The 135590-nt window shown below is 44.1% G+C and overlaps 6 protein-coding genes across 9 annotated transcripts; 2 read left to right on the top strand and 4 right to left on the bottom strand.

Moving 5' to 3' along the window:
- Window positions 1–18716: 18716 nt before the first annotated feature.
- On the bottom strand, window positions 18717–79814 carry LOC139375227 (POC1 centriolar protein B). Of its 2 annotated transcripts, none has more exons than XM_071116826.1 (12): window positions 79400–79814; window positions 78848–78932; window positions 78440–78611; window positions 77888–78067; window positions 76799–76906; window positions 76427–76542; window positions 76124–76257; window positions 73635–73703; window positions 73000–73152; window positions 72731–72811; window positions 19874–20116; window positions 18717–19637 (listed from the first exon to the last, which is right to left on the bottom strand). In XM_071116826.1, the coding sequence occupies exons 1-12, from the start codon at window positions 79412–79414 to the stop codon at window positions 19464–19466; spliced, it is 1530 nt and encodes a 509-aa protein (XP_070972927.1). In that variant the 5' UTR covers window positions 79415–79814; the 3' UTR covers window positions 18717–19463. The 2 variants fall into 2 exon arrangements, 1 of the variants encoding a protein (XP_070972927.1); XR_011627765.1 differs by lacking the exons at window positions 18717–19637; window positions 19874–20116 and adding exons at window positions 60223–60439; window positions 60575–60855 and having other exon boundaries at window positions 79400–79617.
- LOC139375244 (centrosomal protein 41) lies at window positions 79814–87502 on the top strand. 3 transcript variants are annotated; one of them, XM_071116872.1, is made up of 11 exons: window positions 79814–80019; window positions 80648–80711; window positions 80876–80923; window positions 82738–82799; window positions 82931–83000; window positions 83734–83860; window positions 84464–84633; window positions 84997–85064; window positions 85256–85352; window positions 85445–85660; window positions 86357–86873. In XM_071116872.1, exons 1-11 carry the CDS (start codon window positions 79987–79989, stop codon window positions 86482–86484), a joined length of 1083 nt encoding a protein of 360 aa, XP_070972973.1. In that variant the 5' UTR covers window positions 79814–79986; the 3' UTR covers window positions 86485–86873. The 3 variants fall into 3 exon arrangements, with proteins under 3 accessions (XP_070972973.1, XP_070972965.1, XP_070972957.1); XM_071116864.1 differs by having other exon boundaries at window positions 79816–80019; window positions 85238–85352; window positions 86357–87502; XM_071116856.1 differs by lacking the exon at window positions 79814–80019 and having other exon boundaries at window positions 80600–80711; window positions 85238–85352; window positions 86357–87502.
- A 54-nt stretch (window positions 87503–87556) lies between these two features.
- LOC139375238 (carboxypeptidase A1-like) lies at window positions 87557–91457 on the bottom strand. Its single transcript, XM_071116841.1, has 11 exons — window positions 91385–91457; window positions 91013–91094; window positions 90502–90636; window positions 90205–90309; window positions 89943–90044; window positions 89743–89844; window positions 89218–89328; window positions 88964–89054; window positions 88338–88537; window positions 88015–88099; window positions 87557–87903 (listed from the first exon to the last, which is right to left on the bottom strand). Exons 1-11 carry the CDS (start codon window positions 91447–91449, stop codon window positions 87716–87718), a joined length of 1266 nt encoding a protein of 421 aa, XP_070972942.1. The 5' UTR covers window positions 91450–91457; the 3' UTR covers window positions 87557–87715.
- A 1143-nt stretch (window positions 91458–92600) lies between these two features.
- LOC139382880 (carboxypeptidase A1-like) lies at window positions 92601–95316 on the bottom strand. Its single transcript, XM_071127130.1, has 8 exons — window positions 95092–95316; window positions 94740–94841; window positions 94414–94515; window positions 94211–94321; window positions 93735–93825; window positions 93324–93523; window positions 93070–93154; window positions 92601–92846 (listed from the first exon to the last, which is right to left on the bottom strand). Exons 2-8 carry the CDS (start codon window positions 94821–94823, stop codon window positions 92659–92661), a joined length of 861 nt encoding a protein of 286 aa, XP_070983231.1. The 5' UTR covers window positions 94824–94841; window positions 95092–95316; the 3' UTR covers window positions 92601–92658.
- A 245-nt stretch (window positions 95317–95561) lies between these two features.
- LOC139378422 (carboxypeptidase A5-like) lies at window positions 95562–96194 on the bottom strand. Its single transcript, XM_071120587.1, has 2 exons — window positions 96052–96194; window positions 95562–95735 (listed from the first exon to the last, which is right to left on the bottom strand). The coding sequence occupies exons 1-2, from the start codon at window positions 96172–96174 to the stop codon at window positions 95562–95564; spliced, it is 297 nt and encodes a 98-aa protein (XP_070976688.1). The 5' UTR covers window positions 96175–96194.
- A 12083-nt stretch (window positions 96195–108277) lies between these two features.
- Window positions 108278–124836, top strand: LOC139375132 (testis derived transcript (3 LIM domains)). The gene is made up of 7 exons (XM_071116620.1): window positions 108278–108459; window positions 115711–115796; window positions 116952–117708; window positions 118297–119187; window positions 121745–121960; window positions 122220–122378; window positions 123596–124836. The coding sequence occupies exons 1-7, from the start codon at window positions 108433–108435 to the stop codon at window positions 123785–123787; spliced, it is 2328 nt and encodes a 775-aa protein (XP_070972721.1). The 5' UTR covers window positions 108278–108432; the 3' UTR covers window positions 123788–124836.
- The last annotated feature ends 10754 nt before the right edge of the window (window positions 124837–135590 follow it).

Here is a 135590-nt window from a genome sequence, read left to right as displayed (position 1 = left end):
AACATACACGCACGCACACATTGGACCAGGTTGTTACTGCAAAATATCAAATAAAGGTTAAAATAACAACCCCCCCCCCACCCCACCCCACACACACACACACATCAACCTGCCAACCCCAACACAAACCCATTACACCACACACCCTTATATCCATTCCCACTGGACTGTAAAGCCAAACATCACTAATCCTCTATGCTGCTTGGTGTTCTCCTGTACCACCGGGGTGACTGACGTCAGGGCTTTGGAGGAGTGAGACAGGCTGCCCTCTCTCCCTACCTCCCTCCTTTCATCCCTCCCATATGCGACGGTCGTGGATAGGGCCAGCTGCCAGCGGGTCTGGTGCACAGCAGTAGCAGCATCTTAAAGGATCTCCCCGGCCCTAAAGGCTGTAAAGCCACTTAAGCGCTTTGGAGTGAGCAGAAGGCCTTAGATTAAACGTCGCAGTCCTCCCGCGACTACATCTAAGTCACTGGGCCACTAACTACAGCTAAACTCTCACCTCACAGCCTGGTAGGAACGAGTGTATTACTGTACCTATGTGACCTAGTCTTGTACAGAGAGGTTAGGAAATGGAGACCAGGGACGGCGGCATTTTGAAAGTTTGCAATTATGCCGTCTATTGATCTGTCTGTCTATATCGTCATTTGTATGGCTGTGTACCATGCGTCTCTAATACACAAACACACACATATGTGCGCGCATACACACACACACACGCCAAGATAAATAAGGTGTATCCTAGAGTGGATGCAGTCATGTGTGGGTGTAACCTCCACTGTGCTTTGTTGTTCTTGGATAAAATGTTTCACCAAAGATATTTGTGCGGTTATTGTGTGTATTTGTTTGTACATATGTGTTTTGTTTGTGTTCTATGTAGAAACAGAGCATTTATTTGCTTAATAATCCAAGCCAGAGTTATATAAAACAGAAAACACTATGGGTGGGTAATGAAACGTTGTGTTTATGTGAAAATCTGGTTCCTGACTTCCTGGCGCCTGATTATGACATAGTCACAACAGAATGCTGCGTTCCCATGTCACCAGTCAGGAAGAGAGGCTGAGAGGGCACGAGGTCACTGAGTGTTTGGGTGAATACTCTCTGCATGACGGGCTGCCAGGACCTCAGGCGACAGCAACTCAATGACTCTATGACTAACAGTTCAAAAGATAAAACAAAACAAGGAAACAGCAACTACAGTAGGGTCTACGCAGTTGATTGAAATTGACATGTTACATCAACAGTCCATTGAAATAATTTCTATTAATGCAGTTTGGGGGCAGAGATTAGCAAAAACCTAAGACTACGAGTAGCATGAAAAATAATCATAATCAGAAAGGCAATGAGGGAAAGGGATACTATTGTATTTATCATGAGTAGACTAAACCGCTCATCAATCATTTCATTCAAAGTGGGGGATATCCTCACTCTAGTCAGAGTATTGATGAGGGAAATAGTTTCAAAACAAACCACCATAGTGGTCGGGTTCCCCATTCACGCTCAATCCTTGATTGATCTCTAGTCCAATGAAAGCTCTTTGATGTGGGGAACAAAGAGCTCTGATTGGGTTACACAGTCTTGGATTGATGATGCGTGGAAATCCAACACCAATCCAAGTCAAACCGAGGGACAGTCAAAAGGAACTAGAGGTAGGTAAGGGGATTCCCCCATCCCACATGATGATCATTCAGTCTCTAGACCTACTAGAGACAACGATAATTGCACTATCAATTCAGTAAGCAAGTGACACATCTATGCATGACTATCAGATATCATCCTCCCTTTCTTTCATCTGTCATCTTTCCCTTTCTCCCCCCCCTCCCTCTGGTTTGGGATAGACTACCTGACAGATGGACCTAGGATATCCGGGTGTGGGGATTTAGAGGATGGGGGGAGGGAGGGAGTGAAGACGCTTAGCTAAAACAACATTGCTAGATGACAGGTACAAAATCCTCCTTACGGGCAGAGAATCTGTCTGATTACAGAGATTGACGGATAACGGAGAGGTGGACAGGGGAGGAGAGGCGGGAGGGGTGGTGGGGAAGGATGGGCGGCAGGGAAGAGAGGGTAGGCGAGTAGAGGAGATGGGAGGGGGGCAGTTTTAGGTTTGGCAGAGAGCACCTGGTGAGGATTATAAAGGGGTGTAGGGGGGATGGAGAGCGAGGATAAGGGAGGGGGGTAAACCCAGAGCTCTTGTGTTCTCTAGTGCTTTGTTGGCACTTCTGTGGATTAGACTTGAGACACAGTGTGTGTGTGTGTGGAGGAACTGGGGCACACACACACACACACACACACACACACGCACGCACGCACGCACACACACAACCTTAAGCCTGCCCTTTCCCACCCAAAAAGCACAGTTACCTAAGCTTGCCATTTTACAGACGCCTATTACAAAGTGTTTCTCTTTGGTAAAAAAACAACACTTTAGACAGAAAATAAATGTCCCTTTAAAAGCATTACTTCAGTCAACCACTCAGGTGGTGTTCTATTGGCCAGTAGGTAAGTGGTATAAAAGCTACAGGAGATGAGTGGCAACCAAAGCTATTAGAGAGGCCAGGGATGGACAAGTTTCTCTGTGCTTCATCAAACAGTCAAGTCTGAGTGAGACTAACACACACACCACACACACACAATAATAACAGAAAAGCGAGAGAAGGCGCCTTTGACCCGAACAGACTGAGGATGAGAATGAAGAGAGCAGTAAACAAACAGTTGAGTGAAAGGCAGAGGTGTGTATGCCAATCCCATCAGAGATAAAAGAAAAGGAACAGTGGTGACTGGTGACAGGAGAGGACCACAGAGTGGTGAATTATGGGAGCTGACCTGGAGAGGAAAAATGGCGGGGGGTGGTGATGGTTGTGATGAAATAAACTAGTGAATAAAATGAGTGTCTCAGACATAGTAGACACTCCAATTAAGAGATATCAAAAGTGTGGTGATTTCTAATGATGAGTTATTCTTAGTGTTTATCAATCGTTTGTGCTTATAACAATTTGCTGTGGCCTACAGTATGCATGATTCCTAACCATGATTCCTATCTGTGGTATTCCATCTGGTCTCATGCTGACCCTACCTGGTCCTGGCCAGACCCAGAGCAGTAGGGGCCAGTAGAGGAGAGGAGGACATAGCAGTAAGGGCCAGTAGGGGACAGAGCAGTAGGGGCCAGTAGAGGACAGGAGGACAGAGCCGTAAGGGCCAGTAGAGGACAGAGCAGTAGGGGCCAGTAGAGGACAGGAGGACAGAGCAGTAAGAGACAGTAGGGGACAGAGCATTAGGGGCCAGTAGGGGACAGAACAGTAAGGGACAGTAGGGGACAGAGCATTAGGGGCTAGTAGGGGACAGGAAGACAGAACAGTAAGGGACAGTAGGGGACAGAGCATTAGGGGCTAGTAGGGGACAGGAAGACAGAACAGTAAGGGACAGTAGGGGACAGAGCATTAGGGGCCAGTAGGGGACAGAACAGTAAGGGACAGTAGGGGACAGAACATTTAGGGCTAGTAAAGGACAGGAGGACAGAGCAGTAAGGGCCAGTAGGGGACAGAGCATTAGGGGCCAGTAGAGGACAGGAGGACAGAGCAGTAAGGGCCAGTAGAGGACAGGAGGACAGAACAGTAAGGGGACAGAGCATTAGGGGCCAGTAGGGGACAGAACAGTAAGGGACAGTAGGGGACAGAGCATTAGGGGCCAGTAGGGGACAGAGCATTAGGGGCCAGTAGGGGACAGAGCATTAGGGGCCAGTAGGGGACAGGAAGACAGAACAGTAAGGGCCAGTAGGCTACAAGTGACTTTAACCAATAGAAACACCCCAAGCTAAAAAGACCATACAATATGCTAAAGATGGACAAACATTAATTACATGGCCTAGAAATGTGATTTGGGGACACGTGGAGAGTTGTCGGGGGCTGAGTGAGATGGTTTGGGTTAGGGAGGGGATGAGGGTTGAGGGAGGGAGAACGGGATATGCCAGCCACCACCCAGCTGGCACTTCCCGGAAGTCTGAGTCCCCAGCTGTCACCAACATGCTCCAAGGGTTCAGCAGGCGCCAACACACACACAGACGCACATAAACAAACACACACACATCACTGTCAGTGTCAAAAACAAGGCTTGTTCAAGCTCTACGCAGCCATTCAGTTTGGCAGTTGGTTGTTTATCCCTTTCTCTTTCACTCCACAGAGGGTAAAAAAAAACAGAGAGAGAGAGAGAGACAAAGAGAAAGAGAAACAGGACAGAGTGAGCCGGTGGGGTGCGTGGATAAAATCACTGAGGAAGCCAAGCCAGATAAAAAAGTACACACTTTTAGTTTTTGTTGTCCTAGGCTACCTGGCTAAAATGCTTGCTCGCTAACCTAACTTCCTTTCATGGGCAACGATGAACCAGCTAGTTAACATTAGCCTACTACATCTAGCTACATATTGAACTTCCATCCTCTCAGGTCAGGGGTACAAAGTATGAATGTGTGGTTGAAACAGAATCACTGCTATAATAATTGGCCAGTACGGAGAATTAAGTAAAATCACAAATCCAAATCCCCATCTCAAGCCATGGCTAATTTAGGAAAGCGACATTGTTTGTTAACTAGCTAGCCACCGGAGTACAACAACAAAATGCAAAAAAAAAAAAGTTCTGTCAATGACGTTTGGTATTTTGATGTTATTGATGTGAAGCCGAATCCAAACTGGCTTCTCTTGACACTTGGTGCACCAGAACCATTCACAGTTGAGCTAAAAAAGTTTAGTTCAATGCTGATTGGTTATAATTTGATATATATTTTTTTTATCAAGCAAGGCCAAAATGCTTGCTGGCTTCCCCTGTACACGTGTGGCTTGGGGTCGTTATGGGTAACAATCCTTCGTAGAAGTGCTTATATTATTACGTATAATTTTAATAAATTAAGATATGCAAGATTTATATACAGTACCAGTCAAAAGTTTGGACACACCTACTCATTCAAGGGATTTTGTTTATTTAAAAAAAACGATTTTCTACATTGTAGAAATAAGACATCAACACTATGAAATAACACATATGGAATCATGTAGTAACCAAAAAAGTGTGCAACAAATCAAAATATATTTGAGATTTGAGATTCTTCAAAGTAGCCACCCTTTGCTTTGATGACAGCTTTGCACACTCTTGGTATTCTATTAACCAGCTTCACCTGGAAGCTTTACCTGGAATGCTTTTCCAACAGTCTTGAAGGAGTTCCCACATATGCTGAGCACTTGTTGGCTTTTCCTTCACTCTGCGGTCCAACTCATCCCAAACCATCTCAATAGGGTTGATTGTGGGTGATTGTGGAGGCCAGGTCATCTGATAAAGCACTCCATCACTCTACTTCTTGGTCAAATAGCCCATACACAGACTGGAGGTGTGTTGGGTCATTGTCCTGTTGAAAAACAAATGATAGTCCCACTAAGCGCAGAGCAGATGGGATGCAAAATGCTGTGGTAGCCATGCTGGTTAAGTGTGCTTTGAATTCTAAATAAATCACTGAGAGTGTCACCAGCAAAGCACCCCCACCCCATCACAACCCCTCCTCCATGCTTCATGGGGGGGAACTACACATGCAGAGATCATTCGTTCACCTAATCTGCGTCTCGCAAAGACATGGCGGTTGGAACCAGAAATCTCAAATTTGGACTCATCAGACCAAAATGAATGATTTACACCGGTCTAATGCCCATTGCTCGTGTTTCTTAGCCCAAGCAAGTCTCTTCTTCTTATTGGTGTCCTTTAGTAGTAGTTTCTTTGTAGCAATTTGACCACGAAGGCCTCGTTCATGCAGTCTCCTCTGAACAGTTGATGTTGAGATGTGTCTGCTACTTGAACTCTGTGAAGCATTTATTTGGGCTACAATGTCTGAGGCTGGTAACTCTAATGTCAATTAGCCTATCAGAAGTTTGTAAAGCTTTTCTGGAATTTTCCAAGCTGTTTAATTAAAGGCACAGTGAACTTTTTTCTGTAAACAATTGTTGGGAAAATGACTTGTGTCATGCACCAAGTAGATGTCCTAACCGACTTGCCAAAACTATAGTTTGTTAACAAGAAATTTGTGGAGTGGTTGAAAAATTTATTTTAATGACTCCAACCTAAGTGTATGCATACTTCCGACTTCAAATGTGTGTGTGTGTGTATGTGTGTATATGTGTGTAAGTGTATATATTATTATACAGTATCTTTACAATCTGTAGAAATGATGAGAATAGAAAGGTTCAGAACTTATGTGAAACATCACAGCACAGTAGAAAAACAGGCTGCTAGAATGGTCTTCTAGCTAAAGGCTGGGACTAAAAACAAACAAAAGATAGTTTCAAATATACTGTCCATGAAATGTATATAGGATATGTGGTTCACCAGAGTTGACCTCTGACCCATATGGAGCACGGCCACGACCCTGGACCAATCAAATGCCAGGAAGGTGGGAAGTCCACTGCTTCCTTATCACGGGGTTGGGGACAGAGTGTTCCACTAAACGGAAACTGCAAAAAAAAACACAGATAGCCATGCTACCCATGAGGTGTTATGAGAAAAGGGATTGTCGTGGAGGTAGGGCGTTTCTGGGAACTGTGGAAAAGTGCAGATGTTAACAGTTATGATAGTCACTAGGACAAAAAAAGGTGGTTGGGTTGAATAATAATATTATGCTACATTATTGCAAAACAATACACATGTACACATACTGTGCTATCACAACTCAAAAATATTTAACATAATTTGGACCAAATTCAATATTATCCTTCTTATGGACTCCTCAAAAATGTCCTGTCCTCTATAAACATATGCCACGAAACCGGTGGCTTCCGTTGGTTTCAGTGTGTACCTTGGCACTGTGACAATGTTTAAAATGCCTGACATTGATGTGCCAAAAGCACATCTTCTTCCCACTTCCTCTACCATAACTGTAATTGCAGCAGTTTACTGATGTAGGATCTTAATTTGATCTATATTGTAACAGCAAAAGTATCCTGCAGAAACATAATTTGAACATTTTGTCCATAATGTTACTTGATTGCGGTTAGGTGGCCAGAAGTAGGCTATATGAAAAGTGCAATACTGTTAATATAACCATGTATTCGTATGGGTTTTAATTTAGTCCATAATGTTACTTGATTGTGGTTGGGCTATTAGCTGGCCAAACGTAGGCTACATGAAAAGTGCAATACTGTTAGACCGTGTATAAGTGTGGGATTTCAATTAATTTATGTAAATCATGAAGCTCATTTCCTGTGGTGAAGGAAAATTCTCAGCAACAAAAGAGTGATAAAATTATGATCCCACATCTGTAAATAATGTTGTTCTGAACATACTGTATATTGGCTTACTCTATTTTCTTACTGACTCAAACAACCCACATGGTTCAGTGGGCCTAAATAGATCTTTGCTCTGTCTCGTACTGTTCAAGGTAATTACACAATTTAAAAACTAAGGATATGACCTTACTTTTCCCTGTAAGACTGGAAGGAAACACTTTACAATTCCCTATATAGTGCACTAGTTTGACCTGAGCCCTATGAGCTCTGGTTAAAGTATGTCACTCATCACTACTTCACAGGAGCACCATTTGAACATGAACTTAAAAAAAATGTTATTATATCAAAATGTGTTTTTGGTAGAAATGTATTTTGGAACATGTGAACTTTCACGTGCCTTAATAACAAATGTGTATGGCATCTGTAAATACTAATACAACTGTTAAATTAGGAGCCTAGTTGGTTTCGCCACGGAAAAAGTCAGCAACCTTCCCACTAGCCACGATTGGCTAAGATAATGAGTGGGCTGGACATGCCGAGAGATGAGTTCGGAATGGTCTGCCATGTAGCACGCTCCTGTCTAACATGAGCTGGTCAGTATGTGTAGGTAATCCTTTATAACGCTGCTTTCCTGAAATATGCATAAAAATATGCATAAGTGTTGCTCTACTTTTTCTGGAGGACCGAGTTTTGAAATCAGTGGAATTAGAGTATGATAGCTAAGGAGATGGAGAAAATTCTGAGTTGAAAAGCGAAAACACAGAAGGCTGTTGTATAAAACACCTGTCTCCAGATTACATCTTCAAACTAAGGGCAACCATGGCATCCATGACAGAGAGGGAGAAGCGTCCATCCATGTATGACGGGTAAGATAGTCTAACTAGTTTCATTTTTAGATATTACGTTTCTAATTTTGTCAGAAAGTCGTTTTCATTTCAAGTTAAAGTGTACCGTTCGCTAGCAAGCTTATGTTAGCTGGCTGGCAAGCTAGCTAACATTACATGTATGATCTGTGCAGTAATATTACTTGTATCTCAGAGCCATTTGCATTGTCAGTTATAGCCTAATGTTAGATAGCAAACATTGAACCTGGATGGTTAGCTACCTGCAGATTCATGCAGGGTAGTAACATTATGAGTTGGGATTATGGTTCATTGTTTAGCTAGCTAGCTACATGTCTTAACAAAAGTGTCCACTATGCAAGTCACTATTTCAATATAATGTTACTGTCACTGCGACAACTGTTGATAGACGTAGCTGGTAAATTCTCTCTGGCTATCTACTCTGATTTCAGAACACTCTCGTCTGAGTGTGCCAGATCGCAGAATAACTGACACATTTATGAATGCTCAACACCCTTTGAATCAAATCAAATCAAATCAAATCAAATGTTATTTGTCACATACACATGGTTAGCAGATGTTAATGCGAGTGTAGCGAAATGCTTGTGCTTCTAGTTCCGACAATGCAGTAATAACCAACAAGTAATCTAACTAACAATTCCAAAACTACTGTCTTATACACAGTGTAAGGGGATAAAGAATATGTACATAAGGATATATGAATGAGTGATGGTACAGAGCAGCATAGGCAGGATACAGTAGATGGTATCGAGTACAGTATATACATGAGGTGAGTATGTAAACAAAGTGGCATAGTTAAAGTGGCTAGTGATACATGTATTACATAAGGATGCAGTCGATGATATAGAGTACAGTATATACGTATGCATATGAGATGAATAATGTAGGGTAAGTAACATTATATAAGGTAGCATTGTTTAAAGTGGCTAGTGATATATTTACATCATTTCCCATCAATTCCCATTATTAAAGTGGCTGGAGTTGAGTCAGTGTCAGTGTCAGTGTGTTGGCAGCAGCCACTCAATGTTAGTGGTGGCTGTTTAACAGTCTGATGGCCTTGAGATAGAAGCTGTTTTTCAGTCTCTCGGTCCCAGCTTTGATGCACCTGTACTGACCTCGCCTTCTGGATGATAGCGGGGTGAACAGACAGTGGCTCGGGTGGTTGATGTCCTTGATGATCATTATGGCCTTCCTGTAACATCGGGTGGTGTAGGTGTCCTGGAGGGCAGGTAGTTTGCCCCCGGTGATGCGTTGTGCAGACCTCACTACCCTCTGGAGAGCCTTACGGTTGTGGGCGGAGCAGTTGCCGTACCAGGCGGTGATACAGCCCGCCAGGATGCTCTCGATTGTGCATCTGTAGAAGTTTGTGAGTGCTTTTGGTGACAAACCGAATTTCTTCAGCCTCCTGAGGTTGAAGAGGCGCTGCTGCGCCTTCTTCATGATGCTGTCTGTGTGAGTGGACCAATTCAGTTTGTCTGTGATGTGTATGCCGAGGAACTTAAAACTTGCTACCCTCTCCACTACTGTTCCATCGATGTGGATAGGGGGGTGTTCCCTCTGCTGTTTCCTGAAGTCCAGAATCATCTCCTTAGTTTTGTTGACGTTGAGTGTGAGGTTATTTTCCTGACACCACACTCCGAGGGCCCTCACCTCCTCCCTGTAGGCCGTCTCGTCGTTGTTGGTAATCAAGCCTACCACTGTTGTGTCGTCCGCAAAACTTGATGATTGAGTTGGAGGCGTGCGTGGCCACGCAGTCGTGGGTGAACAGGGAGTACAGGAGAGGGCTCAGAACGCACCATTGTGGGGCCCCAGTGTTGAGGATCAGCGGGGTGGAGATGTTGTTGCCTACCCTCACCACCTGGGGGCGGCCCGTCAGGAAGTCCAGTACCCAGTTGCACAGGGCGGGGTCGAGACCCAGGGTCTCGAGCTTGATGACGAGCTTGGAGGGTACTATGGTGTTTAATGCCGAGCTGTAGTCGATGAACAGCATTCTCACATAGGTATTCCTCTTGTCCAGATGGGTTAGGGCAGTGTGCAGTGTGGTTGAGATTGCCGTGACAGTAAAAAAAAAAAAACATATATATATATATATATATATATATAAAAATTAAAAGCGTAACTAAATTGTTGCCAGAAGCAGAGTTGCAGTCACCAACGCTCTGGATGACATAAAAACAGCCCAACCCGCTCTGCTAGGGCGAGTAAAATGGTCAGTGAGATATTCTCTGATTTGTGTCTGGAAGTAACTAGCAAGCTAGCCAACGTTAGCTAGTTGGCTTTGGTGCTTGACTGCTGTTAGGTCAATGTGAACAATGCTGAATGGGTGTAGACAAAGAAGAGCTCTCCCAGACGGGTACCAAAACATTCAAGGGCAATTTTCTCCAAAGTGAGGTTACAGGATACATTTTCAAAGCAGAATAACTTTCCCATTGTTTCTCAACTGTAGTGTATGACATACATTTTTTCTACATTTATTCAATGTAAAAAAACACAATTTCAAAGTTTGCTACATGAGACCGAATCGAGCCGGTCGGTCACATTTGACCCTGCTTCTCACAGTATGAAAATAATCCTGCAGCAACTTTAAAATCTATTATAATTAATGTGCGTTGATATATTTTTCATCAGGGCAAATCATGTCAGACATTTTAAAGTTGAAATTAAACTTTAGAAGCTTTTTAAAAAATGGAATACATTACAATTTGTATTTCTTACTGTGCAGGAAAATTATCTGCAACAACTGAGTGAGCAAATGAAGATAGCAGATCGGTATGTAATAAACGACAGGCATTCAAGTAGTATTTACCTTAATTCGGGTTTCTAAGAAAACACTGACTAAATGTAGGTAATATGTGATAAACACTGCATAGCTAAAAATGCTTATATGCCTATTTCAGGGCAATTACAGTAGCTATTCAGGAATCTACCAATGTGTCAATGGCCTACATGTATGTAATGTAAAGTTTAGTCACACAGAACTTGAGAGAAGCTTGAATATAGACCCTTGGATTGGTTCATGCAACCTGATCAAGAGGAACTAGGCTAGATTGTAAAAGGAGCTAGCTATGGCTTCATGTTCATCTCTCTTTCGTCTCTCTATATACCCTCAAATAGAAAAAAAGGAACAAGAAAAACAACTCAGGGATCAAATGACAAACAGATCATGCAAGAGCGGAGGTCCCTTTGAACCTCTCTACGGAAGTAAGCTTTTTCCCCCACTCTCTCTCTCTTATCCCCCCTTCCCTCCCTCCTTGCACCGGAGATGAGCTTTCAACACACAAAGCCCTGGAAAAACAGACCATGAGGGCCTGAGCCCTGGCCTTGTCTGTAGAGCAGAGGTGTCACGACACTTTGTGGATCCTGTCTACACCAGGCAGTCACTGTCTCCCTGAGCCTATCCCAGGTCTCTGTACTAAAAGGGTTGTATCAATAAGAATAGCCTGCAAACTTTGATCATTAAAAATGGCCACACACTCATTCACAGAAAGCTCAAATTGAATCTAAGTTACTGAGAATATATATTCAGTTAAACTATTTCAAGCAACACTTTCGTATGTAGTTGTGAATATCTGCGAGTTACGTTGGGCTGCGGTCAACACACTTTGCACTCAACAACCTTCCTTCCTCCCCTCCCTGAACAACTGAGATAGTGGATTATGAAGTATTATTTTGCTTACTTATCTAAACTGAGAGAAAAAAGGTTTAGAACCTAAAAGGGTTCTTCTGCTGTCCCAACAGGAGAAACCTTTTTGGTTCCAGGTAGAATCCTTTTGGTTCCATGTAGAACCCTTTCCCCAGAGGGTTCTACATGTTTTAAAAAATGTTATTTAACCTTTATTTAACTATTCTACAAGTAACCCAAAAGAGTTCCACCAGGAAACCAAAAACGGTTCTAGCTGGAACCAATACCAGCCGAAGAACTATTTTGTAACCTTTTTTGTCTAAGAGTGTAGTAGCTTCACATCTTCTGCAGTAGAAGATGAAGAGCTGTCCATATTTGGGATTCACCCTCTGACCACTATACTGTATGTGTCTGTGCAGAAGGCAGAGCAAAAACAAATAAACAGAATGTAAAACCAACTGGAACAAACAGTAAGCTAACAGTATGCAGGTGTGCCGCGGTTAACCTATCCAATCTGTCTATTTGAACAGGTGTCACTGTGTGTGTGTGTGTGTGTGTAGTACGAGTACCTGGGGATATGAACTGATCCTACTGAGTATAGGGCAGAGGCCTTTCCTTGTAATCTGATCAGTGTGGCGCCCCTCCTCTCCTCTTCTATACCTCGTTCCACTCCCTCCTTTGTCCCGGTCCGTGTTTATCTGTTCATCCCCTGAAGGAGGTTACAGGGAATTTCCTAAAAGATAATCCCTCTGCTTTTAGCACCCGCCAACCAGGAGTTAAAGGAGGAAGTGGTAATGATAACCATTCTCCTCTCCTGTCTCTGTGTGTCTGAGAGGGAATGTCTTTACCATGTGTGCCCCCAAGTGATCATTTCTGCCTGACTTGCGCCACACACACATTTTTCTATCCTTGTTTTCCATTCAAAACATTATTTTCCCTAACTCTAAACCTTAAAATGGCCTTTGACGTCGTGGGGACATGTACCTGCATGCCGCTGTTACTTTTTTGCTTACACACACACACAGCCTTGTAACATGCATTCTAATAGTCAACAAGAACATCTGTGTCAAAGAGAACCCCCACCAACAACAACAGGAAGCCCTGCCTACAGGAAGTCATTAAAGGGAAGTTATGGGTTTGCACTGCTAATAACACACACACACACACACACACAAACACATACACACACACACACACGGGTGGGAGTGTGTTTTTTGCTACAGTATAATGTTGAGGGGAAGTAAGGATTGGTAGAAATTCTCCATGAAGTTCTCCAACTGAAATGAAGCCAATCGGTGCACATGCTGAGGTGGAAGTGGGACAAAGGACCTGAGTGTGAGTGAGTGAGTGTGTGTGAGTGAGTGACAGAGTGTGAGAGTGTGGGAGAGTGAGAAAGAGACAGAGTGAGAGAGTGTGTGTTAGTGAGTGACAGAGTGTGAGAGTGTGGGAGAGTGAGAAAGAGACATAGTGAGAGAGTGTGTGTTAGTGAGTGACAGAGTGTGAGAGTGTGGGAGAGTGAGAAAGAGACAGAGTGAGAGAGTGCGCGAGCATGTAGTATCTTCCTGACTTAACTTTGCATGAAACCCCAAATCCTCCCCAAAACACGTCTCCAGCCCTCTCTCTTTAAGGGCTGCACCACTTTATGTAAAAGGGAGGGGGAACCAGAGAAACGAGGAAGGATGTGGTACAGAGACCAAACAGGAGCCAGCGCAGAGCACCCCTTTGTGTGGCTTTTTACAGCCTCCACCCGCCGGCGAGGGACCGCCTCAGTGTGAACCACATCTCGGTCACACTGGAAACGTCAACAAGACCACGCCAACAACACAGAGGAACTGACTAAAAACATACATGTACAGTGCATTCAGAAAGTATTCAGACCTTTTTACTTTTTCCACATTTTGTTACATTACAACCTTATTCTATAATGGATTAAATAAAACATTTCCTCATCAACCTACACACAATACCCCATAATGACTAAAGCTGTTAACCTTTGCTAATTTTTTAAATATTTATATATATACAGTGCCTTGCGAAAGTATTCGGCCCCCTTGAACTTTGCGACCTTTTGCCACATTTCAGGCTTCAAACATAAAGATATAAAACTGTATTTTTTTGTGAAGAATCAACAACAAGTGGGACACAATCATGAAGTGGAACGACATTTATTGGATATTTCAAACTTTTTTAACAAATCAAAAACTGAAAAATTGGGCGTGCAAAATTATTCAGCCCCCTTAAGTTAATACTTTGTAGCGCCACCTTTTGCTGCGATTACAGCTGTAAGTCGCTTGGGGTATGTCTCTATCAGTTTTGCACATCGAGAGACTGACATTTTTTCCCATTCCTCCTTGCAAAACAGCTCGAGCTCAGTGAGGTTGGATGGAGAGCATTTGTGAACAGCAGTTTTCAGTTCTTTCCACAGATTCTCGATTGGATTCAGGTCTGGACTTTGACTTGGCCATTCTAACACCTGGATATGTTTATTTTTGACCATTCCATTGTAGATTTTGCTTTATGTTTTGGATCATTGTCTTGTTGGAAGACAAATCTCAGTCCCAGTCTCAGGTCTTTTGGAGACTCCATCAGGTTTTCTTCCAGAATGGTCCTGTATTTGGCTCCATCCATCTTCCCATCAATTTTAACCATCTTCCCTGTCCCTGCTGAAGAAAAGCAGGCCCAAACCATGATGCTGTCACCACCATGTTTGACAGTGGGGATGGTGTGTTCAGCTGTGTTGCTTTTACGCCAAAAATAACGTTTTGCATTGTTGTCAAAAAGTTCAATTTTGGTTTCATCTGACCAGAGCACCTTCTTCCACATGTTTGGTGTGTCTCCCAGGTGGCTTGTGGCAAACTTTAAACGACACTTTTTATGGATATCTTTAAGAAATGGCTGTCTTCTTGCCACTCTTCCATAAAGGCCAGATTTGTGCAATATACGACTGATTGTTGTTCTATGGACAGAGTCTCCCACCTCAGCTGTAGATCTCTGCAGTTCATCCAGAGTGATCATGGGCCTCTTGGCTGCATCTCTGATCAGTCTTCTCCTTGTATGAGCTGAAAGTTTAGAGGGACGGCCAGGTCTTGGTAGATTTGCAGTGGTCTGATACTCCTTCCATTTCAATATTATCGCTTGCACAGTGCTCCTTGGGATGTTTAAAGCTTGGGAAATATTTTTGTATCCAAATCCGGCTTTAAACTTCTTCACAACAGTATCTCGGACCTGCCTGGTGTGTTCCTTGTTCTTCATGATGCTCTCTGCGCTTTTAACGGACCTCTGAGACTATCACAGTGCAGGTGCATTTATACGGAGACTTGATTACACACAGGTGGATTGTATTTATCATCATTAGTCATTTAGGTCAACATTGGATCCTTCAGAGATCCTCACTGAACTTCTGGAGAGAGTTTGCTGCACTGAAAGTAAAGGGGGCTGAATAATTTTGCACGCCCAATTTTTCAGTTTTTGATTTGTTAAAAAAGTTTGAAATATCCAATAAATGTCGTTCCACTTCATGATTGTGTCCCACTTGTTGTTGATTCTTCACAAAAAAATACAGTTTTATATCTTTATGTTTGAAGCCTGAAATGTGGCAAAAGGTCGCAAAGTTCAAGGGGGCCGAATACTTTCGCAAGGCACTGTATATATACACTGCTCAAAAAAATAAAGGGAACACTAAAATAACACATCCTAGATCTGAATGAATGAAATATTCTTATTAAAGACATTACATCAAAGTTGGATCAGCCTGTAGTGTGGTTTTCCACTTTTAATTGAGTGTCACTCCAAATCTAGACCTCCATGAGTTGATCAATTTGTTTTCCATTGATAATTTGTGTGTGATTTTGTTGTCAGCACATTAAACTATGTAAAGAAAAAAATATTTACAACAAGTCACAATGAGGCTCAGTAGTGTGTGTGGCCTCCACGTGCCTGTATGACCTCCCTACAACACCTGGGCATACTCCTGATGAGGTGGCGGATGTTCTCCTGAGGGATCTCCTCCCAGACCTGGACTAAAGCATCTGCCAACTCCTGGACAGTCTGTGGTGCAACATGGCATTGGTGGATGGAGCGAGACATGATGTCCCATATGTGCTCAATTGGATTCAGGTCTGGGGAACGGGCGGGCCCAGTCCATAGCATCAATGCCTTCCTCTTGCAGAAACTGCTGACACACTCCAGCCACATGAGGTCTAGCATTGTCTTGCATTAGGAGGAACCCAGGGCCAACCGCACCAGCACATGGTCTTACAAGGGGTCTGAGGATCTCATATCGGTACCTAATGGCAGTCAGGCTACCTCTGGCGAGCACATGGAGGGCTGTGCGACCCCCCAAAGAAATGCCACCCCACACCATGACTGACCCACCGCCAAACCGGTCATGCTGGAAGGATGTTACAGGCAGCAGAATGTTCTCCACGGCGTCTCCAGACTCTGTCACGTCTGTCACGTGCTCAGTGTGAACCTGCTTTAATCTGTGAAGAGCACAGGGCGCCAGTGGCGAATTTGCCAATCTTGGTGTTCTCTGGCAAATGCCAAACGTCCTGCACGGTGTTGGGCTGTAAGCACAACCCCCACCTGTGGACGTCAGGCCCTCATACCACCCTCATGGAGTCTGTTTCTGACCGTTTGAGCAGACACATTTGTGGCCTGCTGGAGGTCATTTTGCTGGCAGTGCTCCTCCTGCTCCTCCTTGCACAAAGGCAGAGGTAGTGGTCGTGGTCCTGCTGCTGGGTTGTTGTCCTTCTACTGCCTCCTCCACGTCTCCTCATGTACTGGCCTGTCTCCTGGTAGCGCCTCCATGCTAAGGACACTACGCTGACAGACACAGCAAACCTTCTTGCCACAGCTCGCATTGATGTGCCTTCCTGGATGAGCTGCACTACCTGAGCCACTTGTGTGGGTTGTAGACTCCGTCTCATGCTAGAGTGAAAGCACCGCCAGCATTCAAAAGTGACCAAAACATCAGCCAGGAAGCATAGGAACTGAGAAGTGGTCTGTGGTCTGCAGAACCACTTCTTTATTGGGGGTGTCTTGCTAATTGCCTATAATTTCCACCTGTTGTCTACTCCATTTGCACAACAGCATGTGAAATTTATTGTCAATCAGTGTTGCTTCCTAAGTGGACAGTTTGATTTCACAGAAGTGTGATTGACTTGGAGTTACATTGTGTTGTTTAAGTGTTCCCTTTATTTTTTTGAGCAGTAATATATATATATATATATATATACACACATACACACACACACACATACAGAAATATCTGAAAGACCCTTTGCTATGAGAATCGAAATTGAGCTCAGGTGCATCCTGTTTCCATTGATCATCCTTGAGATGTTTCTACAACTTGGAGTCCACATGTGGTAAATTCAATTGATTGGACATGATTTGGAAAGGCACACACCTGTCTATATAAGGTCCCACAGTTGACAGTGCATGTCAGAGCAAAAACCAAGCCATGAGGTCGAAGGAATTGTCCGTAGAGCTTCGAGACAGGATTGCGTCGAGGCACAGATCTGGGGAAGGGTACCAAAAAAATTATCTGCAGCATCGAAGGCCCCGAGACATTCTTAAATGGAAATTTGGAACCACCAAGACTCTTCCTAGAGCTGGCTGCCCGGCAAAACTGAGAAATCGGGGGAGAAGGGCATTGGTCAGGGAGGTGACCAAGAATCCGATGGTCACTCTGACAGAGCTCTAGTTCCTTGTGGAGATGGGAGAACCTTCCAGAAGGACAATAATCGGTGCAGCACTCTACCAATCAGGCCTTTATAGTAGAGAGGCCAGATGAAAGCCACGCCTCAGTGAAAAGGCACATGACTGCCAGCTTGGAGTTTACCAAAAGGCACTTGAAGGACTCTCAGACCATGAGAAGCAAGATTTTCTGGTCTGATGAAACCAAGATTGAACTCTTTTGCCTGAATGCCAAGCGTCATGTCTGGAGGAAAAAGCACCGCCCATCACCTGGCCAATACTATCCCTACCGTGAAGCATGGTGGTGACAGCATAATGTTTTTCAGCGGCAGGGACTGGGAGACTAGTCAGGATCGAGGGAAAGATGAACAGAGCAAAGTACAGAGAGATCTTTGATGAAAACCTGCTCCAGAGCGCTCGGGACCACAGACTTGGGCGAAGATTCACCTTCTAACAGGACAATGACCCTAAGCACACAGCCAAGATAATGCAGATGCATTTGGGACTAGTCTCTGAATGTCCTTGAGTGGCCCAGCCAAAGCTCAGACTTGAACCCGATCCAACATCTCTGGAGACACCTGAAAATAGCTGTGCAGCGACGCTCCCCATCCAACCTGATAGAGCTTGAGAGGATCTGCAGAGAAGAATTGGAGAAACTCCCCAAATACAGGTGTGCCAATCTTGAAGCATCATACTCAAGAAGACTCGAGGCTGTAATCGCTGCCAGAGGTGCTACAACAAAGTACTGAGTAAACAGTCTGAATACTTATGTAAATGTTATTTCAGTTTTAATTTTTAATACATTTGCAAAAATGTCTAAACCTGTTTTTGCTTTGTCATTATGAGGTAGTGTGTGTAAATTAATGAGTGAAAAAAACAATCAGTTTTAAAATATGTCTAATGTAACAAAATGTGGAAAAAGTGAAGGGGTCTGAATACTTTCCGAATGCACTGTAGATAGATATGGAGATGAACACACATTTATTGTATATGTATTTATAAAGAGGGGCCACTCCAGTGCTATCCACATCTTTGACTGTCGCTGGAAAAGTCAACAAGACCACTGGCTTCACAGAGGAACTGACACGGACTGTATACTTGTAGATTCTGCTGCTACTGCTTGCCATTTGAGGTCTAGGCAAGGTTACTGTAAAGCACTTTGTGTGGAAAAGCCCATGATCTGGGTCGATGGACCATGAAACAGAGTGAGTTTTGGATACTTGTGGGCTTTTATAGAGCAACTGCTGATGTAAAAATGACACATGGAGACATGCCTGTGCAATATGTTCATTTATTTAGTTCATAGTATGAAAGGGAACGCATGAGAAAATATGCCGTACACTATACAACAGTGGGGGTATATGGTCATACACACACACACACAGGCGCTTCATCAGCACATGACATAATGCATAGATTCTACTAATAAATGCTAGTACAAGAACCCATAGCCACACACACACACACACACACACGAGAGGGAGAGAGGTGTAAGGAAGGCATGTTTATGGTGGCCTGTCCAGGAGAAGGAGACCAGAGGAATTGGACAGTGAAGGGAGCCCCTGCCTGGCCCAGCACGCTCTGCTCCCTTCACTGTCCACAGACAGACAGACCGGCTGTTTTCATAGCTGCAGCTGTGCTGTCTTGTCCTCCGCTCCCCTTCATCAACCTTTCATTACGGAGGGGCCTCACAAAGATCTTCCAAACTCACGCGCACACACACCGATGAACATATGCACACACTGGTATACGTACAAAAACTCACCCCAGTCCCTAGCCAAAAAGCTTTGGTTTAAGTGTCCCAGACACACTGTGCTGTAGGATTGAATAATCTTTAAAAGAGTGGCGAGATAGAGGGAGGATTTGATTAAGACGATGACCCCTGAGAAAGACCGCCAAGGTGGAGGTTAAGGATCCCCACATTCCCTGTCCCTCCCCAAACACACACACACACACACCAAACACACACAGGACCAAGTCATAGGGAGGAGTGTGTGTCTGTGGAGAGGGAGGTGGGTGACCTTAGGCTGAGGCGACAGGGGATCCGCTCTCACCTTCCCTCTCTTCCTCCACCCTCTCTCTCCTTCGGTCCATCTCCTCCCCTCGCACCTGCAGCAGGATCTGACTCTGGTTGAATAAACACTCCTTCAGTTTGTCCTCCGTCAGGGTGAGACGTTCTTCCAACACAGAGACAGTCTATGGGGTAGGAGAGGATCACACACCAGTTTTAGACTAAAAGTCTTTCACGACTATGTCAACACATCACTCATTTCAACATCTAACTCTGTATCATCTGCTGTTCTTTCATAAACATTACAATTGAGTTGCCAGATTGGGCTGGAAGGAGAAGTATTTTACGGTTGCCAGATTGGGTTGAAATGAAGTGGTTTAGCCAGGGCTGCCAGATTTGGATTAAGAGTTAAGGGACTGACCTGAGTGAGGACGTCAAGCTGCTGGACGATGCGTTCCAGGGTGCTGCTGAAGTTCATGGGGAGGTCTGAGCGCATCTCCAGAGGGTACCTCATCCCCTGTTCCTCCTCCCTCCTGCCTCCCATCTGCCTGGACTGGGACCCAGATGTTGAACCCTGTCCACTACTGTGGCAGTCTTCATTGGGGTTGAGGCTGGTACTGGCAATCCGTCGTGCTGGCAAATTGTTTGCATGGCCGTTGACAGCCTTGAAAGAAAGAGGGGAGGGTGAATGCAACAGCTGACCAGGTTTGATTGATTTTGAAGTTAACATTAACTTTAAGGACCTCACAACTGAATTTGAGGGAAAGCATTGCAATTTATGACGCAATGGTTTTCTTGGTGCGGGGACTTCTGACCTGAACAGGATCTCACAACAGATCTGTGGTTCCGTAGACGTCATGTGAGAGGGCTATTAACCAGGTAGAGACTGGTTTTATGAGACAACTTAATCTAGCCGGCTTCATCAACAACCCATTGACAATACGTAGACCAGAGATCATCAACTAGATTCGGCCGCAAGTAGATTTTTTCATGAGCGGAGGGTCAGGGGGCCAGAATTTTTTTTTTTTTAATGTTTTTTTTAACCTTTATTTAACTTGGCAAGTCAGTTAAGAACAAATTCTTATTTTCAATGACTGCCTAGGAACAGTGGGTTAACTGCCTGTTCAGGGGCAGAACGGCAGATTGTACCATGTCAGCTCGGGGGTTTGAACTTGCAACCTTTCGGTTTCTAGTCCAACGCTCTAACCACTAGGCTACCCTGCCGCACCATAATTACTAATCATTTGTAGACAGCAAATCTAATGCAAGAAGCCCAAACAGACATAATATTTGAATAAAATATAACCATTTCAAACCTTGTTTACATTTGTATACGATCATTTACATTGACTGTACAAAACATTAGGAACACCTGCTCTTTACATGACAGATTGACCAGGTGAAAGCTATGATCCCTTATTAAAAGGTCACTTGTTAAATCCACTTCAATCAGTGTAGATGAAAGGGGTGAACGAGCAATACAAAATATTGACGTGCCTTTGAACCGGGTATGGTTGTAGGTGCCGGGCGCCCAGTTTGAGTGTGTCAAGAAGTGCCATACTGCTGGGTTTTTCACACTCAATAGTTTCCTGTGTGCATCAAGAAGGGTCCACCACCCAAAGGACATCCAGCCAACTTGACAAAACTGTGGGAAGCACAGGTACAAGTCAATATTAGGAACATGTTCCTAATATTTTGTAGACTCAGGGTCTCGCTCTCTATTATGCGGGGGTATACATTGGAACAGATTTCCAAAATAAAAATAACAACTGATTTTCTGGTGTTTTTACAGTCTTATATCCAACAATAAAACAATAAACAATTACAATGTAACCTTTTGCTCAGAAAACTTGGGGGGCCAAATAAAATCCCCCATGGGCTGCCGGTTGGGAAGCCCCGACCGCTGCCGGATGGGAAGCCCCGACCGCTGCCGGATGGGAAGCCCCGACCGCTGCCGGATGGGAAGCCCCGACCGCTGCCGGATGGGAAGCCCCGACCGCTGCCGGATGGGAAGCCCCGACCGCTGCCGGATGGGAAGCCCCGACCGCTGTCAGTTGGGAAGCCCCGACCGCTGTCAGTTGGGAAGCCCCGACCGCTGTCAGTTGGGAAGCCCCGACCGCTGCCAGTTGGGAAGCCCCGACCGCTGCCAGTTGGGAAGCCCCGACCGCTGCCAGTTGGGAAGCCCCGACCGCTGCCAGTTGGGAAGCCCCGACCGCTGTCAGTTGGGAAGCCCCGACCGCTGCCAGTTGGGAAGCCCTGACCGCTGCCAGTTGGGAAGCCCTGACCGCTGCCAGTTGGGAAGCCCTGACCGCTGCCAGTTGGGAAGCCCTGACTGCTGCCAGTTGGGAAGCCCTGACTGCTGCCAGTTGGGAAGCCCTGACTGCTGCCAGTTGGGAAGCCCTGACTGCTGCCAGTTGGGAAGCCCTGACATAGAGGAAGTGGTTACAACTGTAATGCTAATGACAAAACATGGCAAATGTGTTAGTTCATGAATCCTATAAGCTGTAAAGCCTAGCCAGTCTCTCCCCCTCACTCTCCCCTCCCACTCTACATCCCTCCCTCTGGCCAATAATGTTTTTACAGTAGAGGAACGGAGACTATGAGAAGAGAGAGACTCTGCCCAAGAAGGCCAAGGTAACATCTCTAAAAGACAATCCCCCTCACGTAGCACTCACATCCGTAGCCATGAAATGCTTTAAAAGGCTGGTCATGGCTCACATAACACCATCATCTCAGAAACCTGGACTCACTCCAAATCACCGCAACAGATCCACAGACACACTCCACACTGCTCTCTCCCACCTGGACAAGAGGAACACCTACGTGAGAATGCTGTTCATTGACTACAGCTCAGCGTTCAATACAATAGTGTCCTCCAAGCTCATCACTAAGCTAAGGACCCTGAGACTGAACACCTCCCTCTGCAACTGGATCCTGGACTTCCTAATGGGCCGCCCTCAGGTGGTAAAGGTTAGCAACAACATATCCGCCACGCTGACCTTCAACACAGGGGCCTCTCGGGGGTGCGTGCTTAGTCCCTTCCAGTACTCCCTGTTCACCCACGAATGCGTGGCTACGCACGACTCCAACACCATTATTAAGGTTGATGACGACACGACGGTGGTAGGCCTGATCACCGACGACGATGAGACAGCCTATAGGGTTAGAGGTCAGTGACCTGGCAGTGTGGTGCCAGGACAATAACCTCTCCCTCAACAAGACGACAGAGTTGATTGTGGACTACAGGAAAGGGAGGGCTGAGCACATCCTCAATTATCTCCTACAAATCAACTCAGTACTGGTACCTGTGTATATAGCCAAGTTATAGATACTCATTGAGTATTTATTCCTTGTGTTATTATTTTTCTATAATTTTATCTGCATTGTAGGTAAGGGCCTGTTATTAAGCATTTTGTTGTTAGTCTACAGCATGTGACAAATTACATTTTACTTGTTAACTTGAGCGGTTATGACCCGAGAGACTTGGGGAGTAGGACTCATTGTATTGGCTTGCTCCTAATAAAACAGGTACACAGTTAAAAGACAGGGTCAACGAGTTGGAGAACTTTCCTACATATTCTGAGACCAAATCCATACCTCCTGAAGCAAGATGAACAATAGAAACTAGCTGCAGACCGTCCTTAGAGACAGTAAATCATTGAATTTCATACATTTTATTCAAAAGGAATTTCATTATTCAAAGCAGGCTCACGTGTTCCTGCTTTGGAAACACAACCCAAGACCACGCAGACAGACAAGGATCAACACGATCTACAATGTTGCTCCAACACACAGACTTCAGATCACTGCTAGCACACAGACAAAGATACAGACAAGATGTGTCCCTGTGCTCCAACGGCCCCATACAATACACATACACATGGACACAGACAAAAACAACGTGCTAGCGAGCTTCCTGGGCAGGGTAAGGGAGGTACAGGGGCGAGGAGATAGAGATAAAGAGAAGGAATGAGACAAGAGGAGAGGAAGGAGGTGGTGAGTGGGGGCTTAATGCATGGAGGAATCGATTCCTGCCTTGTTTCCTGTGCACTTACATCAAAGAGTCTTGGGGGGGAGAAGAGGGTGGAAGGGAGAGGAAGAAGGGCTTGGTCCTGACTGGAGGTGAACAAAGCTGTCAGTGTGTGAAGAGGGACTCCAACTGGACTCCTTTCCATCTTGCTTTTCCCTCCCTTTTCCCCCTCTCTCGATTTCTCTCTGTCTCTGACCCCCCCTGGGCCGCATCTGGGCAACATCTGTTGTGTTCATTAATGCTCAGCAGACCCAGACCTGACTCCATCCATCTCTCTTTTCGCTTCCTCTTGCGTCTTTCCCTTCTCTTGCAGGAAGTTGGAGAGCAATCAGACATTAAGAGGCAGCATACCATGTGTCAATCACTAAACACACACACTGTGCTCGTTTGCCATGTCATGTGGAATGGCGAGACACGGCTCATTGCCACAGCAAGCAAGGCCATCGGTGGCATTCTGCCAGCTCGGCTGTCTGTTCGGTTGGTCGGTGGGAGAAGAGTGGGCGAACAGAAACATTAATCAAACTACAGAACCATTCCCAGATTGATAACAGAGCTGGAGCACAGTCTGTCTGATACCATTGTAACACTTGGTCTGATACCACAGTGTTAGTATGTAATATTATGAAAACTTCAATCCTGAGGTTGGCAACTGAAGGCCGTTATCTGTTACTATTACAGAAGGGCTGGCATAATATTCTGTAACATACCCGCGGGTAAAGAGTAAGAGTACTGTTTTAATATCAGCTCCCTAAGCAAGTGTCATTGACAGTCTATTCTCAGAAATGGATAACGTATAGCAATATTAGATACATATGATAATTGTTTACAACATTTTTTTTAAAGGCTTGTGATGTTTCCATTAGCAGCATCTTCAGCCCATATAAGGTCATGCCACTCTGTCTACAGTGAACACTCTGTCCCTGATTTTGAAGTGGACTCAGGTGGACAGCCAGCGCCAGCAGTGTACCCAATTAATGCCAATGACCAATTCATTTAGCTCCCTGTCCTCGCCAGCCACTAGCCAGCCTCTCCATCTCACCCAGACGATTAGAAATGAGTACGTCTAAAATTACAGACTATTCCCTATGCACTGCACTACTGTTGATGAATACCCTATGGGCCCTGGCCTAAACAAATGCACTATAAAGGGAATAGGTTGCCATTTGGTACTCATTCTATATTTATGAGCTACTCCAGCAGAGTGGTCTGAGAGAGAAGAAACAATCAGAATAATTGTTATAGGCTGTGTCTGTTGTTGCTGTGGGATATATAGCACAGCAAATATATAATTATAGTGTTGTTGTTAGGGGGGGGTAAGTTGATTTCTTACTTTCTCTTGTGGATTTAGACAGCTAACATGCCATGTTACCAAACTAGTTTGATTGAGTTGTTGACTAAAGTGTTAGATAGATTAAAGGAAAATAAACACACATACACAACTGGTCAAAAGTTTGGACACACCTACTCATTCCAGGGTTTTCCTAATTTTTACTATTTTCTACATTGTAAAATAATATTGAAGACATCAAAACTATGAAATAACATATGGAATCAAGTAGTAATCAAAAAGTGTTAATGTCAAAATATATTTAAATGTGAGATTATTCAAAGTAGCCACCCTTTGACAGTTTTGCACACTCTTAGCATTCTCTCAACCAGCTTCACCTGGAATGCTTTCCCAACAGTCTTGATTATGTTTCCACATATGCTGAGCACTTGTTGGCTGTTTTTCCTTCACTCTGTGGTCCAACTCATCCCAAACCACCTAAATTGGGTTGAGGTCGGGTGATTGTGAAGGCCAGGTCATCTGATGCAGCACTCCATCCCTCTCCTTCTTGGTCAAATAGCCCTACACAGCCTGGAGGTCAGTTGGGTTGTTGTCCTGTTGAAAAACAAATGATAGTGGGACTAAGCGCAAACCAGATGGGATGGCGTATTGCTGCAGAATGCTGTAGTAGCCATGCTGGTTAAGTGTGCCTTGAACTCTAAATCACAGACAGTGTCTCCAGCAAGGCACAACCACACCTCCTGCATGCGTCACAGTGGGAACCACATATGCGGAGATCATCTGTTCACCTACTCTGCGTCTCACAAAGATACGGAGGTCGGAAACAAAATTTGGACTCAGACCAAAGGACAGATTTCCACTGGTCTAATGTCCATTGCTCGTGTTTCTTGGCCCAAGTAAGTCTCTTCTTCTTATTGGTGTCCTTTAGTAGTGGTTTCTTTGCAAAAATTTGACCATGAAGGCCTGATTCACACAGTCTCCTCTGAACAGTTGATGTTGAGATGTGTCTGTTACTTGAACTCTGAAGCATTTATTTGGGCTGACATTTATGAGGCTGGTAACTCTAATGAACTTATCCTCTGCAGCAGAGTCTTCCTTTCCTGTGGTAGTCCTCATGCGAGCTAGTTTAATCAAAGCGCGTGATGGTTTTCGCGACTGCACTAGAAGAAACTTTCAAAAGTTCAACTTTTTCCTGGATTGACTGACCTTCTTGTCTGAAAGTAAATGGACTGTCATTTCTCCTTGCTTACTTGAGCTGTTTTTTCCATAATATGGACTTGGTCTTTTACCAAACAGGGCTATCTTCTGTATACCACCCCTACCTTGTCACAACACAACTGATTGGTTCAAACGCATCGAGGAAAGAAATTCCACAAATTAACTTTTAACAAGGAACACCTGTTACTTGAAATGCATTCCAGGTGACTACCTCATGAAGCTGGTTGAGAGAATGCCAAGAGTGTGCAAAGCTGTCAAGGCAAAGGGTGGCTTCTTTTAAGAATCTCAAATATATTTAGATTTGTTTAACACTTTTTTGGTTACTACATGACTCCATGTATTATTTCATAGTTGATGTCTTCACTATTACGGTACAAGGTAGAAAATAGTAAAAAATAAAAGAACAACCCTTGAATGAATAAACACATAGGCAAGTAGAGCAGAGGGCCGCTACTCTCTGTCCGCCTGCTGATGGGGAAGGGAACATTTCCTCGTCACAGGATGCCATGGTAACACCATTAGTCAGCCTCAGAGAACAAGGAAATGGGTTGTTAATTGGATTCGTTCTGACATTCTTGATTTCTTGTTTCTAGTTTTTGATGATTTATTATTTGTGCATTTGTTTGACAATTTACTGCACTGTTAAGAGCTAGTAAAAAGCATTTCAATGAACCCACTATAACATCTCCTAAACTGTGTACGCGAACACCACACTTATTTGGATTTGAAATCCTTATGGAAATCAAAGGAGGCATTATCTCCCCTGACCCCGCCCAGGTTCTGTCTCACACACTGCAGTCATTTTGACCATCTTCCTTTATGAGTGTCGGAGATCGAAGCGTTTGTGGGAGTTCGTAGCAATGAGTACCTGGGTTCAAATACTATTTTGGGTCTTTCAAATACTTGAGCGTTTGTTTTAGCCTAGTAGTTCTCAAACTTTGGGGGGGGACAGAGGACGGTGCCAAGTCCAGCTATAACAGGGTGTAATTTCAAAACCGGGTAGTGCATCATTAGTTCCTCTTGTCATGTTAGCAATTTATATTTATAACGTGTCAGAAATGTCTAAATCAACTAGCCCATGTCAGCTAACTTTTAAACTTTTTTTTGTCACTCAAATATCACATGAATACACATTAGACAGGGCAAAATGTATAGACTTCCAAGAAATGTGCTTTAAAACTGCAACATTTTCTTTGCACCCATGACGAAATATGTAGAACTGCTGGAAATAAGTTTAAACCTGCAAAATTCTCTCCACCAACAAGAGGGGTGTAAACAGTGTGTCATGAACAGTGCTTGTGCCCATCGAAATTGACGTGGCACGCGGGATGTTCCCCAATGCTGGAAAGGGGGCCACGTGTAAAAAATAATATGTTTCAAAACCACTGTTTTAGCACACCTGTAGTGATAGGTGGGCAGGGTTAGCACTTTCAGGATGTTTCTATTGGTTGCAATGCAACAGGCAAGCTCAATCAACTCCAGCTAAAGTATTTCAAATAACTATTGAACCAAGGTCTGCTGGAGGGGAGCTGGCTGGCCAGGTTAAAAGTGTCTGCTCTCTGGCCTCAGTCAGTCTGTGTGTGTGTGAGATACGCGGGTCAGCGGTTTGTTCACCCGCAGTTGCTACAGCCCGACTCTGTGATAAAGTGAAAATCTGGAGGTCAGCACCCGACCCTAACCTGCGAACATAGAAAATACGGATGGCAGAACAATTTCGACAGGCCTTTTTAGGTAAGCCTGTTTCTGCTTATAATGTAATCTTGTCTATAATTAGATACATGCAGCTTCTCTTTGGTCAGTGCTTGTTGCTCTAGAAGACCAAGTAAACATTTACACATTAGAATAATGTAATAAAATCGACAGAATTATCGGTAAGTTTGTTTTCTCTTTTATCTCTGCTTCTCTTGCACAACAAAGACGTTTAGGGACCGGGGAGAAAATGCTAAAAAAACGAATACAATTTGAAAAAATGTCCACGTAAAATGTCCAAGTGACATCAGTTTGACCGGTTTTAAAGGAAATTAAAAGCTATTGAAACGACCCAACGTGATTTCTTCGGCTTAGATGCATATTTTGTGTGGTTGAAATACTATCAGCGTGTATGATGCTGATAAAGATACCACCTTTACAGATGGTCCCTAAACGCACACTCAGATTAAAGAAATAAATCATATTTTTCCACTCCTGTTCCGGAGTCAAAATTTACATTAGGTTTATATTTTTACTGCAAGAAATGCTTAATTCTTCAGGAGTTATTATAATATGTGAGAGGCTATAGACCTACAGTCGGTGTCCAGATTTCAGATGGGTTAAGTGGAATAGTAGCCTATCTGAACAGTACAGTTCACTTGGTGTCATTTTGAAGACTCCATCTTGTGACTGTAGAATTTGTATAGCGCCTCACAAATCATCACACATAACACTGCTATCATCATCTTTTACCACTTCACCAAACATTAGACTAATGTTCTGGCCCTTCTATTCATTTTGAACTCTCTATTTCACAGCTTTTCTCTTATTGAATTAAACTCCTACATTTTCCTTTCTGCCTCAATGGATCGACGTAAAGTTCCCAAAAGCATTTGTCAATTGGCGTGTATTTGACATGCTACAGTTAGGCCTTAAAGCTTTGGCTACGTACTAACGGCAGATAAAAGATAATGAAAGACAAAACCTCAATGTAGCGGTATACAAGTTGCACAATAATTCTACATTCATGGATTTTTAATGCATAGTTTTTTCTGTATTTAACCCACCACCAACCAATGGCCATTCAGAGACCGATCCCTCTTCTTCTCACGCATACACACTAACTTTACCATGTTTTCAGCTACCATCAGGATACACACCAACTTTACCATGTTTTCAGCTACCATCAGGATACACACCAACTTTACCATGTTTTCAGCTACCATCAGGATACACACTAACTTTACCATGTTTTCAGCTACCATCAGGATACACACCAACTTTACCATGTTTTCAGCTACCATCAGGATACACACCAACTTTACCATGTTTTCAGCTACCATCAGGATACACACTAACTTTACCATGTTTTCAGCTACCATCAGGATACACACTAACTTTACCATGTTTTCAGCTACCATCAGGATACACACCAACTTTACCATGTTTTCAGCTACCATCAGGATACACACCAACTTTACCATGTTTTCAGCTACCATCAGGATACACACTAACTTTACCATGTTTTCAGCTACCATCAGGATACACACCAACTTTACCATGTTTTCAGCTACCATCAGGATACACACCAACTTTACCATGTTTTCAGCTACCATCAGGATACACACCAACTTTACCATGTTTTCAGCTACCATCAGAATACACACCAACTTTACCATGTTTTCAGCTACCATCAGGATACACACCAACTTTACCATGTTTTCAGCTACCATCAGGATACACACTAACTTTACCATGTTTTCAGCTACCATCAGGATACACACTAACTTTACCATGTTTTCAGCTACCATCAGGATACACACTAACTTTACCATGTTTTCAGCTACCATCAGGATACACACTAACTTGACCATGTTTTCAGCTACCATCAGGATAAGATGGCCAGGGGAATAGAACCAAGTACAGCTAGGCTGCTTAGCTTGCTTTGTTCATATTAGTGCCCAACATATCCTTCATTAACTAACCTTGCTATATAATATCTGTAATACAGTACAAAATCTATATCTAATTTTAGCTAACACAACAACAACACCCTAAGTTTCTCTTGTCCTGCAGTTAGTGGATTGTTATTTAGACTGCATAACAAGTACGTGGTCACCCCAGGGTGAATAAATAGCCTTATGGTCTGCGTTCCCAAATGGTACCATATTCCCTATTTAGTGTACTACTTTTGACCAGAACCCATAGGGCTTTGGTCAAAAGTAGTTCACTATGTAGGGAATAAGGTGCCATTTTGGGATACAGTCATAGCTCTGGCTGGCTGGCTGCTGGGGTGATATCAAAATATGGTGTCCTGTTAAAGTAGGCCATTTCCTGTGTTGGGACAAGCCACAGCTGTCCCCTGTCACCTAGTCAGGTGAGGCTCAGAGGGCTCTAAAGCTCTATTTCCTGTTGGGCTCTACATATTAACAGTCTGGGCAGCAGAGCGGATGGAGGGATCCTTTTACAGTACAGCTAGGCTACCCATTGCCCTCATCCTCTTTCATGCAAACAAAAGTGCACAAATACAACCGTGTGCATGTACACAGACAAATTATATACATTTAAATCTCCCTTATCTCAATCTCCCTCACAAACATCTCCAGCAGATGTGATCTAACTTGATATTGTGTCGGTGTTTCAGCTTGTTTTGAAAGAAGAGGAAACCGGAGGTGGGTCTTGTGGCTGTGAAGAAGAGGCCACTTCCTCTTTATCCCTCTCTCCCCCTCAGCCCATCCCGCCCTCTTTCAGTCTGTATCTCTTTTCTCTACCTCCCTCGCGCCTCAGACATCTGAAATGAGTCCTCCCACACATGGGCTGAAATATCCTGTTCCACAGATGCCATAAAAAATAAAGTCAGCACTGCATTTTATAAGCAACTCTGTGCAACTAAGTGGTTATGTCATGTTGTGATTGTAACCAGGTCGAGGGAGGTAGCACGGGGCACAGAGGGAGAATGGGAACAGTAAACAACCGGCCCGGTAATAAAAACAGCACTGACTGAGCCGTCAAGGTTCAATGACAGGTGGACTGGTATCGCCATCTCACGGACACAACTCTCTCTTTAAATTGTAACCATCCTCTTTTATCTAGAACAAGTATCCTTAGTATTTATCTCCATATTGCTGCCCTGTAGGCTACCTAAAACTCTGACAAGAGAAAATGCTGTGAAGGGACCTCTGATGCCAAGGCAACATGGCAAACAGTAGAGAAAGATAGATAGAGTATTCCTGAAAAGGAGCAGCAACGTGAATAGGAAAGGAAGGAGAGAAGGGAAGAGAGCGAGAATCTTGGCAGAAGAGATGCAGACAGACAAACAAGGGAGAACAGATGAGGCGAAGAGGTGTTCTGACCCAGTTCTGGAGGAAGGAGGGATGAGATGTCACCCATTCCTACTGAGAGAAGACTGATGACTCATCACCAACAGAGAACAGACACTACAACACAGGAAACACAGCGGAGGCGTATGCTTCTCTGAATGTGTCTCAGTGCTCTACTGGTACCACTGTAACCATGTTCTATGTGTTACTGTGCTAGCAAAGCTATGAAGCAATCCAGTAATATGAAGAGAGGCGGGCACGATCATGTGCTACTGAAGCAACGTCCTGCAGAGAGAGAAATGCATTAACACAACCAAATATCAACCTTGATGTAACATTTATGTAGCAACACTGCATGGACATGAGATTTGCTATGACATTGTGATCTATGCTAAATTGTTCAGCTGTTGTCATTTATATTGTGTAACAGCATAACATGCATCTGTCCTGAGACAAAGCGATACAGGCTGTTATGTTGTTACCCATTTGCAGCGTTGTTATGGTGATAGAACCGTTGTTAGTGCTACCAGGGAACGAGGTGGACGATTATTACGCTGCTCTTCTCAACATCAGAACCAACTCCTCCATTCAATTCTCTCTAAGATGTATGCACACTTGCGGACGAGTCCTGATGTGGATTTGAGCGCTGCTAAATAACCATGGCAACCCACCCAGATCTCTTCACAGCTCTTCAATCCAGAGCTAGTCATTTGTGTCGAATTGTAATTGTTAAGGTTTATACAGAACATGAGCAAAAGTATGTGGACATTAACTGCTCTTTTAACATCTCATTCCAAAATCATGGGCATTAATATGGAGTTTGTCCCCCCTCTGCTGCCATGCTCCACTTTTCTGGGAAGGCATTCCACTGGATGTTGGAACATTGCTGCAGGTACTTGCTTCCATTCAGTCACAAGAGCATTAGTGAGGTGGGGCATTGATGTTGGGCGATTAGGCCTGGCTCGCAGTCGGCGTTCCAATTCATCCCAAAGGTGTTTGATGGGGTTGAGGTCAGGGCTTTGTGCAGGCCAGTCAAGTTCTTCCACACCAATCTCGACAAACCATTTCTGTACGGACCTCGCTTTGTGCACGGGGGCATCGTCATGCTGAAACAGGAAAGGCCCTTCCTCAAACTGTTGCCACACAGTTGGAAGCACAGAATCATCTAGAATGTAATTGTATGCTGTAGCATTAAGAATTCCCTTCACTGGAACTAAGGGGCCTAGCCAGAACCATGAAAAATAACCCCTGACCATTATTCCTCCTCCACCAAACTTTAAACTTGGCACTATGCCTGCGGCAGGTAGCGTTCTCCTGGCATCCGTCAAATCCGTATTTGTCCGTCGGACTGCCAGATGGTGAAGCGTGATTCTTCATTCTAGAGAACACTTTACACCACTCCAGCCGACGCTTAACATTGCGCATGGTGATCTTAGGCTTGTGTGAGACTGCTCGGCCATGGAAACCCATTTCATGAAGCTCCCGACGAACAGTTATTGTGCAGTTTGGAACTCGGTAGTGAGTATTGCAACTGAGGACATACGATTTTTAGGCGCTAAGCTCTTCAGCACTTGGGGGACCCCGTTCTGTGAGCTTGTGTGGCCTACCACTTCGCAGCTGAGCCGTTGTTGCTCCTAAATGTTTCCACTTCACAATAACAGCACGGACAGCTCAGCAGGGCAGAAATTTGACGGACTGACTTGTTGGAAAGGTGGCATCCTATGACTGTGCCACATTGAACGTCACTGAGCTCTTCAGCACGGGCCATTCTACTGCCAATGTTGGTATATGGTGATTGCATGGCTGTGTGCTCAATTTCATATGTCAGCAACGGGTGCGGCTGAAATAGCCGAATCCACTCATTTGAAGGGATGTCCACACACTTTTGTATATATAGTGTATCCAGTTGTCAACCGTCGGCGAGGCATGCGTCGGCCAGGCATGCGTCGGCCAGGCATGCGTCGGCCAGGCATGCGTCGGCCAGGCATGGTTCAAGAAGAATGGATTGATGCAACTGGGATTAACAGTACTGTATGCTACTCAATAGCTACATGGGTTCAATTGTAAAGTTGTGTCTGAGGCTGCCATTGTTAACATGTATGATGTTGTTAGCCATACAGAGGTGCAGGTTAAAAAAGGACAGGATATGGAGTGCATACCTTAGTTGGAGCGGTTGTTATTGTGTTGTTATGCCTGCCACTGGCGGCAGAATTCAAATAGATGCTTCAGTGTGGCTGTGTGCGAAACACCACCCTGTTTCATATATAGTGCACTACTTTGGATGGGCCCTGGTCAAATGTAGCGCACTATATAGTGAATAGCGTGCCATTTGAGACATACCCTAGGTGTTTGGTTGTGACTGTGTGTGTAGCAGGGATCTAGGACACCAACCCTGCACCCTGGTCTTTCTAACATAACAGTACGCCAATGACGAGTCATCGTAAAGGGAAGTGGAGGTTAAACGTCCTGCAGGGCGCCATCCCTGCTCGCCAGTCTCACGCAAACACACCAGGAATATCAGAGGCTGAGTTGTCTCACACACCGGTCTCATTCTGTGAGTGTATCCATCTATCTATCACCTATATGGGTTGAAACAGGGCAACAATGTAGTGACTGAAACTATAGAGAAGGAGAGAGAGAGAGGTGTGAGTCATACTCGTTGTCAGTGACTTCTGTGCTGTTTTAATCATACCGTGGAGTGTATTTCAAATCCAACAACATTGACATAACAGCCCCTTTGCTGAGCCTCGACGCCTGTGATGTGTTGTATGTCAGGTTGGCTACTCTGACAGCAAAAAAATCAAGAGAGTTTTAGTGCAGATAGTATTGTATTCATTATAAATCAAAATGTTGTCATAATGCCTCAATGCTAACGTACCTCAATGCTAACGTACCAAAACTTGGATGTATGTTATGCATAAAAACATCAAAGAAACATTGTTGTAATAAGTGGACACTAATCCATATTAGAAGCCAACCATGATGCTTTACCTAGAATTCAAAGCACATAGGAACAAACTGTCTCAAGCTTTTGGTAGAGACCCATCTGGAGATGCTTTTCAATAACAATACCAGGTCTGCCACAGCAGAAGAGAGAACGAGAGATGAGGGGGAGTGGTAACGTGGTTTTACATAAAAAGGCAAACAAACACACAGTAGATACAGTGTGTGTGGGTTGCAGACAGTGCTGGGTTCAGGTCAGTCTTGTAGACTAATAGTAGCTGGCGGGCTGTGGCAGATACAAATTGTGGTGTGTGTGTGTGTGTGTGTGTGTGTGTGACACAGATGAGCGAGGCGGGCGGCAGGCAGAGGGCAGGCAGCGAGCAGTGCCGTAATGCATCAGAGCAGGAAGCTATTAACATGGCATTACCAGGCGGATGAGGATGAGGGGCAGGAAATGACATTCTGCTGCTGCTGCCAAACCTCTCCCCAGCCTCCTCCTCTCCTGATGTCACAGCACTCCTTCCCCGCGGGTAATTGATTATTACGGCCTTCCATAGGCTCAATGTCCGTATGTGTGTCTGTGGCGCGCACACACACACACACAGCTAGATGACTAAACCCAAATTTGAGCATTCCCCCTGCTGTGAATGACGCAAAATATTTAGAAGTACTGTAGTCAGAGATATTAAAGTCACTATAAGGCCAGCCAATGAGCTAGCTGCTGTTAGCTTGCATAATGCTGCATCCAATAAAGGAGCTTAAGTCAATTGATAATGTTATTCCGGCAACACTTCCTATGACCTTCTACATAAGCATGCCATAAACCCAGAACTCAGGCATCTAGCTGCTAGATTCTATCGTTATATAATAGGCACTAAATTCACACAGCCTGAATGTGAACCGTCTGAGTTTGCCAACTGGCTCCCTGTCAGATTTCGTTTTTTGACAAATGTGAGTGTTTGTTGTGAAATGTTGTTGGTGTCTGAGTGTTTTAGTAGTGATGACTTGACATGTAACACAGGGTTTTGACTAGATAGTATACAGCTTATGTCAGAATTGACTTTTGAATGCAGATTAGGAGAATAAACAAAGCAGGTAAGGATAATTATATTAAAAGGAAAAGGGGTTAGCTAAAATGCAAAACATTTCAATTTTTTACAACAATTTGACATACGCTGCATCTTATCTACCCATGACCGTAACACAGCTCCTACAGACATACAGTAGTAAATGTTCCCTGACCTGTTCCTTGGCTAGTGGTCAATCACTAATAACACTACAGGCACTTCACTGTCCCAGCTATCTTCCAAACTGAAAAGAGGGCCAGGAGGTGAGACAATAGACAGTCATGTATTATTATAAACAAGCATGATGCCAACAGTCACACAGAGAATGCACCAGGTGAGAAGTGGTATCATGGTAGTTTATTTTGATGCCCTAGTAAATGAGGTACAAGCCTTGTGTGATAAGTAACATAACCCAATTGTACCAATTTAGACAACATCAAATAATACATTTCCTACAACGTGCAATTCAAACTTCTTTACAACTCCATCGTTTCTCTGACATTTAGCCTATGTGATGGTTCAACCCTCTCAATATGAAAGAGGGGGTAGATAGAGGAGAGAAAGAGGGGGTAGATAGAGAGGGGAGAGAATTTTATTTTTTTTAACCTTTATTTAACTAGGCAAGTCAGTTAAGAACAAATTCTTATTTTCAATGACGGCCTAGGAACAGTGGGTTAACTGCCTGTTCAGGGGCAGAACGACAGATTTGTACTTGCAACCTTCCGATTACTAGTCCAACGCTCTAACCACTAGGCTACCCTGCCGCCCCAATAGACAGAGCAGATAGAGAAAAGATAGAGAATAGATAGAGAGTAGAAAGATGGGAGATAGAGGGGAGAGAGAGAATAGATAGAGACAAACCAAAACAAACAAAGGCAAAGTCTTCTCATGCTTTGTTGATTTCAAAAATGCCTTCGACTCAATTTGGCACGAGGGTCTGCTATACACATTGATGGAAAGTGGTGGTGTTGGGGGTAAAACCAGACATTATAAAATCCATGTACACAAACAACAAGTGTGCGGAGAGATATATATATATATATATATATATATATATGGCCTTATAGTGACTTTAATATCTCTGACTACAGTACTTCTAAATATTTTGCGTCATTCACAGCAGGGGGAATGCTCAAATGTGGGTTTAGTCATCTAGCTGTGTGTGTGTGTGCGCCACAGACACACATACAGACAAATTGGCGTGGGCACTAGAAGTCTGCAGCACCCGGCCTCACCCTACTAGAATCTGAAGTCTACAGTTTGCTGATGATCTGGTGCTTCTGACACCAACCAAGGAGGGCCTTCAGCAGCACCAAGATATTTTGCACAGATTCTGTCAGACCTGGGCCCTGACAGTAAATCTCAGTATGACAAAAATAATGGTGTTCCAAAAAAGGTCCAGTCGCCAGGACCACAAATACAAATTCCATCTAGACACCGTTGCCCTAGAGCACACAAAAAAAACTATACATACCTTGGCCTATACATCAGCGCCACAGGTAACTTCCACAAAGCTGTGAACGATCTGAGAGACAAGGCAAGAAGGGCATTCTATGCCATCAAAAGGAACATAAATTTCAACATACCAATTAAGATCTGGCTAAAAATACTTGAATCAGTCATAGAAACCATTGCCCTTTATGGTTGTGAGGTCTGGGGCCCGCTCACCAACCAAGACTTCACGAAATGGGACAAATACCAAATTGAGACTCCGTGTACAACGTAGAACACCAAATAATGCATGCAGAGCAGAATTAGGCCGATACCCAGTAATTATCAAAATCCAGAAAAGAGCTTTTAAATTCTACAACCACCTAAAAGGAAGCGATTCCCAAACCTTTCATAACAAAGCCATCACCTACAGAGAGATGAACCTGGAGAAGAGTCCCCTAACCAAGCCTGTCCTGGGGCTCTGTTCACAAGGACAGCAACACAATTAGACCCAACCAAATCATGAGAAAACAAAAAGTTAATTACTAGACACATTGGAAAGAATTAACAAAAAAACAGAGCAAACTAGAAGGCTATTTGGCCCTAAACAGAGTACACAGTGGCAGAATACCTGACCACTGTGACTGACCCAAAATAAAGGAAAGCTTTGACTATGTACAGACTCAGTGAGCATAGCCTTGCTATTGAGAAAGGCCGCCGTAGGCAGACATGGCTCTCAAGAGAAGGCAGGCTATGTGCTCACTGCCCACAAAATGAGGTGGAAACTGAGCTGCACTTCCTAACCTCCTGCCCAATGTATGACCATATTAGACACATATTAGACACAGATCCACAAAGAATTAAAAAACAAACCCAATTTTGATAAACTCCCATATGTACTGGGTGAAATTCCACAGTGTGCCATCACAGCAGCAAGATTTGTGACCTGTTGCCACAAGAAAAGGGCAACTAGTGAAGAACAAACACCATTGTAAATACAACCTATATTTATGCTTATTTATTTTTCCTTGTGTACTTTAACCATTTGTACATTGTTACAACACTGTATATACACATAATGACATTTGCATTGTCTTTATTATTTTGAAACTTCTGTATGTGTAATGTTTACTGTACATTTTTTATTGTTTTTCACTTTTGTATATTATCTACCTCACTTGCTTTGGCAATGTTAACACATGTTTCCCATGCCAATAAAGCCCCTTGAATATAATTGAACAGAGAGAAGAGAGAAAATAGATGAAAGTAGATAGAGGGGAGAGAGAGAATAGATGAGGGGAGGAGATAGAGGAGAGTAGATAGAGGGGAGAGAGAATAGATGAGAGAAGAGAGTGTAGAGAGAATAGATGAGAGAAGAGAGTAGATAGAGGAGAGAGAGAATAGATGAGAGGAGAGAATAGATAGAAGGTAGATAGAGGGCAGAGAGAATAGATGACAGAAGAGAGCGTAGAGAGAGAACAGAGAGAGAACAGAGAGAGCATAGAAAGAGAACAGAGGAGAGAGATAATAGATGAGAGAAGAGAGAGCGTAGATAAAGCTGTCATTATGAGCGGTTAAGGGCTGATGGAGTAAGAGAACATTGTTCTAACCAGAACCATATTCCACTCTGCAAACACCTAGAGAACAAACACCCTGGATCCTACACACAATCTAACAGATGCTGATAAACACAGATTCTCAACGTACCCGCAAACACACACACACACATTTATTTTAGACGACACATTCAGGTAGGCCTAACCTACATTTTGCAGCACACTAAGTCCCCATATGTGATCCATTCATCTTTGTTTAACTAGCCCCACCTCTCTGTTTGCTCCTCCGCTCCTCCCACCCGTTCCCCTCGGGCTGCACAACGTCCTGCCTGCTTCCGCCCTTCCCTCCACACACGCCTTGTTCCTTTCTATACTTGGCACGATACTTATTACACCGCTCCATTTAGATGCTTTAGGTAATGGGCGTAGATTCATCTTCCCTTTATTTTTGTTCATTTCTGTAACTTTCTATTCCCCTTCTCCAGCTCTTCCACATATTGTGCTGCAGTCAGCACTTTTCCTTCCTCCTTCTGCACCATCTCTCTCTCACTCACACTATCTCTCTCTCTCTGCTACTTTGTTTCTCTACCTCTACCTTGCGTGCAATAGGACATTCATGTTGTTTGTTTGTCTGTTAGTAACCAATAAGAACTCTTCAACGCCTGTCTGGCAGGTCCAGATAGTCAGAGGAACTGAAAACAAACAGAAGGCCAAGTGTGACTAAATGTCACTGAGGGGAAGTTACAGACTTAGCTCGTGTTGGCTTGGCTTATGTGCAATACATTTTACGGCCTACTCTTTCCTCATAGAAACTAGGACACAACCAAACTGCTCTGTTTCCATCACGACGTGATAACTGTGGATTAAAAGCATTTAAACAAAATTGGCATGAATCTGATCTAATATGAAATTGCATGAAGCAAAGAGTAGCATGAATGCTGATGGTTTTCAAGGCTGAAGTGTGGAGGAGGTTATGGCCATGCAATCTCGTCAGGGTTAGGAAGTGAATGAGCGTCATTGTGGCATTGCATTAGATTAGCCCTTTTTAAAAGCCCCTTACAAAAGATTTACCTGCATTATTCACAATTTCTGCATATTCTCACCCAATTGCCCCACACTATATACATGCAGTAGCTTCTACTGAAATCACAATCTGCTTAAACAACCTATAAACTGTAAGACTCAAAGCAGGCTTTGCAACAGTGGGTTAATTTAACACATTTTAGTGCACACAATCAGTCATGTAAGCTAGATACAGTAATATAAACATATCTGAACTCCTTTAAATAGGACTGAATACTGTCATCAGAATGGCCGATGCAGAGCTGACAACTAGAGTTCAACCACAAGATCTTAGCTCTGAGCTGTGAGTGAGAGCCAGTCTTATCAGCCATAACACTCTGGTCATGGGTCATGTGTCGGTTTGAAGTTGCACGGACGCAAAAGGTATGCAATACAGTAGGTCTCATGGTCTGTAATGTACTGTAGGAGCAGGCAGCGAAGCAGATGTGGGGGGAGTCAGAGAATACTTTTTAATGGACAACCTTGACAGCCCGACACAGAATGTGAGCATGTTCCAAAATGTACAATTGACTGACTTCACTGACAGAAGAGCCATGCATGTACGTCCGCGTGTCTGCGTGAAATCCAAGTTTGTCACGTACACAGATTAGCAGATGTTAAAGCAGGTGCAGCACAAGGCTTTTGTCTCCAGCTCCAGCAGTGCAGTACATGTTTAACAGTACGATACTAAACACCCAAATAATCCCAATAATAAAAAATTAATCAGGTGAAGGTCAGAGTCTGGAATAGAGATATAATAGTGTGTATACCTATTCCAGTTGGACTGGAGGAAGCTCCAGTGAAGTGATTGACAGGTGAAAGATCACGCTGTGCCCCCCCCCGCCCTTCAGAGAGTCTGCTGGGGGGAGGGGGGGTGCAGACAGCAGTCCCTAGTCTATCATACAGGAGACACACTAGTGGCACAGTGTTGGGGACAGAGATCCTATAATTCATGTGTTCTGTGTGTAATTCTATGGTTGGGGTGTTGTACGTGCACTGTGTCTACTGTATGTACTGCATACATGTAGAATAAATAGGGAAGGGCTCTGTGTGAGTGGAACAGGGAAAGAATAGTGTGTGTGTGTGTGGAGGGGTGGGGGGGTGTTGTTGCAGTCAGCTGCAACGTGACATCCTCTCCCTGCACTGCTCAGCCATCCTGGTCTTGAAAACCATACCCGAGACAGCTGTTAAACTGGAGCATTTGAAAACTGTGCGAGGCAATGCTGTTGTCTGGAGAAAGTACAGCCACCCAGTGGCACTGGGGAAACTGAGGATCCATGGGATGTCATGTGACCGTCCTTTCTATGTGAGCAGAGAGCAGTAGCACACTAGAGCTGCAGACTGAAGAGCCGAACACTAACAGACAGGAACAGCAAAACATGACAAACTGCAGACCGCTAACAGACAGGAACAGCAAAACATGACAAACTGCAGACCGCTAACAGACAGGAACAGCAAAACATGACAAACTGCAGACCGCTAACAGACAGGAACAGCAAAACATGACAAACTGCAGACCGCTAACAGACAGGAACAGCAAAACATGACAAACTGCAGACCGCTAACAGACAGGAACAGCAAAACATGACAAACTGCAGACCGCTAACAGACAGGAACAGCAAAACATGACAAACTGCAGACCGCTAACAGACAGGAACAGCAAAACATGACAAACTGCAGACCGCTAACAGACAGGAACAGCAAAACATGACAAACTGCAGACCGCTAACAGACAGGAACAGCAAAACATGACAAACTGCAGACCGCTAACAGACAGGAACAGCAAAACATGACAAACTGCAGAACGCTAACGGACAGGAACAGCAAAACATGACAAACTGCAGAACGCTAACAGACAGGAACAGCAAAACATGACAAACTGCAGAACGCTAACAGACAGGAACAGCAAAACATCCATTATTCTTTCTCTCTGATCCTATGCTGGCACTAGTAGTATCAGTTCAGAGAGGTCTTCATCCTCTTCCTCTCCACTTCCTCTCCCTGGCCTAGGGTCAGTAGTGGTACAGTATTCATAATGCAGATTATAGTGTTTCTAGTTTAGTCTGTTTTTTTTTAGCTTGGCGTTCACTGGGTACATACTGTATGACTAAATTCCACGTCTACACATCTTGTCCACATTCTGCTCGTTGTGGCAGCACCATTTCAAACAGTCAAATTCCTGTACATGGAAATGCATGTGGCGAATACAGGTGATTCTGATGCAGATGTCAGTCTACAGGGGGCCTGGCTGAGGCTCTAAATGGGGCTGACATCCACTCCCCCATTACACAACAGGACACCCCCTTCTCGCAACAGGTAGGGCACATTACCCTGGTTCCGCAGTGTGTGAGTGTGTGTACATTGACTATTCTAAATTCCAGTAAGTAATGGGTTGCAATGTAGAATTATTCTGTTTAATTCTCAATCTGTTTTAATCCTAGCCCCGTCTGCGTATGACTAAATTGACACACTATGCACTTTAACAGGTGTTGCAGTAAACAAAGGAAACTACAGTTCTTTCGCATTGTGACCAAAGCTGATTAATCCAAATGCCCAAAATCCCTGATCGCCCCAGTTCTCCATGACCAACATTCCCATCGCGTGCCCCCAAGCTGATGGCAGCAAATTGGGGGGGACAATCTGCTGTGTCTCCCCTCTCTCAAGACCTTCTCTGGAGAAGAGGCATCAACAACTACAGAGGAGAAGCTAAGGATTGCATTTGTACAACACTTTTCTCTAAGTTTCAATGTGCTTCACATTTGTAAGGTGGGAACTCTCCAATGTGTAGCACCCATCTGGGTGAGGTAGTACGGTGGGCAGTTTGTGTCAGAACACTCCCCACAGCAGAAAGTTTTCACACGGTGAAAGGAAGAACCAGTCGGTACTGGAACCCTGGTTCTTTCTGCCAAACAACAAGTGACAAAGGAAGTAGGATGAAGACCGCCACCCACACCAACACCGGAACGGCGGGTATCAAATATGGCTGCTTTTTGAAAGGGTGTATGGACCCCCCTAATTTTAGCTTCCCAACTCCTAGAGGGTGGGATCGGCTTCCCAAGACCCTCGTAAATAACTGGGAAAGTCAGCGGCCTGCCGGAAAGAAACAGCAAGAGAGGGGACCGCGCTGGAATGCCGAGGCATCCTGAGAATTTGAGGAAAACTGACTCAGCGCACATATATTTAACAGGAGCATCACACGCTCCTGTTTCATACATGTGCACGCACACACACAAATGTGAAGGGACGTGCAGCCCCTGCACCCAGTCACCCACATAGGGGTCAGGTAAGGTCAAGAAAGAGGAGACATGAGGTTAAGGAAAGAAGAGGATGAGAGGGGGAAAAAAAGAGGCCGATGAGAGGAGAGGGGGTTGAGTGATGAGAGAGACAGAAAGGGATGTTCAAGGAGACAAAGCTAAAAAGGTGAATGTCAGTAGAGAGAGAAAGAGATGTTCAAGGAGACCGAGCTAAAAAGGTGTGTCAGAGAGAGAGAGGAGATGGGGAACAATAAAGAGAAGAGAACTGGGAGGCGAAAAGAACCTGGGAAATGAAAGAAAGCAGCAGAGGAGGGAGAAGAATTATCCAGAGTTGGAGGAGAGGCCCAGTCAAGCCTCAGAGGCTAGTAAAACAGGACAAACTGAGCCTTCAGTGTCCTGACTCCTGTCCACCCACCCAATCAGCCACCTCCACAAGGTCAGGGGTCAACCTGAAACAGAACTCGCTAGGTGGAACACACACAGGTCTGATTGTATTGTACAGTGATGAGCGAAAGGGAGACTTGTTTGAGCCTAATGAACCCTGTAGGATTGTCTTCCATTATATTGGCCTGTGTATAATATAGGCCTGTGTATAATATAGGCCTGTGTATAATATAGGCCTGTGTATAATATTGGCCTGTGTATAATATTGGCCTGTGTATAATATTGGCCTGTGTATAATATTGGCCTGTGTCAGGAATCTTGTTCTTTCCAATGTTTTCGCTGCCGTCGGAAAAATCTGAAAAACACCCCCGTCGCACGTCATTCAGCCTTTAAACCATTTGTTCGGTCAGCTATGTGAAGGTAATTTGATTTAAGCTTTAATCTGATTGACATCAATCACATCAGTCTCTTTGTCTGGACCTTCCGAACTGATTGCCCTCACATGCACCATTCCCTAAATAACTACTGCAAAAGCGTCACAAAGGCCGCAGAGTGGGGAACTCTGACAACGGTCACGCAATCAATCCAGAAGTATACCACTAATTCCCTACAGAGTGAAGTTTCTAAAAATAAGAGGGGTAGAAATAGAACTAAATGGGTGACTTCATTTCATTAAGGCAGTGTTGAAATATAGCCAGTTGGTCACAAGGGGCCCAAGTCACAAAATGTAGACCTTTTTGGTAGTGATACACACTATATCGGTGAACATATCGGAATCTGACGATATTAGCTAAAAAATGCCATTGTCTAGGTTAACGCGGATATGAAAAAGAGATGTCAAAGCTGACGTGCATACCTATATGTCAAACAACACGGTTCTATTATAGAATGTTGTATGTTCTGAGTGCAAGCCAAGCGCCACCACTACTATCACTAGCACTGTCAAAGTTGTAAAAAAAAAAAACTCTGCAAACAAGCAAAAACCGGCCTCGGATGCATTATTTGTTCGACCGTAACTCATGGGGTAACTAGCTAGCTTTAGCTTGGTACCTAGCTAGCACCAATACAACCAGCCTGAAAACAATGACCAGTAGAAACTGCAGTCATTTTCATTATTCTTAGCAATGATTTAGGAATCCTTGTAAGTATTAGCTAGGTAGTCACTCGTTGTTCGCCTATTGAAACTCAACTTCAGTTCATGAAAATAAATAGCTAGCCAGCTACTTAACCCTGTTGCCCAAAGCTAACATTATAAGCAGCCAGCTAGCTTCATCTGGCTAGTGAGGCTCGACCTGACCGGGTTAAGTGTTGTGAAGCTAGCCACAATAAGGATTAGGCACAATACTGGAATTTGCGGTTTGCCTTCAAAATAAAAGTACCTATTTGAAAGTGATGCAGAAGGTTACAATTGGTGGAATCATACCATATTTAGACTAGATAATGTTAAACAAAGTTGGAATGTGAAGCAATGAAATGGGGTATTAATTCACAGTTGTTTCAGAGTCCCGCAATATGAGCTATGATGCTAATGTTCTCTGGGTGTCACTGAGTAGACTGACACCCCATGTCATTGATCCACAATCCATAGGTAAGGCTGCACGGTGAAATAAGTATGCCTCCAATGCAATTCTAAAGTATAACACATTCAGTGCGACTTCAATAGATTTGTCAAATTAACAAATTGTCTTTTGATGATTTTATATAACATTCCAACCTTGTTTAGAATGATCTATTGAACTGTGGCATAATTCTACTATTTGTATTCATATGCATCACTGTCAACAACACACTTTTATTTTGAAGGCTAACCGCAAAGTCCACTATTGTGGCTATTCCTTATTGTGGCTAGCTTTACATAGATGGGTCCGACCACCATTAATCAAATAAGAACTGTCTTATAAATTAGGTTAATTTTAGATGATGACCCCTAGCTACATAGTTAGCTAGCTAACTAAAGCTACTGAAACAGGTTGTCGTTTTGCTATGTTTTTGGGGAAGAACATTGTTTGCATCCATAAGCTAGCTAGCTAGATTTTTTTATGACCAGCACTGTAGGTGCGCGAGACAACTAACAGCATCATAGCATATATTTCGATGAATCGTTGCGACATATTTTTTTTTATTTTTTTTTTTATTTTACCTTTATTTAACCAGGCAAGTCAGTTAAGAACAAATTCTTATTTTCAATGACGGCCTGGGAACAGTGGGTTAACTGCCTGTTCAGGGGCAGAACGACAGATTTGTACCTTGTCAGCTCGGGGGTTTGAACTCGCAACCTTCCGGTTACTAGTCCAACGCTCTAACCACTAGGCTACCCTGAAATACGAGTGATAGTGTAATCAATGTGTAATATCGACGTAAAAAAATAAACACATTAAATTATGTGATGTGCAGTCACATTCAGGTCCTGATTGGTCAACAAGCTTTTTTGACACGTCAAATAGTGTTGTTTGACATGTATCTTTTTTGACATAAATTAATAATTTTCAATGATGGCCTACCCCGGCCAACGCTGGGCCAATTGTGCTCCGCCCTATGGGACTCTCAATCATGGCTGGATGTGATACAGCCTGGATTCAAACAACTGAGATGCAGTGCCTTAGACCGCTGCGTCAATGTGTCTGTGTTAACTATTTAACTAGAATGCTTAGAAGGATGCTAAAATGTTAATATTGGTTTCATTTCTTTGGCAAGGAAAATATTAGATACCGGTATCTGCCAAAAGTGTCATATCAGTGCATCACTACTTTTTGGTCAAATTCACAGAAACTATATGGTCATACTGTGTAGTGTGACCGTGGAGGGTAAATGCAGACAGAGAGATCGGTGAAAGAGGGAAGAAAAGAGAAGGAAAGTGAGGAAAGTGGATAGGGACTGAAAGTAGGGTACGTGGCCATATGGAGGTTGAAATGTGTGTGTGTGTGTGTGTGTGTGTGTGTGTGTGTGTGTGTGTGTGTGTGTGTGAGAGAGAGAGAGAGAGAGAGAGAGACGAGGACAGAGGGAGGTTAATCGTCCCAGGTAATTTGGACAGCGAGCCAAGTGCGGCTTTACATCACACAGAACGTACAGTTAACCATGCTAAAGTATATAACAGGAAGGAGGTAGGAGGGAGAGAGAGGGAACAATGGACGAAGAGAGACCGGAGAGAGGGATAGGTTAGCGATGGATGGAGAGAGACCGGAGAGAGGGATAGGTTAGCGATGGATAGAGAGAGACCGGAGAGAGGGATAGGTTAGCGATGGATAGAGAGAGGGATAGGTTAGCAATGGATAGAGAGAGGGATAGGTTAGCGATGGATAGAGAGAGGGATAGGTTAGCGATGGAGAGAGAGACTGGAGAGAGGGATAGGTTAGCGATGGTTGGAGAGAGACTGGAGAGAGGGATAGGTTAGCAATGGATAGAGAGAGACTGGAGAGAGGGATAGGTTAGCAATGGATAGAGAGAGACTGGAGAGAGGGATAGGTTAGCGATGGATAGAGAGAGGGATAGGTTAGCGATGGATAGAGAGAGGGATAGGTTAACGATGGATAGAGAGAGGGATAGGTTAGCGATGGATAGAGAGAGGGATAGGTTAGTGATGGATAGAGAGAGACTGGAGGGATAGGTTAGCGATGGATAGAGAGAGACTGGAGAGAGGAATAGGTTAGCGATGGATGGAGAGAGAGAGATCAAGGGAGAAATGGATTTAGAGGGGAGGGGGGATCCGGAGGGACGTTATCATTATGCTTAATTCTAGGGCAAATACAGTGCCTTGCGAAAGTATTCGACACCTTGAACTTTGCGACCTTTTGCCACATTTCAGGCTTCAAACATAAAGCTATAAAACTGTATTTTTTTGTGAAGAATCAACAACAAGTGGGACACAATCATGAAGTGGAACGACATTTATTGGATATTTCAAACTTTTTTAACAAATCAAAAACTGAAAAATTGGGCGTGCAAAATTATTCAGCCCCCTTAAGTTAATACTTTGTAGCGCCACCTTTTGCTGCGATTACAGCTGTAAGTCGCTTGGGGTATGTCTCTATCAGTTTTGCACATCAAGAGACTGACATTTTTTCCCATTCCTCCTTGCAAAACAGCTCGAGCTCAGTGAGGTTGGATGGAGAGCATTTGTGAACAGCAGTTTTAAGTTCTTTCCACAGATTCTCGATTGGATTCAGGTCTGGACTTTGACTTGGCCATTCTAACACCTGGATATGTTTATTTTTGAACCATTCCATTGTAGATTTTGCTTTATGTTTTGGATCATTGTCTTGTTGGAAGACAAATCTCCGTCCCAGTCTCAGGTCTTTTGCAGACTCCATCAGGTTTTCTTCCAGAATGGTCCTGTATTTGGCTCCATCCATCTTCCCATCAATTTTAACCATCTTCCCTGTCCCTGCTGAAGAAAAGCAGGCCCAAACCATGATGCTGCCACCACCACGTTTGACAGTGGGGATGGTGTGTTCAGCTGTGTTGCTTTTACACCAAACATAACGTTTTGCATTGTTGCCAAAAAGTTCAATTTTGGTTTCATCTGACCAGAGCACCTTCTTCCACATGTTTGGTGTGTCTCCCAGGTGGCTTGTGGCAAACTTTAAACAACACTTTTTATGGATATCTTTAAGAAATGGCTTTCTTCTTGCCACTCTTCCATAAAGGCCAGATTTGTGCAATATACGACTGATTGTTGTCCTATGGACAGAGTCTCCCACCTCAGCTGTAGATCTCTGCAGTTCATCCAGAGTGATCATGGGCCTCTTGGCTGCATCTCTGATCAGTCTTCTCCTTGTATGAGCTGAAAGTTTAGAGGGACGGCCAGGTCTTGGTAGAATTGCAGTGGTCTGATACTCCTTCCATTTCAATATTATCGCTTGCACAGTGCTCCTTGGGATGTTTAAAGCTTGGGAAATCTTTTTGTATCCAAATCCGGCTTTAAACTTCTTCACAACAGTATCTCGAACCTGCCTGGTGTGTTCCTTGTTCTTCATGATGCTCTCTGCGCTTTTAACGGATCACAGTGCAGGTGCATTTATACGGAGACTTGATTACACACAGGTGGATTGTATTTATCATCATTAGTCATTTAGGTCAACATTGGATCATTCAGAGATCCTCACTGAACTTCTGGAGAGAGTTTGCTGCACTGAAAGTAAAGGGGCTGAATAATTTTGCACGTCCAATTTTTCAGTTTTTGATTTGTTAAAACAGTTAGAAATATCCAATAAATGTCGTTCCACTTCATGATTGTGTCCCACTTGTTGTTGATTCTTCACAAAAAAATACAGTTTTATATCTTTATGTTTGAAGCCTGAAATGTGGCAAAAGGTCGCAAAGTTCAAGGGGGCCGAATACTTTCGCAAGGCACTGTATATGTATATCTTTCTGCATATCTAAGCATACCTGACTGGTGGTTATTTTTCTAAAGAAACTAAATATGCTTCTCTGCCTATCTGCTAATATCTGGGTAAAAGATTGAAAGGAATGTGAGTCTTATTTCAGCAACTTGATTGGAAGCCTGAAATGGCTTCTTGGTAGCTAATTATGAAGTTGGCTTCAGCTAGCCCAGATTGGGAACCTGAAGCCAACTTCATAAAATTGCTAGGTGGCTAATAGTAAAAAATAAAGTCATTTGAAATAGGACAGATCTGAGGGGTCACATGCCCCTCTGCCCTTCTGGGCCTGACACCTGAACTGTGCTGTAGATAAATCTCAAAACAAACTGCAGCAATGTTTGGTGTCAAGTAAAAGCTTGGTTCTTCGGAGGGAGGGTATGTGATGGGACACGTGAAAGACCGCACGGCACACATTATATATGAGATGGGATGGTGGATTGCACAAAGGGTGACCCAACATATCAGTACCTGAAAAGATTTCAATCCCAAACCCTGCGAGGAACCATGCTGAAAGCTTTCACACAAAACAGAGGAAACAGAGTCACCATCTAGACTAGTCCTCATTCATTCAATGTGCCTCTGCCAGGTACACAAGTAGAAAACAAGCAATTCACACATTCAAAGAGTATAAACATTTTGGTAAAAGCATTGACTGAATACTTGGAAAAGCATCAATACACAAGAAGTTGCCAAAGGGTCGCTATGCTGGATTTGACTTGAGCAAAGCTGCCTTACAAATGCCTCATAATCCCCTTTAGCTCTTGAGCTAATACCAAACGGAGTGTAAAGCACCTGTGGGAACCCACTACTCGCTGTGTAAGCCAAGAGCTAATTTCCCCAATGTAAAACAATGGGAGCACTAAGCTAGGCTAGCCCAGCTAATAACCCTCTCAGACCATGCTCCAGTCCAAGCTATTCTAACCTTTCCTGGGTTCCCACACATTTTGGGCTCACTCCCCGCAACAAACACTTAAGAGGCCTAAGCATCTTTAATTCAGGGGTAAGTTTAATGCTGATACTTAAGCAGAACAACACACAAATGAAAACACAAAACAAAAAGGGCATTCCATTAGTATGAAAAATATATTTTCGCTGGGCAAAATAAACTTTTTGGGCAAAAACATCACTTTTTCCTGGCCAAAACGTCTCAGACGTGCCCCTTTTGAAAAGAAAGATCATAGAAACGGGTCATTAATCCAGATTTAACGACCACAGAACAACAACCAAACCACTTTTCCTCAGGATCTCACACCAAAACATAAATCCTCCAAAATATCTTACTAGAACTGGTGCGATTATGGATGATCTGATTCTGACCTGGATCTGTGAGTGGTTTGGCAGGTCTCTGAGAGGGACGTCACAGGGGGTAGCATGTTAGAGTTAGTCACCAGGATATCAGGATCAAACAAGTGAGGCCTGGGAGGAATGAGGAATGAGGAGCCTGTGAATTGCTCTTTCACTCCACTCTCATACACTGGCTGGCCCCTAGCTTCCTCTCCGTTAGTTTCCCCATGCAGCATCAGACCACTCGTCTCAAGGGCTCACCACACCTCAGACCACTCGTCTCAAGGGCTCACCACACCTCAGACCACTCGTCTCAAGGGCTCACCACACCTCAGACCACTCGTCTCAAGGGCTCACCACACATCAGACCACTCGTCTCAAGGGCTCACCACACCTCAGACCTCTCTGGTCAGAGAGAGGAAGAACACCATTTTATAATGCATTTGAAGGGGAAGTTCTCTCTCCATTATTTTATTCTATTAAAACAGTGTGACGTTTCGGTCAGACCTTCATTAGACAGACATTGACGTTGCAAGCCTTTGGACAGAAGGGGTTAGAGGGCATATCCTAACCTCTCAGATTTCAGACAACAGGATTAGAGATTCAAGGTCATACCCTAAGACTAAATGGGCTGAAGTTGAGCCTGTGAGGTTAGGAATGGTATTCTATGAATGAAGTGATAGTTCAAGGGAATGGGGTTAGGGTTAAAGTTCATATCCTAAAGAGGGTGATAATAACATCCACCCAGCCTGTAGGGTTTGAGTTCAGGTTCATATAGACAGTGAATGGGGTGTACAGTATAAGGCATGGAGTTCAGTTTAGAGCAGTGGTATTCACACGTTTTCACCAGGGAACCCATTTTGTTCACCAGAATTTCTGGGGACCCCATCCCAATTCTAATGATCCAACCTTAAAAATCAGTAAATGTATATTTTCACATCAACAAATAACCTTCAACTCATTACATTTACTCAATAAAAAGTGATTTTTTCAATACTCTCTCAATAACATCTCAATAAAATAATCAGTACTCTTCATTTTTACTTCCCAAAAATTCCCCCTGGGGTCGTGACCCCGACTTTGAATACCACTGGCTTAGAGGATCCTCTGTCACTCACTGCTTAGTTTGGACAGGCACTAGCCTGAGCATCATACACCAACCTGACAGAGTAGAGTCAAGGCAGCAGTCAGACCTTAGGGAGTGGGAAGACCGAGACACTACAGGACAAAGCAGGGAGGGAAGGAGAAGGTCAAGAGACCATGAGTAAAGAAGCGAGAGAAAGTGAGGACAACAAGATTGAGAAAAGCAAAAAAAGGAACAAGAGAAAACAGAGGAGACAGTACATCAAACAATGAAACCCACCAAACACTTGAGGGGGCCAGGGAGAGAAGGGAAGGGTGATTGGCTGAGTAAATAGGTGGGTGAATGTGGAACAGAGAGATTAATGACTTCCAAAAACAGGTGGACCGTGGGTTGGCTGCCCCTCTGATGGGGGTTAACCTGGGACCCCCGTCAGTGTCGGGTGTCTGCCATACCTCCGGATGGAGCGGACGAAGCCTGTGACCTCCTAGCCCTCTCCCCTAACAGGAAAGCGGATTTGTTTTCCTATCCCTTTCCCAGTAATCCTCTCCACACACACACACACACACACACGAGGAAAATAGATTTGGATATAGATAAGGATTTGACATTCCGCTCCCTTCCTTTTTATGCATGAAATAGATTGAATTTGGATAATCACCCCAGGCGTGCGCGCGCACACACAAATTTCAACGCACAAACCCACTCAAAATAGCATTAAAAAAAATGTCCCTACATCCAAGAGCACATAAACCACCCCTGCAACCCAACTCCCATCGACCTTGGCCTGCAGTCACAAGTCTGCAGGCAAAAAACACTTCTCTACAGATGAATTAGTCTGTTCCCCCCCACGCAGGAATAAACCCACTTCAAGCCAATGGCAGAGTTCTACTTTTGATCTACCCACACAGTTCACCAGGCCACGTCCTCTCCCCTTCTCTCTGCCTCCACACTGGCTAATCACAAGTAGCACAGCAGAGGCAGTCTAACTGACGTTCACAGAGAAGTCAAATAGATACATATCGCACTGATACATGGCTGGTGATGGAAAAATATACAGAATCAATAGTTACATATTGGGATATTATTTTCGACGATACATCGTTTCGTTTTGACATGCTTGTTGGCTGTAACTGCACCAAAACTCCAGCATTTTGCCTTCATTTCTTGTTCCCCATCTTTTTAAATAGGGACACAATTTGTTTTCAGCGCTTTTATTTCCATGATTGATCAAAACTCATGGTTCTCTGTTGTCCCTCTGTACCAGACATATGGTGAGCAACATGCTTGAACCTCAAATCACACCCAAGCTGTTGATTGGTGTTTAAATGGTTTAGGGTCAACAGCCATGTACCAGGGAAAAGATAAAGCAGTGCCATGTAAAACCGCACGGCTGGTGAACTGCAGGGTGCTTCCGTTTTGAGGAGGGGTCACAGTGTTGTGGCCTGGTGATATTTATGGATGCCAGCAATAAGGAGGTGCCATGGAACCCCTCACACAGCTACTGTACATAAACATGATTCACAAATAGACTAACGAGGTCTCAGAAATACACCGATGTACTGTACAAACTGTGGTGCTTTACAGGGAATTGTATTATTAAGGTCATGAACTACTACTAGCTCGATGGCCTTTGTATCCTCCTATACACATCATTAGAAAAAGAGATGGAGAAGGAATGAAAAGGAGAAGAGGTTTCAGCCAGTGCTTCAGTCAGCAACCAATAACCATGAGGAATAGCTCCACTACTTCAGTGAGCAGATTACATTACAATCATCAAAATCACAACGCCTGTCCTGACTGACACCAGTTCTATTCTCATCTTCTAACCAAGGTAGCGAGAGATAAAAAGCAGTCAAAAAAGAAAGAGGGAGAGGAAAAACAGAGTGCTTCATTGGCCTTTGAGGTCCCCAGCCGAAAGAATACCTTTAATAGACCTGTGGGGCTATATTTAGCCCTCCTGTGTCGACTTACTGTCAGCGCATTTCAGCAGAGGCCCCTTCGGACACAGCATGTACCCTTGAGAGAGCAGCAGAGAGAAAGAGAGTGGGAGGGAGGGAGGCAGAGCCTTGTGTAGCTGAGGTGATAGCTGATGCTATGCAAATTTGTTAAGATTTTCTAAAGCAGTGTGACAGATCTTTTTTTCTCTCGATATACTCGTACAGTACAGTTAAAACACACCTGTAGAGACCCTTCAATGATCAGAAGGCAAATGAAGGAGAAGCAAATTCTGATTAGTGACACATAGCCAAAGCACACGAGAGAGAGAGAGAGACACACTTGGCTTTACTTTAACCTTAAAGGAAAAGCAAGTTTGGCTGCAAGCACTTGGCTAAGGAGGGGGAAGAAAAGCCTAGTTTAAAGACAGCCGTTCTGCCGTCCTAGGTGAGACCAAAAAAAATGCGGCCCATCAAAGAATAGTCCCAGTAAACAAACTGACATTAAAAAAAGAATGTATAAAATACGTATTTTTCCAGATGTTGAAGTTAAATTAAATTTAGATTCTGAATGAAAGGTGAAAAGATGTCTTTGAAATCAGGTTCATTTTCATTGCTGGAAGAAAGTTGAAAATGTAATTTACAGTGGTTGCTCCACTAAAAGTTTTGAAATTATGCTGCAGGATTTAGAGGTAATTTGTTGTTTAGTACGGTACCCTGCGTCACCACTTCATTTCTCCAGACCAGCGCAAGGGGGAGTTAGAACACTGATTATGCTTTTGGGTCCTACTGTGTCTCTGACAATGAATGGGCGACATAAACCTAAATAGAAAATAATTGGGTACGACTTCAATATTACTTACCTGTTGTTACACTAAGGTTTTTAACCATTTTATTTTGGTCTTACTGTAGGCCACTCCCAACTGGGCATGCTGTACAGTGCCTGAGTGGTGCAACGGTCTAAGATGCTGCATTAGCAGTGCAAGCTATGAAGCTACAGATGCTGGTTCAATACCAGTGCCCGTCCTCGACTGGGAGACCCATGAGATGACTGTAGACTTCTGGTTTCTCTCCCTCTAAAAACAGAAATAAATCATTCTAAATAACAAACTGGCTTTATTTACAAATTAGTAACAATGTCTCACCCCATGTTCAGAATGGCCTTTTTCCTCACTCATTTTAAGTTATTTGAAAACAAAGCGATTATTATTATTATTAATTTAGAATGATATAAAAGCTTGTTGGATATTCTCACAGATATATTATTAACCCTGTAATTAGCAGGACACTATACATTTTTAATATTGTTCATGGCTCCTGAGTGGCAGCTTTATCCACTGAAAGCGTGCAACGTTCAAGGCACGAGGGCAGGGGGCACGGGATGGGCCGCAGGACCTAGCCCATGGGGAAGGGAAGAGGAGGAAGCGGGAGGGGGGTGGACCCCCACCCCGCCACACTGGCAAAACTTTAACCTCTGCGCACGGAACCCGCTAGCGGGCTGAAATTCCACAATTTCGCTACATAAATAGTCACATTAAACATTCATGAAAATACATGTGTCTCACATGTATCGAAAGCCTAGAATCTTGCTAATCCAACTGCGTTGTCAGATTCAAAAAAGGATTTACTGCGAAAGAATACGATGCGATTATCTGAGCATAGAGCCCCATAATTTTGTTTTATTTTTTAACCAGCACAGGGGTAACATAATTACAAACTGCATTAAAATAAATCGTTAACCTTTGACGATCTTCGTCTGTTTGCAATTCCAATGCTCATTGTTACACAATGAATGATCTTTGTTTGATAAAATCAGTTTTTATTGCCTAACACAAAACATTTTGTGAACCGCTTGTGTAGTGAATTCCATCTCATTCCATTTTCGACGACACATCCCAGGTAAATCACCCACACAGAACGTGACTTTTCCAGTCATGTTTGGTTTCACTGCAATCAACTGGCCCGCGAAATGGTGTTTGTAACACAATCAAACCTGATGGGCCATTTCGCGGGATGTATTGACTGAAAGAAACCGATTTTAAGACAACAAGTAATGACATCATTGTGCACCAATGATTTGCCCGCTGTTTCGTTGATTGACTGTCTTTTAACCCAATGACCACTGATCGTCTTGAAATCTAGCTGGGTAGATGGCCAATGAGCTGAGCTAAACGGCAATACACCATGTTTATGTGTTGCAAGACCAACCCATGTAGTAAGCGCCAGCGTAAAGAGAGTCATGCGTTATTGAATTTTCATACCGGAATGAGAAACACATTACGCATTGCATTGTTTGGTGAACGCGCAGATTCAGCTGTTTATACATCAATCATTATGGCGACTAAGTCAAGTCTAGATATACAGATGTACACACAACTTTAGAATAAATTGATTCGGAAAGTGAGACAGATTGTTGTAGGACGCTTCATTTAGCGATTGTGGAGGAATGTTTTTTGAACGGGAGAGGACATCTTTTTGGACTGGTAAATTCTTATCATGCTAATGCCCTTGTTTGAAATTAATAATATAAAATATTATTTGTGATTTTTATTTTAGAAGCAATATATAAACATTTAATGTCATGAAATGTGAGATGCGTGTGTCTGCCGCCCCACCCCAACCCACATGAAATAGCCTATTTGAGGCTGTTGAGGAGAGGGCAGGACAACATCAATGGCCAAAGTGAAATGGAGACAGTAGATACAGCTGGTCTGTTGTAATATAATAAAGACAGTAGATCTAGCTGAAATGTCATAATATAAAAGAGACAGTAGATCTAGCAGGTAATAATAATATATTCAACCTAATATATTCAACCTTCAACTCATATATATATCTGTTTATTATACCTGTTGATACAGGTCTCATATATGAAACTATTCTAACTGAACATTTTCTTTCACAGTGACTGACTACAAATGAGAGTCTTATCCGGTGTCCTGTGTGAATTTAAGTATGCTCTCTCTAATTCTCTCTCTCTCTCTCTCAGAGGACCTGAGCCCTAGGACCATGCGTCAGGACTACCTGGCATGATGACGCCTTGCTGTCCCCAGTCCACCTGGCCTTGCCGCTGTTCTAGTTTCAACTGTTCTGCCTGCGGCTGTGGAACCCTAAACTGTTAATTTTTACTCTTGAGGTGCTGCCCTGTTGCACCCTCTACAACCACTGTGAACTCCACCCGGCACAGCCAGAAGAGGACTGGCCACCCCTCATAGCATGGTTCCTCTCTGGGTTTCTTCCTAAATTTTTGCCTTTCTAGGCAGTTTTTCCTAGCCACCGTGCTTCTACACCTGCATTGCTTGCTGTTTGGGGTTTTAGGCTGGGGCAATATGAATGGATTTGATTTGATAGAGAACTGAGGATCTTCCAAATATTGAAAGTGTGTAAATAGTTACCCATGTTATTTTGTAAATGTATATATATATATTGTTTTTCATACATTTTTTTTTATCAAATTAATTTTTTTCTCCTCAATTTTTTTGGGGGGGGTGTGTTAGAATACCATTTTGGTATTTTGTAAATAGTTATTTGTTTCAAAATGTATACCTTCACCAATTTGGCCACTTGGGTACATTTGGGCTATTTGTGTGGGACACCTGGGTGACTTCATGATAAATGTCATGTAGCACTCATTTTGGAAGTTATCATTGTGAAACTTTGCACAAGTACTGTTGCCCTCATTTTTCACTGAAATTGTCCCCATCATCCTATCTGAATGTTTGTTTTATCTTGTTCATTTTAAAGATACAAAAGTAAAAATCGTATGTTTTCCTCCATTGTTTTATCTAAACCAGATCTATTGTGTTATATTATCCTACATTCAATTCACATGTACACAAACTTCAGAGTGTTTTCTTTCAAATGGTACCAAGAATATGCATATCCTTGGTTCTCTGCCTGAGCTACAAGCTGTTAGATTTGGGTATGTCTTCAGGCAGAATGTCACAAAGTAGGGGGGGGGGGGGGGGGTGTAAGAGGTTGAGAAGCCCTCCTGTTCTCCACTCATTACCTGTATTAACTGCACCTGTTTGAAGTCATTACCTGTATAAAAGACACCTGTCCACACACGCAATCAAACAGACTCCAACCTCTCCACAATGGCTAAGACCAGAGAGCTGTGTAAGGACATCAGGGAAAAATTGTAGATCTCACCACGTGGGGCATCAATGATCATGAGGAAGGTGAGGGATCAGCCCAGAACTACACGGCAGGACCTGGTCAATGACCTGAAGAGAGCTGGGACCACAGTCTCAAAGAAAACCATTAGTAACATACTACGCCGTCATGGATTAAAATCCTGCAGCGCACGCAAGGTCCCCCTGCTCAAGCCAGCGCATGTCCAGGCTCGTCTGAAGTTTGCCAATGACCATCTGGATGATCCAGAGGAGGAATGGGAGACGGTCATGTTTGGAGGAAGAAGGATGAGTACAACCCCAAGAACACCATCCCAACCGTGAAGCATGGAGGTGGTTACATCATTTTTTGGGGAAGCTTTTCTGCAAAGGGGACAGGACGACTGCACCGTATTGAGGGGAGGATGGATGGGGCCATGTATCGCGAGATCTTGGCAAACAACCTCCTTCCCTCAGTAAGAGCATTGAAGATGGGTCGTGGCTGGGTCTAGAAAATCTTTGGAGGGAGCTGAAAGTCCGTATTGCCCAGCGACAGCCCTGAAACCTGAAGGATCTGGAGAAGGTCTGTATGGAGGAGTGGGCCAAAATCCCTGCTGCAGTGTGTGCAAACCTGGTCAAGAACTACAGGAAACGTATGACCTCTAATTGCAAACAATGGTTTCTGTACCAAATATTAAGTTCTGCTTTTCTGATGTATCAAATACTTATGTCATGCAATAAAATGCAAATGAATTACTTTGTGTTAGATTCCGTCTCTCACAGTTGAAGTGTACTACCTATGATAATAATTTGACCTCTACATGCTTTGTAAGTAGGAAAACCTGCAAAATCTGCAGTGTATAAAATACTTGTTCTCCCCACTGTATCTCTGTATTTTGAACTTTGTGGATGGGGCCTCCCCAGTGGTGTAGCTGTTTAACCTGTTAAGCCTATAGGGGCGCTATTTCATTATTGGATAAAAAAAACGTGCCCGTTTTAAGTGCAATATTTTGTCACGAAAAGATGCTTGACTATGCATAGAATTGACAGCTTTGGAAAGAACACAGTCTAACGTTTCCAAAAGTGCAAAGATGTTATCTGTGAGTGCCACAGAACTCATTCTACAGGCGAAACCAAGATGAAACGTCAAACAGGAAATGAGCAGAATCTCTGAAGCTCTGTTTTCAAATGTCTCCTTATATGGCTTTGAATGCAGCAGAAACGACCATGTGCTTTCTGTGGTTTCTTCAAGATGTCTGCAGCATTGTGACGTATTTGTAGGCATATCATTGGAAGATTGGCCATAAGAGACTACATTTTCCAGGGGTCCGCCCGGTGGCCTTTATCTAAATTTGTGCGTAATCTCCAGTTGCGGTCATTTTGTCCTTGGATTCAGAAGGAACGCACACTTCCACGAAGGATATATCATCGAAGAGATATGTGAAAAACACCTTGAGGATTGGTTCTAAACAACGTTTGCCATGTTTCAGTTGATATTATGGAGTTAATTTGGAAAAAAAGTTCGGCGTAATTGATGACTGGATTTTCGTTTTTTTTTGGTAGCCAAACGTGACGCACCAAACGGAGCGATTTCTCCTAAACAAATAATCTTTCAGGAAAAACTGAACATTTGCTATCTAACAGAGTCTCCTCATTGAAAACATCTGAAGTTCTTCAAAAGGTAAATGATTATTTGAATGCTTTTCTGGTTTTTGTGAAAGTGTTGCCTGCTAAATGCTAACGATAATGCTAACGCTAAATGCTACGCTAGCTAGCTACTGTTACACAAATGATTGTGTTCCTATGGTTGAGAAGCATATTTTGAAAATCTGAGATGACAGTGTTGTTAACAAAAGGCTAAGCTTGAGAGCTAGCATATTTATTTCATTTCATTTGCGATTTTCATGAATAGTTAACGTTGCGTAATGGTAATGAGCTTGAGTCTGTATTCACGATACCGGATCCGGGATGGGTAGATCAGAGAGGTTAAGTCAATGAAAAATGCGTTGCTACAGATACCCGTGCTGGCCGCCACCGGGAGACCCATGAGGTGGCTTTTGGTTTTAATTTAGAATCCTCTATATGGAATTATTATACTGTCATAATTTATATACTGTCGGCGACATGAGTCTCACTAGTGTTGAGTAATGTGCTGTTAAAAGTGGTGTCTTTAGTGACGCATCAAACACTGAGATGCTGTGCCTTAGACCGCTGCGCCACTCGGGAGCATTTTACTTCGACCGGTCCTGTTTTTAGGAAACACTACATGACCAAGAGTATATGGACACCTGCTCATCAAACATCTCATTCCAAAATCATGGACATTACTATGGAGTTGGTCCCCCCTTTGCTGCTATAACAGCCTCCACTCTTCTGGGAAGGCTTTCCACTAGATGTTGGAACATTGCTGCAGGGACTTGCTTCCATTCAGCCACAAGAGCATTAGTGAGGTCAAGCACTGATGTTGGGCGTTTAAACCTGGCTCACAGTCTGCATTCTAATTCATCCCAAAGGTGTTCGATGGGGTGGAAGTCAGTCAAGTTCTTCCACACCGATCTCGACAAACCATTTCTGCATGGACCTCACTTTGTGCACAGGAGCATTGTCATTCTGAAACAGGAAAGGGCCTTCCCTAAACTGTTGCCACAAAGTTGGAAATACAGATTTGTCCAGAAAGTCATTGTATGTTGTAGCGTTAAGATGTACCTTTACAGGAACTAAGGGGCCATGCCCTCAGGAAAAACAGCCCCAGACCATTATTTCTCCACTAAACTTTACAGTTGGCACTATGCAGTCGGGCAAGTAGCATTCTCCTGGCATACGCCAAACCCAGATTTGTCCGTTGGCCTGCCAGATCGTGAAGCGTGATTCATCACTCCAGGGAACTCGTTTCCACTGCTCCAGAGTCCAATGGTGGTGAGCTTTACACCACTCCAGCCGATGCTCGGCCATAGAAACCCATTTCATGACGCTCCCGACAAAGTTATTGTCCCGACATTGCTTCCAAATAGTTTGGAACTCTGTAGTTAGTATTGCAACCAAGAACAGACCATTTTTGCGCGCTACTCGCTGTAGCACTCAGTGGTCCTGTTCTCTGAGCCGTTATTGCTCCTAGACTTTTCCACTTCACAATAACAGCACTTACAGATGACCAGGAGAGCTCTAGCAGGGCAGAAATTTGACAAACTAACTTGTTAGAAAGGTGGCAACCAATGACAGTGACACACTGAAAGTCACGGAGATCTTCATGAAGGCCATTCTACTAAAAATGTTTGTCTATGAAGGCCGCATGGCTGTGTGCTCGATTTTATACACTAGTGTGGCTAAAATTGCCAAATCCACTAATTTGAAGGGGTGTCCACATGCTTTTGTATATATAGTGTGTTTGTTAACATCTCGGTGGATTTTTTATTTGATTGGGCGACCATTTAGGTTAGGCTATTTGACCTGAGAAGTTATGTAAAAAGTATCTCATTGTATTGTCATAGATTTTATCTCCAGCCTGTAGACTACAGGAAAGGCCGCATACTCTTTCTACTCTATCATATTCTGCTACATGATTTACCTTAGATAATTTTTCTGACTAAATGTTGGAGTGCCTCAGCGATTCGTATCTCCAAAAGTACCCCAGAGAGGCGTGCTTGGAATCGACAAGATAAATATTTTGACAAAGTGGGCACTGCTTATCATAGGGCGCCATCAGCGCTCACCTAAAAAAAATCCCATACGCCACTGGTTGAGAGAAATTGTCATTGTATTTGGGCAGAATTATTTGAGTTTTTCCTGTGTTGATGGAGATGGGTCTTGGTCAGTTTAGTTCAGAAAATGCCGGCCTTGTCAATCCATGTGCAGCCACCTAATCCTGCCTCATAAGCGGACCAGCATTGGGTATTCCAAGGCAGCAGCACAGCCCTCAAGCAACAGCCTGCCTGCTTCCTCTGAGTGAGTGCTCACTGCATAAGGGGGAGATGAGGAAGAGAGAGACTGAGTGAGGGAGGGAAGGAGAGACCGAGAAAACCCTACTAAATTAGTGATCAGGCTTGCCCCGCCTGCATCTTTGATGAATGAGATCATGTTTGGCCACTCACATGATGCCAACGCCACAGCGACTGCAGTGTGGGCTGCTTGGAGAGAGAGGGCCAATAGATGAATACCAGATGTATACAGTGTCTTGTGACGTTTTCCGTTTTGTCCCCTCCGTCACCAGATGATTGACTAGTTGGGAAATGTTGCGTAAACCTCAGTTACAGGAACACCACCTCCACAATAAGTACATCACAGAACAGCAAAAAGGACAATGTTGTCGATATGCAGGCCTTTGTGTTACTCAGAGGAGAGATGGTTCATTCGAACAATATCTTTACAGGACCTGAAAAGACAGAGCATTCATTGAGAGAAATCATGTTCATGTTGGCACATCAGAAGTCTAAGTGCATAGAACATACACAGAATATTTATTTGAAGCATAGTGTTGTTATGACGTTGGCCTGGGAGGGTAGGTTTATGACAATCATAAATACCTCTTCCCCCTCCCTCTACCCTACTGAAGTTACATTTGCAAAACCCTTGGTTAACAGAGATTCTGGGAACATCAGAAGGTGGGGGGAAACTATATTCTGGTAATCCGACCAATGGAACATATGCGGTGGTACTTAATGAATATGATGTCAGTTCGTTTGTCATCCGAGACATTCTCATCAATGATAAGATGACATAACTCTGATGTGTAGACTTTCCACTGTAGAGTTATCGGATTCACATGGAATTGTTGTTCAATTTAAATGTTTGAATATGAAATTATTTGTGATGGGATGAAATGTGATTTTAGCTTCTAAAATGTGAGATGTGGGTTTTCATAAGACAGGGCTCTGCTCAAATCAGTAGCCGCCCCTGTGAAGGGACATGGGCTATAAAACTTTTCAAACACGCCCTCCTCTCCCTTCCTTTAAGCCCTTGACGACAATATAACCTCCTCTTCCGAGGACGACGGTCCGATGTCAGAATGGTTCAGATAATAACTACAGAACGAAGCCAACATCAGCGTGAGCTTTGGTTGCGAATGGTATGAACTTTGAACTCTTATTCACTACAGAAGTGATACCTCCTAGCCGTTGAGTTAGCAACAGCAGCTGCAAACGAGGGTTAGGAAGGAACAGACCGAGTATCCCGTCTATCACCCAACGACGTTACTACAACGTATTCAATTGACAACCAGATACATTCTTCAAAGGACTCGGTTGGGCAACACGGCCTTCCATCTACCACCAACCTACCGAAGCACAGCGCAGAGTTAATATTTATTGCATTTTCCTTTTCCAAATGGGCGGTAATTTAGAATGCATAAGATACTGTATTTACGATAGCACAGCTTCTTCCCTTTGTTCCTCAGTCTTCCCGCTCTTTCACTCAAACCCAGCCCCTTTTCTTTTGTGTAACAAGCTGTCATATCTGTTCCGCCCGCTAGGGAGGTTTTCCTTTACGATGTCATTTGTAATCAAGTTATGATTGAATTGTGTAATTAGTTGGGTATTTAGTAAATAAATGATTAAACACAATTTTGTATTGCTGATTCAACTTGTTAGCTAGGGTTCGTGCCGATAACCAAGAATTTACAACTTTCAGATGAGACTGAATTAAGATGATTCATATTGATTGCTATTGATGTAAAATATTACTAGGTCTTTAAGAGTTTATTCGGAAGATAACAGCTCTATAAATATTATTTCGTGGTGCCCGACTCTCTAGTTAATTACATTTACATGATTAGCGCAATCAGGTAATATTAATTACGGAGAAATTATTTTATAGAATAGCATGTCATATCACTTAATCCGGCATAGCCAAAGACAAGACAGTGTTCACTCCCAGGCGGTTAGGAGGAAGTCTCTAAGATAGAGCTTGGACAATATGGGCCATTAGAACAAGATAATTGATAGCTAAAACATTGAAAGCAGTAGTGGAAGTTTCAAGGTTAACACAAAAAAGTAAACTGGTGCACACTAATGTTGTCATGATAATTGAGGCAAATATATCGTAATACAGATGATTTTTTAGGGCCTATAGTAGTTTGGTACACATCCCTCAGTGTATTTCTCTGTACGTAGAGTTCACTCTCACGCGGTTAGGAGGACATCTCTGCGAGCTGTCCTCTCCTGGTAGAAAGTGAACCTTGCTCCCCTGGGGACTGTGTGTGTGTGTGTCTATCTGAAGCCACTTCCATCATGTCTGGTCACTCGTGCTTTTCTATCCACAGCACTTAAATCTGGTATCCACACCTCTGGGCCATCCAATATCCTGTATTTCCTGTTCCTACTACACAGGACGGAAGCTTTGGTGCTGGCAGATTCTTGTTTACACGGTAGCATGACAAAATAAAAAAAATGTATTACATTATATTGCCATTTGCTCTGGACTAATTTCACGCCTGCCTACTTCATGTAGTTCAGTTGATGTGATTTCAATTGAATGCAATTTCAGTTGACACTCAAGGTACACTCCCTTTGTCTCAGCCACAAACCCAGAGAGGAGGCGGCGTGAGATGACAGACAGGCAGGCGAGGGACACAGCAGAGCAGTGGAAAAACATGAACGCACCATTTGCCTTTGAGTCATCCCCAACAAACACACACACACCCCAGGGCTTCCGGGTGGCGCAGCAAAAAACCTGGTTCAAATCCAGACTATATAATGCCAAGGAAAGAGGCACTGAGTTTGAAGGTAGGCCTAAAGATACATCCACAGGTACACCTGCAATTGACTCAAATTATGTCAATTAGCCTATCAGAAGCTTCTAAAGCTATGACATCCTTTTCTGTAATGTTCCAAGCTGTTTAATGGCACATGTAATTTAGTGTATTAAACTTCTGACCCAATGGAATTGTGATAGATGATTTCACTTAGAATTCACTGTGTCTGTAAACAATTGTTGGAGAAATTACATGTGTCAGGCACAAAGTAGATGTCCTAACCAACTTGCCAACACTATAGTTTGTTAACAAGAAATTTGTGAAGTGGTTGAAAAACGAGTTTTAAATGACTCCAACCTAAGTGTATGTAAACTTCCGACTTCAACTGTACATTAACTTATTTTTTCGCCTTCAATCTGAGCGCTCTGGGGCAGGTTTTCATCAAGGATCTGTACTTTGCGCCGTTCATCTTTCCCTCGATCCTGACTAGTCTCCGAGTCCCTGCTGCTGAAATACATCCCCACATCCAGATGCTGTCACCACCATGCGTCACCAAAGGGATGGTGCCAGGTTTTCTCCAGACGTGACGCTTGGCATTCAGGCCAAAGAGTCACATCTTGGTTTCATCAGACCTGAGAATCTGGTTTCTCATGGTCAGAGTCCTTTAGGTGCCTTTTGGCAAACTCCAAGTAGGCTGTAATGTGCCTTTTACCGAGGAGTGGCTTCCATCTTGCCTCTACCATAAAGGCCTGATTGGTGGAGTACTGCAGAGATGTTTGTCCTTCTGGAAGGGTCTCCCATCTCCACAGAGGAACTATGGAGCTCTGTCCAAGTGACGGTCGGGTTCTTAGTCACCTCCCTCACCAAGGCCCTTCTCCCCCGATTGCTCAGTTTTCCTAGAGCTGGCTGCCTGGCCAGAGTATTGGTGGGTCCAAACTTCTTCCATGTATCCTCTCTGGGATATTCGGGACGGTAGCGTCCCACCCCGCCAACAGTCAGTGAAAGTGCAGGGCGCCAAATTCAAAACAAAAATCTCATCATTAAAATTCCTCAAGTATTTTACACCATTTTAAAGATAAAATTCTCATTAATCCAGCCACAGAGTCTGATTTCAAAAAGGCTTTACAGCAAAAGCACCACAAACAATTGTTAGGTCACCACCAAGTCACACAAGTCACTGCCATTTTTCCAGCCAAAGAGAGGAGTCACAAAAAGCAGAAATATAGATAATCACTAACCTTTGATGATCTTCATCAGATGACACTCATAGGATTTCATGTTACACAATACATGTTTTGTTCGATAAAGTGCATATTTATATCCCAAAATCGTATTTTACATTATATTCAGTAGTTCCAAAACATGCAGTGATTTTGCAGAGAGCCACATCAATTTACAGATATACTCAAAATAAACATTGATAAAAGATACAACTATTATGGAACTTTAGATAAACTTCTCCTTAATGAAACCAGTGTCAGATTTTTTTTTAAACTTTAAGGAAAAAGCATACCATGCAATAATCTGAGTACGGCGCTCAGAGACCAAAACAGCCAAAGAGATATGTTGTGGAGTCAGTAGTCAGAAATAGCATTATAAATATTCACTTACCTTTGATGATCTTCATCAAAATGCACTCCCAGGAATCCCAGTTCCACAATTAATGTTTGATTTGTTTGATAAAGTTCATCATTTATGTCCAAATGCTTCCTTTTGTTAGGGTGTAAACAAATCCAAACGCGAGTGCAAGTCCAGCCAAAAGGTCGGACGAAGTCCAAAAAGTTATATTACAGGTCGTAGAAACATGTCAAACGAAGTATAGAATCAATCTTTAGGATGTTTTTATCATAAATCTTCAATAATGTTCCAACCGGAGAATTCCTTTGTCTGTAGAAAAGCAATGGAACGCAAGCTAACTTTCACATGACCGCACGTCACGAGCCCGTGGCAATCTGGCAGACACCTGGCTCAATCCCCTCTCATTCGGCCCCCCTTCACAGTAGAAGCATCAAACAATGTTTTAAAGACTGTTGACATCTAGTGGAAGCCTTGGGAATGCTGGAATGTTACAGAAATGTTTGGGTACCCTTCCACAGAGCTGTGCCTCAACACAATCCTGTCTCTGAGCTTTACGGACGATTCCTTCGACCACATGGCTTTGTTTTTGCTCTGACATGCACTGTCAACTGTGGGACCTTATATAGACAGGTGTGCCTTTCCAAATCAATTTACCACAGGTGGACTCCAAGTTGTAGAAACATCACAATAATGACAAATGAAAACAGGATGCACCTGAGGTCAATTTCGAGTCTCAAAACAAAGGGTCTGAATACTAATGTAAATAAAGTATGTTTTCATTTTTTATAAATTAGTTAAAATTTCTAAAAACCTGTATTCACGTCGTCATAGTACTGTATGTAGATTGATGAGGAAAACATTTAATAAAATTTAGAACAAGGCTGTAACGTAACAAAATGTGGAAAAAGTTACAAATGCACTGTATGTGGTAACATGTTTCATGCCAATAAAGCCACTTGAATTGAGAGAACGAGAATAAGAGTGCAAGAGAGAGAGAATGAGAAAATGAGCCAGAGAACAAAGGGGAAGAGACAACAGGCAATTAAGTAGAAAGCAATGAGAATCTACATGAATTGAGTCATGTCAAAGTGCGTCACAATTTACCCCATAGATTTACGCACGCAAGCATACATGACAATGGCATGTAGCCTCATCGGCATAGGTACACTGTACCCCGCCACACACATACACACACAAGTCTCCAGGACATAAACACATGCATACGCACAAACAGCCTATAACATAAAAGCATACTCACACCTTGAAATAATGACTGTCAGTGGGTAAAGACCCCCTCCAAGCAGAATTCAGCCCCTCCCTCCCTCACTACGCTTGTTAAGGAAGCAACATTAGGAAACACTAACCCAGGGCAGGAAGATACTGTGTGGGTTTGGAGGATATCTAGTAGTCCTCCCCAGTAATGGGAGCTGACAGGGAAGGACCAGGGGGTGAACCACCCTTGTCCCTTCATTCAGTACAGGCCTCTGTTAGCTAACAGAGTGTGTGTGTGTTAGTCTGGGAGATGCTTTCACACAGAGAAAGCAAGCCCGACAGAGCGAGCGAGAGAGAGCCCGACAGAGCGAGCGAGAGAGAGCCCGACAGAGCGAGCGAGAGAGAGCCCGACAGAGCGAGCGAGAGAGAGCCCGACAGAGCGAGAGCCCGACACAGCGAGACAGAGCGAGAGCCCGACACAGCGAGACAGAGCGAGAGCCCGACAGAGCCCGACAGAGCGAGAGCCCGACAGAGCCCGACAGAGCGAGAGCCCGACAGAGCCCGACAGAGCGAGACAGAGCGAGCGAGAGCCCGACAGAGCGAGACAGAGCGAGCGAGAGCCCGACAGAGCGAGCGAGAGCCCGACAGAGCGAGACAGAGCGAGCGAGAGCCCGACAGAGCGAGACAGAGCGAGCGAGAGCCCGACAGAGCGAGACAGAGCGAGCGAGAGCCCGACAGAGCGAGACAGAGCGAGCGAGAGCCCGACAGAGCGAGCGAGAGCCCGACAGAGCGAGACAGAGCGAGCGAGAGCCCGACAGAGCGAGACAGAGCGAGCGAGAGCCCGACAGAGCGAGACAGAGCGAGCGAGAGCCCGACAGAGCGAGACAGAGCGAGCGAGAGCCCGACAGAGCGAGCGAGAGCCCGACAGAGCGAGCGAGAGCCCGACAGAGCGAGCGAGAGCCCGACAGAGCGAGCGAGAGCCCGACAGAGCGAGCGAGAGCCCGACAGAGCGAGACAGAGCGAGCGAGAGCCCGACAGAGCGAGACAGAGCGAGCGAGAGCCCGACAGAGCGAGACAGAGCGAGCGAGAGCCCGACAGAGCGAGACAGAGCGAGCGAGAGCCCGACAGAGCGAGACAGAGCGAGCGAGAGCCCGACAGAGCGAGCGATAGAGCCCGACAGAGCGAGCGATAGAGCCCGACAGAGCGAGCGATAGAGCCCGACAGAGCGAGTCAGAGCGAGCGAGAGCCCGACAGAGCGAGCGAGAGCACGACAGAGCGAGCGAGAGCCCGACAGAGCGAGCGAGAGCCCGACAGAGCGAGTCAGAGCGAGCGAGAGCCCGACAGAGCGAGTCAGAGCGAGCGAGAGCCCGACAGAGCGAGCGAGAGCCCGACAGAGCGAGAGAGCGAGAGCGAGCGAGAGCCCGACAGAGCGAGAGAGCGAGCGAGAGCGAGCGAGAGCCCGACAGAGCGAGACAGAGCGAGCGAGAGCCCGACAGAGCGAGACAGAGCGAGCGAGAGCCCGACAGAGCGAGACAGAGCGAGCGAGAGCCCGACAGAGCGAGACAGAGCGAGCGAGAGCCCGACAGAGCGAGACAGAGCGAGCGAGAGCCCGACAGAGCGAGACAGAGCGAGCGAGAGCCCGACAGAGCGAGACAGAGCGAGCGAGAGCCCGACAGAGCGAGACAGAGCGAGCGAGAGCCCGACAGAGCGAGACAGAGCGAGCGAGAGCCCGACAGAGCGAGACAGAGCGAGCGAGAGCCCGACAGAGCGAGACAGAGCGAGCGAGAGCCCGACAGAGCGAGACAGAGCGAGCGAGAGCCCGACAGAGCGAGACAGAGCGAGCGAGAGCCCGACAGAGCGAGACAGAGCGAGCGAGAGCCCGACAGAGCGAGACAGAGCGAGCGAGAGCCCGACAGAGCGAGCGAGAGCCCGACAGAGCGAGACAGAGCGAGCGAGAGCCCGACAGAGCGAGACAGAGCGAGCGAGAGCCCGACAGAGCGAGACAGAGCGAGACAGAGCGAGAGCCCGACAGAGCGAGACAGAGCGAGACAGAGCGAGAGCCCGACAGAGCGAGACAGAGCGAGAGCCCGACAGAGCGAGAGCCCGACAGAGCGAGAGCCCGACAGAGCCCGACAGAGCGAGAGCCCGACAGAGCGAGACAGAGCGAGAGCCCGACAGAGCGAGAGCCCGACAGAGCGAGAGCCCGACAGAGCGAGAGCCCGACAGAGCGAGACAGAGCGAGAGCCCGACAGAGCGAGACAGAGCGAGAGCCCGACAGAGCGAGACAGAGCGAGAGCGAGACAGAGCGAGAGCGAGACAGAGCGAGAGCGAGACAGAGCGAGAGCGAGACAGAGCGAGAGCGAGACAGAGCGAGAGCGAGAGCGAGACAGAGCGAGAGCGAGAGCAAGAGACAGAGCGAGAGCGAGACAGAGCGAGAGCGAGACAGAGCGAGAGCGAGAGCGAGAGAGAGAGCGAGAGCGAGAGAGAGCAAGAGCGAGACAGAGCGAGAGCCCGACAGAGCCAGAGCGAGAGCGAGACAGAGCGACAGCGAGACAGAGCGACAGCGAGACAGAGCGACAGCGAGACAGAGCGAGACAGCGAGACAGAGCGAGAGCGAGACAGAGCGAGAGCGAGACAGAGCGAGAGCGAGAGCGAGACAGCGCGAGAGCGAGAGCGAGACAGCGCGAGAGCGAGAGCGAGACAGAGCGAGAGCGAGAGCGAGCGAGAGCGAGAGCGAGCGAGAGCGAGACAGAGCGAGAGCGAGAGCGAGACAGAGCGAGAGCGAGAGCGAGAGCGAGACAGAGCGAGAGCGAGAGCGAGAGCGAGCGAGAGCGAGAGCGAGAGCGAGAGCGAGAGCGAGAGCGAGAGCGAGACAGAGCGAGACAGAGCGAGACAGAGCGAGACAGAGCGAGACAGAGCGAGACAGAGCGAGACAGAGCGAGCGAGAGCCCGACAGAGCGAGACAGAGCGAGCGAGAGCCCGACAGAGCGAGACAGAGCGAGAGCCCGACAGAGCGAGACAGAGCGAGACAGAGCGAGAGCCCGACAGAGCGAGACAGAGCGAGAGCCCGACAGAGCGAGAGCCCGACAGAGCGAGAGCCCGACAGAGCCCGACAGAGCGAGAGCCCGACAGAGCGAGACAGAGCGAGAGCCCGACAGAGCGAGAGCCCGACAGAGCGAGAGCCCGACAGAGCGAGAGCCCGACAGAGCGAGACAGAGCGAGAGCCCGACAGAGCGAGACAGAGCGAGAGCGAGACAGAGCGAGACAGAGCGAGAGCGAGAGCGAGACAGAGCGAGAGCGAGACAGAGCGAGAGCGAGAGCGAGACAGAGCGAGACAGAGCGAGAGCGAGAGAGAGAGCGAGAGCGAGAGAGAGAGCGAGAGCGAGAGAGAGAGCGAGAGCGAGACAGAGCGAGACAGAGCGAGAGCCCGACAGAGCCAGAGCGAGAGCGAGCCAGAGCGAGAGCGAGACAGAGCGAGAGCGAGACAGAGCGAGAGCGAGACAGAGCGACAGCGAGACAGAGCGACAGCGAGACAGAGCGACAGCGAGACAGAGCGACAGAGCGACAGAGCGACAGAGCGACAGCGAGACAGAGCGACAGCGAGACAGAGCGAGAGCGAGACAGAGCGAGAGCGAGAGCGAGACAGAGCGAGAGCGAGAGCGAGAGCGAGAGCGAGACAGAGCGAGAGCGAGAGCGAGAGCGAGACAGAGCGAGAGCGAGAGCGAGACAGAGCGAGAGCGAGAGCGAGAGCGAGAGCGAGAGCGAGAGCGAGACAGAGCGAGAGCGAGAGCGAGAGCGAGACAGAGCGAGAGCGAGAGCGAGACAGAGCGAGAGCGAGAGCGAGAGCGAGAGCGAGAGCGAGAGCGAGAGCGAGACAGAGCGAGACAGAGCGAGACAGAGCGAGACAGAGCGAGACAGAGCGAGACAGAGCGAGACAGAGCGAGAGCGAGACAGAGACAGAGCGAGAGCGAGACAGAGCGAGACAGAGCGAGACAGAGCGAGACAGAGCGAGACAGAGCGAGACAGAGCGAGACAGAGCGAGAGCCCGACAGAGCGAGAGCCCGACAGAGCGAGAGCCCGACAGAGCGAGAGCCCGACAGAGCGAGAGCCCGACAGAGCGAGAGCCCGACAGAGCGAGAGCCCGACAGAGCGAGAGCCCGACAGAGCGAGAGCCCGACAGAGCCCGACAGAGCGAGAGCCCGACAGAGCGAGACAGAGCGAGAGCCCGACAGAGCGAGACAGAGCGAGAGCCCGACAGAGCGAGACAGAGCGAGAGCCCGACAGAGCGAGACAGAGCGAGACAGAGCCCGACAGAGCGAGACAGAGCCCGACAGAGCGAGACAGAGCCCGACAGACAGAGCGAGACAGAGCCCGACAGACAGAGCGAGACAGAGCCCGACAGACAGAGCGAGACAGAGCCCGACAGACAGAGCGAGACAGAGCCCGACAGACAGAGCGAGACAGAGCCCGACAGACAGAGCGAGACAGAGCCCGACAGACAGAGCGAGACAGAGCCCGACAGACAGAGCGAGACAGAGCCCGACAGACAGAGCGAGACAGAGCCCGACAGACAGAGCGAGACAGAGCGAGAGCGAGAGCGAGAGCGAGACAGAGCGAGAGCGAGAGCGAGACAGAGCGAGAGCGAGAGCGAGACAGAGCGAGAGCGAGACAGAGCGAGAGCGAGAGCGAGACAGAGCGAGAGCGAGACAGAGCGAGACAGAGCGAGAGCGAGAGCGAGAGCGAGAGCGAGACAGAGCGAGAGCGAGCGAGACAGAGCGAGACAGAGCGAGAGCGAGAGCGAGAGCAAGCGAGACAGAGCGAGACAGAGCGAGACAGAGCGAGACAGAGCGAGACAGAGCGAGAGCGAGAGCGAGACAGAGCGAGAGCGAGACAGAGCGAGACAGAGCGAGACAGAGCGAGACAGAGCGAGACAGAGCGAGAGCGAGACAGAGCGAGACAGAGCGAGAGCCCGACAGAGCGAGAGCCCGACAGAGCGAGAGCCCGACAGAGCGAGAGCCCGACAGAGCGAGAGCCCGACAGAGCCCGACAGAGCGAGAGCCCGACAGAGCGAGACAGAGCGAGAGCCCGACAGAGCGAGACAGAGCGAGAGCCCGACAGAGCGAGACAGAGCGAGAGCCCGACAGAGCGAGACAGAGCCCGACAGAGCGAGACAGAGCCCGACAGAGCGAGACAGAGCCCGACAGAGCGAGACAGAGCCCGACAGACAGAGCGAGAGCGAGACAGAGCGAGACAGAGCGAGAGCCCGACAGAGCGAGAGCCCGACAGAGCGAGAGCCCGACAGAGCGAGAGCCCGACAGAGCGAGAGCCCGACAGAGCCCGACAGAGCGAGAGCCCGACAGAGCGAGACAGAGCGAGAGCCCGACAGAGCGAGACAGAGCCCGACAGAGCGAGACAGAGCCCGACAGAGCGAGACAGAGCCCGACAGAGCGAGACAGAGCCCGACAGACAGAGCGAGACAGAGCCCGACAGACAGAGCGAGACAGAGCCCGACAGACAGAGCGAGACAGAGCCCGACAGACAGAGCGAGACAGAGCCCGACAGACAGAGCGAGACAGAGCCCGACAGACAGAGCGAGACAGAGCCCGACAGACAGAGCGAGACAGAGCCCGACAGACAGAGCGAGACAGAGCCCGACAGACAGAGCGAGACAGAGCCCGACAGACAGAGCGAGACAGAGCCCGACAGACAGAGCGAGACAGAGCCCGACAGACAGAGCGAGACAGAGCCCGACAGACAGAGCGAGACAGAGCCCGACAGACAGAGCGAGACAGAGCCCGACAGACAGAGCGAGACAGAGCCCGACAGACAGACCGAGCGACAGACCGAGCGAGCGACAGACAGACCGAGCGACAGACAGACCGAGCGAGCGACAGACCGAGCGACATGGATGAATGGGATCTGCATATTCAGTAGGCATGTTGTTCCCACATCATGTAGTGTGATAACATTAACGCAACACACCATCTACAAAGATGCTGGATGCTACCAACAATGCCATGTTAAACTGTCTGTCAGCAGCACGCCCATTTGGGCCAATCTGGCATGAATGAACACATGAACAAACTCATGAATGAATAAACTACATATTACTCTTCAACAACCACAGAGAAGCCCAAGCTGCCTACAGTACAGTGCTGCTCTGTTTGTCAACCTAAAACAGCTCGCTGGTATTGTGAACTCCTTTGGGTGCATTGTGGGTCAGGGCACTGCAATGGAGAGCACACACAGAGAAGGTGTTGATAATGCTGTTGTCACCAATGACACAATTAAACACTGGTCTGTATCCCCACCTGGTGGACTATACATGTTACACATCATGAAGTCTACCTGGGAACCTCAGACAGAACGAGAGCACACACACACACACACACACACACACACACACACACACACACACACACACACACACACACACACACACACACACACACACACACACACACACACACACACACACACACACACACACACACACACACACACACACACACACACACACACACACACACACACACACACACACACACACACACACACACACACACACACACACACACACACACACACACAGTAAAGGAAAATTAAAACTGTTTCTTATTGGAAAAGACCCTGTTTCACACAGTTTTGGAGCAGTTCCTTTGGTTTCAAGCCTACTGAAGATGACTCAGTTATAGCCATATGAAACGGACATCTGACTGTGCTGATTGGCTGTGAGGGAGATCGTGCTGGTGGGTAGAAGGGTTCTTACCGTAGTGGCTGTGTAGAGGGTCTGGCCCACCTCTATGACAGCCGGGGCAGTGGTCTGGGTGTCTGCCACCATGGGACTGATCTATGGGGAGGGAGGAGAACAATGGTCACAACAGTGTGAAGCATTTGGAATACAAACACCACCTGTATGCAATGCATTATGGATGCATTTATAGGAACATGAATTTTACATGTCTGAATCAAATGTGAAGTTAGTGAGAAGATGATTGTGTTTATCCATGTGTTGTTATGTCGGTGTTGCCCTCTGACCTCTATAGCCCCAGACTGGGCGGAGTGGAGGTGTGGTCCTCGAGGGTAGATGTCTGTCAGGTGAGGAGGGGGGTCGGGGCTGACCCGCTGGCTGTGTCTGCTCAGGACCTCACGGTAGTCAAAAGAATCAAAGTTGGTCTTCCACATTAAAACCTGGGGGCGGTAGGTAGCCTCGCGGTTAAGAGCGTTGGAAGGTCGTTGAGCCGAAAGGTCGCTGGTTTTCTAATCCCCAAGCAGACTAGGTTAAAAATCTGCCAATGTGCCCTTGAGCAAGGAACTTAACCCTGATTGTTCCTGTAAATGGCTCTGCTAAATGGCAAATGTAAATGTTGATAGATGTGAGCCATTAGGGCAGGAAACCAGCTCATCATTGCAAATAAGTAGATTTTTTATTTAACTAAATCAGTTAAGAACAAATTCTTATTCACAATGACAGCCTACCCCGGCCAAACCTTCCCCTAACCCGGACGATGGGAGAATATGATAGTCTGTCCGGAGTATACAGAGATCTACTACCTCCATTTTTCCAATAAGAAGACTGATCAGATTTAGATTATGCAGAAAAATATTTTGCTGGTGTTCCCTACTGAGCTATCTGCTTCCCTTCATACCATGAACACAGTTAGTCCACCCACCTGAGCATCACAACCCCCTGAGGCAAAGAAGTCTCCTCCCCTGGAGAAGGCCACAGCCAGGACAGGACCCTAGGAGTCAAAACAACTAGAACACTTCAAATCACAGACACTACAACATCAGATAAGACTAGAGACCATGACAGCTTCTTGCTTCAGATGTTCAGATCATAGAATTTTAATTACTAATAATAATCTAGCAATTCTATTTCTATAGTTCAGATGGGTATGTCTATAGAAACGTGTGTGATCATACACACGTCCTCAGGTTCTGGGCTAATAAAGAATGCCAGTAAAGAACAGGAAGACTTGCACACCATATACGCTCCCAATTCACTGCTTTACTGACTATATTTCTTAAGCGGATCTTTGTCAGGTGGAGTGCTCACAGCCCACCTCACATGACCATTACACACACAACACATGGTGGATGTGGAAACAATTCACTTTAATTAAATCACTGATGCACATAAAGGATTGGTCATCAAGAATCATATTTGGCATCATTCCGTGTTCCACAGAAGACGTGGTATACTGGAACAAGTGTATTTGTGGTCTATGCTATATAGGAAAAACTAAATGAGCTCTGAAAACACGGATAGCAAAACAAGGAGTAAAATCAGGACTAGAGGTCGACCAATTATGATTTTTCAACGCCCCCCAAAAAAGCCGATACTGATTAATCGGACGATTTATTTATTTATATATATTTTTTTTTTTTTGTTGTTGTAATAATGACAATTACAACAATACTGAATGAACAATGAACAATTATTTTAACTTAATATAATATATCAATAAAATCTATTTAGTCTCAAATAAATAATGAAACGTTCAATGTTCAATTTGGTTTAAATAACGCAAAAACAAAGTGTTGGAGAAGAAAGTAAAAGTGCAATATGTGCCATGTAAAACAGCTACCGTTTAAGTTCCTTGCTCAGAACATGAGAACATATGAAAGCTGGTGGTTCCTTTAAACATGAGTCTTCAATATTCCCAGGTAAGAGGTTTCAGGTTGTCGTAATTATAGGACTTTCTCTCTATACCATTTGTATTTCATATACCTTTCACTATTGGATGTTCTAATAGGTACTTTAGTATTGCCAGTGTAACAGTATAGCTTCCGTCCCTCTCCTCGCTCCTACCTGGGCTCGAACCAGGAACACATCGGCTACACCAGCCTAATCTCGGGAGATGATAGGCTTGAAGTCATAAACAGCGCAATGCTTGAAGCACAGCGAAGAGCTGCTGTCTATCCCAGTAAAGTTCTGTTTGAATGAATGCTTACGAGCTGCTGCCTACCACCGCTCAGCCAGACTACTCTATCAAATCATAGACTTAATTATAATAGCACAGAAATACAAGCCTTAGGTGATTAATATGTTCAAATCCGTAAACTATAATTTTGAAAATAAAATGTTTATTATTTCAGTGAAATACAGATGGGTGGCATCCCTAAGTCTAAATATTCTTGTTACATTGCACAACCTTCAATGTTATGTCATAATTATGTAAAATTCTGGCAAATTAGTTCACAACAAGCCAGGCAGCCCAAACTGTTGCATATACCCTGACTCTGTTGCACAGAATGCAAGAGAAGAGACACAATTTCCCTAGTTTAATATCGCCTGCGAACATTAATTTATTTTAACTAAACATGCAGGTTTAAAAATATATACTTCTGTGTATTGATTTTAAGAAAGGCATTGATGTTTATGGTTAGGTATATTCGTGCAAAGATTGTGCATCAATTATATGCAACGCAGGACAAGCTAGATAAACTAGTAATATCGTCAACCATGTGTAGTTAACATAATCACAAGTTAAGATTGATTGTTTTTATAAGATAAGTTTAATGCTAGCTAGCACCTTACCTTGGCTCCTTACTGCACTCGCATAACAGGTAGTCAGCCTGCCACGCAGTCTCCTCGTGGAGTGCAATCGGCCATGATCGGTGTCCAAAAATGCAGATTACCGATTGTTATGAAAACTTGAAATCGGCCATTCCGATTAATCGGTCGACCTCTAATCAGGACTCTTAATTAGAGAAAGCCTGTGCATAATCATGGAGGCTCATCACAATATCAGCTCTCAGAGCAGTACACTGGTATCGAGCTTCCAGAGTAATCTAGTTTTTTTGGAGGGGAGTTTAACTGTTGCCTTGGTTTAAACTTGGACCCATATGACCATATGTACCTGTGTGATTAATTATAGATTGACTATGTGCAAAAGTGAATTGCATTGTTTCCACACCCAACAAGCGTCATGTGCGTAATGGTCATGTGAGGTCAAAAGCGTATATTTGGGGATGTGAGCACGCACTCTGTTTGACCTGATGAAGATCCGTTTCGGATCGAAACGTAGTGACTAAAGAGGTGAATTGGGAGCATGAACAGCGTACGGGCCTTCTTGTTCTTTTCAGATGGGCGTGTCCACATACTGTAGCATAAAGAACAGCCTTAGCGTGGTCCTAAGTGTGGCCTAAGCATTACCTTGTGTCCGTGGAGGGTGTAGATGAGGCGTCCCTCCAGCAGGTCCAGGATCTTCACTGTGCTGTCACTGGAGCCACTGATCATATAGTTTCCAGACGGGTGGAAGGAAAAGCAATTGATCCCTGCACTGTGGACTGATACCAAAAACAGAGGTTTGTGTGTGCAGACATTGAACCTGGCCTCTCTAATACAGGAAGATTGGTTGCCAGGTGTGTTTCTAGTAAAGTACACTCTAAAATAGAAAAATGTTGGGCAACCAGGCTGTCGTTCAGTAGAATTCTTAAGTCTTTAAAAGCTTGTTACCTTGGTAATGCTGGAGCAGTTTGTTTGTCCGTATGTCCCAGATCTTCAGCGTGTTGTCTGCTCCTGAGGATGCTATGCAGGTGCCACTGGTGTTGAAGTCTACAAATGTTGCTGATCTAGGAAGGTGGAGGGAATAGGTTACTACTTATCAAAGGTGTCAACCATGTTAGGTGGTTCCAAATATAAAATGCAATACAACAGCACCACCAAGTGGTCATGTAGAAAACCCTTGAAAGTGGTTAGACTCCCCCCCCCCCGACAGACAGTCATGTTACATCAATATAAACTGACTTTATTTTATTACAAATGCCAAATAAAACAATGACATGTTTAGTACAGCCTTCAAATATATAAAATAAGTATATTTCTTACCCTCCATACTCTGTGAAGCAGTTGATGCACTGTTTGGTGGAGGTGTCCCACAGTCGCACTGTGCGGTCGTCACCACAGGAGGCAATTAGACGGCCGTCAGGAGAAAACCTGAATGACAAAACAGTTATAATGCAGACAGACCAACACAATCTCCATCAGTTGTGATGGAGGAGAAAAAATGATATCGAATCAGTTACATTTCGGGATATTATTTGAGGGTATATCATATAGTTTGACAATATTGCAATATTAATTTTGCGCTAGTTGGCTGTAACTGCAACAAAACTCGCAGTATTTGTCCTTCATAGATTGTTCACCATCTTCTTAAATGAAGAACCAATATGTTTTCAGCACTTTTAGTACCATGACTGAGTATCATGACTAGTTCTCATGGTTCTCTGTTGTCCCACTGCAGGAAACATATGGTGAGCAACATTTTTGGAATATGGAAAATGTCCAATCTGTTTCCCCCTTTAGGGACTGCAGGGTTCAAATCCCAGTGTGGCCGCATCACTTACAAAGTTACATACATAAACTTTCTGGAAGAGATCTTCCCCTTTCAAGCCGATTTGATACACATCTAGACACATGGGTCTCCGATACCATACGTTTCAGTTTGAAACTATTCCTTGTGATTAGAGGAACAAATCGATGCAGATCTGTCCAAGCTCACCTGTGTGTGTATGTGTATATATATTATATTTATGTATATGGTGTATGTAGGCACCTAAGCTGAGCCATAAAGGAAACTGGACAACAACCACCCGAGCCACTGCCTGTTCACCCTGCTACAATCCAAAAGGCGAGGTCAGCACAGGTGCATCAAAGCTGGGACAAAGAGACTGAAAAACAGCTTCTATCTCAAGGCCATCAGACTGTTAAACAGCCATCAATAAACACAGAGAGGCTGCTAAAAACGCTTCAGTGAACTGAAAATTCATAACGTTTGAGTCGATTTTCTGACCAATGAATGCTACATTTAGGTCAGTATGGGGTCCCGCAGACCAATGCATATCGGTGAATCGTTATAGCCCTACTTTATTGTGTAAACCAACCACAAACACATACAGACAGTTGTTGGTTCAGTACCTGGCGCAGCGGACCCAGTTGGTGTGCTGGTTGAGTGAGTAGACAAAACGTTGTCTGTGGACACTCCACACCTTGACAGACTTGTCGTCTGACGCAGTCACTAGCCTCTGGCCGTCGTGAGAAAAGCTGACACTGCGTACTGTAGCCGTGTGGGCTTTGAACACCATCGACTCTCCTTTACTGAAGAACACACAAGAAAGAAAGAGAAGTGCTCAGAGAGGGAAATATGGGTAACAAACATCTAAAAGCAATACACTAAGGTGAATTTAGTAGGTAATGTTCAATGCTGTGCGAGGAGACATTAAAGTTAGGTAGGCACTAGCTACAGAATACAATATCTCAGGTTGTTCAAATGTCAATGAAGTTGGCTAGTCTAGGTACTAGCTAAAGGTTGTTGCGATCTTAATGACAACTGTCAGACTGCATGAAAGTGGCATCTAAAGCCAGGTGTGGGTGTGGTCCTCTGTTGCTCAGTTGGTAGAACATGGCTCTTGCAACACCAAGATAGTGAGTTTGATCCCCGGGATATCAGGTGCTTCTCTCTCCACTCACATGCTGGGCGTCCACAGCCGTACAGTCTTGTCCTGGGATGCAGAGACGACCAGATCTCCTGCAGGGGAGAACTGGACCCCTGTGATGACATCTTTGTGTCCAAAAAAACGGAACGCCCTGGCCTTAGGGTTCAGATTCCAAATCATCAGGGTCTTATCTGCAGACCCTGAGGCTGAGAGGAACATGGATGGAAACACAATGAACATGATGAGATGAGAATGAATTATATATATTTCCAGATAGTTAAGACTAGCCTGGTCCCAGCTCTGTATCTGTTATTGCCAACTCATTGTGAAGCCAAACATGACAATTCAATAAGGAGCTGGTAAGGGAGCAGAAACAGACTGGTTAGTAGGCTAAGTAAAGACATGATGCAATAGGGATTTGTGGTGTGTTGTGGATCTATACCCAGCTGTTTGTGTTTGGAATTGAAGTCTGCACAGGTGACAGCATCTTTGTGGCCCTTGAAGTGTCGCTCGAGGGTGGGGTCCTCCTGCAATGACAGAGTTCACCACAGGGTCAGGTATGGCTGGCATGCCAAAGTTGCCAAGTATGAGAAAACATTGAATGCCATACTATACCACTAAAATTGTGTTAGCTAAATGTACTAGTTAGGTTGAGTTAGGTTGCATGCTTTAGGTTTAAGGAAACTACTTCGAATGCGACTTGACTTTAATTAGTTATGCATTACAGACAATCAGTATTTTTTCGAAATGGTAGCCCAATTAATTAGCTACTGCAAGTAACTTTGAGTAATTTCTAATTAAAGCTCTGGATAAACTCGGCTGATGACATGCCAATACTGCCTATCCAACAACCAAGATAAGATACTAGACAGCTAGTTAAATCCTATTAGCTAACTACCTTTCAGATAACTAGCTAGCATGCTTATCGGAAGGGCAGTCAAGCTTTAGTTAGCTCGCGCCACCGATATAATACCAAAGTAAGCAGCACACTTACCATAACTGATGCCATTTAATGCATTGATTACGATAATCCTTACATTTGCGGTGCATTTGATTTTTGAAAGATTAGCTGGGAAAGTTGGTGCATCCAACTCATGACTTCCATCTGTCTGCCAGTCAAAGTGAAAAACATAGTGCACGCCCAATTCCTCAGACTTTGCTAGTCGAGCGCCGATACGCTAATCAGCCAACTTTTATCAACATACAAACACGACTTTGGCTCATGCAGTTAACCTTAAACAATTCCACAGAAGCCTTGGTTAAATCAGCTAAATATGAGTGAAGTTGTTGTTAGTTAATTGCTACTAGCAACCACTGAGCTGTAATAAGAACTAGCAACTCTGTATTTAGGAGAGACATGCCGCACATTTGCTAGAGCAACAGCCGCGAGAAAAAGAAACAACCAGGGAGGAGTTAAGCGTATTCTGCTGCTACGCAACTACATCAAACTGTGGAACGGTAGAAACCGACATCGTTAAAACAGCGTCATTGATTGGTCAATGGTTGCTCTCGGCTCAATCAGCGCCAAGTTTGTTAAACTTGGAACTTTGGGTTTGGTTTTTCTCTATTCCGTTTGAAAATATGTCGACAAACAGCAGTATCGGCAACACGGAGGTAAATATAGCTAGCTATAGTTTTTTAGCGAGTTGTACATGTAACAGCCCAGGTTGGTGGGTGGCAATGGTGCTGTTAGCTATCAAGGCATTGCCAAGCCAACAGTGTTTCTGTTGAGCAGTAACGTTAACCCCTTCTGCTGTTTGTAACGATATTAGCTAGATAAATTAGTTGATTGAGGAAAACGTTACGTAACTATTTTAGCCATCATAGCTAGCTAACGTTAGATCTTCGGTCGTCAAATTAACTACTGTAGCTAGCTAACGTTAGCACGTTATGCTTCCAAAACGTGTCTTTTTAATGAGCTAATGTTAGCTAGTTTCCTGGGTTGACTTGACAGACACCTTTCATAAACATGTACGAAACATGGAAGGGTATGACCACGGATAAAACAAGGAATATTTGGTATGACTATGACAGAACAGTTCAGCTGCTGAAAGGGCTGCTTTGTCCAGTGGCAGACATTGCTAACTAGAGTTAGCTAGGCCTTTATGTAGGCTCACTGGAGAAATCCTATCTCAATGGGTAATGTAATGTGCTTAATGTTTTCAACAGCTTGGTAAAAAAGGAAGTAGCTACCATGACAACACAGCAAATCACAAATGTTTGTGTATTCCCCATCTCACAGTACATGAAAAGGAGAATACCTCAGAACCCCAAATATCAACATGTGAGGACAAGGCTTGACACAGGTATTATTCCACAACACAGGTTATTCAAGTGTTCTAGCATTGGCTACCAGTGCCAAAGGACTCAGAGATGCATCATATTTATTGACATTTATCAGTAGATCGTATTGATGTATACATAATCTTTGCTTATCTTCAATGTTGTGAAACCTGTTGTCATTTGAAAGGATGCAGCCTGACGAAGTATGTGGAGAGGCTGGAGGAGATAAAGAAAAGTAAGTTACATTTCATTACAGACTTTTGAGATTGGGTCAGGGCGGTTAAGAAATCTTAACTTCCGAGTGGTGCAGCGGTCTAAGGCACTGCATCGCAGTACTAGATACGTCACCCTGGTTCGATCCTGGGTTGTATCACAACCGGCCATGATCGGGAGTGCCATAGGGCGGCGCATAATTGCCCAGCGTTGTCCGAGTTAGGGGAGGGTTTGGCCGGGGTAGGCCGTCATTGTAAATAAGAATTTGTTCTTAACTGACTTGCCTAGTTAAATAAAATTAAAATGTACAATTAAAAGGGAGTTGAGTGGTGACAAGTGTGGGCAGACTGGAGTTCCAACTACCTCGAGCCTCTGTCAGTCGATACTTGTAAACATTTAAAATCTTACCGCGTTCCTATGTTTGTCCTGAGTAAAGTCGGGCCTTTCTTTGTTTCTGGAAATCCATACTTTTTTATCACAAGTTTTGGTGCCATATTAGAGCAACGAAAATGTTGAAACAGGCGATGGTTGTATTTCACAAAAGTTTTATTAAAAAGTTTGCATTTCAGCAAACCAAGAAAGGCCCGACTTTACACAAAACAAACATAGGTATGTAAGTGTTTAAGATTTTACAAGTATCGACTGACAGCTACTCGATGTAGTCAGAACTCCAGTCCGCCCACACTCTTCGCCATTCAACTCCCACTGGGCAAAATCTGTTTGTTTCCATGTAATTTCAACAAAAAAAATCAATGTCATGATGTTGAATCAACATGGAAACTGATTTGGATTTGCAAAAAGTAATCAACGTAAGGGTCTTTTTAACAGCCAACTTTTAACCTAAATCCAATGACATGGTGAAATGTTTTGTTAATTTTACATTTAATTCAAGTTAGTTGACAACTCAATCAAATGTTAATCAAAACAAGACATTGAAATTATTTCTTTGTCCAGTGGGTCTCTTGAGAGGTGAGATTTCTCAACAAGGCGCAGGGGGCCTCATTAGGCTTGTATTGGCTGAAATCTACAACATGACTGTCACAATTGGTTTTTAGCTCCAGTTCAATATTGCCAAACAGGTGTACCTGCATTTTGTCCCTATTACAAATAAAAGGAGCAGTGGACAGTGTTAGGTGTTTTACTTCATGCACTTTCATGGGTAACCCGGAGAAGCCATGTTCTGCTGATATTTTACAACCTGGTGACTGGGGATATCTGAGAGAATAAGCACTTTGTCTGTTGTGGCCATTTTGTTTCTGGCTTTTCTGATTTCTCAGGGATAAGCAACACTGATTCCTTCATTCGGCAGTGGGTGATTGTGTTGTTCACAATCATTTATCTGTCAGGGCTGATGTAGGAGGTATTAGGCTACATTGTGTGGGTGCCAACAGAGACAGAGGATGGTGTGATAGTCAGGTCACACTTTGGCCAATGCCAATGTTAAAAGAGGGCTGAGCAGCCAGTATTGAGCACAGGTGTCTTACCATCTCCCCCAGCGCTGTAACGTTATGGAGATGGACACAATGGAGTTGAGATTTAGTGATATGTTGGGACAAGGGGAGGATGAGCAAAGGGTTGACATGCATGACCCAGGTGAGATATACTGGTGAGGGGCCTGAGATTGACTTGGTACTTGTAGGATAGTTGTAAGGGAGAATACTGGTGAGGGGCCTGAGATTGACTTGGTACTTGTAGGATAGTTGTAAGAGAGAATACTGGTGAGGGGCCTGAGATTGACTTGGTACTTGTAGGATAGTTGTAAGAGAACATCCTCAGGGTTTCTCCATGTCTTTTGCTCTCATTATTTTGAGAGAAACTGAACATGTATTTGATTAGATTACAGGTACAGAAAGGATGAACTCTTCAAAAGGCTTAAAGTTACAACATTTGCACAGTTGGTGAGTGAAACATTATTACGTCAGTGATGGCAAAGACATGTTTTTTATTCTGTTACATCTGCTTTTTTTGTTTTCATGGAAGTAGCCTACATGTTATTCAATCACTTTATCTCATAATGTTTTTAAATCAGGTAATTCAGGTAGCATCGGTTTCGGACCTGAATGAAAGTGTGAGTGATGGAGAAACACAAAGGCTGGAAGGTAAGAATATTTTTTGGGGGGACAAATAGGGCGCTATTGATGTTTTGTACCATTATCGATTTGATCTGGAGCCCCAGTTTCCATTTTAAATTAACTGAGAATTCCCATCAACTCGGAGTCAAATCAAAATGTTCTTCGTAAACAATAGGTGTAGACTAACAGTGAAATGCTTACTGATGTGTCCTTTTTCAACAATGCAGAGTTAAATATATAAAATGGAAATAGTGACATGAGGAGTAAATACACAGTGAATAATGAATAACATGGCTATATACAGGGAGTACTACTACCAAGCCAATGTGCAAGGGTACGAGGTAATTGAGGTAGCTATGCGCATATGGGTAGGGTTAAAATGACTAGGCATATGGGTAGGGTTAAAATGACTAGGCATATGGGTAGGGTTAAAATGACTAGGCATATGGGTAGGGTTAAAATGACTAGGCAACAGGATAAATAATAGACCGTAGTAGCAGCGGGTAACCATTTTGATTAGCTCTTTAGCAGTCTGGTTTAGCAGTCTTATTTGGGGATAGAAGCTGTTCGGGTCCTTTGGGTTCCAGACTTGGTGCACTGGTACCGCTTGCCATGCGGTAGCAGAGAGAACAGTCTGTGACTGGACTCTTTGACAATTTTTAGGACCTTCTGGCAGTTGCCTTCAATGTTGATTTGAATGAACATTGAGGCAGTACTATAACTGTACAGCAACATCACTATGCTTTATTTCCACCTGAAGCCGACATGGAGCGTCTGTCTGAGCAGACCAACGGTTCCCCCCTGTCTACGCCCACACCTGCTCAGTTCTTCGACAACAACAATGACGCAGGGGACGCTGGCTACTCCCCCAGGTCGACACTTCAAAGGTAACTCCCAGCACTCCACTTTGAACAGCATCACACACACACCAGGATTTTCCCTACCAACGACACACCTGTTCTCAATGACTTCCACTGATGTGTACTCTCACTCAAAGCCCACATGCATAACCACAACCCACAACCCCAGGCACAGCTGTATCCCTCTCAGCATTCAACCCACACATCTATCTGAATATCCCAGCAGAGTTCTCTCCCCCTCGACAACCCTCCTACCCCTTCATTGTGTACGATATTTGATAGCAGCTTTTTCCCTAGGGTCCAAGCTCCATTGCCCCCTCACTAGAACAGAAGGTTGTAACTCTATCGCCTCCCTGGGGCCTCCCTAAAACCATGGCATTAGATCACCTTCACTGGCAAGCTAAACCTCCACAGCCTGGCTAAAGTGACAGAGCTGGGATTGTACAGAGTTGAGCTCAGTTCCATTTGGAATACTGTAACTGATGATTGCAATGTCAGACATTATAGAATGAAAATTATGTCATTCACAATATACTCACAATATTTTGAGTTGGAATGTTTGGTGTTTTTTCACATACAGAAAGTGTCCCTGACCCGTGTATACCCTGTCACTTTTGACTCTCACTACAGTGTAATAAGCGGGGTGGGAGAGCTGGATCTGGATAAGAACGGTCAGAAGACAGTGACTCTGACAACCGTGTCCAGCCCTCGGCTTCCAGATGGACCCTACCAGGACTGTCCCTACCTGCTGCTGGACGTCAGGGACAGAGAGCAGTACGACCAGTGTCACATCATCAGCGGTAGGGGGACCATAGAAGTACAATGAATAGAAATCTAATTCCAGGCATAAAATGAATAGATTTCAGACACTAAATATAATTTATGGAATTCTGAGCCTTACCCCACCAGGGGCTTTGTAAATGCATAGTATATCTGAAATGAAAATGATATCCATCATCAGGATTGCTATTTCATGATATCATCTTTAGAATTGAGATTATATTGGCCAGAACTTCGTAACCAGAGTTCAAATGGTGGCAGTAGTTATGAAACTTATAGGACAGGATATTAACTGTTTGTCCTTGATGGTATTTTTTTAGGAGGCTTTTCACTCTAATGTAATACTGTACGTTTTTGTGACATCTCACTTTTTTTTCCCTCAGCATACAGTTACCCCATCGCAACCCTCTCAAGAACAATGAATCCCTACACCAAGGAGGTGCTGGATTATGTATCCTTCCACCAAAACAAATAACTGTATTATTATTTCATAACTCGCATTACCAGGCATTCTGAAATGGGCCAAAACACACTAGTAAAATATCCATATACTGTACATGTTTGAATATCCATTTGTTTGCTTCACTGTTGTACTGTGATCCCATTAATCTTGACTTGATGTAGAAAAATGTTTCTGGTAAGATCATCATCGTATATGATGAGGATGAGAGGATAGCTGCCCAGGCAGCCACTGCCATGTGTGAACGGGGCTTCCAGAACCTCTTCATGCTATCTGGAGGTCAGTTGATGTTGTATTGTGGGCAAGTAATAGCTCAAGTGGAAGCTTTGGAATCAGTGTCACACTCAATGTCACACTCCACTGCCCCCCAGGCCTGAAGGTGATTGCGCAGAAGTTTCCAGAGGGGATGACAACAGGCACCATCCCGGCGTCGTGCCTCCCGTCTCCCAAGGTGACAGCGGGCAGGAAGCGCTACACCCACAGACAGGTTTTCATGCCAGCCGATAGGAAGTGGAGGTTCACCTCAGACGACATGGCCAACATCCAGGCACACTTGGAGGAGATGCTCGTTCCCTCAGACACCAACAGTAAGGCACATTTAACAGCTAACAGGCTCACAGAAAAGACCGTTAAGACTCCAACGGGAAGGCTATGCCAACAGCTAACTTACTTCAACAGGAAAGCTTCACTCCCTGATCTGTTGCTTTGGGTAGTAACAACAACCTACCAGTAGATGGTGATAACATGTAGAAAAAGCAAACAGCTGGGATGGACTTTTGGTAGCCCCCCTCCCACACACACACACCTTGTGCAACATTTTAGTGGCCCCCCTCTTGATGGTGAATAGAAATATACAATTTAAAGATAATTTCCTGCAATTCTACACGTTTTGCCATGAATTATGCCATGTAATATGGTATATGAATGACCATGACTAACAAAATCAACAGGGGGCCTCTGAGGGCAGGGCACTGCCCTGCGTTTAGATAGTCTAGTCAGCTAACTACCAATCTAAAAATTGGCTAATTTAGTGACTGTCAGTGACTGACATAACAAGAAAAACTGCTTTATGATGCACAAACACATTCCAAAATTGCACGTGGTCTATTCTACTATTCCTAAGCGACCGCTTATGCCTGGAGCCAACTGGGTGTTTGTTCCAGCCCTAAACACCCCATTAGGTCAAAGGGTTGGCCACCCTTGACAATGACGTAGAGAATAATTTCCTGAAAGCATGTTACTTTTTAGAGATGTGTGACTGTCTTTGTGTGTGCGTTTTCTAGGCCGGTTCAGCAGCCGCATGTCCACCAGCAGTGCCCAGTCCAAAGCATCCAGCGCTCGGAGTCTACACACTTCCTCTTTAGCCGGCTCTGAAACCGCCAGATCCCAGAGCAGCCGACCGTGGAAATAACCCTTAACCCAAATAAAGTCTTATTTCACTACCACCCCCCATGTGCCCCTCTGTGAAAGGGCCACCCACCAAACCCCCCCCCCCCCCCCCCCCCCCTCCCACAGGAATACCCAACTGTTGTCCTCAGGGGCCCAAATCTGCTTTATTGTAGGATAATAGGAATTGGTGTGTTGATTTTGAATTTGTTGCACAATGAATATAAAAAAATGTCATCAGTGATCGTAAGATGATAATTTATGTATTTGCCTTGCACTCAATTATCATAAACTCGCAGATGTTGCTTTCCTAAAATGACTTCAGTTCGCACTCTGGCTGTCTCTGTGTGTGATGCCTGTCATTGATAAAAACCAGTCAGCCATTTATCGTGTCCATCTCCATCAACCCTCATTAACTTAGTAGCAGGGTACTAAAATGATATCCCATATGCTTTGTTGTACATTACAAATAACCAGAGGTGATGATTGTTGTTTGAGGGCATTCTCTATTTTAAGAGGTGAAATGTAATATTTTTTATGTGATATTTTCTCTAAGGGGAACTTCCTCCTGGAATATTGTGATATAATATGAAGTGAGATGCTCAGAAGCGCTACATGTTTGTGTCTGTTCTCATAAGATTTGGTGATGTCATGCAGCCTATGATGAAACATCATCATGGTGGAGTAGGGCATTATGGGATGGTAGTCATGGTTACCCCGAGGAGAACATCTTGATACGTCCGATAAATGTGAAACAGTATTTGTGCTTTGAGGTTGTGAACTTTTTTGTATTTTCTTTGTCAGCGATTTTTGAGGTGAAGATAAATTGCAGGGTCTTGTGCATTTATTGTAAAACGTGGTCTTTTGAGGAGTACAATATCTTTGAGGCTGACGTCTGGCCTGTTTGTGTATATTAGATGCAAGACAACTGTCGTTTCTACTCCTGACAATGAACACATTAACTGTCCGTCATTACGCTCCATCCATTAAACTGGTTGGTCTCAGTTTAGTTTTTGTATATTAAATAAAACGCACAATGTATATTCTGATGTCATTCTGGTCATTTTGTTGAGCATTTTACTGACGTGGTTTCTAGTGGACTGGATGGTATCATCAGCTTGAGCTAGATACTGTATATCTACAACAGTACAGACAAACATAACTTTGTTTTACACAGGCATTCACATGACCGTATCAAAGAGAGATATACAATTGGTTAATCTGGAATGTATACTGTAGTTGTCATGGTGACCCCTCTAGTTGGTGTTGTCCTTGGTGTGCTCCATGATGGCCATCAGAGCCAGCCAAGCCTCCTTGGCAGTAGGGATGATCTGATTGGCTGGCAGGATGAAACCATAGCGACCGGTGTCTCTCAGCTCAAAGGTGTAGGAGTACTTGATGCCCTGGTTGTAGGACCAGTCAATACTGATGCCACTGGCTCGGTCTAGTGGAAGATAAGCACATGATTTGTATACGTTGTGGCTGTATTGAGCCTAAGATGTAGCCTTTCATGTATTTTCAGTGACTTAGTGAAAGTGAGTGGCCCGTCACTTACATATGGTGGTCATGACGCTGCCGTATCTGAAGGAGGTTCCGTACAGGCTAGCCAGGCCAGTGATGGCCTTCCTAGCCAGGTCGTGCTGTGGGTGAAATGTAAAATAACATCAAGAGACCTGTACAGCTTTTGACAATTTATTTTTGATGGCAAAACGTTTCCTTTTTGTCTACACTGAACTTGACCTGTCAAAGGCCTTAAGCAAAACCAGTTGTACCCTGTTTGATTATATAAAAGTGCATTATTAGCTCACATACAGATGACTGAGACATGGCTAAGGGCCAAGGGAAGGCAGGAAGCCTGTCTCTGCCAGACTGACTCACCAGTTCTCTCTGGTCGTTGCAAGGGGTTGCAGTGTAGCCGTAGGGGTACATGAGCCTCTGGGAGTAGCTGTGGATGTCGATGAAGGCCTTCAGGTTGCCATGAGACTTGACAAAGTCCACGATAGACTTGACCTCAGACTCTGAGTGAGCCTTGGGCCCGCGGTAAGTCTGATCGCAGGGGTTACCGCTAGAGCCAGCGGCTAGGGAAAAAGAGTGGAATACAACCAACATCAGGCCAGGGACAGTCCAATCACAACATTGACACACTTCCTTTAAACTGTAAGTCACCATAGGGGAGGAGATCATTTTATCAACAACAAAAAAACAATGTATTTAAGCCTGACAATGAAATAAGGCAGAATCCTGGGGTTCCCAAGGAGTGCACATTTAGTTTTTTGGCCCTTACACTACACAGCTGTTTCAGATAATCAAAGCTTGATGACGAGTTGATCATTTGAATCAGTTGTGTTTTGCTAGGTCAAAAAACGAAATGTACACCCCTTGGGCTCCCCAGGACCGGGTTTGGGGAAAGGCTGTCGTAAGGCAACCTGTATCGTGGACAATTTATGCAATTTTAAACAATGTGTTGAGCATCATTCAAGACGCCGATAGAAGACATAGCTTACTTCCAAAACCAGCATCCCAGTTCCTGTTGAGGTCAGTTCCATCACAGGAAGAGCCAGGGTTGGGCTTCCTGGTCTTACGCCACATACGGTTCTGTGGAACAGAAAAGGTCAACATATTCAATGGTTTGGTAAGTATCCATGCGCATTCACTCTGACTGACACAATGAATGAATGAAGCATCATATCTGCCATTACAGAGAATTGGTGGATGGATTATTAATAATAAATACACATTTTTGTTGTTCGGAACTCACAGTTGTGTGGCTGTAGTTGTAGCCATCTGGGTTGGTCACAATCTCCAGGAAGATATCCATGTTGTCCAGAATGGCAGTGAGTGGGGCGTCATGTCTGTAGTCAGTCACAATCTGGTGGTCATTGAAACAGAAATATCTATGCACATTATCATACTGAACAGAGAATACCTGGGCTCAAGGGGGCCAATTCAGCAACCTGTGGGAGTAGGAACGTCCCAGTGGGTATTCAGAACCGGAATTGCCCGTGATGGGTATAAAGAGACTTAACTCCCTTCATGAGCCCTGGGGTTGGATTCCTCTACAAGAGTCACAATCCAAACTCCAGTTTGCTTTTAAGCATAGCAAATATACTGTAATGACCCCTTAGCCTTCATAACACATTTTTTCCAATGACCCTATAGCCTTCATTACACTATAATTGCTATTCTTAGCAGAAAACAGGAGTTTGCATTGTGACTCATGAGCATGTGGGGGAATCCAACCCAGGGGCTCTGACTGGAAAGAATGAGACTAGAAGTTGATCACCTTCTTGGCGAACCAGGTGCCACTAGCCTGAGTGATCCATTCTCTGGAGTGGATTCCAGTGTTAATCCAGATGCCACGACGGTTGGTGCCACCAGTGCTAAACTATATGAGAGAGAAGGGGAGCATTAACTTTATCAGATGCAAAGAAAATCCATGATAATGTTCAAACACCAAAAAAGTATTGAAAAACGATGACTTACTTTGAGCACATTCAGAGGGCGGCCCTCATAGCTCTGACCAATCACGATCTTGCTGACCAGTTTGGGGTTCTCAGCCACCAGCATGTCCTGAAAACTGTAGATCTGGAGAGAGAGAGAAATCATCTTTAATTTGAACCAAATAGCTCTGAGGACTGGAATTTTAAAACAGGGCTGATATCATTGTTATAACAGTGTTATGCCAGACGTTATAATAGCTGATAAGCAAGAACAGGTGGTCTTGGCTGTGTGATTGGGTACTAACCTCATCCCCGTTGTGGTAGTTGGTGTAGTTGTAGTCATCTGTGGTTCTGGGCTCAGTGGCACGTGCAGCACTCAGCCTCTGCTCCTTCTCCTCGTCCAACATAACCTGAGAGACAAGGGGCAAAAGGTTTCATACTGCTGATCACTCTCCTTGGTTCATTCAACGATGATTAGATTTCAGGGGGATAACTTTGGTGGCACCACAGTCTGTCCACTTATTACCTTAAGAATAACAATGACTTTAGAGGGGCAGATGAGCTCTCTTTCCTCCCCAGATGAGAAAGGTGTCCTACTTCACCTGTAGGTCCTTGATCATGACGGAGTACGGGATGTCTTCAGTCTCCAGGAAGGCCTTGACGGTCTGCAGGCTGGTGAAGGGAACTCTGATGTCCACAGGAGTGGAGAGGTCAATGGGCTCCATCCACACATCCAGCTGGGACAGAAGAGAGGGGAGTGGAGTGAAGGAGAGAGGAGAGAGAGGATGGAGGAGAGAAGGGAGGAGAGAGGATGGAGGAGAAAGGAGAGAGAAGGGAGGAAAGAGGATGGAGGAGAGAGGAGAGAGAAGGGAGGAGGAGAGAGGAGAGGTAAGGGAGGAGAGAGGAGAGAGGTAGGAGGAAAGGAACATGCAGATGAAAATAGAAAATGGACTGGTTGTACAGTTTGAGGGGTTCTGTTCTGGTCATTCTACACTTGATTGTTTTTATTTGATACTTGATATTTGATTACTTGATATTTGATACTTGATTGTATTTATCAGAAGTACGTGATTCACATTATCTCATAGGATGATCACTGTTATCATTCCCAACCTGGAGATGTTCCATCTCAGCCATGTCCTTCAGGAGAGAGTGCTGGAACTCATCCTTCCCAGTGATACGAAGCACCTGGTGCCTTTAAAGATATTACAACAGCGATGTTATCATCCCTAATAATTAGAATTAAGAGACGGGGAATCTTATTAAAAAAAGGGTGTTTTAATCCATTTATGACAGTCAACAAATCATATGTCATTACCCTTTGCTCAGCTACCACTGCTGTTCACAACAAGTTGAAATCACTTAATCAGTCAATCAATCAGTCAATCAATCAGTCAATCAATCAAATGTATTTGTAAAGCCCTTTTTTACATCAGCAGTTGTCACAAAGTGCTTTCTTTTCAGTACTGTTTGATGATCACTCACCCCTCAAAGGTCTCCTTGCCGATAACGGCCACAGACAGTGCAACCAAGACGAGCAGCACCTTCATCGTACCTAATACAGTAGAGCCACACACCCTGCCCAGCACTTTTTACCTTGGTTTGTAAGTTGATGTTATCTTCAGGTGTTTTGTCGTTTTCCACAACGACTCTGATGTAACACTGATGGTATGTATTTGTGGAGCAGATTCTCAGAAGTTTGATGAAAATGGATGGACCAGATTGTCTAGTTTTTATCCTCCCATTCCATTTACTTAGTTTGCCTGTGTTTGTATCCCTACACTGTAAAAGCTATGCCCCCAAGGGTCGCCGCAACCTTTTTTGAGAACTGAGTCAGAGAGTCTATTTGAGCATATACTGTATACTCACATGAAGAAGAAAGGAGATGAGGAATAAGTCAACAAAGACTGTGTTTACACAGACAGCCCAATTCAGATATTTTCCCACTCGTAATTGGTCTTTTCACCAATGAGACCAGTTCTTTTGCCAATAATTGGGCAAAATATCAGAATTGGTCTGCTTGTGTCTCCTTTAAAGACATAAATCTGTCACCGATTATTTGTAGTTTATCTAACAAGCTAACTAACTAACTACCTAACTAACTAACTAATACAAACCACCGTACATGTACATTCAACCAGGTGAAATGTGTTTCCGATCGGTTAATCACACCCATTACCTTTCTAAACCACATGACCTGGGCAATCCAGCTGAACGTCTTTAAACCTTTGGTAGGCCGCAAGCCTTGGAGACAGAGAGACACCACAACTGTTTATATGGCACACCACTCCCTAGAAATGTCCACATTTCCCACGCCCAAAAGGGTGCTTATTTTCATTGGTAAAACCAAAAACCAGTTTTCTAGCATGGGCACCCTATGTGAGAGATACACATAAACAACTTATGCAACCCAAAATTATACAACATATGAACTTTACATTTTTCATTGGCGGAATCATTAAGTTGTCCAGTAGCAGTTCATGTCATCATTTGAGTTGGGAATATGAAGAATACAAAAATAGTTATCCTTACTTTACTCTCTATGGACTAGTGTTCTTTTTGTTGTAATACATTATAATGACCATGTTAAGACCTTCAACCATAACAACCTTTCTCTTTGCTTCATTTCAACATCACCTCAAGTAAAATGAAATAGAAGACAAAATCAGGTATAACAGTTGACATTTATTCCTCTGTTTGTGGCCTGTAAACAACCTTAGTGGATTCACAGTGTCCATTAGGTTGTCATGGTCACTCCTCTATATGGTGTTGTCCTTGGTGTGCTCCATGATGGCCATCAGAGCCAGCCAAGTCTCCTTGGCAGTAGGGAGGATCTGATTGGCTGGCAGGATGAAACCATAGCGACCAGTGTCTCTCAGCTCGAAGGTGTAGGAGTACTTGATGCCCTGGTTGTAGGTCCAGTCAACAGTGATACCACTAGCCTGGTCTGGAAATGACAAGAAAGAAGGGAATAGACCATAGTTTCTGTTTTTAATTCACAGAGTATGTACCAGCATACAAACCATAGGATAAGAATATTGTAAAAACCTTGGTTAGGTTATACAGATGGGGTGTACTCATGTTGGTAGAATGAGCTGGACTACATTGGAATGGAATGGGATGGGAGGCATTAAAGCAGTGAACATTTTTAGCTGGTGTTTGACACTTACAGATGGTGTTGATGGTGCTGCCGTATCTGTAGGAGGTTCCGTACATGGAAGCCAGGTCAGTGATTGCCTTCATGGCCAGGTCGTGCTGTGACAAGATAATACTAGTCATGTAAAAGTACCATGCTCGCGTCACCCTTCCCCCGGTGAGGCCACATATGGTGGAGAATGCTGGCAGGGCACTCCCTAGTGGAACAAATGCCACAAGTTGTTACTAGACATGTCAAAGACAACTAGTTGATGGTTGCTAGACTCACCAGTTCGCTCTGGTCCTTGCAGGGGGTACTGGTGTAACCGTAGGGGTAGAGGAGCATCTGGGAGTAGGAATGGATGGACACGAAGGCCTTCAGGTTGCCGTGAGACTTTACAAAGTCCACAATGGACTTGACCTCAGACTCAGAGTGAGCTTCGGGTCCGCGGTAAGTCTCAGAACAGGGACTGCCACTGGAGCCGGGCTCTACTAAAGACCAGAGAGGAGACAAATGGTAAAGAAAGATTAGTGCCCAACTAAACATTAACAGTAAAATACTATCTCACCAAGGGCAAGGAGATACCATTTTAATTGACAAAAACTTTAGATTTGGTATCTTATTCAATTTGTCACCTCTGAATCTATTGTATTTGAATATAAAGTGTTTGCAACATTCAAGTGACAAGGAAAAGTATACCTCCAAAACCAGCATCCCAGTTCCTGTTGGGGTCAGTTCCAACACAGGAAGAGCCAGGGTTGGGCTTCCTGGTCTTACGCCACATACGGTTCTGTGGAAAATTAACAGTCATCGTGACTCATGGTTTGTTTGGTTTTGTCTAGTGCATAGCTGTGAGCAGCAGGTGATGATGTCAGAACGAAGTCAAATGACAAAGCAGGAAACAACACTGAAACACTTTGAAAGCAATATTAGATAGATGATATTTGGTAATAGAGATTCAGATCACGCATACATATGTAATATGTAGTTAGTAATCAAAGAGGATGACAGTGGCTGTTGTGTTCAACTCCCTAGTCTGATATGTGCCCTTTGACCTTGTAAAATAATCACTGAAAAAAGAAGAGGTCAATTGAAATGGAGAGATGACATTGTAATCAACATTTGTGATCAACCTAGAAATGTAAGGGCATTTTCTATTGTGATGAGAGACTCACACTATTGTGAGTGTAGTAGTAGCCATCGGGGTTAGTCACAATCTCCAGGAAGATGTCCATCTTGTCCAGGATGGCGGTGAGAGCGGCGTCACGTCCGTAGTCGGTCACAATCTGGATATGGAAACAGAAGGTTAAAGTGATACATGTGTAGATGAAGAGAGGGGAAAGGTTTAAAGACTGTGGTGGAGAAAACACTGATGAACCTTCTTGGCGAACCAGGTGCCGCTAGCTTGAGTGATCCATTCCCTGGAATGGATTCCTGTGTCAAGCCAGATACCAGGTCTGTTGGTTCCACCAGTACTGAACTAGAAAAGAGAGACGGAGGGGGTGTAAAGAACACCTACTACAATCCTCAAATACTGTAAACTTGATACACATTTAACATACAACCATGTAACATGTACCAAAAAATAGGGCCTTGTCCGGGATTAGGAAAAAACTACCTTCACTGACTTTTCACTTGTCATTTTACTAGTACTCTTTACAAGGCCATAGCAGATAAAACATGCCACTCTCGTCAGGAACTTACCTTGAGCACATTCAGGGTGCGTCCCTGGTAACTCTGGCCAATCACGATCTTGCTGACCAGATTGGGGTTCTCAGCCACAAGCATGTCCTGGAAACTATAGATCTGATGAGATAGATAGAGAAAGAGACAGAGACAGAGAGAGGTTGTTACTGTCAATTTGCGGTTGTTGACATAAGCTTTTCATGAATCCTTATGTTCTGCTTTTGAATGTTTTATGAACTCCTTATGTCAGGACACTTCAAATAAGGTGTTCCCCAAAATACTGTAGGTTTCAACAACAGAAAACAGTGTCTTGCATTGCTTACAGAATTCTTAGGTAGGTCTTACGATGACAGTATTAATGATGTCTCACTCAGTATGAGTTCAGAGTGATCATGTGAAATGGGCCAATTCTCCATGATACTTGTGTGATGGGTTGGTACTTACAGTTGAAGTCGGAAGTTTACAAACTTGGGTTGGAGTCATTAAAACTAGTTTTTCAACCACTCCACAAAATTCTTGTTAACAAACTATAGTTTTGGCAAGTCGGTTAAGACATCTACTTTGTGCATGACACAAGTCATTTTTCCAACAATTGTTTACAGACAGATTATTTCACTTATAATTCACTGTATCACAATTCCAGTGGGTCAGAAGTTTACATACACTAAATATGTTTTAGGAATTGTAATTATGAGATTTCTGTAGTTTGAATTTGGCGCCCTCTATTTTCACTGGTAGTTGTCATATCAATCCCGTTACCGGGATTGCAGCCATAACAAGTTAAAATAAAGTGGTGATCCTAACTGGCCTAAAACAAGGCATTTTTACTAGGATTAAATGTCAGGAGTTGTGAAAAACTGAGTTTAAATGTATTTGGCTAAGGTGTATGTAAACTTCAGACTTCAACTGTACATCAGCAATGTCGTGGTAGTTGGAGTAGTCGTAGTCATCGGTGGTTCTGGGGGCAGCGGCACGTGCACTCAGCATCTGGTCCTGCTCCTCGTCCAACATAACCTGTGTGCATAACGGGGGTCAAAAGGTCACTACAAGGCTTTATAACACTTTACAATGATTTATAACACTATTATGAAACAATATGTAGTTATCCCATATGACTTATCCAAATCTCTTTTGATCATTGTGCACACAGATACAATTGAGCTGTTGCACATAATCTTATTTAACCATCTTATTTATTTACTGTAAGTCATGACATGGATATACTATTTCAAGACATAGTAAAGACTGAAGTAATCTCCCTGAGCTCAGTCACTTCCTCCTGGACTCCTACCACCCCATAATTATATTGTGTGTGTCTGTATGATCCTACCTGTAGGTCCTTGATCATGACGGAGTACGGGATGTCTTCAGTCTCCAGGAAGGCCTTGACGGTCTGCAGGCTGGTGAAGGGAACTCTGATGTCCATAGGAGTGGAGAGGTCAATGGGCTCCATCCACACATCCAGCTTGGAGAGAGGAGGGAGGAGAGAGAGCAGGGTAGGAGAGAGAGCAGGAAGGAGGAGGACAGAAGACAAGTTGACATGTTAAGCCAACATAGCAAGCACTTTGAACAGCTATTGAAAAGGAAATGCATGGTCAAGTTAATATTTATTGTTATTTTTACTTTTTTTAAATTTTTATTTTTAACCCATCCGTAGCTTTGTTTGTTTTTAAAGCTTTCTTGTTACATATACACACACATTATATATATTACATTTCACATACTACATAAATGGTACTTTCATATACAGAATTCACCTGACAAAGATATATTTTACATACATACATACAGTGCCTTGCGAAAGTATTCGGCCCCCTTGAATTTTGCAACCTTTTGCCACATTTCAGGCTTAAAACATAAAGATATAAAACTGTATTTTTTTGTGAAGAATCAACAACAAGTGGGACACAATCATGAAGTGGAACGACATTTATTGGATATTTCAAACTTTTTTAACAAATCAAAAACTGAAAAATTGGGCGTGCAAAATTATTCAGCCCCTTTACTTTCAGTGCAGCAAACTCTCTCCAGAAGTTCAGTGAGGATCTCTGAATGATCCAATGTTGACCTAAATTAATAATGATGATAAATACAATCCACCTGTGTGTAATCAAGTCTCCGTATAAATGCACCTGCACTGTGATAGTCTCAGAGGTCCGTTAAAAGCGCAGAGAGCATCATGAAGAACAAGGAACACACCAGGCAGGTCCAAGATACTGTTGTGAAGACGTTTAAAGCCGGATTTGGATACAAAAAGATTTCCCAAGCTTTAAACATCCCAAGGAGCACTGTGCAAGCGATAATATTGAAATGGAAGGAGTATCAGACCACTGCAAATCTACCAAGACCTGGCCGTCACTCTAAACTTTCAGCTCATACAAGGAGAAGACTGATCAGAGATGCAGCCAAGAGGCCCATGATCACTCTGGATGAACTGCAGAGATCTACAGCTGAGGTGGGAGACTCTGTCCATAGGACAACAATCAGTCGTATATTGCACATATCTGGCCTTTATGGAAGAGTGGCAAGAAGAAAGCCATTTCTTAAAGATATCCATAAAAAGTGTTGTTTAAAGTTTGCCACAAGCCACCTGGGAGACACACCAAACATGTGGAAGAAGGTGCTCTGGTCAGATGAAACCAAAATTGAACTTTTTGGCAACAATGCAAAACATTATGTTTGGCGTAAAACCATCCCCACTGTCAAACATGGTGGTGGCAGCATCATGGTTTGGGCCTGCTTTTCTTCAGCAGGGACAGGGAAGATGGTTAAAATTGATGGGAAGATGGATGGAGCCAAATACAGGACCATTCTGGAAGAAAACCTGATGGAGTCTGCAAAAGACCTGAGACTGGGACTGAGATTTGTCTTCCAACAAGACAATGATCCAAAACATAAAGCAACATCTACAATGGAATGGTTCAAAAATAAACATATCCAGGTGTTAGAATGGCCAAGTCAAAGTCCAGACCTGAATCCAATCGAGAATCTGTGGAAAGAACTGAAAACTGCTGTTCACAAATGCTCTCCATCCAACCTCACTGAGCTCGAGCTGTTTTGCAAGGAGGAATGGGAAAAAATGTCAGTCTCTCGATGTGCAAAACTGATAGAGACATACCCCAAGCGACTTACAGCTGTAATCGCAGCAAAAGGTGGCGCTACAAAGTATTAACTTAAGGGGGCTGAATAATTTTGCACGCCCAATTTTTCAGTTTTTGATTTGTTAAAAAAGTTTGAAATATCCAAAAAATGTCGTTCCACTTCATGATTGTGTCCCACTTGTTGTTGATTCTTCACAAAAAATACAGTTTTATATCTTTATGTTTGAAGCCTGAAATGTGGCAAAAGGTCGCAAAGTTCAAGGGGGCCGAATACTTTCGCAAGGCACTGCATATACACATAAATGTACTGTACATACATAGACACATAACAGTGGCAGTCGATGCGGTTTAAGATGATGGAGGACGAATTTTTTTTTTATGAGCCTGGCCTTTTTTCTATTACAGTATATTGGATGACTGTCATTCATATTCCATTCACCCAGCTCAATGTAACATCGATAGGTTTAGGCTAGCTACTAAATCATACACAAATTTTCCCTATACCCATAATGACTTTGCTTCAACCTAGCCTATGAATGAAAGTTTATAACGTATGTGGACAGGTTGAGAGAAATTAGAGTAATCAAGGTGACAGACATTGACATATTCAATACCACTGTCACGTATTCTCCCTCTCCGGCCTCTAGGTCATCAGGCTGCTGATTATACCTGTCACCATCATCTCGCGCAGCTGCACCTCATGACACTCACTTGGACCTCCTTGATTATCTTCCCTATATCTGTCACTCCCCTTTCTTTATGTGTTATTGACTCTGTGCGTTGTTTGTGTTTCGTATTTATTGGTTTGTTTATTTATTAATTAAAACACTCATTCGCACATCGTTACAACCACCTTGCACAATCTTGCCTGCATCTAGCTGATCTAGGGTGTTATCATTAGTCCAACTGTTGCAAACAATAAATTCTATTGGACAAATTCAGATATGTTTATCCCCGTTTCGTTCCATTTGCTTCCGTTTAAGAATTTTTTTTCAACAGAATCGGCAGAAAGAATACACCCCTGATCACACGCAAGCACAATTCACTTTCATAACAACCACACACAAACAGCATGATCCTTTTGATCGTTGGATAATTCCTTCACGCATCTATGTGCGCATAAATGTACTCCTCTCACCTTTTCCTTTCGTGCACAACACATCAGCTGTCTGTGACCAGACAAAAAAACCTTTCCAAGCCTAACCTTCATATCATAACCGTTAACCGCTACACACAGCCTATATCGTTGTCACCATATTAGCTAACGTCAAGTCAACATAGGTCCTAGAACTAACGCTTTCGTAAACTGGCTACAATCATACAGTAAAGTGTACAAGCAGTTTAGCAATTACACCGGTGGGCCCCGGTGGCAATAAATTAATAAAAACAAAAGCTTACCTTGACTTGGAAGAGTTCCAGTGTTGGATAGCCATAGCCAGTTAGGTAACATAGCATCCCTCAATGTTTGAGCAAGGTGTTTGAGTAGGCTCAAATAGCTAGCTGCATTCGATAGCTAAGTAAGTGAAAGTGAAAAGAATAAGAAATATAGCTTGCTCTCTCTCTGTTCCTTTCTTGGTTTTTCTTCATTTTTGAAGAAATACATGTTTAAAACTGTTCAACTACTGTCTTTCTCTCTCTTTGAATCAACTACTCAACAACTTTTTATGCACTGCAGTGCTAGCTAGCTGTAGCTTATGCTTTCAGTACTAGATTCATTCTCCGATCCTTTGATTGGGTGGACAACATGTCAGTTAATGCTGGAAGAACTCTGAGAAGTTGTCAAAATTACTGTTTAAGTCTATGGAATGGGGTGAGAACCATAAGGTTTTCTATTGAAGTCAATGTATCCAGAGGAGGAAGGAAACTAGCTGTCCTCTGGCTGCACTATGGTGTTACCCTATAGAGTGCTTTTGAGGATACCGTAGACCTTCATTGCAAAACAATGTGTTTGAATCAATTATTTGGTGACATCTGAATATATTTAGTATAGTTTTATCTAAAAAGGATAACTTTCACAATTTTCTAAAAATGAAATTCACTTAGGAGGATGGTCCTCCCCTTCCTCCTCTGAGGAGACTCCACTGACATACATGCATACATACATTCATTAGATTTTACTATGGTATACATTATATGTAGTGTTTTCAATTATACCATCACCGATCATGAGCTCTTTAATCCCACCCCTCAGCTACTGTCAGCCCATCCCACCGGTCACAGATCGTGGACCACCCTTGTTTGGTTTCCATGTGTCATACATTTTTCAAATATGGTGTGATGTTTTACATACATTTTCAACCTGTAAAAAGTACAGGTGACCATTTGATTAATTGTTCAGCAGTTATGGCTTGAGGGTAGAAGCTGTTAAGAAGCCTTTTGGACCAAGACTTGGCCCTCCGGTATCGCTTGCCATGCGATAGCAGAGAGAACATTCTATGACTTGGGTGACTGGAGTCTTTGACAATTTTTTGGGCCTTCCTCTGATACCGCTTGGTATACAGGTCCTGGACGGCAGGAAGCTTGACCCCAGTGATGTACTGGGCCATACACACACCCTATGTAGCGCCTTGCAGTCAGATGCTGAGCAGTTGCCATACCAGGCGGGGATACAACCAAACATGCTCTCGATGGTGTAGCTATAGAACTTTTTGTGGACCCATGGCAAATCTTTTCAGTCTCCTGAGGAAGACAAAGTGTTGTGCAAGTTCTCCCACTTAAAAATATGAGAGAGGCCTGTAATTTTCATCATAGGTACACTTCAACTATGACAGACAAAATGAGAGAGAAAAAATCCAGAAAATCACATTGTAGGATTTTTTTATGAATTTATTTGCAAATTATGGTGGAAAATAAGTATTTGGTCACCTACAAACAAGCAAGATTTCTGGCTCTCACAGACCTGTAACTTCTTCTTTAAGAGGCTCCTCTGTCCTCCACTCGTTACCTGTATTAATGGCACCTGTTTGAACTTATCAGTATAAAAGACACCTGTCCTCAACCTCAAACAGTCACACTCCAAACTCCACTATGGCCAAGACCAAAGAGCTGTCAAAGGACAACAGAAACAAAATTGTAGACCTGCACCAGGCTGGGAAGACTGAATCTGCAATAGGTAAGCAGCTTGGTTTGAAGAAATCAACTGTGGGAGCAATTATTAGGAAATGGAAGACATACAAGACCACTGATAATCTACCTCGATCTGGGGCTCCACGCAAGATCTCACCCCGTGGGGTCAAAATGATCACAAGAACGTTGAGCAAAAATCCCAGAACCACACGGGGGGACCTAGCGAATGACCTGCAGAGAGTTGGGACCAAAGTAACAAAGCCTACCATCAGTAACACACTACGCCGCCAGGGACTCAAATCTTGCAGTGCCAGACGTGTCCCCCTGCTTAAGCCAGTACATGTCCAGGCCCGTCTGAAGTTTGCTAGAGAGCATTTGGATGATCCAGAAGAAGATTGGGAGAATGTCATATGGTCAAATATATATATTTTGGTAAAAACTCAACTCGTCGTGTTTGGAGGACAAAGAATGCTGAGTTGCATCCAAAGAACACCATACCTACTGTGAAGCATGGGGGTGGAAACATCATGCTTTGGGGCTGTTTTTCTCCAAAGGGACCAGGACGACTGATCCGTGTAAAGGAAAGAATGAATGGGGCAGTGTATCGTGAGATTTTGAGTGAAAACCTCCTTCCATCAGCAAGGGCATTGAAGATGAAACGTGGCTGGGTCTTTCAGCATGACAATGATCCCAAACACACCGCCCGAGCAACGAAGGAGTGGCTTCGTAAGAAGCATTTCAAGGTCCTGAAGTGGCCTAGCCAGTCTTTAGATCTCAACCCCATAGAAAATCTTTGGAGGAAGTTGAAAGTCTGTGTTGCCCAGCAACAGCCCCAAAACATCACTGCTCTAGAGGAGATCTGCATGGAGAAATGGGCCAAAATACCAGCAACAGTGTGTGAAAACCTTGTGAAGACTTACAGAAAACGTTTGACCTCTGTCATTGCCAACAAAGGGTATATAGTATTGAGATAAACTTTTGTTATTTACCAAATACTTATTTTCCACCATAATTTGCAAATAAATTCATTAAAAATCCTACAATGTGATTTTCTGGATTATTTTCTCTCTAATTTGTCTGTCATAGTTAAAGTGTACCTATGATGAAAATTACAGGCCTCTCTCATCTTTTTTAAGTGGGATAACTTGCACAATTGGTGGCTGACTAAATACTTTTTTCCCCCACTGTTCATAGGGGCAATATCAGAATATTGGTATCTTCACAGCTAAGTATGCAGAGCTGAGATTGTTGTATGCCCCCCCCCCCCCCCCCCCCCCCCCCCCCCCCCCCACCCACACACACACACACACACACATACACATACACACATACACACAGTGAGGGAAAAAAGTATTTGATCCCCTGCTGATTTTGTATGTTTGCCCACTAACAAAGAAATTATCAGTCTATAATTTTAATGGTAGGTTTATTTGAACAGTGAGAGACAGAATAACAACAACAAAAAATCCAGAAAAACTCATGGCAAAAAAAAAAGTTGCAAAACCCTTGTTGGCAATCACAGAGGTCAGCATTTTCTTGTAGTTGGCCACCAGGTATGCACACATCTCAGGAGGGATTTTGTCCCACTCCTCTTTGCAGATCTTCTCCAAGTCATTAAGGTCTCGAGGCTGACGTTGGGCAACTCGAAACTTCAGCTCCCTCCACAGATTTTCTATGGGATTAAGGTCTGGAGACTGGCTAGGCCAGGACCTTCTTGCCCGCTATAATCACCATTCTATTGATGGCACGGCCCCATTGCTTGGACCTTAAACTTTTTTTTATACTCATCACCATTATTAGGTGTAGGGGTCCTGTCTTCGAGACCCTTTATTTATAGTTTTCTTGCCCGCTATAATCATTATCTCTTAATGGCCCTATTGCCTGGACCTTCTTTGCCGCTCAAACCTCTACTGTGCTGGGATGAAGATTACACTACCCTTCACAAAGCTTCTGCAGGATCGGTCACGTTACCGCACTGGACGCCTCGTGGCGCCCATCTCCGACACTCCGGATTCGGGGATCTGAAACCGGCTCCCTTTCGATCGGCCGGGGGCAACGGAGGCCATCGCCCCCTCCCTTCCGAATGGTGTTCGCCCATCTCTTAGGACCGACTGACCCATGTTCAACTGCTGTTCACATGGAACCCTTCTCCACTTTGGCCTTCAAAGCTCTCGTTTGAATATTTGCTACTACCACCATTAATGTGCTTCTTCTTGAGCCACTCCTTTGTTGCCTTGTCCGTGTGTTTTGGGTCATTGTCATGCTGGAATACCCATCCACGACCCATTTTCAATGCCCTGGCTGAGGGAAGGAGGTTCTCACCCAAGATTTGACGGTACATGGTCCCTTTGTCCCTTTGATGCAGTGAAGTTGTCCTGTCCCCTTAGCAGAAAAACACCTCCAAAGCATGTTTCCACCTCCATGTTTGACAGTGGGGATGGTGTTCTTGCGGTCATAGGCAGCATTCCTCCTCCTCCAAACACGGCGAGTTGAGTTGATGCCAAAGAGCTCCATTTTGGTCTCATCTGACCACAACACTTTCACCCAGTTGTCCTTTGAATAATTCAGATGCTCATTGGCAAACTTCAGACGGGCATGTATTTGTCCTTTCCTGAGCAGGGGGACCTTGCGGGCGCTGCAGGATTTCAGTCCTTCACGGCGTAGTGTGTTACCAATTGTTTTCTTGGTGACTATGTTCCCAGCTGCCTTGAGATCATTAGCAAGATCCTCCCGTGTAGTTCTGGGCTGATTCCTAACCGTTCTCATGATCATTGCAACTCCACGGGGTGAGATCTTGCATGGAGCCCCAGGCCGAGGGAGATTGACAGTTCTTTTGTGTTTCTTCCATTTGCGAATAATCGCACCAGCTGTTGTCACCTTCTCACCAAGCTGCTTGACGATGGTCCTGTAGCCCATTCCAGCCTTGTGTAGGTCTACAATCTTGTTCCTGACATCCTTGGAGAGCTCTTTGGTCTTGGCCATGGTGGAGAGTTTGGAATCTGATTGATTGATTGATTCTGTGGACAGGTGTCTTTTATACAGGTAACAAACTGAGATTAGGAGCACTCCCTTTAAGAGTGTGCTCCTAATCTCAGCTCGTTACCTGTATAAAAGACACCTGGGAGCCAGAAATCTTTCTGATTGAGAGGGGGTCAAAAACGTATTTCCCTCATTAGAATACAAATCAATTTAAAACATTTTTGACATGCATTTTTCTGGATCATTTTGTTATTATTCTGTCTCTCACTGTTCAAATAAACCTACCATTAAAATTATAGACTGATCATTTCTTTGTCAGTTGGCAAATGTACAAAATCAGCAGGGGATTTTGCAACCTGTATGGCGCAGCTGTCAAAATTTTTGTCCTCAAATGTAACTGGTATATTTGTCTATTTATGCCAATCTTTTTCAGACAATTTTTGTCTTTCATATGTGGCAGACAAACCAGTTCCCTACATTCTCCCTCTTCCACTTGCCTCTTCCATTTTTATGGTAATACTGCAATCAGTTGGTTTGAACAAACATTCCCATATATTTTCGATAGCTGAATATGTGACATAACTTCATAATATTTTTTATCAATCAGAATATTTGAGTTTAACCATAATATTTGTTGTAATATTTGTTCTGTTTTTTTTCTGGAGGATAAATTTAAAATTGTAACCAGCTTTGTATGGCTTGTTTAAGAAAGGGTGATAATTTGAACAAAGTTTTATTTTCAATTAATCTGAAATGAGAAGTTGCAAAAAGCCAATTTTTGTACAAAGGATGAGCCTTTCTTAGTAATCTACTGGAGAACCAGTTTGGGTTTAAGTATAATTTATGAATGTGTGAAGCTTTTAGTGAGAGGTCTAATGCTGTAATATTTCATCCTTTCAGCCCCCCAAACTCATATTCATTATATAAAAAGGCATGTTTAATTATGTTTGGCTTAGCATTCCAAATAAAGTGAAATATTCTTTGCTCATATGATTTAAAAAACTAATCGTCTGGAGTAGGCAGCACCATAAGTAAGTAAGTAAACTGTGATAGGACCAAAGAGTTTATCAATGTGATTTATCCATAAATAGACAGGTATTTACCTTTCCATGGATGCATCATCTTGTCTATTTTTGCTAACTTTCTATTGAAATTGGTTGTGGTAAGTTTGTTTACATCTTTAGAGATAGGAATACCAAGCATGTCTACTTCACCATCAGCCCATTTTATTAGTAAACTACAGGGCACAGTAGTGTAAAAATTGTGTCATCTAAAGATCCAATACTTAATATGGTACACATATCATGATTGGGTTTTAGTCCAGAGAGGCTAGAAAAGTGATCTTCAATGAGAACATACAGGGATCCAGATTGCGGACTTATGAAGAAACTTGAGTTTTTGGCATACATTGACACTTTTGTTTTTTTCTAACCCCTTGATGTTCTTGTTGGATCTGATTTTAATAGCTAGCATTTCAATAGCCATAACAAATAGATATGGAGACAATGAACAGCCTTGTTTTACTCCTCTTGACAGCTCAAATCTTTCTGAGAAGTAGTCATTATTTACTATTTTACAACTGTAGTTGCTATACAGTACATAACTTTAACCTCTACGGTCTGATATACTTCTACTGGTATACCACCAAACCCTGGGATTTTTCCAGAATGAAAATATTTAATTGCTTCAAGATGTTTATCCTCTGTAAGTTGGACTTTTAATATTTTTTTAATTTCACCTTTATTTAACTTCACACGGGTCTTTCTGTACATTTGTTAATTTTACATTATTATTATTAGGGGGAAAATCCATACAGTTAGCATCATTCAGTGGAGATGGAGGAGACTGAAAAGAAAACATATGCTTAAAATATTTAGCTTCCTCTTTCAAAATATAATTTGGTGAATCATGGATGACTCCGTCATCTGACTCCGTCAGAGTTTCTGTAAATTATTTTTGGTAGCATTTCTATGTTGAAGATGAAAGATTTAGTGCATTTTTCAAAATGTTCCGTCCAGTTAGCTTTATTTTTGCAATAAATTACATTTCACCGTTCTTGAATAAGTTCTCATTTTAATCTAGTTCTAATTATTTTTGTTTTTCCTCTAACTTATTTTGTGCCGCTATTGTACAATTGTTATTGCTATCTACCTCCACTGTTATTTCCTCTATTTTCTTTATTAGTCTAATCTTTTTTAATCAAAACTGTTTTTGTTTGAGTATTGTATTGAATGGCCTCTAAACGTACATTTGAAAGTGTCCCATACAATAAGGGGATCTCCAGTACCTATGTTGTGCAGAAAAAAATCTAATTATGAATTATTTTGTGTTGGTTAAGAACAAATTGTCATCCAGTAGGTTGATTACATTTCCAATATCCCCATCATCATGGAAATTCTGTAAGAGTTATGTGGAGGCCAATTAGATGGTGGTCCGTTCCCATTCGGTCTTTTGTACATTTTGATGCAAGCAAGAATGACACAAAGAAGTAGTCAAGATGGCTAGTTTGATTAAGCCTCCTCCATGTACTGTATATCTCACTAGGGCAGGGTTTTTTAGCCTCCATATATTCACTAGCTCTAATGTATCCATGATCTTCGTGATCTCCTTAATTGCATGAGGGTGATAGTTTGTAATGTCATTTCTTTTACGATCCTCAAATTATTTTTCCTCATGTCAGATTGAATTGAAAGGTTCTATTTGGTGTCTACTGTAGGAACGCTGTAAGAGGTAGGAACATTCATTGTTTGCTGGGAAGGCAGTTGAATTATTAAGACATCATTTGACAAACTGTTCAATTACCTTTAGGCTGTTTGGTTGATATAGGCCCTCTCATTTGAGACCGAAACAGTATGCACTACCAGATCTCTCTGCCCTCCCTCTGTGCCAGTTCTAGAAAGGGTAACTGTAGTCTATTTTATGCAATCGAGCTGATAACAAGAATGACAGATTAAAGATACTGTACATGTTGGTTTTTCCATATCTAGAAGTAAATCATTAACTTACAGACAGGCACACCCACAATACATTTGTCTAAAAGACAGCAATACATTTGTCAAGTAGCACTGCGCACAAAATCCTGTTACAATGCATTTGAACCAAGATGTATCGATTGTCATCTGGAGAAGGAGAAGAGGACCAAAGAGAAATGTGGTACGTATTCATAACACATTTTAATAAAGATAAATACTGGAACAAAAACAACAAACAAACAGTTCTGCACGGTGCACCAAAAACACTAAACAGAAAATACCTACCCACAAATCCCATGTGGGCAAGAGCTACCTAAGTATGGTTCTCAATCAGAGACAACGACAGACAGCTGTCCCTGATTGAGAACCATACCCGGCCAAAAACAAAGAAATACAAGAACATAGAAAAAAGAACATAGAACGCCTACCTTAGTCACACCATGGCCTAACCAAAATAGAGAATATAAAGACTCTCTATGGCCAAGGCGTGACACATGACCTTATTTTGTCTAACAATATTTTGTTTTGAAGTTATTTTTTCTCTCTCACATGCAAGATTACTCTGCATACCAACTGGCAAAGACAGGGCATACAAAATCATGCCTGCATCAAAATAAATTACATTTGAATTTATCATGAGTTTGATCAATTACACAAATCATCCCCTTATGATGATTTTATGATTATTTATACAGTTGCCTAGATACCCACCTGTTTTGCAGTTTGTCTGTAACACAGTTACACAAGGCCACAAGCTGTGAAACACCCAAGGCCTTCTTTTAAAAGGACAGCAAAACAGATGCATATGACGTAGGATGTCCCTAAACCACATCATTACTACACACTTCCTGCATCTGCATGATAAGTATGTGCAGGTTTAAGATTGGGAGGGATGGCTATATAGTAAATGTAGCTGCTATCCATGACTGTGTCAAGACTCAACCAATCAACCAGAGGGTCGATGTATAATCTGCGTGACAGACACACTATTAATCTCTGTCATAAATGTGAAATGTGTTGCACACGACAGATACATTTCATAAGTGTTAATACCAAGTTGCTGCTCCTCTGTCTAGTATTTGGACAAATATCCCCCCCAAAACTATCAGCATATACTGTAAGAGGAGACATTTAATTGTAAATAGTATATACATTGACTGTAAACACTAACAACAATAGGCTCATGACTGCCTAATATATTTGCTCCACCAGAACCAATACAACCACACCCAACAAAACAGCATTGAAAGGATTAACCTGTAGACTACTGTGGTTTAAGTGTTCATTCATTTTGTTTTATTGTTGAGGAGGCCCCCCTTGCTAAACGATGATTGGCTGTCCTGTACTTTATTGGTTGCTCACTCAATTCCAATTGGTCCAGAATTGAAGAACTTGTATAGCGGAAGCCTTTCATAGTAACAAAGCAATGAACGGGACCGTTCCGGAAGAAGTGGTGGCAGAATAAAACCGATAAACTTTCGGTTGTGTTTCTAAAGATAAGTGTCAACGTAAAGTGAGTCCAAGTTTTTGTGTATTTACTTTGAAAGTTTACGGCGGGTCTAAACCAGCATAGCCTACAGCGGGGAACTGAAAATGGAGGTAGAAAAGGAAATCAAGAAGGTAAGTTCTCATGCCTGTGTATTGTTCCAGATAAGACATGGCAACGCCCTTAGAGGTGTATCCTACAACCTAGTAAAGTCAGCAAGGAAGATGGCTCGTTCTGTCATTAAAGCCAGTAACTTTTGCTACATAGACTACCGTTTGACTGTAAAATACTGGATGTGTTAGCAATATGTAGCCAATTGCTAGAACCTTCGAACTTCTTGCTTCTGTGCAAGGTCAGTTTATCAAATAAAACAAACCCGTAGTTGGTCTAATATGTTTTGACATTGTTCGCATCCTAACCATTGGTGTCTTTCTCTCAATATCATGTTTCAATAATCTGATTCTGAAGGTGAGGACGGACGTCCCGTCTCCCACGCGCGACCACTCATCAATGATACCGGTCTGATGCAGCAGACAGCATCGTTTAGATACAACAAAGCACCTAACTACTACATCGATTGAGTCACTCAATTGTATTTATAGCATTATAACAAAGGACCATTCTCTGTTAATTCAACTGTCAAGAGATTAAGAGAGATTAAGGCATGAGAGTGGAGTGGGGGCTCCATGATTCCAGCCCTTATCTGTCAGCTATCATCAAGGTCCACGCGCCTGTACAAAGGGAAAGCGTCGCAGTAATGGCCTTTAAGATTCAGTAGATTACCAGCGTGAAGCCGCGATAATTACTAGATCACTAATCATAAATGTGAGACCCCGATAATTGTCAAACTGCTAATGACCTTTGATCAAAGAAAACTACTTGTTTTGATTATGTCTGCTCGATTATCTTCAAAGACTATCAATAATATAACTCTGTTAATGCATTCTGAAGGCATCAAGTTCTCAAGATGTATTTGGGCCCTTGCTCATAAGATCATCTGGCATTTGAAATTCACAGATTTTCTGGACTGTGGCTACTTTCCCTTGTCAACCTGAGACACCTCATGGCAATGTGTCATTGGTCATGTTCCCTTGATCAACCTTTGCATGCATCAACCAATGGCTGCATGCTACATCATTGACTGACAGATTGCTATCACATATGTGGTTAGCTTATTTACATGTATATGGCACTAGTCCACTCTTACTGATCTTCATTAATCAGTATCCTAAAGGCATCAAGCCCCTAATGGGCTTCTGGGAAGAGAGGCTTCTAGGGTGTTCCTGAGAAGTTTAAGTAAACATTGACAATTAATACTGAACAAAAAATATAAACACAACATGTAAAGTGTTGGTCCCGTGTTTCATGAGCTGAAATGAAAGATCCCTGAAATGTTCTATACGCACAAACTTATTTCTCTCAAATGTTGTGAAATAATTTCCTTACACCCCTGTTAGTGAGCATTTCTGCCTTGCTGAGATAATCCATCCACCTGACAGGTGTGGCATATCAAGAAGCTGATTAAACAGCATGATCATTACATAGGTGCACTTTGTGCTGGGGACAATAAAAGGCCACTCTGAAATGTGCAACAATTCTACAGATGTCTCAAGTTTTGAGGGAGTGTACAATTGGCAAGCTTACTGCAGGGATATCCATCAGAACTGTTGCCAGAGAATTGAATGTTAATTTCTCTACCGTAATCCGCTTCCAACGTTGTTTTAGAGAATTTTGCAGTACGTCCAACCGGCCTCACAACCACAGACCACGTGTAGCCACGCCAGCCCAGGACCTCCACATTTGGCTTCGTCACCTGCGGGATCATCTGAGACCAGCCACACTGACAGCTGATGAAACTGTGGGTTTGCACAACCTGAAGAATGTCTGCACAAACTGTCAGAAACTGACTCCGGGAAGCTCATCTGTGTGCTTGTTGTCCTCACCAGGATCTTGACCTGACTGCAGTTTGGCGTCGTCACTGACTTCAGTGGGAAAATGTTCACCTTCGATGTCCACTGGCATGATGAAGTGTGCTCTTTACAGATGAATCCCGGTTTCAACTGTCCCGGGCAGATGGCAGCGTGTATGGTGTTGTGTGGGTGAGCATTTTGCTGATGTCAACATTGTGAACAGAGTGTCCTGCGGTGGGGTTATGGTATGGGCAGGCATAAGCTATGGACAACCAACAATTGCATTTTATCAATGGGAATTTCAATGCACAGAGATACCGTGACGAGATTGTGAGGCCCATTGTCGTGCTGTTCATCAGCCCCCATCACCTCATGTTTCAGCATAATGCACAGCCCCATGTTGCAAGGATCTGGACACAATTCCTGGAAGCTGAAAATGTCTGTTTTTACACAGCCTTCATACTCACCAGACATGTCACCCATTGAGCATGTTTGAGATGCTCTGAATTAGAGGTCGACCGATACCGATTTATTGGAGGACCAAAAAAAGCAGTTTTTAAAATTTTAAAATGTATTAATTTTTTTATCTATTTTATTATTTTTTCAATTTAATTTATTTGTAATAATGACAATTACTACAACTACTGAATTAACACTTATTTTAACTTAATATAATACATCAATAAAAATCCATTTAGCCTCAAATAAATAATGAAACATGTTCAATTTGTTTTAAATAATGCAAAAAGAGAGTTTTGGAGAAGTAAAAGTGCAATATGTTCCATGTAAAAAAAAAAAAAGCTAACGTTTGAGTTCCTTGCTCAGAACATGAGAACATATGAGAGTTCAATATTCCAAGGTAAGAGGTTTTAGGTTGTAGTTAATATAGTATTTATAGGACTATTTTTCTCTCTACCATTTGTATTTAATATACCTTTGACTATTGGATATTCTTATAGGCACTTTAGTATTGCCAGTGTAACAGTATAGCTTCCGTCCCTCTCCTCGCTTCTACCTGGGCTCGAACCAGGAACACATCGACAACAGCCACACTCGAAGCATCGTTACCCATCGCTCCACGAAAGCCGCGGCCCTTGCAGAGCAAGGGGAACAACTACTCCATGTCTAGAGCGAGTGACGTATGAAACACTATTAGCGCGCACCCCGCTAACTAGCTAGCTATTTCATATCGGTTACACCAGCCATTAGGCTGATAGGCTTGAAGTCATAAACAGAGCTGCTGGCAAAATGCATGAAAGTGCTGTTTGAATGAATGCTTAGGAGCCTGCTGCTGCCTACCATCGCTCAGTCAGACTGCTATATCAAATATCAAATCATATAATTAAGTCTAACATAACACACAGAAATATGAGCCTTTGGTCATTAATATGGTCGAATCCGTAAACTATAATTTCAAAAACAAAATGTTTATTATATCAGTGAAATATGGAAACGTTCGGTATTTTATCTAACAGGTGGCATCCCTAAGTCTAAATATTCTTGTTACATTGTACAACCTTCAATGTTATGTCATAATTATGTAAAATTCTGGCAAATTAGTTCGCAATGAGCCAGGCGGCTCAAACTGTTGCATATACCCTTACTCTGCGTGCAATGAACGCAAGAGAAGTGACACAATTTCACCTGGTTAATATTGCCTGCTAACCTGGATTTCTTTTAGCTAAATATGCAGGTTTAAAAATATATACTTCTGTGTATTGATTTTAAGAAAGGCATTGGTGTTTATGGTAAGGTACAGTCGTGCAACGATTGTGCTTTTTTTCGCAAATACGCTTTTGTTCAATCATCCCCCATCGTTGCATCGATTATATGCAACGCAGGACACACTAGATAAACTAGTAATATCATCAACCATGTGTCGTTAACTAGTGATTTTATGATTGATTTAGTTTTTTATAAGTTATAAGTTTAATGCTGGCTAGCAACTTACCTTTGCTTCTACTGCATTCGCGTAACAGGCAGGCTACTCGTGGAGTGCAATGAGGCCGGTGGTTAGAGCATTGGACTAGTTAACTGTAAGGTTGCAAGATTGAATCCCAGAGCTGACAAGGTAAAAATCTGTCGTTCTGCCCCTGAACAAGGCAGTTAACCCACTGTTCCTAGGCCTTCATTGAAAATAAGAATGTGTTCTTAACTGACTTGCCTAGTTAAATAATATATTTTTTTAAATGGGCAAAATCGGCGTCCAAAAATACTGATTTCCGATTGTTATGAAACTTGAAATCGGCCCTATTAATCGGCCATTCCAATTTAATCGGTCGACCTCTACTCTGAATCCAGTTCAATATCCAGCAACTTCGCACAGCCATTGAAGAAGAGTGTGACAACAGGCCACAATCAACAGCTTGATCAACTCAATGCGAAGAAGATGTGTTGCGCTGCATGAGGCACATGGTGGTAACACCAGATACTGACTGGTTTCCTGATCCACACCCCTAAAGATGCATATCTGACCAACAGATGCATATCTGACCAACAGATGCATATCTGTATTCCCAGTCATGTGAAATCCAAAGATTAGGGCCTCATGTATTTCAGTTGACTGAGTTCCTTATATGAACTGTAACTCAGTAAAATCTTTGAAATTGTTCCATGTTATTTTTTAAAAATATTTTTGTTCACTATATATTTTCAGAAGAGAGGAAGCAAGCAAGGCTGTTTGACTTCTGAATACAGAAAATATGAGATGGACACTGCAGAGCCTTACAGTTGAAGCCGGAAGTTTACACACACCTTAGCTAAATACATTTTAACTCCGTTTTTCACAATTCCTGACATTTAATCCTAGTAAAAATTCCCTGTTTTAGGTCAATTAGCATCACCACTTTATTTTAAGAATGTGAAATGTCAGAATAATAGTATAGAGATTGATTTCTGCTTTTATTTATTTTCTCACATTCCCAGTGGGTCAGAAGTTTACAAACACTCAATTAGTATTTGGTAGCATTACCTTAAACAATTTAAATTTAGGTAGATTTCTACAAGCTTCCCACAATAAGTTTGGTGACTTTTGGCCCATTCCTCCTGACAGAGTGGGTGTAACTGAGTCAGGTTTGTAGGCCTCCTTGCTCCATATGCTTTTTTAGTTCTGCCCACAAATATTCTATGGGATTGAGGTCAGAACTTTGTGATGGCCACTCCAATACCTTGACTTTATTGTCCTTAAGCCATTTTCCACAACTTTGGAAGTATGCTTGAGGTCATTGTCCATTTGGAAGACCCATTTGCGACCAAGCTTTAACTTCCTGACTGATGTCTTGAGATGTTGCTTCAATATATCCACGTAATTTTCCTCCAACATGATGACATCTATATTGTGAGGTGCACCAGTCCTTCCTGCAGCAAGCACCCCCACAACATGATGCTGCCACCCCCTGTGCTTCATGGTTGGGAAGGTGTTCTTTGGCTTGCAAGCCTCCCCCTTTTTCCGCCAAACATGACGATGGTCATTATGGTCAAACGGTTCTATTTTTGTTTCATCAGACCAGAGGACATTTCTCCAAAAAGTACGGTCTTTGTCCCTATGTGCAGTTGTAAACCGTAGTCTGGCTTTTTATGACGGTTTTAGAGCAGTGGCGTCTTCCTTGCCGAGTGGCCTTTCAGGTTATGTCGATATAGGACTCGTTTTACTGTGGATATAGATACTTTTGTACTGGTTTCCTCAAGCATCTTCACAAGGTCCTTTGCTGTTGTTCTGGGATTGATTTGCACTTTTCACACCAAAGTACGTTAATCTGTAGGAAACAGAACGCGTCTCCTTCCTGAGCAGTATGACGGCTGCGTGGTCCCTTGGTGTTTATACTTGCGTACTATTGTTTGAGTTCTTTTGATTTTCTCATGATGTCAAGAGGCACTGAGTTTGAAGGTAGGCCTTGAAATGCATCCATAGGTACACCTCCAAATGATGTCAATTAGCTTATCAAGCTTCTAAAGCCATGACATTTTTTTGAATTTTTAAAGGAACAGTCAACTTAGTGTATGTAAACTTCTGACCCACTGGAATTGTGATACAGTGAAATAATTTGTATGTAAACAATTTTTGGGGAAATTACTTGTCATGAACAACTTGCCAAAACTTTGGTTTGTATGTAAACCTCCGACTTCAACTGTATGTCTGACTCACCAATAGCTAGGCTTCCCTTTCTTTATAATCATTTACTATTGTTAAAGATGCACTATGCAGATATATCTCCGCCATTTCCTGGTCGATAAAATTCTAATAGTTCGCCTTATTTCAGTTAGTGACACAACAAGCAACTATAGTGTAGTATCATTGTACCATCTAAACCTCTGAAATATATTTTCCATAACCAAAAATATTGTATTTTCAGCTGTTTGAATCTTGTGCACCAACCCAAAAGTAAAAGACTCAAAAAAGTAAACTTAAAAATGGGAAGTATAGAAATAGCGCGCAGAACAGATCTACCGCTTCTTAGACTTGCTTTCTATTAGAATGACAGACCTATACTATAACACACATTTTATATGTGAATTTTGTCAGGTCGCCAAAAAGTGACCTATTGCAGCTTTAAGTGGAGAAAAGGGGGTGATGGTTAATGTAAATATTATCTACAGGTCACACTTATAAGATCTAGTCTGGCTTGAGCTTGGCATTCCTCTTTAGAGGCCGGCTGCTCATTCCCAAAGGCCGAGGGGGGCTCACTGCTCCACTTTCAGGGCTCCCTGAGCCAAAAACGGCCTTCACCAATCAGGAGAGTGTGTTTTTGCGTCCCAAATGGCACCCTAATCCCTATGTAGTGCACTTCTTTTGACCAGGGCCCATAGGGCACTGTATAGGGAAAAGGGTGCCATTTGGGATGCAACCCTGGAGAGGGGCTCAACCCTGGAGAGGGGCTCTCTTTCAGCATTGTGGATTACTTGACCGTATAAGGGCTCAGACAGCAGTAACGTGCAAGACGGACAACACTGGTGTTTGAAGTAGAGAAGGTAGTCTGAGTGATACGAATGTGAAGGGGATTCTACAGTATGCGCTGTGACTAAACTCTGGAATTAGGCCTATAGCCTAGTGAGTCTTGTTTAGTTGGCAAGTAGCCTAACATCCAAAATAGGCACTGGAGGTAAACTAATCAGAACAGAAGAGAATGCATGCAGAATGGTTGAGAAAAGTGGGCTGTTGCTTGACGCATCAAATCTGGAATATATCTGAGGGGGGATTAGGGATTAATGGGACATCAGTTTCTGTTTTTATTTTATTTGTTGTTAGGCCTGTTTTATACGCAAATGTCAAGGTGACGCTGTACATCTACAGCGTTCTGCTGCAGATTCTGCTAACGAGGGTATTTGAAAAGGCCATCCCAAAAACAATTAAGCCTAAATAGTGACTGAACCATATGAACTTCAGTAAATATCAAGCCCTGGCTGGTATGAAGTAATTTCTAAAGACCGCGTACGTCTGTTAATCTAATTAATGTGCTGTGTTCTGTCTGTTGGCAGATGACCCTGGGCCATGAAATTGGCGCCGGGGCGGCGTGTCTGAAATGCAAGGACAAGTGTGAGGGGTTTGAGCTACACTTCTGGAGGTTTGTACTGTATTGTTGTCTCTGTGCTGTATACTTAATATCATTTTTCATATATTGAATTCAAGATAATCCAGACCTGATGGGGACAACAACAATGCTTATTTTCTCTTAGCTTCATGACAACAGGGAAAGCCACAGGCCCTGAAAGCATGTTGCAACCGATCATTGTTGTCTACTATTACAGTTTTTGTGCTCTTAAATTTGAAATAACCTTAATGTCCTACATGACTGATTTCTGGACTTACAAAGCAGTCTTTATCTGGACCAATGCCTCATGAAAATAGGTGTCCCCCACTGTCCTCAAGTCAAGCCAGCATTCCTGCTTCCCCCGACAATTATCCACACTCAGCTAGCTTTCCTGAAGACATCACAACAGGTGCCCCGGTGCCTACTGCAGTGGCCAGTTGCTATGGAAACACCTAACGACCACAATTCCTTCCGTCTTGGTCATGGTCAGACGTGCAGGGCAAGCCTAGTCTGTGGAAATTAGAACGGAACAGGAAAGACATTCTGTGTTATTTGACGTAATTTGATCCTAAGGTGACGACATCACTCATCCCACCTTAGCTGAAGTGTGGTGATCTCACTTGTCCACTATCCTGCCTCCAACAACTCTACTTACTCACAAGCTTGTGACTGTTTTCCGAAAGTCATGAATATTTCCGATTCCTCTTCCATGACCACTGATCTGAAAAGATGTGAAAGCAATAGGGTATCTATCTAAACGCCTGGGCCTTTGACCTGCTTTACGCTATAGGGCAGGTGTATTCAACTCTGACCCTATGAGGTCTGACATCTGCTGGTTTTCTGTTCTACCTGATAATTCATTGCATGCACCTGGTGTCCCTGGTCTAAATCAGTCCCTGCTTAGAAGGAAACAATATATATTTTTAAAAGCAGTTGAGGTTCAGTGATGAGTGTCAGGGCTGTATGGCCTACCTACTGGCCACACGCTGGTTGAACGTTGTTTCCACGTCATATCAATATAATGTTATTGAACCAACGTGGAATAGATATTGAATTCAAGTCTGTGCCCAGTTGGTAGAGGTTTTCCTAGTTAGGTGATCATAAAGGAAACCTAAACATTTTTGAGAGTACTTAGACCCAACCATGCGTCTAGTCTAACATATTCCCCATTGACTTTCCCCATCACAGAAAGATCTGCCGGAACTGTAAGTGTGGGCTTACGGACCACGATGTGCAGATGAACTCTGATGATAACAGGAAGGTGGGCAAGCTGTTCGAGGATACCAAGTACACTGGCCTTATTGCCAAGCTCAAAACTGACGGTGTACCCACGTACAAGGGCAACCAGGTCACCTTCTCCATCTCTGCCAGCCCCATGTCAGGAACCGCTGTTCCATACAGTCCCCAGTCTGCCCATAATGTGCCAGGCAATGCTGGCAATGGTGATGGGGATGGAGCTGGCTATGGGTCCGGGTCCGGGGCTGGAGCTGGAGCTGGCTATGGGTCCGGGGCTGGAGCTGGCTATGGGTCCGGGGCTGGAGCTGGCTATGGGTCCGGGGCTGGAGCTGGGGATGGAGCTGGCTATGGGTCCGGGGCTGGAGCTGGACCCGGAGCTGGCTATGGGTCCGGGGCTGGACCCGGAGTTGGCTATGGGTCCGGGGCTGGAGCTGGGCCCGTAGCTGGCTATGGGGCTGGAGCTGGGCCCGGGGCTGGCTATGGGTCCGGAGCTGGGCCCGGAGCTTGCTATGGGGCTGGGTCCGGAGCTGGGGCTAGCTATGGTACTGGGTCTGGAGGTGGAGCTGGGGCTGGACCCGCTACCATGCCCAAACCTGGGGCAATCAGAGCCACTGCTGTGTCAGCCAATGTCGTACCTGTCAGGAAGGATGCCGTGCCCCTGAAGTCTGTTACCTACGAGTGGGCTCCTCCAGGGGTGAAACAGCACATGGTAAGGGTATAACAACAGTTCATCTTCAGTAACATAACAGTATAACTACTGTTTCATAGAATTAGAATACCTATGACAATCCCAGGGTTGAGAACACCGGTCTAGAGGAACTTTGCCAGTATTGTTTCCTTGGTTTCTGTAAGGAATGTCATCGTGGCCTAGCCTAGTAAAAAACAAATGTTTTAGGTTGTCTGATTTAACCAGGCTAATCACTAGAAAGACTGTCACACTTTGTATCTCTTCATATCCCTCAACAAGTATGTGTTAAGTAGTGGTAGTTAGGGAGAGGTTGTAAGATGTCATATAACAACTGGTTGCCTCTCCCAATCTCTCCCTTAACAAGATCAGCACAGCAACACGGCTTAATTTTAGTCACGAGCCCAGGGAAGACTGACTTAGATCTTCACTGCCTCTCTCTAGCTCTCTTTTTGTTTTCACTTTCTCTCTGTTTGTTCCTGACTCTTCCTCTCTCTTTCCTTTTCCTAATTTTTGTCTTTCTCTCCATGTCTTTCCTTCCCTCCCTCTCTCTCTTCTCCTCCCTTAACAAAGTCCTAATTCTCTCTCCTTTGCTCTCCAATTGACCGTCAGGCGGTACGCTACATCGAGCTCCTGCCCCCAGAGAGGCGTCCCATAGCGGGCACGGAGGGTGCAGCCTACCGCCGGCAACAGATGGCAGTGCAGCTACCGGAGCATGACCAGGATCCGGCCAAGTGCCATGAGCTGACCCCTGCAGAGGTCAAACAGATGCAGCAGTACGTCCGCAAGTATAAAGACGAGGCCCTGGGAGTGGGAGACATCAAACTGCCTGAGGAGATGATGGGTCAGGAGGGAGGACCAGGACAGGGAGCGCCAGGCATGGGAGGACATGGGATGGGAGCCCCTGGGCTTCCAGTTGGGGCTGGGGGATCATTTGGTCCTGGAGTTGGGGCCGGGGGATCATTTGGTCCTGGAGTTGGAGCTGGGGGATCCTTTGGTCCTGGAGTTGGGGCTGGGGGATCCTTTGGTCCTGGAGTTGGGGCTGGGGGATCCTTTGGTCCTGGAGTTGGGGCTGGGGGATCCTTTGGTCCTGGAGTTGGGGCTGGGGGATCCTTTGGTCCTGGAGTTGGGGCTGGGGGATCCTTTGGTCCTGGAGTTGGGGCTGGGGGATCCTTTGGTCCTGGAGTTGGGGCTGGGGGATCCTTTGGTCCTGGAGTTGGGGCTGGGGCATCCTTTGGTCCTGGAGTTGGGCCTGGGGGATCCTTTGGGCCTGGAGTTGGGCCTGGGGGATCCTTTGGGCCTGGAGGTCCTGGTCATCCAACAAGGCCTGGGTCTGGGAGTATACTCGGGCTAGCGTTACAGGTTCAACCTGGGATGGGGGCTGGAGGTTACCCTGGGGCAGGAGAAGGTGGACCAGGAGACATGGGCACTGCTGCCACTGCTGGGGCCATGGGTACTCCGGGAGCCCCTGGAGATCACCTGGCTGGACCCTGTGGACACTATGTAAGTATACTCTCCAATCGTAGTGTGAGATATTGTGACTGACTAACAGTGGGTTGTTATCCTCAGATTTCGTCCCCTTCCTGTATATTGAAGAGAGCCTTTACATTAGTCACTGTTGGTGCATTCTGGTTCCCTGATTTTGATCTCTTTCCAATGCCCTCTCTCCTCATCATGGATTTAAAAGCCCTGGAAGCATATGACCCCCCCCTCACTGTCAGACTCACTTCAGACACGTGGCTTTGTGAAGCTACGATTAGATTAGAGAGACTAGAGAATGACTGAACAAGGGAGTGATTTTCTCCGAGAAGCCGTAGATGAACTCTGATGGATAAGTGAACTGTGTGTTGTCAAATTATACTTCAATTAACTTTCATATGAAGTACAGTGGGGCAAAAAAGTATTTAGTCAGCCACCAATTGTGCAAGTTCTCCCACTTAAAAAGATGAGAGGCCTGTAATTTTCATCATAGGTACACTTCAACTGACAGACAAAATGAGAAAAAAAATCCAGAAAATCACATTGTAGGATTTTTAATGAATTTATTTGCAAATTATGGTGGAAAATAAGTATTTGGTCACCTACAAACAAGCAAGATTTCTGGCTCTCACAGACCTGTAACTTCTCTGTCCTCCACTCGTTACCTGTATTAATGGCACCTGTTTGAACTTGTTATCAGTATAAAAGACACCTGTCCTCAACCTCAAACAGTCACACTCCAAACTCTACTATGGCCAAGACCAAAGAGCTGTCAAAGGACACCAGAAACAAAATTGTAGACCTGCACCAGGCTGGGAAGACTGAATCTGCAATAGGTAAGCAGCTTGGTTTGAAGAAATCAACTGTGGGAGCAATTATTAGGAAATGGAAGACATACAAGACCACTGATAATCTACCTCGATCTGGGGCTCCACGCAAGATCTCACCCCGGGGGGTCAAAATGATCACAAGAACGGTGAGCAAAAATCCCAGAACCGCACGGGGGGACCTAGTGAATGACCTGCAGAGAGCTGGGACCAAATCAGTAACTCACTACGCCGCTAGGGACTCAAATCCTGCAGTGCCAGACGTGTCCCCCTGCTTAAGCCAGTACATGTTCAGGCCCGTCTGAAGTTTGCTAGAGAGCATTTGGATGATCCAGAAGAAGATTGGGAGAATGTCAGATGAAACCAAAATATAACTTTTTGGTTAAAACTCAACTCGTCATGTTTGGATAACAAAGAATGCTGAGTTGCATCCAAAGAACACCATGCCTACTGTGAAGCATGGGGGTGGAAACATCATGCTTTGGGGCTGTTTTTCTCCAAAGGGACCAGGACGACTGATCCGTGTAAAGGAAAGAATGAATGGGGCAGTGTATCGTGAGATTTTGAGTGAAAAGCTCCTTCCATCAGCAAGGGCATTGAAGATGAAACGTGGCTGGGTCTTTCAGCATGACAATGATCCCAAACACACCGCCTTGGCAACGAAGGAGTGGCTTCGTAAGAAGCATTTCAAGGTCCTGGAGTGGCCTAGCCAGTCTCCAGATCTCAACCCCATAGAAAATCTTTGGAGGGAGTTGAAAGTCCGTGTTGCCCAGCAACAGCCCCCAAAAATCACTGCTCTAGAGGAGATCTGCATGGAGGAATGGGCCAAAATACCAGCAACAGTGTGTGAAAACCTTGTGAAGACTTGCAGAAAATGTTTGACCTCTGTCATTGCCAACAAAGGGTATATAACAAAGTATTGAGATTGACCAAATACTTATTTTCCACCCTAATTTGCAAACAAATTAATTAAAAATCCTACAATGTGATTTTCTGGATTTTCTTTTCTCATTTTGTCTGTCATAGTTGAAGTGTATGAAAATTGATGAAAATTACAGGCCTCATATTTTTAAGTGGGAGAACTTGCACAATTGGTGGCTGACAATACTTTTTTGCCCCACTGTATATGTCCGTCACTGATGCTAGAACCAAGCTAGCTTTTCATATTATGTATATTTATTGCCGTGGATACGGTCTCTACCTTTTCTCTCTGTCACTCTCTCTCGTTCAATGTCCATATATTCAAGTAAAATATGCTGGGGTTGAAATGTAGAACAGTCTCACATTTGAGTTGAAATGTATATTCTCAGTAGAGAATACTGTTGGCTAGTGTAGAATGAGGACAGACATTCAACTGGCCACAAGATGGAGCCAGAAGTGAAAATATGAGTGAATCATTTTGAATAGTTTTGCATATTGATTTGTTTAGTATGGTTTTGAAGCGTGATGAATAATGTTCCATCTAAACAGGGTTTTGGTTCATGCAAACCCCTACAGACTGCCTGTCTGTCTTTCTACCCGTCTCTCCCCATATGCAGTTAGTTATTCCAACTGAATTAATATTTGGATTTATGGGAGCTGTCAGGCAGTGTCTTAAATCATAATCATCATTATGCAGTTTAAGTTTATAATGGCATAAAATACCAGGATGAGGCTGTGCTACAGGGCCAATGTTTTAGTGAGGGCATTGCTAACGAAGGTCTTTTCTCTTGTATTCCTCTCTCTCACCTTCTCCTTCTATTCCCCTTCTTCAGTCGTGCCACCAGTGCCAGCTGACCATGCGTCAGGGTGAGCCTGCAGTGTACGCAGAGCGTGCTGGCTATGACAATCTGTGGCACCCAGCCTGCTTCGTGTGCTGCACCTGCTCAGAGCTCCTGGTCGACATGATCTACTTCTGGAAGAAGGGACAGTTGTACTGCGGACGCCACTACGGAGACAGTGAGAAGCCACGCTGCGGGGGCTGTGATGAGGTGAGGGGTTGGGGAGGCAGGGATGAGAGGGGTCAGAGGTGATCAAAGAAGGGACAGCTGTACCACGGACGCCACTGAGGAGACAGCGAGAAGCCCAGCGGTGGAGGCTGTGATGAGTATATGTTTGAGATCCATTAAACACATTGTGGAGCAAGAATGTCGGAGCTGGAGTATATTTTTAAATATGAGAGGAAAACTAAAATAATCCTTTCCCAATTCTACCTCCCCATGTTAACCTGGTCTGTCTGTGTGTCTGCAGCTGATCTTCAGTAATGAGTACACGCAGGCCGAGGACCAGAACTGGCATCTGAAGCACTTCTGCTGCTTTGACTGTGACTGTGTGCTGGCTGGAGAGACGTACGTTATGGAGAACAACAAGCCTGTCTGCAAGCCCTGCTACATGAAGAGCCACGCCGCGGTAAGGAACGAGAGGGAGAGTGTGTGTGCGTGCAGTACGTGGGTGATACCCATGTGTATTGTATACATGAGATACAGTTTTAAGTCTGAATTTTACACACACCATAACCAAATACATTTAAACTGTTTTTCACAATTTCTGACATTTAATCATAGTAAATATTCCCTGTTTTAGGTCAGTTAGGCTCACCACTTTATTTTAAGAATATGATATGTCAGAATAATAGTAGTTATTTATTTCAGCATTTATTTATTTCATCACATTCCCAGTGGGTCAGAAGTTTACATACACTAAATTAGTATTTGGTAGCATTGCCCAGCATTGGCCCATTCCTCCTGACAGAGCTGGTGTAACTGAGGCAGGTTTGTAGGCCTCCTTGCTCGCACACGCTTTTTCAGTTCTGCCCACAATTTGAGGTCAGGGCTTTGTGATGGCCACTCTAATACTTTGACTTTGTTGTCCTTAAGCCATTTTCTCACAACTTTGGGAGTATGCTTGTGGTCATTGTCCATTTGGAAGACCCATTTGCGATCAAGCTTTAACTTCCTGACTGATGTCTTGAGATGTTGCTTCAATATATCCACATAATTTTCCTTCCTCATGATTATGATATTTTGTGAAGTGCACCAGTCCCTGCTGCAGCAAAGCACCCCCACAACATGATGCTGCCACCCCCGTGCTTCACGGTTGGGATGGTTTTCTTCGGCTTGCAAGCCTCCCCCTTTTTCCTCCAAACGTAATGATGGTCATTATGGCCAAACAGTTCTATTTTTGATTCATCAGTCCAGAGGACTATTCTTCAAAAAGTACGATCTATGTCCCCATGTGCAGTTGCAAACCTTAGTCTGGCTTTTTTTATGGTGGTTTTGGAGCAGTGGCTTCTTCTTTGCGGAGCGGCCTTTCAAGTTATGTCGATATAGGACTTGTTTTACCTTGGATATAGATAATTTTGTACCTGTTTCCTCCAGCATCTTCACAAGGTCCTTTTCTGCTGTTCTGGGATTGATTTGCACTTTTCGCACCAAGGTACATTCATCTCTAAGAGACGGAATGCGTCTCCTTCCTGAGGAGGAAACTATAGTTTGTAGGACAAGAAATTTGTGGAGTGGTTGAAACACTTAGGTTGGAGTCATTAAAACTAGTTTACATAAACTTCCGACTTCAACTGTAACTGTGCTAGATACGTGTGTTTAAACAAACATCCCCTCTCTCTCCAGGTGTGTACGGCCTGTCAGAACCCAGTGGAGCCCGAGGCCCAGCGCGTGTCCTACGGGGAGTTCCACTGGCACGCTGAGCCTCAGTGCTTCCAGTGCTCCTGCTGTGCTAAGTGTCTAATTGGAGAGCGCTTCATGGCCATACAGGGAATGCTCTTCTGCTCTGTCGAGTGCAAGAAGAAGACCATGACCTAGAGAAGACCGTGACCGCAGTGTACCGTACAGCAGCTCAACCTTCTCCGGCATCCCGACCACAATCGTAATTTGAACTAAGCCTGGTCTAGAATACAAACAATAGTCTAACAATGAAATTATTAATTAGACTTGACCACAAGAGTTTAGCTAATTATTTTCAGTTTCCATGTTCCTGATAGGATGGGGAAAATAATGCCTTAAATCTATTGATTCTTCTTCTCTTAACAAGATTCTCCTCTACATCTTCTCTCTACATGCACTGTTTTGTTCCATCTCTTTGTTTACTGAGATTCATTTGGTTGGAGTTTTTTTTCAGAACACTTTCCTTCTTCTGAGTTTAAAGCAGCTATGGATGATTTTCAACTCTGTCTACTCAAGTATTTTTTGGGTATTGTATCAGGATCCCCATTAGCTGTTGCGAAAGCAGCAGCAGCTACTCTTCCTAGGGTCCACAGAAAACATAACTTGTCTACTAATGTTCTGTACCATGTCAAGAACAGTGTCCTTCTTTGGGTTGTTCTCAAATCCAGCTGCTTTCTCTCTAGAATGTACTACTGAACTCGAAGCAGTATTATGATTAACAATTGCTGTGTAATAGTATTACAATACGTGATACTTTATGTGCAGTATTTCTGTTCTGCAGGAAGCAGCCTTTCAGTGTTGTAACAGGCAATGCAGACTATGCAATGTGACCAACTGATTCTCTCCAACCCAGTCCTGGAGAACCCCTGATAACGCAGGCTTTCACAAGTGACATTATTATGGACAACATCACTGAAATGTGAAGGCAGGTGATGTCATATCTTCAGAACATCTTAAAATGATGATGTACTTTGGAGGACCAATGAAATGATCAGAAATCGTTAAGTAGTTATCTGTACTGTGGCGTCAACTTATCTACTGCCTTCTCTCCTTCCTGCAGTCTTTTTATATTCTAATCGGTTTCCCTCGCAGTCTTCACAATAAGTGCCATTGACTTTCCTTTATTTCTCTTGCACTTTATATTTTATCCTCACACTGTAACAACCTAATAAAGTTTTTTGCAATGATTAGTCTCCCGCTTGGTTCATACTGGCAGACGGGACCTTTAACAGTCAATACTACTAGGGGTGTTAACGACACAACGCTTTGCGTTGCGTTCTTGCATGTGTGTATGTTATTGCGTGTGTGTTTCCCTTTCCAACATACCTACCTAGCATACTCAAACCCCCTCAGGGACCAGTGTCGCTAGCAGGCTAATGTGGCAGCTATAATACTTCACACGGGTGGAACAGTGAACTCTGACATGGACCACCACCCCACCCACCCACGGGAAAAAAGGCTGTGTGACTTTGTTCCACCCACTCTTGTGGAAGTGGTGCACAATTCAAGGACGCCCCATTTTTCTCAGGGTCCATTGTCTTTTGTGGCAGCCGGCACCAAAACAATGGCTTTCTTCCCCATGCCGTAGTTTCACCTCCACTAGGCTTACAGTCAGTAGTAGGGTGTATCCCTCTCCTGACCTCTACACATACACAGCAACCCCTTGCTATATGCTTTCAAAAGCAGGGGAACACCATCTAATGAAGTAGTCTGTGCATAGTTAGGGAGGGGTTTCAATCATTCCCTTTAATGTCATATTCCTATTGGAATGTGCTTTCAATGTAAATGTACTTTTTAATCCATCTCAAATCAAAGTCTATTTGTCACGTGTGCCAAATACAACAGTGAAATGCTTACTTACAGGCTCTAACCAATGGTGCGAAGAAAAAAGGTGTGTGTGTACATAAGTAAAGACGTAAAGCCATTTGAAAAGAGTAGCAAGGCTAAAAACAGACACCTGTTTGTCAGGCTTATTGCGGTAGTATGTACATGTAGGTATTGTTAAAGTGACCATGCATATATGATGAACAGAGTAGCAGAAGCGTAAAAAGAGGGGTTGGCGGGTGGTGGGACACAATGCCGATAGCCCGGTTAGCCAATGTGTGGGAGCACTGGTTGTTCGGGGCAATTTAGGTAGTATGAACATGACTGTATAGTTAAAGTGACTATGCATATAAGATAAACAGAGAGTAGCAGCAGCATAAAAGAGGGGTTGGTGGGGGCACACATTGAAAATAGTCCAGGTAACCATTTAGTTACCTGTTCAGGAGTCTTATGGCTTGGGGGTAAAAACTGTTGAGAAGCCTTTTTGTCATAGACTTGGCACTCCGGTACCGCTTGCCATGCGGAAGTAGAGCGAACAGTCTATGACGGGTGGCTGGGGTCTTTGACCATTTTTAGGGCCTTCCTCTGACACCGCCTGGTGTAGAGGTCCTGGATGGCAGGCAGCTTAGCCCCAGTGATGTACTGGGCCATACGCACTACCCTCTGTAGTGCCTTGCGGTCAGAGGCCGAGCAATTGCTCTACCAGGCAGTGACGCAACCAGTCAGGATGCTCTCGATGTTGCAGCTGTAGAACCTTTTGAGGATCTCAGGACCCATGCCAAATCTTTTTAGTTTCCTGAGGGGGAGTAGGCTTTGTCGTGCCCTCTTCACGACTGTCTTGGTGTGTTTGGACCAATCTAGTTTGTTGATGTGGACGACAAGGAATTTGAAGCTCTCAACCTGCTCCACTACAGCCGCCTGTCAGGAAGTCCAGGATCCAGTTGCAGAGGGAGGTGTTTAGTCACAGGATCCTTAGCTTGGTGATGAGCTTTGAGGGTACTATGGTGTTGAACGCTGAGCTGTCGTCAATGAACAACATTCTCACATAGGTATGGTGGGAAAGGGCATTGTGGAGTGCAGTAGAGATTGCATCATCTGTGGATCTGTTTGGGCGGTATGCAAATTGGAGTGGGTCTAGGGTTTCTGGGATAATGGTGTTGATGATAGCCATTACCAGCCTTTCAAAGCACTTCATGGCTACGGGCGTGAGTGCTACAGGTCTGTAGTCATTTAGGCAGGTTGCCTTTGTGTTCTTGGGCACAGGGACTATGGTGGTCTGCTTGAAGCATATTGGTATTACAGACTCAATCAGGGACACCTGCTAGTTGGTCAGCACATGCCCGGAGCACACGTCCTGGTAATCCGTCTGGCCCCGCAGCCTTGTGTAGGTTGACCTGTTTAAAGATCTTACTCACGTCAGCTACAGAGAGCGTGATCACACAGTCGTCCGGAACAGCAGATGCTCTCATGCATGCCTCAGTGTTGCTTGCCTCAAAGCGAGCATAGAAGTGATTTAGCTCGTCTGGTAGGCTTGTGTCACTGGGCAGCTCGCGGCTGTGCTTCCCTTTAGTGTGTAATAGTTTGCAAGCCCTGCCACATCCGACGAGCGTCGGAGCCGGTGTAGTATGAATCAATCTTAGTCCTGTATTGGCGCTTTGCCTGTTTGATGGTTCGTCGCAGGGCATAGCAGGATTTCTTGTAAGCTTCCGGGTTAGAGTCCCGCACCTTGAAATCGGCAGCTCTACCCTTTAGCTCAGTGCGAATGTTGCCTGTAATCCATGGCTTCTGGTTGGGGTATGTACGTACAGTCACTGTGGGGACGACGTCCTCAATGCACCAGTGACTGATGTGGTGTATTCCTTAATGTCATCGGAAGAATCCCGGAACATGTTCCAGCCTGTGATAGCAAAGCAGTCCTGTAGTTTAACATCTGCTTCATCTGACCATTTTTTTACAGACCAAGTCACTGGTGCTTCCTGCTTTAATTTTTGCTTGTAAGCAGAAATCAGGAGGATAGAGTTGTAAGATTTACAAAATGGAGGGTGAGGGAGAGCTTTGTACGCGTCTATGTGTGTGGAGTACAGGTGATCTAGAATATTTTCCCTCTGGTTGCATATTTAACATGTTGATAGAGATTTGGTAGAACTGATTTAAGTTTCCCTGCATTAAAGTCTCTGGCCACTAGGAGCGCCGCCTCTTGGTGAGTGGTTTCCTGTTTGCTTATTTCCTTATACAGCTGACTGAGTGTGGTCTTAGTGCCAGTATCTGTCTGTGGTGGTAAATAAACAGCCACGAAAAGTATAGTTGAGAACTCTCTAGGCAAGTAGTGTGGCCTGCAGTTTATCACAATATACTCTACTTCAGGCGAGCAAAATCTAGAGACTTCCTTAGATTTCGTGCACCAGCTGTTGTTTACAAATATGCACAGACTGCTCCCCCTCGTCTTACCCCTTGTGCTCTTCTATCTTGCCGGTGCAGGGTGTATCGCATGAGCTGAATATCCATGTCGTCATTCAGCCACGATTCGGTGAAGCATAGGATATTACAGCTTTTGATGTCCCGTTGGTAGGATATTCATGATCTTATCACGTCTAGTTTATTGTCCAATGATTGCACGTTGGCAAGTAGTATTGACGGTAACGGCAGCTTTCCTAGTTGTCTTCTGCGGGTCCGGACGAGGCATCCGGCTCTTCTTCCTCTATGTCGCTTCCTTTTGTGAATAATTGGGATGTCTGCCCTGTGGGGTGTTTGGAGAATATCGTTTGAGTCCTGGTTATTGTTGTTGTTGAAGAAATGTTCGTCCAATCCGAGGTGAGTGATCGCTGTCCTGATATCCCGAAGCTCTTTTCTGCTGTAAGATGTGGTTGCAGAAACATTATGTACAAAATAATTTTAAAATATAGAGAGAAAAAAACACATAATAGCACAATTGGTTAGGAGACCGTAAAACGGTGGCCATCTTCTCCGGCGCCATTTTCTAGACTGTCTGCATATTTCAAGACATGGCATGTGAGGGTGCAGTGAGATACCCAATGAGTTGACGATACTTTTCTCGTCAATCATCTTAAATATTTTTCTTAACTGGAAATCAACCAATCCTCCATTAACACAATGGAAATGTCAAATGCTTTAATATCTAAATATTGAAATTTTGAGGGCCACTTACAGAAACAAAATGGTGCAGTTTGAGACCATGTTGCGGAGAGTGATGCGGGCTCTGGAGATGGAGGTGTGAGTAGCTAGGTCTGAGCAGGTGTGATGTCATTGATGGTTGTGTGTGTTTGTAAACTCAGCAAAAAAAGAAACGTCCTCTCACTGTCAACTGCCTTTATTTTCAGCAAACTTAACATGTTTAAATATTTGTATGAACATAAGTTTCAACAACTGAGACATAAACTGAAAAAGTTCCACAGACATCCACAACTAACCGAAATTGAATAATGTGTCCCTGAACAAATGGAGGGTCAAAATCAAAAGTGACAGTCAGTATCTGGTGTGGCTACCTACTTATTAAGTACTGCAGTGCATCTCCTCATGGACTGCACCAGATTTGCCAGTTCTTGCTGTGAGATGTTACCCCACTCTTCCACCAAGGCATTTCTGGGGGGAATGGCCCTAGCCCTCACTCCCCGATCCAACAGGTCCCAGACGTGCTCAATGGAATTGAGATCCGGGCTCTTCGCTGGCCATGGCAGAACACTGACATTCCCGTCTTGTAGAAAATCACGCACAGAAAGAGCAGTATGGCTGGTGGCATTGTCATGCTAGAGGGTCATGTCAGAATGAGCCTGCAGGAAGGGTACCACATGAGGGAGGAGGATGTTTTCCCTGTAACGCACAGCGTTGAGATTGCCTGCAATGACAACAAGCTCAGTCCGATGATGCTGTAACACACCGCCCCAGACCATGATGGACCCTCCACTTCCAAATCGATCCCGCTCCAGAGTACAGGCCTCGTGTAACGCTCATTCCTTTGACGATAAACGTGAATCCGGCCAACACCCCTGGTGAGAAAAAAACACGACTCGTCAGTGAAGTGCACTTTTTGCAGGTCCTGTCTGGTCCAGCGACGGTGGGTTTGTGTCCATAGGTGACGTTGTTGCCGGTGATGTCTGGTGAGGACCTGCCTTACAACAGGCCTACAAGCCCTCAGTCCAACTTCTCTCAGCCTATTGCAGACAGTCTGAGCACTGATGGAGGGATTGTGCTTTCCTGGTGTAACTCAGGCAGTTGTTGTTGCCATCCTGTACCTGTCCCGCAGGTGTGATGTTCGAATGTACCGATCCTGTGCAGGTGCTGTTACACGTGGTCTGCCACTGCGAGGACGATCAGCTGTCCGTCCTGTCTCCCTGTAGTGCTGTCTTAGGCCTTTCACAGTACGGACAATTTCTTGCCCTGGCCACATCTGCAGTCCTCATGCCTCCTTGCAGCATGCCTAAGGCACATTCGCACAGATGAGCAGGGACCCTGGGCATCTTTCTTTTGGTGTTTTTCAGAGTCAGTAGAATTCCTCTTTAGTGTCCTAAGTTTTCATAAAAGTGACCTTTAATTGCCTCCGTCTGTAAGCTGTTAGTGTCTTAACCACCGTTCCACAGGTGCTTGTTCCTTAATTGTTTATGGTTCATTGAACAAGCATGGGAAACAGTGTTTAAACCCTTTACAATGAAGATCTGTGAAGTTATTTGGATTTTTACGAATTATCTTTGAATGACAGGGTCCTGAAAAATAGATTTATTTTTTTGCTGAATTTAGATACAATCTGTATGAAAAGAGGCTCTTGTTTGGTTGTTAACAGCCTCTCTGTCCAGTAGTTGCTGCAAGGCAGCCAGTCTAGCTTAAGGGGGAAATAGTGGTCTCTCTAAGCAAGAATACAATGTACTGAAATTGAGTGTGATGATGCCTGATTTTGATTTAATCTCCCACGTTCTTCATGTAATGTTGACTCATCGCTATCTTACGCAAGTGGTGGTATAAATAATCCAGTGTGCATGGTTGGCTGTCACACTCATTCATGTACGAGATGATGATCTACAGTAGACTGGGAGGCCAGCCTATATTCTCAGAACAATCCAGAGATGTTGCAATGGAAATGTCAAGTACATCCAATCCATGATTACATACATGTGGAGTCAAAACCTGCATGGAGTTTATTTATGGAAGGGGGAGATACCATAGGCTGTTTAGCCTGGATACGCACAGTACAGTCTGCGTTTGTGTTCAGTGTGGCCTGGCGACAGGGCATACATACAGGGCAATGGGACACAGTGGACAATGAGGGAGAAGAGCGAGGGGACAACAGTGGTGCCCTGGGACATGCAGGCATCTTATGGAATGTGACAGCAATGTATTCTTTTAATTTTAAGCTGTCAACTCTTCCTGCCTTTCTATCAGGAGGAATCATCCATCTTCCACAGGAGAGCACCGCAGGCAGTGTGCCATGCATCTGGCTCTCATCGCAGAGGGAGACCACAGCAGTCAACAGATCATCTCTTCTCTTCCTGTCAGCACAGGGTGGGGGAAAATAACTTCTCCTCTACCTCAGTCCTAGGCAGTGGTGTCAAGTACTTAAGTAAAAAATACTTGAAAGTACTACTTAAGTAGTTTTTTGAGGTATCTGTACCTTACCATTTATATTTTTTATAACCAAATACTTTGACTTCAACTCAAGTAGTAATTTACTGGGTGACTTTTATTTTCTATTAAGGTATCTTTACTTTTACTCAAGTATGACGATTGGGTAGTTTTTCCACCACTGGTCCTAGATCAATAGAGGACAACCGGAGGGGGGGACTCTTTTGTATTTATTGTATATAAATACAAAAAAAGTGTATATTGTATATTTATTTATTTTCATACAAAACATACACAAACTCAGCAAAAAAAAGAAACATTCCTTTTTCAGGACCCTGTCTTTCAAAGATAATTCGTAAAAATCACAGCTCTTCATTGTAAAGAGTTTAAACACTTTCCCATGCTTGTTCAATGAACCATAAACAATTATTGCAGGTACAGGATGGCAACAACAGCTGCCCGAGTTACACCAGGAACCTACAATCCTTCCATCAGTGCTCAGACTGTTCGCAATAGGCTGAGAGAGGCTGGATTGAGGGCTTGTAGGCCTGTTGTAAGGCAGGTCCTCACCAGACATCATCAGCAACAAAGCTGCCTATGGGCAAACCCACTGTCGCTGGACCAGGTAGGACTGGCAAAAAGTGCTCTTCACTGACTAGTCGCGGTTTTGTCTCACCAGGGGTGATGGTCGGATTCACGTTTATCATCGAAGGAATGAGCGTTACACCGAGGCCTGTACTCTGGAGCGGGATTGATTTGGAGGTGGAGGGTCCATCATGGTCTGGGGCGGTGTGTTACAGCATCATTGGACTGAGCTTGTTGTCATTGCAGGCAATCTCAACGCTGTGCGTTGCAGGGAAAACATCCTCCTCCCTCATGTGGTACCCTTCCTGCAGGCTCATCCTGACATGACCCTCCAGCATGACAATGCCACCAGCCATACTGCTCGTTCTGTGCATGATTTTCTACAAGACGGGAATGTCAGTGTTCTGCCATGGCCACGAAGAGCCCGGATCTCAATCCCATAAGAGCACTTCTGGGACCTGTTGGATCGGGGAGTGAGGGCTAGGGCATTCCCCCCAGAAATGTCTGGGAACTTGCAGGTGCCTTGGTAGAAGAGTTGGGTAACATCTCACAGCAAAAACTGGCAAATCTGGTGCAGTGCATGAGCAGGAGATGCACTACAGTACTTAATACAGCCGGTGGCCACACCAGATACTGACTGTCACTTTTGATTTCGACCCCGCCTTTGTTCAGGCACACATTATTCCATTTCGGTTAGTCACATGTCTGTGGAACTTGTTCAGTTTATGTCTCAGTTGTGGATTCTTATGTTCATACAAATATTTACACATGTTAAGTTTGCTGACAATAAGGGCAGTTGACAGTGAGAGGACGTTTCTTTTTTTCTTAGTTTAGTAGCTTTGATCAGTCAGTGTGCTATGTTTTTGATCAGCCTAAGGGATGCATTAACCACAGAGTAGGACCAACTGGAAATATAATGGGCTATCCCTTAATGTGCTGTGTTTCATTAGAGAGTGTGTGGCCAGTACTTTGATAAACCATTGCTCTGACATCACATTTTACGTCTCTACCAACCTCATAAAACCTTTTGGGGATATGAAACTGACTTCTTGAGGGAAATTGGCAGTTGGTGGTGTCCATGTCACCAGTATGAAAATAAACCAGTGAAAACCCATATGAAGGTTCTGGAGTAGTTTGTCTCAGTTCCTGCAGAGGGAACACTTTCACATTCTATGGTAATAGTTTTGTTCCAAAGCTGTAATCAGTATGGTCACAGTAGGATGCTACAACATCAGTTTTTGTTTTTTGGGGGGCAATGGACACAGGGTCTGTATAGCTTACAGGTAGGCCTTTTTGTCTCAAAATGACTGATTCTGTAAGAGAGAGTGTAATGTACTTGAACAGAACTTAGGCCTGGGCAGGGTAGAAGGGGTCTGGTCCAGCTGTAACAAGTCAAGGTCAGAGGTATGTGAAGGTATTTAAACACTCTGAGGAGAGGAAAAACAGCAGCCGTCTCTAAATAAATATCAGCTGTCTGGAACCAGATAACCCTCACCACCCACATTCCTTCACCCTGGAACGAAAGAGAGTGAGAAAGAGTGACGGAGAGAGGAAAGGAGGGGAGAGGCAAGAAGAGACTCACCTTTAAGGAATGTTGTTATGGAAGGAAGAGGCCTGGAATGATTATCTATGACCTACCTGAATATTTGAAGCAAGCAGCCTATCTTCAGTGGTGATCAGTCTTCAGATATGCTGAAGTGGGGTTGTCTTGAATGTGACCTTTCTGTCGCTGTATGATTTACTGTAACATTACTGTAATGTACTCTGTTCAGAGCTTGCCTTTGACCTCTATGGTTTTGTGCTGCAGTGCAAGTCATCATGATGTGGGCAAGATTGCCCCCTAAAAAGGCTGCCGCAGGTAGTAAGAAACATCAGGGTAAGAAAAACAAAAAAAAATGATAGTGAATATTGCGACCGACCATCTTATCTCGTTCAACCTGTATACCCATGGTGGGTGGTTAGGTGGGGTATGAGAGTGATTATAGAGCAACAAATCAATAGGTGAAAGGTAGTCCTTAAAGATACTCATGATAGCAACAGTAACCTGTTTGAAGTAGTTTAACCCACCCAAAAAGCTCCCACTTCACCCCACTTCACCTCACAATAACAAGACGGTTTGTGTACGTCAGTCATGACTTGAAGCCGTTGGTAACTTTGAAGCACAGCCCTTTCAGCACTCCCAGAACTGGTTTAGAGAGTGCCTAATTATATTTTCTGATAAGAGAATGTATCATTGTATCCCTTAGAGCAGTTCACATGGAATCATGCACTCTGGTAAATAATGTAGTTTTGGTACAGTGCTTTTTGGCTGTGTGAAAATCTGAATGGTAATGGCCAAAGATGTTGACAGGGTGAGTTCCATCTATCCTCCTTCCTCCCTCCCCTCCTCATCCTCATTCAAAATCTGGGCTGGAGCTGACTAGCGCTAGAATACATGAGAGAACCCTGGCTCTACCTCACAGAGATTATTCACAATACCTTCTATTTGTCGCTTTGATATGGAGAGGATAGTATCTCTCTGTTTCTGTACTCCATCCTTTTCTCTTTTTCTTTCACTAATTCACTCCCTCGTCTCTCATCTCCTCCCACTAATCCGTCAACTTCTTAAACGTTGTGTTCTTTCAACTCTATATTGACTTAAATTACTTTCTCATGTGTTTCTCTACCACCTCTCTCTCAAACCCTTTCTGTGGAAGATTGGCTCTGGCTGATGCCCAGAGACAAACAGGCAGAGATACCTGTTAGTTTCAGTGTTACTGTTGTGAGTTAGAATAGTGGAATATACAAGGTGTACATTTGAAACGTGGTTGTGCATCAGCAGTTTATCTCTTGTTATGTCAGTCACTGACATTCATTCAATTAGCCATGTCAGTTAACAATTCTTAGATTAAAAAGTTAGTCTAGCCAGTTATCTAAACTTGTAGTAATCATGGCAAATACCGACCGAGCATGCAGGGCACATGCCCAGGGGCCCTGACCTCCAGTGGGCCCCCATTGATTTTGTTAGTCACTCTCACTCAGATATCGTTACCATTGTGTAAGTCATGGCAAAATGGGTAGAATTGCAGGAAATTAACTTTAAACCTGCAACACGTTATCTCTGCCCCATGGCAAAATGTGTAGAATTGAAGGAAATTAACTTTAAAACTGCGCTTTCTCTCTGCCCCATGGCAAAATGTGTAGAACTGCAGAAAATGTACTTTAAAACTGAAATGTTTCTATCTGCTGCCCCCTAACCAAATCTCGCTTTGGGCCTCCTGCCCACATCATATCCAGATTCTTCCCACGATTTACATTCAACAAGACAACAGAGATAACCTAGCCTAGGACATACTGACCCACCTAAACATTGCTTCAGGGAGGACCTGCTCCAATACTTTCTACCTGCTTTCTTTCTTTCTGTCTCTCCCCCCCTTTTCACTCTCTCTCTCTCTCTCTTTCTCTCTCTCTCTCTCTCTCTCTCTCTCTCTCTCTCTCTCTCTCTCTCTCTCCCTCTCTCTCAGTAGGGATACTCTTCCCTCTGGACCCATTTAATATCACTTCTTCCTACGTCTTCAGGGACTGTGTTGTTGACAGTTCTGGCGTCCCAACAAAACATACACTTTGTGTCTGTGGGGCGTTTCCATTTAAAACATCCTCCTCTAACTAACCCTACCACTGCAGCCAGCGGCACCTGTTGAGTGAGGAGTCAGCGTAGACATGGAAAATAGCTGCCTGTCTGCCAGACATCACGTCTCCTTAGTGGATTCCACACAACATTCTCTGTTTATACCGTGTCACAGTGAAGGGTCACGGTTTACATCATAGAGAGACATATACTCTATTTAAATTACTTTACCACAGTAGCTACCAGTGGAATAGCCTATGTAATAATCCCATTATACATTTTGGTTTACTTTTGATTATTGAAAAAACATTTTTTATCCCTTTTTCGTGGTATCCAATTGGTAGTGGTCAGCTA

This window comes from Oncorhynchus clarkii, chromosome 2 (assembly GCF_045791955.1).
Source record: "Oncorhynchus clarkii lewisi isolate Uvic-CL-2024 chromosome 2, UVic_Ocla_1.0, whole genome shotgun sequence".
NCBI classification, from domain to species: domain Eukaryota; kingdom Metazoa; phylum Chordata; class Actinopteri; order Salmoniformes; family Salmonidae; genus Oncorhynchus; species Oncorhynchus clarkii.
Note: the sequence above shows the minus strand (reverse complement) of the source record. Positions and strands in the feature narration are given on the sequence as shown.

Coding starts and splice junctions, on each gene's coding strand:
- LOC139378422 (XM_071120587.1), bottom strand. CDS start 96,174: ATGGAGCCCATTGACCTCTCCACTCCTATGGACATCAGAGTTCCCTTC. Junction 95,736..96,051: donor TCATGATCAAGGACCTACAG/GTAGGATCATAC, acceptor TTATGCACACAG/GTTATGTTGGACGAGGAGCA.
- LOC139375238 (XM_071116841.1), bottom strand. CDS start 91,449: ATGAAGGTGCTGCTCGTCTTGGTTGCACTGTCTGTGGCCGTTATCGGC. Junction 89,329..89,742: donor GCACCTGGTTCGCCAAGAAG/GTGATCAACTTC, acceptor AATGACCACCAG/ATTGTGACTGACTACAGACA. Junction 89,055..89,217: donor ACAACTACAGCCACACAACT/GTGAGTTCCGAA, acceptor TCTGTTCCACAG/AACCGTATGTGGCGTAAGAC.
- LOC139375132 (XM_071116620.1), top strand. CDS start 108,433: ATGGAGGTAGAAAAGGAAATCAAGAAG. Junction 119,188..121,744: donor CTGGACCCTGTGGACACTAT/GTAAGTATACTC, acceptor CCCCTTCTTCAG/TCGTGCCACCAGTGCCAGCT. Junction 121,961..122,219: donor GCTGCGGGGGCTGTGATGAG/GTGAGGGGTTGG, acceptor GTGTGTCTGCAG/CTGATCTTCAGTAATGAGTA.
- LOC139375227 (XM_071116826.1), bottom strand. Junction 76,543..76,798: donor TGCTTCACAGAGTATGGAGG/GTAAGAAATATA, acceptor CCACCTTCCTAG/ATCAGCAACATTTGTAGACT. Junction 72,812..72,999: donor CCCAGTCTGGGGCTATAGAG/GTCAGAGGGCAA, acceptor CCCTCCCCATAG/ATCAGTCCCATGGTGGCAGA.
- LOC139375244 (XM_071116856.1), top strand. CDS start 80,600: ATGACAACACAGCAAATCACAAATGTTTGTGTATTCCCCATCTCACAG. Junction 82,800..82,930: donor TTACAACATTTGCACAGTTG/GTGAGTGAAACA, acceptor TTTTTAAATCAG/GTAATTCAGGTAGCATCGGT. Junction 83,861..84,463: donor CCCAGGTCGACACTTCAAAG/GTAACTCCCAGC, acceptor CTCTCACTACAG/TGTAATAAGCGGGGTGGGAG.
- LOC139382880 (XM_071127130.1), bottom strand. CDS start 94,823: ATGCTTGTGGCTGAGAACCCCAATCTGGTCAGCAAGATCGTGATTGGC. Junction 94,516..94,739: donor GCACCCTGAATGTGCTCAAG/GTAAGTTCCTGA, acceptor TCTCTTTTCTAG/TTCAGTACTGGTGGAACCAA. Junction 93,155..93,323: donor GCAAGGACCAGAGCGAACTG/GTGAGTCTAGCA, acceptor ATCTTGTCACAG/CACGACCTGGCCATGAAGGC.